The sequence below is a fragment of the Dermacentor albipictus genome, chromosome 6, assembly GCF_038994185.2.
Source record: "Dermacentor albipictus isolate Rhodes 1998 colony chromosome 6, USDA_Dalb.pri_finalv2, whole genome shotgun sequence".
In the NCBI taxonomy this organism is placed as follows: domain Eukaryota; kingdom Metazoa; phylum Arthropoda; class Arachnida; order Ixodida; family Ixodidae; genus Dermacentor; species Dermacentor albipictus.
The window spans coordinates 77,624,984-77,745,698 of NC_091826.1; the positions used below are offsets into that span (position 1 = coordinate 77,624,984).

The 120,715-nt window shown below is 47.7% G+C and overlaps 1 protein-coding gene across 2 annotated transcripts; it reads left to right on the forward strand.

Annotated features, from left to right (window-relative positions):
* Positions 1-13,661: 13,661 nt before the first annotated feature.
* LOC139061218 (solute carrier family 2, facilitated glucose transporter member 10-like) lies at positions 13,662-107,921 on the forward strand. Of its 2 annotated transcripts, none has more exons than XM_070540884.1 (13): positions 13,662-14,085; positions 77,946-78,149; positions 85,337-85,453; positions 87,408-87,598; positions 90,361-90,464; positions 91,677-91,785; positions 97,256-97,342; positions 98,975-99,055; positions 99,736-99,846; positions 100,911-101,925; positions 102,556-102,678; positions 103,624-103,756; positions 106,066-107,921. In XM_070540884.1, exons 1-13 carry the CDS (start codon positions 14,031-14,033, stop codon positions 106,139-106,141), a joined length of 2,406 nt encoding a protein of 801 aa, XP_070396985.1. In that variant the 5' UTR covers positions 13,662-14,030; the 3' UTR covers positions 106,142-107,921. The 2 variants fall into 2 exon arrangements, with proteins under 2 accessions (XP_070396985.1, XP_070396984.1); XM_070540883.1 differs by lacking the exon at positions 13,662-14,085 and adding an exon at positions 68,240-70,303.
* The last annotated feature ends 12,794 nt before the right edge of the window (positions 107,922-120,715 follow it).

Here is a 120,715-nt window from a genome sequence, read left to right on the forward strand (position 1 = left end):
TATAAGTGTAAGTGGAAAAGCGTTTTTGCATTTCTTCCCCATCGAAATGAGGCCGCCTGGGCCAGGATTTAACTAGCGTCATCGAACTCCGCAGCGGAGCGCCATAGCCGCTGGACTATGGCGTATCCATATACCTCACCAGCAACGCGCCATATATAGACAGCGAACTCCGCGTAAAAGGAATTCCAGTGAAACCATACACAGGCGTGCGTCAGAATGAGCCAGACGTATAGCAGAAACTGTTGCCGAACCAGGACGGACACTACACCGACAGCGAAGCTTTATTTATGGACGCGAATAAACCGAGATTGTTACATCGCAGTTTCTTCGGAGCCACGGGGAAAGTCAGACACCTGCTCTCGTATTATGTTGCGCAAGTCAGACAGATTGAGCGTGCGTAAAACTTAAGCGTTCACGGCTCGGAAGTGGATTGGCTGACAATGGTACTTGCTCAGGTCAACATCTCCAGCGGTCAAAGTGCGCACGCGCGCGACGCAATTCCGTGCGCTGAAACTGTAAATACAGTAATCACTTATATTTAAGCAATCATCCTCCGATTAATCCCTGCTAAATTTCATTGGTCATCGAGTCGTTTCGGGATTCGTCGCTGAATACGCTTCAACCACCGTAAAGGTCGCAACCTAATAACCGAGGAACGCTTCCGCTTGACGTTATGATAACCAAGTAATCGTGATCGTTACACATCACGCTGGCTTAGTAGCGGTGGCACTCTGCTGCTCCGCAAGATGTGGCCGGTTAGATCACCCGTCATTGCGGCCGCATTCTGGTGGAGGCGGAATGAAGAACAATACGCTCGTCTACCGAGTTTTCGGTGCACGTTAAGAAAACACCTTGATTAGGCCCAGATTTATCCGAATCCCTGCACTACGAATCTCTCGTCGCCTATATTGTTTCTATTGTTTGGGCAATAATTGAATAATCCTTCCCCCCCCCCCCCCCCCCGGTTGCAGTTTCACATCTGTATCTAGTTCTTTCAGAATTGTTATGTCCTATAGTCCTTGCCCTTTGTGACCAGATCCTCTTCGTCACTTCAGACTGACAGTCAGGTCTGGTACTAGGCATTTGAAAGAACCTTATTGACTGTCATGCACGAGAGTTCTATGTCAGTATCCGATTCTTCTAAATCTTACTATACGCGCTACAATGCTGGCCTTTTTTGGTCAGATCTCTGTCTGTAGGCAGCTGTCTGAGCCGCATCGATGTTTATGAGAAGGTCCACCATCGCACCGCGTCGTTTTGCGTTGTGTACAGCAACCAAACCTCGATAGTTCGTGGTTGATTTGTTTTTGTGTGTTCGCACGAGTGAGTGCTTTGGCAAGCTAAACTCGATTGATGAATCAATTGTAATCATTAAGGAGCGGGGCTGCTGTAGCCCCTGTACCATACGGCGGCCTCTTATTAAGCGACGCAGGGACTCAGGAACCACATACACGATTAAAACAAGAGCGCGCGAATCCAGTGCAACATCGCTTACATCGCTATGCGTCGCAACGAGCACGATTGTGCAAAACCGGACCTTCTTGCAACCACAGCTTACGACACGCTGTGCTCGTCGCGACCGTGTGCAGTGTTAACCCCAAAGGTCAGGGTCGCGCATCAAAGGAATGAGAAGACCTGCACCGTACATGCATTGTAGGATCTGATTTCAAACGGAAGTTGGAGCAAACGCTTTGGTATTTCGCTGCAGCCAAGTCACGTACGCGGCGTATCAAGAAAACTATAAAGATAGGGAGACACAGCGAACTAGCATTAAAAAAGAAGTTAAATATAAGTCGAACGACGGGGACTAGGGAAGGACTCGCTCCCGCTGCTTTTCTTGGTGTGTCGGTTACACCGCTGGTCGATATAGAAATGCATATATGGCGGCAAATTTTCAAACCATTTTCTAAAATTTAATATGGACAACGCTCTGCATGTCGGCGTTATATCAGCAGGTCCATTTGATCATTCAACTCTGAACTTCGAGAACTATTCAAGCCAGTTCAATGCCGGTTCTCGTTCGTGGACAGCTGGTCGCGGACGCCTCCTGCACGCGCCCTTCGCGCTATCTTTCCCACGAGTGCAGAATATGCTCGTGCTCGTGCTCAATATGCTCATATTTATAATATGCTAGCAATCAGCCCAAGGAAAACATAACTGAGTTGTTTTTTAGTCATCCTGATCCTAACTTCAGCCTTGATCATGTCCACGATAAAAGAAAATAGGAGAGCCAAAGCAAAGATAGGCAGCCCTGCAGGTCATAGGTAGGCAAAATAACTGGAACTCACTCATCCTCACTCACGAAATATATCTTTTGCTTGGAACCTCGCTCAGGCTCAGGCTCACCAGAATACTCATCAGCCTGGCTCATTCGGATTGTGACTCGCCAAAATTGTAGTCGGCGAGGCTCGTTCAGAGTCTGACTTGCCAGAATTCCACGCACCCGAGTTCCCTCAGACTCGCGGGTCGGTCTGTATTGACTCACAAAAGAGTTCACTGACCTGTGCCACAGACTGAAGCCACAACCACTGCGTTATGCGTTACGCTGTACCAATTAAAATTAAGTGCCTGTACCTCCGTTCTGTAGTTATTTAAGATTCTGCTTGTTGAACCTAAACATGACAGTGTGACCTAGAACCACTCATTGAGAGCTTGTCGTTGTCTTTCTTTCCTGTGTGCTTGTCTTTTTTCGTGTGCGACATTTTCTCATCACTCGCTGAGCATCTGAAAAAAATTATTCAAATTTCACTAATTGTGCAATGACTAGTTCTTGATAAAACAGACAAATTTTCTTGAATGTCTATTTGCCTTCGTATAGGTACTGATTGATTGATTAACAGGTTTTAACGGCGCAAGAGCCAATTCTGCCCAAAGAGCGCCAAATGCCTGATGTAAGGAGGTATTAATGATAACAAAGAATGTCGCAAGAAGACCGCAAGGAGGCCTAAAATAAGTATCTGTAAATTGCTTTAAGTATAAATATACTAAAATGAGGTCAATGATTAGTGGTGTGTGCTATGATCATAAAATCTTTGCAACGAAGGATAATTAACCGATGCATACAGGAGGCAGTAGCACTATAGTACCTCAAGAAAGCGCTTGGACGAAAGTGTCTAGACGAAAGAGCCTGTAGGCAGGTACGAGCTCTACAAATATGATTGCATAGCAGCTACGACCTACAAGGGGCAGGTAGTGCTACAAATAACCCGGCCAAACGATTTTTAAGGTACCGGTTTATGTAAAAAATTGAAGACCGTGTTAAAATTTACAAGCGGGTAATTGCCCAGAAAAAAAGCTGGGGGTGGAGAGTTACGTGCCCACGATAGAGGGAGGGGAAATACTTTTTCCTGTCTGCTTGTATTTCCCAGCACCGCAGAAAAACGCGAATAACTGTAAAGCTGTCACCACATCTGCTAGCATCTTGGAGGATCACTTCCAGTCACTGGGTGAGAGTGAGTGCCATAGGTATGGCCTATCCTTAATCTGTAAAGAAGCACTTCTTTGTGTCTTTCTGTCCTCTCGGATATACAGTTCCACAATTTTGGCTTCGTGATGCACAGCTTATTTGATGCTTCAGTAACCCACTGGCTTTTTCAATACTTCCTCAACTGATGCCGTATGAAGGGTTTGAGGCCTGAGGCTGCTATGGGTATATTTATATCTGTATCACTGAAGGCTACTGAGGTAGCGTTTTCGTCAGCAGGTACATTGCATTTATGCCTCTGTGGCCTGGCACCTAGCAAAAAGCAATGACTTGGTTGGACACGTACGCTGTGCATAGCAATGAGTACAGTTCATTAAAAACAGGGTCCTTCTGTTTTGATAAGCTGACTAGGGCTTTAACGACCATCAACGAGTCTGTGAACACAACAGCCTTAGTGATATTTGTCTGCTGTATATGTTTGACGGTCTTGAGTATCGCGTATGCTTCCGCAGTGAATATACTGGTGCGCGGATTTAATGTACCTGACGTTTAAAAGGATGCTTCCAGAGCTGCTTAAGACACATCAAAGGGAGACTGAGAAGCATCTGCTTAAAATTCTTCGCAGCAGTACTTCGCTTGAAGTTAAAGGAAATGAGAAGGTGTACGTGTTTCTGGTGCATGTTTTGATACTTGTACAAAAGAAAATATACTCGATGGTCTGCCATTTTCAGTGTGGGAGAATTCGAGTAGGAGCCATGATTACGTTTTTTTTTTCTAAGTGGGACAGCCGCTTCCTCTGTCATCGCTTCCAAACGCAGGGACAAATGAGTCCTCAAAGCTAAGCGATTATGATAAAGCCTGACAGTGGATACGTCGTAAATAATTGAGTCACATGGATGTTCCACATGTGATTCTGCCTTCAGAAAGTACGAGAAACCTAAATATCTCATTTGGAGATGTAGGGACCATTCATTGCATTCAACATACAGGCTTTCCACATGACTAGTCTTGAAGGCACCTGTAGTCAGTCTGATACCCAGATGGTGAGCAGGATCCAGAATCTTGAAACCACTAGGCACAGCAGAGGGATACAGTATTACGTCATATATTCAAGGCGTTATACTAGGAGAATGCCAGCCAACTTGATAGTAGAAAAAAATCAAGAGGTAGACATAGACAAAAAGACAGAAAGGTGGCCGGAAGCCACCTTTCAGTTTCTTTGTGCCAGCCACCTTTCTGTCTCTTTGTCTATATCTGCCTCTTGATTTTTTTGCTACTCTCAAGTTTGCTGGTATTCTCCTAGTATAACCATGTACCAACTAGCCCAACAAGCCACTCTCATGAAGTCAAGGCGTGATCGTATCAGACTCTTATACAAGCTCAGGAGGCATCGTCTGTCACTTCCCCAGGATTGGCCTCCCAGAAGCTTCAGTAGATTCACCATTTTGGGACATTTCTTAAGATGTTTCAGTTGAGGAATGAAAGTTAGTTTGGAATGTAGGATTACACTTATAGATTTATGCTGACAGCTTATAGAAAGGCTTCCTCCATTCAGAGAAATATCGGGATCCGGTAATATTCCTCTCTTGTTTGAGAAGAGCATGCAGGTATTTTCTGTATGTTTAGACTGAATCTATCCTCATCCGCCAACTTACATGGCATGGAAAGTGACAGGAGTGTTTTTTGAGTTTCAGCGTTTAAGTGCCTTTCATATACCATTCTGTCGGTTTCTGGAGAAGATTTGTTGCAACAGTTCAGTGAAGCCTGAAATTCAACCATGGTAAATGGGCGCTTGTATGGTTAGTTTAGCGTGCCTTTCGAGTCTAAGGAAAGTCGCTCTGCTTGTCGTTGATATTTTAAGAACGTATTGGAATAGTGGGATTAACTGGAAATATGTTCGAGGTCTGCAACTAGAAAATCAGGTTGATTTGTGAGGGTATCTCCCTGGATATTTACTAGCGGTACAGGATGAAATTGTCTGTCTTTTAATTTGTTTACTCTGTTTGATGCTTTTCTTTCGTCTGTATAAGACTTGATGCTACTCATGTATTTTCGCCATTTTTGCCGTTTTGCACAACAGGCGTGTTTTTTATTATTAAATGTATTTAAGCGCGTTGATCTTGTGTCCTAATCGCCTTGAAGTTAATCAGGTTCTCTGTGGTTGGGGAGTTACGTAAGAGATTGCATGCTCTGTTTGGCCCCTCCCCGCTTCCTTACACGTGCTCCTCATTCCACTATGGACTACGTCGTTTCGAAGTCGACCCTTTTGTTTGGAGAATACATACTCACGCAGTGTGAATTACAAATGCTATAAATTATGCTACTGCATCGTCAATACCAAGTGCACGGACATCGTCCCAGGGCAAATGTATTACTTCACGAAACCGCGTACAGTCAGCTGAGTCGACTTTCCATCTAGGAACGTGTGTAAAGCATTCAGCCTGTTTTGCAAGGTTTAAAACGACAGGGAAATGGTCACTTTTACATGGATTATTAGTCACGCCCCGCTCCAAATAAGGCATAAGTGCACCAGACGCAGTGCTTAGATCTGCGGATGACTTTTTTTCGTAGAGCTGTAGTGTGTCGGTTCCTTCTTGTAAAGCAAGCAATTACTTGAGGAGAAGAGGAAGTTTTGTATGAACCGTCATCTCGCATCACAACGAGAGCCGCCCCACAGCGTACTATGCGCGTTTACATGTCCGATGACTACGTAAGGGCGCGGAATCTCATCAATAAAGCTTTGAAATGTTGCCCTAGCTCATTACTCGGGGGCGGAGGGGGGGGGGGGGAGGAGGGTATGTAGACGTAATGTTCACCAGTTTACAGAACAGCACTGGTTGGACGGCAACTGCCTCAAGCGGGGTTCGGAGTTGTAGTAGGCGATAGGCAACCCCTCTGTCGACTATTATAGCTACACCACCGGACGATGCGGCCGTGTCTTCTGTGTCTCTCCGGATAATGGCGTCTTGTCGGAGAAAGTTTGCGCGTGCAGATTTAAGGTGTCTCTTGTACATAGTGCCTTTGAATTAAACCTATGTAAGAGATCATTAACGTCGTCAAGGTTTCGGACAATACCTCTTACGTTCCATTGTATAATTGCAGTATCCATGTTAAAAAGAATTGTGCGCTTTGTGCCTAAGACAAGGAGGTTAATGTCGCTTATTAGCTTATACAGGGCCCTTTCTGGACCGCGTAATGCGGGGTTCTTCTTTCTTGCCGCGGTCCTCAGACTCGTGGCGGTGTTTCGGCGCTGGCCGCGCCGGTTGCATAGGGCTAGTGTCCACTGCCTCTTGCAAGGCGCTGGACGTTCGCTCTTGTGAGCCGTGTGTTCGTAATGAAGGACTCGCCTGATGAGATGGAGCCGTGGAGCCTACCAACCCGGAGATCGATGAGCCCTGCTTCAGGGAAGGCAGAGCAGTGCTGGCTGATGTCACCAAGGGGGCTGGTGGCACGGCCACGGCCACACTCTTTGTGGGCCGGGCAGACGCCGGAGTCTGCTGCGTCTTGCCGGAGTCTGCTGCGTTATTGTTGCCCCATTACGTGCCGCATCAGCATACCTTGAGGTATGAAGGAATGAAACACGCTTCAGTGCTTCCTGGCAAGAAACGTTCTCTTTATTTTATTAGTCATTATTTCCTTTTCTTTTTTTCAACGTGTTACATGAACGCGAGTGTGCTCCGTGTTCACCGTCACAGTTAGAACAGTGGAGTGTACCACTAAAGCTGTCAGAGTTGTGTTCATTTTCTTCACATTTTACACAGGTCAGTCGGCAGTTTGCCAATGCCGGCTGTACACCGCTGCTATAACCGAATACGACATAACCAAGACAGGTTAGCCGTACAGGGTTAACCCTTACCACCAAGAAAAATAGGAAGTAAAGAGAGGATAACAGAAGACAGGACAGTAATGAATTAGAAGTGCAAATAAAACGAGCAAGGAGATAAGGACAGCAAAAGGCGACTGCCAATTTCCCCCGGGTGGTTCTGTCGGGGGCTGTCGTCTACATGAAGCGGAGGCCAAAGAGGTAGGTGTGTTGCCTCCACCGAGGGATCATAAAGGTCCAAACACCCGTCTTCGGCTCAAACCACTGGATCATATTTTTCCATGGCACTGCTAATTCGCGCACGATTACATGCTGGAGGGTCCAACCCTCATGTGCTCGGGTACGTGTTGTCGCAACACACTAAACACCTGCTGATGCAGGCGCCCCTGCAGGGTCTTCGTACGGGTACTGCCTTGGAACCAGAGGCTTGGAGGAATTTCGAGATGAAAGTTGGCACCACAGTGACACAGGTTTGCTGCAAAATCTATTCGGGCAGCTATTGATAGGAAGTTTTAGAAATAATGTCCACAAGTGGCTTTGCGTACCTAAAGGCCTAAATTTATTTATATGCGTTCTGCGTTGTACTCTCTTTGCATTCTTTTGTTTTCGCAGACGATAGCGTACCCTACATTTCGGTCAAGAACATTTAAAACGCCTTAATGTCAGGCAACACGAATAACTCTGGAGGTTGCTGCATCAAATCGCGGCCGGTGTGGCCGCATTTCTATGGGGGCAAAAATGTTGAAACAGCCCCAAGACGTACATTGGTTGCATTTGGATTCCCTGGTAGTCAAAATAATCCGGAGTGCCCCGCTATAAGGCATGCCTAATAATCAGCTTGTGGTTTCGGCATGTGAAACGCCACAATTCTTTTCAAGCAACACATCCCATCATCTAGCATGTGTAGTGTTGTTCAGTAGCAGTTAAAATGAAGCTGTAGGCTTTTTAGTGCCCACCTGCGATAGAGTGTTGTGGATGTACTTGGTAATTGATGTTCATTTGCAGTTTAAATGGCGCTGTGGCATGCATAGTGCCAACATATGATAGTTTTTGTTGAACTGACTTCAGCAAGTATGACATGTCCTTCACAGAAGACGATATTCGTACGCACCATGAACGCTATCACTAACTGAAAGTAAACACTAATGTCTTATTTTATTCACTTCCTCTCATGTCTTGCACTGTCTTTTCTGTGTGCATAATTAGTAGCCAGTTCAATTTTTGGCTTTATCCAGCCACTTTCTTACCACCATGGAGTGGGACCCTTGCAAGGAAAACGAACTGTAGAATGATGCATTCTTAACTCTTATTAAACAAGAATAAACCATACTGTGTTATTGTTGTACAGGTGTGTTATTGTTGTGCAACTTCGGAAGGCATCTCCGTCCGTATTTCCGTACAATGAATGACAAGAGTGAATTTTGGGTAGTTTACCCTAAAGCATTCTGACATTCTGTCTCCTGTTACATGCAACGGTGGCCTAATATCCAGCGCCTTGTTACACATACCAAGGTGCCCAAAACTACGAAAAAGATTCTGGATGCAGTTGTCTCGCGGACACTAAATAATACTGCAATAGCACTGAATGGTAGACCGTGCTTAAGCTTTAAAAGAAAAATTGTCAGTGTGTTCGGGAGACTCCCGACATTTGCTTTGTCTCTCATGCGAGTAAGAAGACTTAGAAGCAGAGGAACAAATACACGCAGAATCTTCTGTGGGAGTTATCTAAATTGTGCGTAAGCGTTTGCTCCTAATCACCTGCTGGTTTGTCGTCGTATGCTGCTGTGTTTGGTATAATTTCGAGAAACACCACGAAATAATAGTGAAACGGAGAAGCGCGGTTAAAACACTGAAACGTTAGGTGAGACCACCATGAGACGACAAAGAAGAGGCGAGCAGTAGCCATGTTCACTCATGTTGTATGATAATGCGTTTGGATGATTCCGCTGCTTCGTTAAAGATAAGCAATAGCAGATGGGTGCTTTAGGTAGTACGTGACGTAATTGAACAGTGTCGCGTTTGGTTAACTTCGTAGGTAGACGTGGTCCCATTGTCAACCGTGATCAACTGTACTCCGGTGTGGCTGCCTCTGGCGCCGCTGCGCGCGCCCTATCTGGAAAGCGATCTGCAACCGGGACTGAGTGCACCGAGTGCTGATAGCTTCGTGAGCTCTGTGTTCTCGCCACTTAGTTCGGGTTGAAGCGAGAGGCAATACGAAGGTAAATTCAGTCGTTGCTGCGGGCCCTATCTTGAATGTGATCGTCTTACGTGACGGACGGACGGACGGATCTTCTCATTGGGTAGGCACAGAAATGCCTGCGCATTTAAGACAGTGTCATCAACTCCATAGAGGTTCCTTATTGTCCCAGCTGTCAACGAGATGGTGTCGTAGCCACCGAAGTAACAAGCCCTTGCGTCCACAGTCCGATGGGGCAGCGTTGAGCCAGCCGATGCTGCTGGCGCTAGATCAGCTGTCGCTGACTCTTCACACCCCACGTCCTGATACGAAGCTGAAACGTGCGGCTCTGGTGTTCATCACTGGGTTAATCCAGGCGGTTCATAAAACGACGGCTTGGTAGGCTTCCGAATCCTCGGTACGCAGTTGCTGCTTGCGCTCGGCAGCACGAGCCTGTGGTTGTGCCCGAGCTGAAGCATCGGCACGACGTAGACGAGCTCGTTCCCGCTTCTGTTCGCGGCGTTGCTGATCGAAAGCTGCCTGCTCCTCAGGAGTATGTATGATGCGTGGCCTACCCATTTCGGAGCCGGAGAGAAACTGCTGCGTTCGCGCTCTCTACTGGCACCGCGTCACTACTGGCACAGCCAATCGTGCACCTCCTTTCTCTTCATTTTTGCGCATGCGCATATTGGAGTTGCGATGGAGTTGTTTTCGGCGACAGGCGACAGACGGACGGACCGATCGGGTAGCCATATAAGAATTCGCTGTAAAAGTTGCAGTTTCGCCCGAAAGGCGAAGCATCGATTGCAGTAGCAAATTTGTCGTCAGGTATACGAAGTATAAGGATATTAGTTTTATCGGCCGGATGAACATGTAAACATAAGCATACTAAATAAATTAACAAGCACACTGTCACGCGCACAAGTAAACGTGACCACATCTCACTCGACGACCGCGGAAACCCTCAAAACGCTGCAGTGAAGAAACGCGGTGGCAGTAGCGAGTGAGCTGACCTTCGTGCTGCCGCTCGCATCTACGTGAACTAAGCCGCGGAAACAGCGCAGCGCGGACTCTGTACTCGTCGCAGATGCGTTCAAGATACAGCAGCCCGGCCGGGGGCACGCGGCCGCCCAGGCCGCCCGGAGTACAACGCGACCCCTTCCCTCCCTACCCTCCCCCCGACGGCGGAAGGCGGCGCGCTTCCTCTCCGGTTTCGGCCGTTACGTGCGCTAGATTGAGCCGCAATCGCCGCCTCATCCTCGCACGCTTTCACTCGCACATATAGCGCGCAGTGACAATTTTGTCGCCCTTGGACTTTATAGAGAACCTTATGACAAAGGCATAATCTACATCAATTGGAGTGACTGACAGTGCAGCATGCGAGGTCTGTGGCACCGAAGAAGACATCGACCACCTGCTGTGTCACTGTCCAAGATATGCTAGAGAGACAAGAACTTGCCAAAGCTTTCCAAAAACTGGACAATCGGCCGCTTTCTGTGCAGGTGCTGCTGGAACGCCGCCCCCACCGCCCGTAGGCCCATAAAGCGGTGAAGGCGCTTTTGTGTTTCTTAAGGACGACGGGTTTGTGCGACCATCTGTGACTATTAAAGCAATTTCTGTAAAACCACACGCGTCAGCGAACTTGCCGCAATTTCCTTCTTTCCCTCCCTCCTCTCACCCCTTTGATCTTTGTTTTACCCTTTCCCATTCCCCCGGTGTAGGGTAGCCAACCGGACGTTATTCTGGTTAACCTCCCTGCCTTCTACTTTTCTCTTTCCTCCTCCTCATGGTGACGCAGACGCCGATGGCAAAAATGTGCTTGAGTGTTCATACAATTGCTACTTCAATAAAGAAAAAGTAGTAGCACAAATGCGCCCTTGGAATTTGTAACAATATCATGTTAAGATTGACCGCACGGCGTGTCAGTGGTCTTGTAATGGAGAGGAGTGGCGGGATCGGCGACAGTATGTGCTGGCGCGAAAGATGATTTCGAGTTGGAATGTTTTCCGCTGCGTTCACTTCACCGCTATGCAAGTCCGCTGACACACCGGGCAATCGACGCTTGCGCAATATTGTTAAAAAATAGCAAGGGTGTCCGTCTTCTTTAAGCACTAGCAACAAGTAGCTCGAAACTAAAAAAAAAAGGGTGGGAAATTTTAGGAATGTAAGTGAAGAAAAATTGCTACGTTGCAGCAAGTGCGAAGCAACAAGCGTGCAGCCGACGCGACGATACATCAATAAATTCCCGCCACTGCACAGAGCGTGCTGCTCGTACTTAATGGATCTGCATATGGAAAACTTCCCTGATTTTATCTACAGCCACTGCTCTCGTGGAGTCACAGGCAGCACCGCGGTGGCACTCGCATGGAAGGATCGACGTATGTCGGGTGGTGCATGGTGTCGCTCTTCTTATTTCCTACGAAATCCCGGCTACGTATTCTGGCATTCGGTGTTGGCTGCCGCGGTTGGCCGTGTGGCCTGCACACAACAGTGAACCGTGCGTTAGGTTACGTACTACTAACAACATGAGCCGGAAGCCACGGCGGAATAAGTTATTCCGCGCACGGAGAAGCACGGGCACGGTTCGACTTACCGCGTTCGTCCGAGCGCCGAGATCCAGGGCTGCCGCCGCTCTTTCTCGTGCGGCCTCGATGGGAATGAGTAAAAGAAGTTTTTATGGTCGTATCACTGTTCGTTGTGGCACTTGCAAACGCAGCAGTACTAGCGCTCCCTGCGTTCTCGTTCTTCTTTTTTTTTTTTTGCGCCCTTGCCCGCAGTCAACCGCGGTAGTCACGTGAACCGACATTGCAACATGGCCGCCAGGGCCGCGCAACATGTCAACACAAACCCCCTTGCGCAAGCCTCCTTGTTTACTTTGGCTTCCGCAGTACATGCTCGTTTTCCCTCTGCTTCACCACAAGGCCTGCCTCGAACAGTTCCTGCCAAGGGGAGCGAAACGGCCGAGCACGTAGCTAGGTAAGGAGGGGGGCGGCTGGTTATTTGCCGCTTTAGCGGTCGCTATAACCAACGAATAATTACAGGCAACTGCCATATTTTCTTTATATATGTATTATTGTGACAAATCCATTGCCGTCAAGTAGCCTGTGTGGACTTATTAACCAGTTGCCTTCACCCATAAAGATCCCGTACACGTGACGACTCCGACAAAAATGGATGTTCCGCATCCGCCTTCTAGGCCGTGAGGGGTGGCACTGGCTAACACTCACAGGTTTACTTCTAGTAGATAAACATAAATGCCCCAGGAAGTGGATGGGAAAACGGCTCCGCGGTAGCTCGGTTGGTAAGGCCATCGCACGCGTAATGCGAAGACGTGGCTTCGTGCCCGATTTGAGGCCAGTTGTTTTTTCATCCACTTTCATTTCCATTAAATTATAGTTTATTTAATTCAGTGAATAAGTACGTGTAATTTCCCCTACGCTGTCCTTGGTGTCTTTGCTTGTTTGCTTCTTATGATATGACTAATAAAAATCGGGCGCTCGGTTTCCTTTCTTCTCGTTCATATCCATTAGAACGTCATGCGGAAGTTCATGTTTATAGCTGGGCGGAGCATACGCATAGCGGGTCTTTCTGCACTGCCAAGAACAACCCCCACCTTAAATGAGCAGCGTAGTGCAGCAACTACAGCGCGAGCTCACGAAGTGCTGGAGAATCGAACGGACCTTGAGACTGTGCTGTTCGAGCGTTGCTCGCGGCAACAGCGGGCACGGCTGTGTACCACATGTGGCGCGTAGTATAGTACCTTCTCGTTCATATTCTGCGACTCAATGAGCTCCCGGGTCGCCTCCCTGCAGCACGAGGAGGCCTCAGCGGGGGGGCGCGCCGGGCGTTACCTATACTTAGCAGGAAGAATGAGAAGAGAGAAAAAGGACGGAGTACGACGTTCACAATGCGGGCCGCGTGCACCGCGCCAAGAGAAATGAAGCGAGAGAGAGACTGAGCCAGGAGGAAGCACAAGGGGGAGGCGCACAGAGCGGTCCGCAATATGAAGCAATCGGATTGGAAACTTGGAAGAGTGGTATTATGGCGGAGAGGTCGGGCGCAGGTTCGGGAAGGCGAGCATGGCCAAGAAGCGTAGTGGCAGGTTGGCGCTAATACGGCGAGGCACTCTACGTTCCGGGCCGGTATAAAGTCGTCGGGAAGAGGCTTTCTTTCTTTCTTCTTGGGGGTCGGGGTGATGGGGGAGAGTGAACGGGGGAGCGTTTAGGAATCGCTCGAATGACCGGCGCGTGCTGCCGAGCGAAAGAGAAAACGCGGTTTTACAGTCTCGCGTCGGCGGTTCGCCTGATGGATGTTGCCGACTACCCTTTGTCGCCGGAGCTGCGTAGCTTCGTTCGCTGCTGCGCTGCTGTTGTGACGCGCGGAGTGCGAGCGGGACTTTAAAGGGTCCCAAACACAGCGACGCCGGCTTCAGTTCGTCGAGAGTTTTTGTCCGAGACGGTTTGGCGCTCGCACTCACTGGCCAGTGTCTCTCATCTTGTGGTTCTCGGCATTTCCATTTCGTTTTTCGGACTCTGTTATTCGATCTCGGAGACAAGAAGGCTCTTGGACGACGGTGAAAAGTGACACAGTCTGCGCCTCCCACGCGTATGATGCCGACGAGCTTCGTGATTCCTATTGCAATGACTTCCTGCAGGAATTCAAGTAAGATCTTTTGTACTCTGCTTGCAACGGGAGACAGTTTTTACGGGATTATCTTGCCGGTAGCGAGCTAAATTAAATTGAATTGACATGTAGATTCTTACGAACTCTACGCATATTAGCTGCGTGATGTCAAGACCGTTCAAATAATGGCATTCATGTGTTACGGCGTACAGTGGACATTTTAGCGCGCAATGGACATTACATTCTCTTAACACGGCGGGATATGAGTGGCTTCACCTGGCTCGGTTGCCTGTTTCTCTTTTTATTTACAATTATTTTCTTGTAGACAGTATGTTTGTGCATTTGTGGCATGTGCGCGCGTATCTATGGGAGAACTTGTAGTTTCACTTCCTTAACTGTGTGTTGGAACGACGACAAAAAAAGTCCTGATGTGCTGCCAGTCTTTTTCGACAGGTTAATTATTTGCTTCGTTTCCGCGTTGGGCACGCGCTTCACTTTCGTTGGTCGTTTCACGCTGAACCAATGAGTGATAGCGGTTTCTGCAACAGTTTCATACGCGGTAAAGGGTTGGTGGCAAAACTTGTGGTCCTCGACAGGCGATGAAGTTAAAGCGCTGGCACGAAGTTCTGGCGCTTGAGTGCAGCAAACGTTATGTATAAACTAAAGTTGGCGTGTCCCTGATCATGGAATGCAACAGTGGCACATTACCTCAGTTTTTCTGGTGTCGTTCTTTCCTTTTTTTTTTCCTTTTTTTTTTCACCTGGCATTCACTTACGGCGCCGTAGGGTGAACTCTAAGGAGGGAGTTGTCGGTTTGAACGTGATAACACTGCTCACAAAGAAGAATGTTGAGCACAAAAAAAAAAGTGACCATGGCTTTACGTGGGTGTTTAGCTCTCCTCCCAATTGGGATATCGCTTTCTTAGCATTACGTGTTAGCATATTTTATGAATAGCAATCGCGCATCTGGTATTGCTACGAGCACCACTGACGTGACTCCGCGCTGTCTGGAAACTTCGCAGCTCTCGCTGCGTAGAGGCACTTGAGAGCTTGGGCCATTCTTAAGATATTCAGTTATATCTCATCGGGCAGTCAGAATGCATCATTTTAACAAAGGCGGCTGCTCTACCAGATCACTAATTGATCAACGCGGTGTTCCGTACGTTGGGCTGTCGTCAAAAAAAAAAAAACCGTTGCAGCAAAAAAAAAAAAATCTTGTTGGCATTTCATTTCGAACTCACACCGGTTGCGTGTCAGGTGATCTAACCACCCTGACGCACCATTTCCTTTTCTTTTTTTTTTATATTGCTAGAAGACACCCGATGACATAAAGGAAAGAAACTGAAGTAAAAATGGGGTTGCACCAATTTAACGGTTTGGATAGGGCTTGAGCGAGGAGTACTTCTTGTTGGGCTCGTTGTAATACTAATTAGAGAAGACAGTTCGGCTAGTCGGTGTTTAAGTACAGACTCGAGACATCATTAACCAGCGTGAGAAGGACATCGGACGACAGTGAGAAGCACACAGGACAACTAGCGTTCTGTCCCGTGTGCTTCTCGCTGTCGTCAGATGTCTTTCTCGCGCAAGTTAATGATGTCTCAAGTCTAGTAATAGTAATAGCTTGAGCCGTATTCTGCCTGTTAGGCATTAACTACAACCATGCACGGTACAATACAGTATCATTTCATTTTGACGAGTTCGTACATAACACCTTTAGCGCGGCAACTGCACTTAGTTACGTTGAAACAGCGTAACAGTAAAAGCGGGCTATGCAGCTCGAGGCGCGTACCGCTACGTCAATGAGAAGCATCATTCTACGCGTGCTTCGCGAAGGACTATAGTCCGCCGTTGCACGCGGTGAAATTCTATGCAGATTTGTGTGAGTGCGCAGTCAGATCACTCGTGAACGATAACGCTCGCTAGAGGAAAAAGTCAATCAACGAGCAGCGTCTAGAAGTCGTACTATGACGTCATCTCAACGCACACGACATCAACCATTCGTGAAGTGTCTGCGCAACGACATTTGTAAGCAAGAGAAATGGGTTCCCTTTGGCTATCACCGCTAAATCTCGTTCGCTTTCAAAAGTTGTCTCCCGTAGTCATCTCTTTCTTTATTTACCCTTTCTTTTTCAATTTCCGTTAAGGGTTTTATGTCCTCGTTAAAACCGGATGGGCTCGAACAATTGGGATTTAGAAGGCGTTGTCCCTTTCATATTCTTAAAAATAAATTTCCGCGCAGTATGCACCATGCGTCGGCGCTTCTGAGTAGTAACTGTCGCGACTTGAGCCTGTAGCTGTCACATCACGTAGCGGGTGGGTGCTCGGGGCACTATGGACGTGCGTATCGCAGAAGGCAGCGCGGTTGCAGTGTTCAGTTGCGAATGACCTTGATATTCATGCTGTAGTATTGACTTCTCTGTGTTTTTTTTCTTTCTTCTGTCTGAACTGCGACAAAGTTTGCGTCGCCAGTCTCTAGTTTTGCACCGCAGTCCTGCCTGTCACTACACGTATTCATGCGCGCTTGGTAAATATTTCGCGCCGTCATTGTGACATCTTGGGTTGAGTAGACTGGGTTATTAAAATATATGGCTGATAGTAACTTCTGTTCGCTCTGATGTCTTTTCCTTTGATGTATCGTGAAAATCGGGAGGAGTCTACAAAGATATCGGAACTGTAAGATTTTAAGTTAATATTAGGAAACATATAAATAAATAAGTAAATAAATAAATGAACAACGAAATACAGAGAGTACGCACATTGGTCTGAGCACATGATTTAAAAAAATAAGAAAATCAGTGAAAATGTGAAATCGAAGTAACAAAGACATGCACACACAGAAAAAAAACCGAGATTAGGTTGACGGGCGCCCTCTACACATGATGGCCTCAAAACATGACAAACGCCCACGAGACTGGTCGACCACAGAGAATGATGTAATGCCGTCCACAGCAACAGACACACACACAAAAAGAAGGAAAGTACAAGCTCGTGAGAAAGCAAGAAAACAAGCAAGCATGCAAACAAAAATAGCATTACGTCACACAGTGAGGTGGATTGTTTTCATTTCCCCCCGCTCCCTTGTGATTCAACGTCACTTAAGTGAGTAGAGTTTCGGGTGTGTACGAGTGTGTGTGTCATAGGGCATAATATATTTGCATCTTGTTTCTGGTTGTCTGCAAGTCTCTGATTTGTTCTTTATTTTATCCGCGGCAGATGGTGCAGTGTTTTAGGTGCGCGGGGTTCGCGCTTACACGAGTTTATTCTCTGAACTTCTGGGTGGGTTGTGACGAGAGGCTTCTATTTTTGTGGGTGCAGTATTAATAAAAAATATGTGGACGTCAAAGGCAGCTGCTTTTCTATGACGCCGATTATACCATGCAGTTTACATTGCCGAATTTGGATGCTTGCCATAGTACTCATCTCGTCGCTACATGTCCTCCGACATTCTTCGTTCCCTCGTAGTCGGAAACTTAGACCACTCCACCTGGGTTGCTTGGTAATGGGCTGACTTCCCCACCTAGTGCGTCACATAAAGCATTAACATAAAAGAAGAAAAATGGGTGTACCTCGCGCTTACGCGGGAACCGGTGTTACGCGAAGCTTTCTTTGGTGTTTGCTCAAATGTTGAAGCAAATGTTATACAAACGTAATTCTAATGACGGGAGTTTTTGTACAAAATGGCGCAAATTGAATGCGTTTTCAGATATTTTTTCGTAGGCGACTGCTTTCATATTGTGTTGCTGACTTTTTTTCCCGCACTTCTCTGTAGCTCAGCGTTCAGTGCCCGCCCAGGTCCCACTTTGTTCGCCTCATTTGTTTTTTTCACAGTCGGCTGCTTCTTTTGCCGACTTCACCGCTTCTTGCCTCTTGTTCTGCTTGCCTATTCAGGCTTAGTGCCACAAGCTGCCTACTCAGCAAGACAGCACGCGCAATGGGGACGGAACAGGTCGTCAACTGATCATTACAAAATAGTAGACAAATCCATGCACTACACTACCACCAATTGATGATAGCCGTACGACTGGATTATCAAGTCTCCCCCTACTTATGTTAGTATGAATCACCGTGGATAACATTATTCTTTATCCAAAGAATAATTTACTCACGTCTGCGTCATTAAAGCCGCGAGCTGTGCTGGCAAGTGCGCCTTCTCCGCTCATACGTTAACACGGGAGTCACGACTGCGCGTTAACGTATTGCGTCAGTCTATCTAATGCTGGGCTAGCTTCGTCGGTACAGTATAGTTATATACCTCCTCACTATAGGCAAGCACGACTGGGTCGCGCGACTGTTGTAAGCTGGGATTGTCAATTTAGTCCGACATGGCGAACGGACCAGATGACGGGACAAGTGAACGAACAGAAACAGGTCGACAGAATAAGTGCATTCTCACTGAAACTTACTCACCCCTACTCTTGTGCGTACGTATGCGCCCACACACAAGTATCTACTCACATTCAGCATTCACTCCCGTTCGAACTCACTACCCATCTGACATTCGCCGGCCTCCACTCAAGCTCACAGTCGAGTGCACTCGCACTAACCAGCACTTTCATTCATACACACACGTCCCTAATCACATGCGTTCACAGTCGCCCGACAGTCATTGACCTTCAGACTCACGTCCCCAGAAAATCACCGTCACCAACTTCCGTTGATGCTCACGTTATGCGGCACCTCCTTCTCAAAAAGAAAAAAATCCACGTCCACTCAAATTCGCCAGGCCCCATTCCTCTTCGTACTTATACGGTACCTCCAATAACACCCATAGTCACTAACTCACACTCTATCGCGAGCCTGTGACACCAGAGCAGAGCGAGGGTGAGTCGGCGTGCTCACGAGTGAGGACGCCGATCTATGTGAACAGGACAGGACGCCTGCTCTGTTCATTTATTTGTGCCGCCGTCAATGCTGTTCCCCACACTCACTGTCGAGTGATTTTATTGATCAAAGCCGCGTTCGCATTTACACGCGCATGCAGTACAGTACAGCCTGCTTCATTTTTTGTTATCGATGCGTGGTACTCCCATCCAGAGTATTCACGAATACAGGGCGCAAGTCAGCCCGTATATTTAGGCACTGTCCCGAATGTTACGCGAGTCCCACGTCCCGCCTCTAACCTGTCAGGACTTTTTTGGCGTATCGGAAAGCTCATTTTGAACATACGCACAAACACAGCGGTTCAGGCGAAAAGGGGGGTGAAAGCTTCAGACACAGAATATTTTTATCCGTGACCTCCTTTGTAAGCGCATACGCGGAGATCGGGAACGCCAATAGGCTGGGGTTCAACACCTGTTCAGTGTGCGGCTCTAACATCTACAGCGAACGTTCATCACTTGTGGCTGTGTCCAGGAACGAGATATACTCCAGAAAGTATAAGAAGAGCTGCCAACTTACCAGCGCATCAGGCAGGCAATTATTGGCATTCATTCATAGACGATAAGCTCACTAAGCGTGCACTACCACACTCTTTACATGAAGAGGGCCTCCACGCTCTTATCTATAAAACATCTAAGCAGTAGGGGAAACTTCACGAAAAATAATAAATAACACAAAGGCTTGGCGATAGCACGCTTGAACCTAGGAGGGCGCAACTTCGGCGGCCTAATTACATTTTTAGCTTTGTGATTCAAGTCTTTTACTTAACTCCGCAAAATGGGACAGGCTTATAAACAAAGATACAGACTCCTGTTTTTTTTCTTAAGCGAAAGCGATGCTTCGCGACGCTCATATTGAGGGAGCCGAAATAGTGCTACGAGAGGAGGCATGTCGAAAATGCGGGAACTAAAAGGAAGAGCGAGTGGTTATGACACGGCATTGCCCGCAGTAGGTGACGTGAGATTACGTTACCTGACGTGAAGTTAGGTTAATCCAGTACTACTTTTCAGCAAACGTTATCTGCACATTTCTCTAGAGCGCGCACACACATGAAAAACAGAGAGAGGGAGAGAGCGAGAGAGAGAAGTTCCAATGTGAGCAAAGAGGTAACTTCTGCTGTTTCACTGCAGTCTGTCGATTATAACCAACGAGTCATGTAACCTATTCGAGGTATCAAGTGGCTCTACATGAAATCCGACTTCTTGCTTAACGCGTGAAGCCGTGATCGCTACTATCATGTTGACAAACGATTCTTTCATCGCAACCATAGAAAAAGGAAAAAAAGAGGGAACAAGCAAAATCGCGTCCTGTGCGGATAATCATACGATTAGCAGTCAATTGTTCGTGCAAATATAGTTTCGTGATGACAGAAAAAACACAAGAAACGGAGAGTATGTAAGGCCAAGTGTGTACGGAGGTGCAAGGTTCGGTCAGCCTGCCAGAAAAAGCACAACAAACAGAGGGCCCGTTACGCCAAGTGTCTACGGTGGTGGCAAATTCATTCAGCCTGCAAGAAAAATCACAAGGAACGGAGGGCCCGTTTGGCCAAGTGTGTACGGAGGTGGCAAGTTTGATCAGCCGGCCAGAAAAAGCACAAGAAACGGAGAGCCCGTTAGGCCAAATGTGTACGGAGGTGGCAAATTCATTCAGCCTGCAAGAAAAATCACAAGAAACGGAGGGCCCGTTTGGCCAAGTGTGTACGGAGGTGGCAAGTTTGATCAGCCGGCCAGAAAAAGCACAAGAAACGGAGAGCCCGTTAGGCCAAATGTGTACGGAGGTGGCAAATTCATTCAGCCTGCAAGAAAAATCACAAGAAACGGAGGGCCCGTTTGGCCAAGTGTGTACGGAGGTGGCAAGTTTGATCAGCCGGCCAGAAAAAGCACAAGAAACGGAGAGCCCGTTACGCCAAATGTGTACGGAGGTGGCAAATTCATTCAGCCTGCAAGAAAAATCACAAGAAACGGAGGGCCCGTTTGGCCAAGTGTGTACGGAGGTGGCAAGTTTGATCAGCCGGCCAGAAAAAGCACAAGAAACGGAGAGCCCGTTAGGCCAAATGTGTACGGAGGTGGCAAATTCATTCAGCCTGCAAGAAAAATCACAAGAAACGGAGGGCCCGTTTGGCCAAGTGTGTATGGAGGTGGCAAGTTTGATCAGCCGGCCAGAAAAAGCACAAGAAACGGAGAGCCCGTTAGGCCAAATGTGTACGGAGGTGGCAAGTTCGGCCAGCCTGCAAGAAAAATCACAAGAAACGGAGGGCCCGTTTGGCCAAGTGTGTACGGAGGTGGCAAGTTTGATCAGCCGGCCAGAAAAAGCACAAGAAACGGAGAGCCCGTTAGGCCAAATGTGTACGGAGGTGGCAAGTTCGGCCAGCATGCAAGAAAAATCACAAGAAATGGAGGGCCCGTTTGGCCAAGTGTGTACGGAGGTGGCAAGTTTGATCAGCCGGCCAGAAAAAGCACAAGAAACGGAGGGCCCGTTAAGCCAAGTGTGTACGGAGGTGGCAAGTTTGGTCAGAAGCCAGAAAAAAGAACAAAAAACGGAGGGCCCGTTAGGCCAAGTGTGTATGGAGGTGGCAAGTTTGGTCAGCCGGCCAGAAAAAGCACAAGAAACGGAGAGCCCCTTAGGCCAAATGTGTACGGAGGTGGCAAGTTCGGCCAGCCTGCAAGAAAAATCACAAGAAATGGAGGGCCCGTTTGGCCAAGTGTGTACGGAGGTGGCAAGTTTGATCAGCCGGCCAGAAAAAGCACAAGAAACGGAGAGCCCGTTAGGCCAAATGTGTACGGAGGTGGCAAGTTCGGCCAGCCTGCAAGAAAAATCACAAGAAATGGAGGGCCCGTTTGGCCAAATGTGTACAGAGGTGGCAAGTTTGGTCAGCCTGCAAGAAAAATCACAGGAAAGGCAGGGCGCGTTTGGCCAATTGTGTACGGAGGTGGCAAGCTTGGTCAGCCGGCCAGAAAAAGCACAAGAAACGGAGGACCCGTTTGGCCAAGTGTGTACGGATGTGGCAAGTTTGGTTAGCCTGCAAGAAAAATCACAAGAAAGTGAGGGCCTGTTAAGCCAAGTGTGTACGGAGGTGCCAAGTTTGGTCAGTCGGCCAGAAAAAGCACAAGAAACGGAAAGCCCGTTAGGCCAAATGTGTACAGAGGTGGCAAGTTCGGCCAGCCTGCCAGAAAAAGCACAAGAAACGGAGGGCCCGTTAAGCCAAGTGTGTACGGAGGTGGCAAGTTTGGTCAGAAGCCAGAAAAAAGAACAAAAAACGGAGGGCCCGTTAGGCCAAGTGTGTATGGAGGTGGCAAGTTTGGTCAGCCGGCCAGAAAAAGCACAAGAAACGGAGGGCCCGTTAGGCCAAATGTGTACAGACGTGGCAAGTTCGGCCAGCCTGCTAGAAAAAACACAAGAAACGGAGGGCCCGTTTGGCCAAGTGTGTACGGAGGTGGCAAGTTTGATCAGCCGGCCAGAAAAAGCACAAGAAACGGAGAGCCCGTTAGGCCAAATGTGTACGGAGGTGGCAAATTCATTCAGCCTGCAAGAAAAATCACAAGAAACGGAGGGCCCGTTTGGCCAAGTGTGTATGGAGGTGGCAAGTTTGATCAGCCGGCCAGAAAAAGCACAAGAAACGGAGAGCCCGTTAGGCCAAATGTGTACGGAGGTGGCAAGTTCGGCCAGCCTGCAAGAAAAATCACAAGAAACGGAGGGCCCGTTTGGCCAAGTGTGTACGGAGGTGGCAAGTTTGATCAGCCGGCCAGAAAAAGCACAAGAAACGGAGAGCCCGTTAGGCCAAATGTGTACGGAGGTGGCAAGTTCGGCCAGCATGCAAGAAAAATCACAAGAAATGGAGGGCCCGTTTGGCCAAGTGTGTACGGAGGTGGCAAGTTTGATCAGCCGGCCAGAAAAAGCACAAGAAACGGAGGGCCCGTTAAGCCAAGTGTGTACGGAGGTGGCAAGTTTGGTCAGAAGCCAGAAAAAAGAACAAAAAACGGAGGGCCCGTTAGGCCAAGTGTGTATGGAGGTGGCAAGTTTGGTCAGCCGGCCAGAAAAAGCACAAGAAACGGAGAGCCCCTTAGGCCAAATGTGTACGGAGGTGGCAAGTTCGGCCAGCCTGCAAGAAAAATCACAAGAAATGGAGGGCCCGTTTGGCCAAGTGTGTACGGAGGTGGCAAGTTTGATCAGCCGGCCAGAAAAAGCACAAGAAACGGAGAGCCCGTTAGGCCAAATGTGTACGGAGGTGGCAAGTTCGGCCAGCCTGCAAGAAAAATCACAAGAAATGGAGGGCCCGTTTGGCCAAATGTGTACAGAGGTGGCAAGTTTGGTCAGCCTGCAAGAAAAATCACAGGAAAGGCAGGGCGCGTTTGGCCAATTGTGTACGGAGGTGGCAAGCTTGGTCAGCCGGCCAGAAAAAGCACAAGAAACGGAGGACCCGTTTGGCCAAGTGTGTACGGATGTGGCAAGTTTGGTTAGCCTGCAAGAAAAATCACAAGAAAGTGAGGGCCTGTTAAGCCAAGTGTGTACGGAGGTGCCAAGTTTGGTCAGTCGGCCAGAAAAAGCACAAGAAACGGAAAGCCCGTTAGGCCAAATGTGTACAGAGGTGGCAAGTTCGGCCAGCCTGCCAGAAAAAGCACAAGAAACGGAGGGCCCGTTAAGCCAAGTGTGTACGGAGGTGGCAAGTTTGGTCAGAAGCCAGAAAAAAGAACAAAAAACGGAGGGCCCGTTAGGCCAAGTGTGTATGGAGGTGGCAAGTTTGGTCAGCCGGCCAGAAAAAGCACAAGAAACGGAGGGCCCGTTAGGCCAAATGTGTACAGACGTGGCAAGTTCGGCCAGCCTGCTAGAAAAAACACAAGAAACGGAGGGCCCGTTTGGCCAAGTGTGTACGGAGGTGGCAAGTTTTGTCAGCCGGCCAGAAAAAGCACAAGAAACGGAGGGCCCGTTAGGCCAAATGTGTACAGAGGTGGCAAGTTCGGCCAGCCTGCTAGAAAAAGCACAAGAAACGGGGGGCCCGTTTGGCCAAGTGTGTACGGAGGTGGCAAGTTTGGTCAGCCTGGAAGAAAAATCACAAGAAAGGGATGGCCCGTTAAGCCAAGTGTGTACGGAGGTGTCAAGTTTGGTCAGTCGGCCAGAAAAAGCACAAGAAACGGAAAGCCCGTTTGGCCAAGTGTGTACGGAGCTGGCAAGTTTGGTCAGCCTGCAAGAAAAATCACAAGAAACGGAGGACCCGTTAAGCCAAGTGTGTACTGAGGTGGCAAGTTTGGTCAGAAGCCAGAAAAAAGAACAAAAAACGGAGGGCCCGTTAGGCCAAGTGTGTATGGAGGTGGCAAGTTTGGTCAGCCTGCTAGAAAAAGCACAAGAAACGGAAAGCCCGTTTGGCCAAGTGTGTACGGAGCTGGCAAGTTTGGTCAGCCTGCAAGCAAAATCAGAAAAAAAGGAGGGCCCGTTTGGCCAAGTGTGTACGGAGGTGGCAAGTTTGGTCAGCCGGCCAGAAAAAGCACAAGAAACGGAGGGCCCGTTAGGCCAAATGTGTACAGAGGTGGCAAGTTCGGCCAGCCTGCTAGAAAAAGCACAAGAAACGGAGGGCCCGTTTGGTCAAGTGTGTACAGAGGTGGCAAGTTTGGTCAGCCTGGAAGAAAAATCACAAGAAAGGGATGGCCCGTTAAGCCAAGTGTGTACGGAGGTGCCAAGTTTGGTCAGTCGGCCAGAAAAAGCACAAGAAACGGAGGGCCCGTTTGGCCAAGTGTGTACGGAGGTGGCAACTTTGGTCAGCCTGCAAGAAAAATCACAAGAAAGTGAGGGCCTGTTAAGCCAAGTGTGCGGAGGTGCCAAGTTTGGTCAGTCGGCCAGAAAAAGCACAAGAAACGGAAAGCCCGTTTGGCCAAGTGTGTACGGAGCTGGCAAGTTTGGTCAGCCTGCAAGAAAAATCACAAGAAACGGAGGGCATGTTTGGCTAAGTGTGTACGGAAGTGGCAAGTTTGTTCAGCCTGCAAGAAAAATCACAAGAAGCGGAGGGCCCGTTTGGCCACGTGTGTATGGAGGTGGCAAGGTCGGCCAGCCTGCCAGAAAAAGCACAATAAACGGAGGGCCCGTTATGCCAAGTATGTACGGAGGTGGCAAGTTCAGTCAGCCATCCAGAACAAGCACAAGAAACGGAAAGCCCGTTACGCCAAGTGTGTACGGTAGAGGCAGGTTCATTCAGCCTGCCAAAAAAAGCGCAAGGAACGGAAGGTTCGTTAGGCCAATTGTGTACGGAGGTCGCATGTTCGGTGCGCGTATAAGAAAAAACACAAGAAACGGAGGGCCCGTTGGACCAAGTGTGTACGGTAGTGGCAAGTTCATTGAGCCTGCCAGAAAAAGCGCAAGAAACGGAAGGCCCGTTAGGCCAAGTATGTAGGAGGCGGCATGTTCGGTGCGCGTATCAGAAAAAGCGCGAGAAACGGAGGGCCCGTACGGTAGTGGCAAGTTCATTCAGCCTGCCAGAAAAAGCGAGAGAAACGGAAGGCCCGTTAGGCCAAGTATGTACGGAGGGGGCATGTTCGGTGCGCGTATCAGAAAAAAGCACAAAAAACGAAGGGCCCGTTTGGCCAAGTGTGCACGGTAGTGGCAAGTTCATTCAGCCTGCCAGAAAAAAGCGCAAGAAACAGAAGGCCCGTTAGGCCAAGTGTGTATGGAGGTGCCATGTTTGGTACGCGTATTAGAAAAAGCACAAGAAACGGAAGGCCCGTTAGGCCAAGTGTGTACGGAGGCGGCATGTTCGGTGCGCGTATCAGAAAAAGCCCAAAAAACGAAGGGCCCGTTAGGCCAAGTGTGCACGGTAGTGGCAAGTTCATTCAGCCTGCCAGAAAAAGCGCAGGAAACAGAAGGCCCGTTATGCAAAGTGTGTGCGGAGGTGCCATGTTTGGTGCGCATATCAGAAAAAAGCACGAGAAACGGAAGGCCCCTCAGGCCAAGCGTGTATGGAGGTGGCATGTTCGGTTCGCGTATAAGAAAAAGCACAAGAGACGGAAGGCCCGTCAAGCCAAGTGTGTACGGAGGCGACAAGTTCGGCCAGCCTGCCAGGAAAATTCACCTATGGCTGTTCGAATAGGTAACAACAGATGGCAAAGAAAAGGTGCAGGTCCAAGATGAGAGACGCGGACGCGGTCGAGGTGTCTAGAATCAAGCGTGCGAAGCGCCAAGGCGACAGAGGCAAATGCGTGAAGGCCAGGATCCAGCCGCAGACTTAAAAGCGAAAGAGAGTAAATTCCAAGCTTTGGCATTTACGGAGGTCGAGGATCGGCGGGATGCATGTCGCGAAGATTCAGGCGTAGTAACCCCTGGCCTAAGCGCATTGCGTCATGTCATGGTAAGCAGATGGACAAAGGGAAGTAAAGGAAAAAGGGTCCTGCAGCTGCTAGAACAGCCGGTCACTCGCCGGGGAAGACCTAGCACCTAGGGGAAAGGTGCTCGCTTATGTCTGTCAATGTACCCTTCTCTCAGTACTTGGAGGCTGCTGTCCTAAAGTTGCAGCTACGAGCTGCGTCCGGCAAATTAGAAGCTGTTGCCTTCTTCACGACCGCAACTTGCGGGAACCGGGGAATGCGCGACCCTCTCGAGCTCATCTGAAAGGATTCTTTTGAGACCTGCGAATAAAGAAATGAGAAAGACGGGTCGCGAAATGGTTTTGTTCTTTTGTATCCATTTTCTAGAGATTAATTAACCGCTGAACATTTGACAAGCATAAGAAATACCCCAAAATGTTTGTTAGGTAGGCAGCCTTTTCGGCTGAGGTGAGATCCCCAATTTCAAGTGGAAGTTTCATGTGATGAAACGTGTAGAATTGTAAGGCAAACAGGGTGGGTGTTGCGTACAGTTTGGAAGATCACGCGCAAGTTGCGCAAGTTGATAATTTATGCTTCAGCGCACCTTAATAAGTCCTGGGGCGTCTTGCACGAACATTTAATAACAAAAATAATGACGAATTTAAGAACGCGTTTTTGTGCGGACTAGGAACATTTAAGAACGCGTTTCTAAATTCGTTATTATATTTGTTATTCAACGTTCGTGCAAGCCGCCCCTGTTACACTTGGCAGGAGTGCTTTAAAAAAGTTATGGGGTTTTACGTTCCAAGACCACTTTTTTATTATGAGGCACGCCGTAATGAAGGACTCCGGAAATTTCGACCACCTGGTGTTCTTTAGCATGCACCTAAATCTAAGTACACGGGTGTTTTCGCATTTCTCCCCCATCGAAATGCGGCCGCCGTGGCCGGGATTCGATCCCGCGACCTCGTGCTGAGCAGCCCAACACCATAGCCACTAAGCAATCACGGCGGGTAGGAGTGCTTTTGGAGGCACGTTTTGTAGATTGCGTTCATGAGCTCTAATTTTTTCGACGATATTAAATTTTGAACCTTTCAGGAGCTTGGGTCAGACAGAGGACATTGTTGGTCTTTTCTGCTCGTGGTATGGTAGACCTTGTTTCAGTTCGTTTGATTACTTCCATGAAAACGTGACAGCTGAACGCTCGAGAAAGGCAAGCGTGTGTTTTCGTTTTCTTTTCTTACATGGAGATGTAGGCTGAAGATAAAAAGCCGCAGTGTAATCTTGATAGCGACTTGTTTTGAATAGTTTGCACGATTTTCTAAAGTATTTTTTTGTATTATTTGTTAGATTTCGTTACTTATTCTAATCACGCGGCGTCGTATTATGTAAAGGTATGTCGCATAAGTGCGCCCCCTCCCCGTCGTACGGAGCGCAGCATTACATTAGCACAATTTAGAAGTGCGCTAGAAGAAAGGCGAAATAAGGCCTTATGAGCCAGTTTAGGAACGTGAGAAGGTTTGTATATGGCTTTCCCTTTTGTTTATTTTGCAATTTGGCATCTTGTAATGATCATGTAGCTATCTTGTGCTAAGTGTTACGGACATAAATTGTTCAAGGCCAGTTCTGCCTTCGCCTTCCTGATCTGTGGAAGCTCTAATTTACGATTACTTAGCTTCATTACAAAAACCTCGTTTGTGTCTATTTGCGCTGACACAGTTGAATGTCTCTTGGTACTTGTCCGGATTAACGTGCAGCTTTCGTTTCAAGGCTTTCTTTTAGGTAGGGGGTTGTCAGATTACATGAATTTGTACTGTCTGGCGATGACAGTGGCTTGCATAGGGCGCTTGCGGCATTGTGTGGCTGACAAAGGTCGCTCCTTGGAGTTTATCATCTTGCATTTAAGTAGTCCAGTCAGAGCCCACCTATCAAGACGCCTTTGGCCAGAAGATCTTCATTCTCAGAAGCTGCGGCCCCATGGTTTCGAGCAATGCTGGCATCAAGCCGGCCCGCTGCATCTATCAACTCAACCTCCCGATGCGCCATCTGGTGGCGGGGGTGCTGTTGTGCCTGACGATCGCTGACATGCGGCTATCGCGGGCGCTAATCACGCCTCATCGTTCACTCAAGGTAGCTCCGTCAGCGTCACCTGAGTCTTACGGACAGGAAGTCATGTTTCAGATCTTCGGCTTTTCGAGCACCGAGAAATGTCAGCTCGCTTCAAGACAACGCCACCCGCTCCTGACTGTCATAATGAGGTCACTGAATGATGGCATGGTCATTGTCGAGGACTCCCAGAGAAAGGCGCCGACGGCCGGTTCACAGTTCGCCGCGTGGTTGTTTCGTCTTGTGCAACGTCGGAGACAGGAGAGCCACTAAAGGGTGGGACGTTGGGGACAGGAAGTGGTACACGGTTCAGCGTTTGTGATTGGCCAGTGAATTACCTCAACGAGGGAAAGAGGGAAATAAAGGGCTTAAAAAGCGCATTCGGACGACTGTGAGAAGGAGAAGGCTTGGACATGCAAATACTCGATCATATTACGTGCTCCGAGAGTTGTAGCCGATTTTGTAAAACTTTATCATGTACTTTTGTTTATAAACCTTTTTCTGTTCTCTTAAATGTCGCTCGGAATCATGCTTTCCACCGGCACCTGGCGCGACACCATCCGTGGAACCTCCGTGGCTGCATCGACCCCCGATTTCACAACAGCGTAGATTCTGTAAATGCATCACAGCGCCGAGTGTTCAATTCGACTAAAGAATGCGTACATGGACAGTGGCAGGATGTCCGACAAGCTTCAGGGCACAAAGAAATGTTTAATGCGTGGGACGAGAGGTGGGAAGGCTGGCGCTCATCACTCCCTTGCAGGCGTATCGTGCAAGAGTGGGGCAGACAGTCAGCTGTAGGCACACACACGGCAAGAAGTGCAAACCAACGTCGGGGACGCTCTAATGAATTAGTTAACTGCGCGGGAAATGAGAGGGGGTTAGAGGTATCGAGGCCCAACACGTACACTGGCGCCAATTGCCAACTACTTATTCGTCGCATCGACACGGCACATATATACTTTCCCGCCGCTGCAGACGTGCTAAAGGTGGACTTCAGCGGCAGGTAGAAGCGAAGTGTTATTTTAACATTGGTGAGCTTCACGTAGGTATAGATTTGAGCTTTGAGAATTGAGCACTTAACCGGTATTTGCGCTTCTGTGGCATGACCGCGCGCCTTTTGTGGATAAATTTCAGCCGGCACGACCACTCTTCTTCACCGGCAGCCCTAGTTACTGCGATATATTCTAAATAAAAAAATCCTTTCTTCGCCTAACCCTTGCCAAACAAGCTTAATCTGGATTACTGGCCTCTATGCGAAGCTAGGGCACCGTAGATTGCGACACAATGCTTTCTGATACAAAGTGCCTGGATACGTTCATCTAGAAAACTTAGTTTGGAGCGCGCACATTGCGTGAGTTGGTGCAGCGACCCTCGCACGATGACGCTCCGCTATGATACCCTAAATGAAAGAATGAAATTGAATGAAACCTAGAACACCGGTGCGAACCACCACGGCGGCGAACAGGTTTTTTTTTCCCCGTGGACACATGTGCAGTTATTGACAGCACAAAGTGTTGTGACGGTAAAAAGTACGTCACCTAAAGTATCAAGTCCTGTACGTAGTGGGGCCGACCCCTTAAGCTTTTATTAAACTCTATCTCTCGTTCAATAATGTAGAGTGGTAAGCGGAGTATCTTCGTAAGCATGCGCACGTATTGCTCCTTTCCCTTTACCTTCGCGTCATGTGCGTTTTCCGCCACGTTCAAAAATCTTAACTTCGACAAGATACTTTAAGCTAACCTTCTTCAAGCAAAGACATTAGGTACCGTGTACAGTGGGTTGTTCCATTGTGAAAGGAAACAATCGAATGTGCGGCGTTCGCTTTGCTGGCACTCCGCGCTGAAACTGCAAGACGAATCTATACGTTAATGCACTGAAGTAGATATTATATGCTCGTGCAGCTAACACACGCTACACCCCCTGGGTGCACATAGGAAGGAAGATAACACAGCCCTTGTGTTGTCATGTTTCCTCTCTGTCCCACTCGTGATCTCGCAGTTTGGGAGCTGCGCAACGCCAAATAGTCCAACGTATAGCTCACTGCTGCAAAGTATGTAGATACATGGAGACGTATCTACATGTAGATGCAGATGTACATAGATGTAGATGTACATCTGGATGTAGATGATGTAGATACATGTATGTAGATGTATGGAGGTGCCGGGGGTCGCCAACCCCGAGTCCCGTAGCTGCAAAGAGGGCCGATTGCCACCGTCACTAGCGGGAGAAAAAAAAATTAACGCACTCTACACTGATGCGTTCCCTTTAACAGTGGTCCCGCTCCGCACAATCCAAAGTATCGTAATACAACTCCTCGTGTCAGACGTGACATCGCTGCCCGCAAGCAAGACGAGAACGGAAAACAATCCTGCACCGGACGCCCATCGTAACATCACGAGGCAGACAAGTGATACCGGTGACAAGCACAGCGAAGGCTGGAGAAATTCCACGTCGCTTTGTTCTCTTCGCCGATGAATATACTTTCAGAGGGCTTCGAAGCACGCGGCGATGTCGTCAGCCTCAGTCGTGGATGTTTTTGGTCATACCAAGGGCACGGAATGTAGCGCATTGTAATGTTACGCTGATAAGGAAGCAGCAAGCACTGCCAGGTGTGTGTGTCAGGAATATATTTATTGGCCAGACTTGTACCCAGAAAAAATTCAGAGCCATTTCACTGCGTAAGTGGATGACCGGCGGAGCTGTATATATGCTGGTAAACACGTTGATAATAAATATGTTGCTTGAAAATAAGACACATACCACAATGAATTTCGATTTTCGCCATTTTTGTTGTTGTTTTATTGAATTGCATATTCAATGCCTTTCTTTTTGTTTTTAACCTTTTGTTTACTTTTTCAGATTTGTTATTTGGTCATCAAGACGAATATCGCTTTATTATCGCTATAATATACGGACAGTGGTTCTGCGGCGACACTGTAAGGGCTCTTGGGCGATGTGAGGTCAATACACGACCGATCACGCGTCGTGGGCATGCTGATGTTTGTGTAACACTGAATGCCCAACTTTTCCAAGAGAAACGCCACGAATCACTTTCCGTCTGGCCGAGACACGATTATGTTGAAATCAACCACAATTACGGTGGGAGTGGAGTCAGCAGGGGTTATCCAAAAGGTGCATGCGCGTGGCGTTTGCGGCACGATCTTCGTCCGTATGTGCAACCCGCTTTCGCCGAGCACGTTCCCGCTTGTGTTCACGACGTGCTGTTCTTCCGCGGTCCTCTCCGCACGCGGCCTACCCATTGCATGGGTGGAAGGGAACTGAGATAAGATTACGCGGTTTGCCGATAGAGCGCATGACGTCACACCTCAATCCATACTAAACCGTGCATATTCCGGTTTTACTTTTTCGTATTGCAATATTTTTTTATCACAATACGTTTTGACACTTCTCACGGTAAACGCAACTGGGGCACGCCTGGAGATACGTTTTTGCTTTATGCTTTAGCTGCTTTAGCTCTTGTTTACCTACTCACACAAACCGTCAGAAGCTAGCGTACATAACAGCTCCGCTGTAAAACGAGGGACACTCAAACCACTACGATAGCGCCGAGAACGGTCCGCCGTCATTCAATCTCGAATCACGGGTCAGGTACACGTCCACTATTATCTATACATGTTGCACGAGGCCGTATGTATAGGGTATTTGCTTGTGCTCCCTTACATTGCAGAATGTACAGTGCACGCGTCGCGCGCGTCTGTTGATAAAACAAGACTCTTTTGCCATACAATCGGCTACAATATGTAAGAAACTTCGGATACAGTGCAGGGCCACCCGGCCACGGTGGCCGCATTTCGATGGGCGCGACATGCAAAAACGCCCGCGTACCGTGCATTGGGTGCACGTGAAAGATCCCCCCGTGGTCAAAACTAATGCAGAGCCCTCCCCCCCCCCCCTTCTACTGCGTTCTTCATAATGAGATCGTGGTTCTGGCACGTAAAACCCAGAATTTAATTTTCAAATGCAGTGTAGGCGCGTCTTGCGCCGTACGATAACTTGATATCAGTGATTACCACCCAAATGCAAATGTGCGCGTGACAATATGATAATATGATACTGCGCGTGGTTTGCAGACAAACTTTGTCCATTTATAAGAACCGCGATGACGAAGCGTTATAGCGCTGTTTTGTAAAACTTATTCTATTAGAGAACCAGCATTCACTTGACACTGTAAATACCTCTTCCGTGTGTGCAATCACATCCAGAGGCAATACATTTTTATATATAGTTATCTTTCGCTTCTGACAACAAGTTATAGTTGCTGTTTCCAAAATTTCACAAGGAGTTTGTGTGACACCTCATATGTGTCATATGTACAGTACTCGCGGAGTGAAACGCGACAGGCAGCATTTAGTAGAACCGTGCACATGTGCAACCTACTCGAAAGTACCATGTCATGTCGCTAGGAATCCGGTCACCAAAGGGAACGCGCACTCCGATCTAAGTGTACGTGCCAAAATTACGTCGATGTGACACGGCCCTAAATTGACGTGCTTCATTCCGTGAGCACTGTACCTCCGAGATGTATCGTCACACAAAATTGTACCTCTGAAAGCATGTTATACTTGTGTTTCCACTGCCTCGTTTCATCTTGTACGAAGCAACCAATGTGTGCTATGTCTAACTGCACAAAAGTAAATAAATAAAATAAAATAAATAAATAAATAGCGAAAATAATAAGAAAGTTTGCCCCAATATCTTGGTGGCAACGACCGTATAGTGGCATGTGAGAGATATGGTATGAAGAAATCGGCTCGGAGCACACAACTAGCATATGATATACGGTATACCAATACTTCTCACAGCGTCCTATTCAATCTTATCGCCGTGCAATATGCGGAGTAATATCTGCAGGCGTATTTCATATGTCAGCTGCTAGACAAAGCAAAGAGAGATTAACAACCAACGTTAAAAATGTAAAGAGCTGATACTTAATTAAGAAATGATGTAAAAAAAAGGTTCAGCTCATAGCACTCTTATCCCCAAGGCAACCTCAATGTGCTCGTCGACATTTGTGGTTCCTCGCATTTGTATGGCAAACACGCACAATGCGTCTGCGCGCGCGCCTGACTTGTCGATAAGCGACGAGACAGAATGTAAATGGGCGACAAGGAGTCGTTTGTATGCGCGAGCTTGCGCTCATGTTAGCTATATATGGCACTGTTTGCTCGCCGCATTCGTGGGCCGACCGTGGAAATTGTGGAGATTGCGACATGCTGCCGAGCACACCTTCAGTACTCGTGCTCCAGTCTAACACGAGAATTCGTGGATGATACATTACCGCAGTTCGTTAAAATGAAAAACACACGGCAGTGAAAAATGTACACTTCTCGCTTCGTTGCCGACCTAATGAGTTACAAATGGGATTCAAATTTTTGCGGCCGCGGCCGTTACGGTGTTGTCACCGCCGGGAGGTTGCGCAGGTGCCTGGCGGGTGCAACTGAGTGGCGCAACGGATCGCGGAGTCCGTGACAAGCGTCTCAGAGGAACGGGATTTCCGGTGGCACTCCGGGAATCCCGTTCGGCTGTTCTCGGACGGGATTCCCGGAGGCAGGATCGCTTGCGTGTTCCCGTTATTTTCCGATGAGCCGGAAAGAATTACGAGCCGTCAGCTTCGACGTTTATAAGACAGCTGATGCTCCGTGCTTGTATCAAATTCCCGGAGGGAAATTTGATGCTGGTGCCTGTCATAGCCTTGAGCAGACGGCACGTGAGAGAGAATGCATGGAAGCATCGCAAGATAATGAACACCAACCCGCCGGCATCATTGAAGAGAAGCGCGTGTAATAACTACATTCTTGAAGTATTAGTCCACGGGACGGAAACTTGATGATCGACAAATGACTCGGTGGGGAGCTGAGAAACCCGTTATGAGTCGTGGAATTGGAAGTGGCTGGCGCGGCGTAAAGAAGCACAAAACAGTAGCTTGAAATGCGGATAAAACGACAGCGCATGCCATACTAGCCGAGGTCAAGTGGAAGGAGTCGAGTTGCGAATGCCACGCAGTCGCCAGAAAATATAACTGGCGATTTGTTTGCATGACACAGTGAAGGTCGACGGAGAGGAGAAATGTCGATGGCGGCAGATAAGGATTAGGTTTAGAGATGAGGAACGTTTTTGGCCGTATGGTGAGTTCGGCTAGCGTAGGACGGGGGAAGTTTCAGGCTCCTGCGATAAGTCTTTGTACTTTGGTGGCTTGATTGCGCGGGTGGTGACATGGCGATGACGACATATGGTGAGTTACCATAATGGGCGTCTGTGGTATTAACGTTAGTAGCCGCTTTGTTGTCGTCGAAACTCGTGGCAAATGTTTAACTTCACTGGATTACTGCGTGCGTGTCAGTGGACTGCGTTCGGGGCTTCTGAAACATCTTTTCACTACCTGCAAGCTCTTGCAGTGGCAAAAAAAAAAAAATTCGTGGAAAGGAAAGATACATGACTTGGCGTTTTATGTCTCAGTGGGACATTGGCATTATGACTATGTGGCTTCTTCACAAATACAGTTTGCGTGACAGCGACAGTTCTACATTGTTCATTCTTTCCTTCGCTTGCTTTCTTTTCAGTTTTCCTTCTTCCCTTCATTACTCTTTTCTCCTTCACCAGTACAGTCTAACCAACATGACATACCCTCTCGTTAGCCTCGCTGTCTTGTATATGTTTTGCTTTTATCTCTCTTCCTATCCCTTTCTCTATTTGGCGTAGCGGTGTTTACGCATATTTGTTTACATTCTCATCACGTGAGTTTGAATAAAAAGAGAAAGAGCAAAAACAGAAATGAAAATCAAGACAAACTGCAATAAGATACAGATGTGGAAAGCGAAAGGTATGAAAGAGAGTGAAGGAGAAAGAAAGAATGAGAGAGAGAAAGAGAAATGAAACTGCATAGCGAGACGGACAAAGAAATGTAAGAGAGGAAAAGAGAGGGGATTGCTACAACTAACGGACGTGTTTGCCGAACAATGACTCGGCAGCAGTGCCTTCGGTACTGCGGTGCAAGGTTATGCCAAATTTGGCATCCACGCTGTTCGGAGAGCAGACTAAGGTCCTTGCGCGCGACGATCGACTGTCACTGTGCTCACGGTCTGCGCAATCAATGTCGCTCCCGTCCTTCCGGGACCTCCCGACAGGCAGCGTTCTGCTAGTTCTGCCGTCGTTAGGTCAAGTCCTTGGCCCCCAAGCCCGACTTAATGTGACGCGCGTACACGTCGCTTGCGGCGGATTCATCTGGAGCACCGCGCGTGAGCGTTAGCTTATCGATCACGGCCGAGCGTGCAAGAGCTTCCCTGGAAACGCTGTCACGCGGGGTGTCAGAACAAGCTCGTCGCTTTGCCGGCAATGCTGTGCCTCGCTAATGGAATGTGAGCGCGCGGTCCTCGGCCCACATATTATGCGCCGCGCTCTCCTTAGCCCATTAACGCGCGCCACGAACGCGATGTGGTCTCGGTGCCGTGCCTCGCACCGGTGGCACGGTCGAACGGCGGCTACGCGAGAAGTTGCCGTAGCGCACTGCTCGCGCGGGCGTGAAAGGAACCGGACAGGGCTTCCGGAGCGGAACCGCCACGAAGAGCGCGGGTACTTTTCCAGCCGCAGTATTTATCACGCACGGTTGCCGAACGTAAGCGCTGTGGAAGGAGAGGACGGCGGTGTCTGGCGACTGTCTGGTGCGGAGGGTCGTGACAGTTTCGTTGTGATTCCTAGTTCTTTGCAGAGTATAGTAGGACAGCCGACTGACGTCCCTCACCAGTTGTAGGTCACCGAAGGCAGAAATGGGCACGTGAATGGGTTGACAGGCGCAATCACCTGTTGTCGGGCAATCAATCAATCAATCAATCAATCAATCAATCAATCAATTAGGATATCGTCTCAGTAATCAGTTATGATGTCACTGACCGACCAACCATTATCACCACGAGGTGACAGGCCTCATAGCATGGTGAGGCTGTACGCCAAGCTTTACAGAAGCATAATTTAATTACTGGTGCAGCATAACTGAAATGTACTCTTTAGTGGGCCTTTCAGCGTAGGTTTTGTATTCGGTTAGAAGGTGTCTCGCGACGGTAAGAAACTGTGTTATTCCTTAGCCACCCGCTAGGCTTGGTATTTGAAATCTATCAATTAATCAATCAATTGGTCGGTTGCCATGGGGTTTCAGCGGGAAATAAAGAAGGTGAAACACTGGCATTCAATTCTTTCTGCTTATTATTCTATTAGTTCGAAATTAACATAGGAGAAACACTTTAAGAATAACATTTTATGAGTGCAAACTGATTCAGTGTTGGATTCAGTGCGCGTGCTTGCGTGCGTTGGACTTTCTTGTGCGTAATAGATAAATGTTGTGCCCTAATTTCCTAGCGATGTCTCTTGCGTCGCTATTTCTTCTCGCGCTTTGTTGTTAGTCAGAGCGACTCTCCGCCCGCGTTGTCGACAGTATCAGCCGGCCGTGAAAGGTGCGTGATAAGAATAGCAGAGAATCGAGCAGAAGGAATCGCTTCAAAATCGCGACCCTGAACACATAATCTCGGCACATAGTTTATCTCTAAAACACTCCGACCACTTAATAGAATGAGGCATACTATTAACCGAATTATTTGATTTCCTTTTGATTTATCCAAGCGGTATGCGAAACTGCACGTGTGCTTTTCTTGGCCAATCCTCGAGAGCGGGTTATGTGCCACTGTGGCAAAACAGGACATAAAAGCCTTAAATGTGTTTGAACATTTTTGCCACCATCTCTCTACTAACACAGCTCACAAATATTTTCTCGACGAACATCAAACACTGTCAAACACACAAGTGACCATCCGTCGCTTAGTTGTCCCCGCCGTGGGCGTCATTGCCCCTTGTTCCGGAAGTACAGTTTACCTCGCCGTGGGGGTCATTGCCCCCTGCTCGAACCGAATCGGCTACCCGACTGGGGCGACACCACTGCCACTCGGCGAACCTGCTTTTACTTTTGAATAAAGCTAGTCGACTCTTTTTTCTCAAGCTGTCAAAACGCGTGTTCCTTGCCTCCGCTGAACCGAGCTCCCAACACATTCAACAGGTTTGCTGCGCATTTCTACATATCGTGTGAGCGTTCTGGTGCGCAAACATCCAAATTTGCATGAGAATAAACTTGGGACCTTTTCAGTCTATAAACATTGCATGAGATTACATGCTGCATAGCTTAAAAACAATCGCCCCCGTCAGCTGTATACTTCGTCAACCACTTCACATAGATACACAGAATCCAACATGTGCGTTGGATCCACATATTTTTTTCGTTTCTTTTCGAAATCATATAATGATACAACCCTGCTTTGTCTGACAACGGTTGATATGTATAGACGCTGTTGCACGTAATTGTGAGTTCGTCAAAAATTATGTGAGTAGGATTTACATAGACTTAACGTACGTTGGCCGTGCCACGTTTAATCCAATGAGACGAAATTATTTGGTTCGGTCATGTGTAGGTATTGGCTGCATAATTCTAGACGAATAAAAATGAAACGGCTTTTGAAACTTCTCTGGCACAGTCACGCATCCCCCATGCTAGTGCCTCACATTCTTGAGGAAAGCACAGGGAAATAAATTTGAGGAAACGCTCCCCCGCAAGCCGAGGCGAGCCGCAGGCTCAGGGAAGAAAAATTAACAACTTGCGTAGGGGTCGAAATGTCGGAACCGAGATTTGCGCCAAGGAGCATAAGGTTATCACGTCGCTTCCACTTCCGGAGATAGTTCCAGGTCATTGTTTTTTTTTGTTACTTCCTTTTTTTTCAGTTGACAGAAGTTGTCCCCTCGAGATGCAGATGGCGATGGTTGCAACCAAAGAGGTCTTAACAGATATTTGGGGGGGGGGGGGGGGGGCTCCTTTGTTGCAACTCCCGCTCCATTTTCTAGAAATTTGGGCTTTAATGAACGCTGCGCCTGCTTTGCAAAGATATAAGCGATAATGCTGTAACATAGTTTATGTTCGCTGCAAAAACCGTTTATTCTCGCGTGGCCCTAACTTTCGCCCATTTCGCGATTCGAGAGAGAGAGAAAGAGAGAGCAAATAATCAAGGAAAGGTAGGGAGGCTAACCAGGATTGAGCTCGGTTGGCTATCCTACACTGGAGAAAGGAAAAAGGGGACGGAAAGATTAAAAGAAGAAGAGATAGTCTACTGGGGATATCGTTCGGTCACTCAGTCCGGATCATAGACGCTGACCCAATCCAGTAGCTTTCAAATATCGCAGCAGCGCTTTTGTGGCCTTTTGTAGCTGCGATATGCGACGCCATGGTCCCAAGATCTTGTTCAAGGTGAACGGTGTTCTATCTAGCTGACTGAGAGCTGTGCAGAGGTCACGTCTTTCGTTTTCAAAAGATGGGCAGTAGCACTGTAGATTTTCTATGGTTTCCGCGATTCGAGACTTTCCGGGACGAATGAGGGGTGCTGTGCTGAGTATCACTAACTATTTATTTCACCAGCTAGTTCTGCTGGCCTTTAGGCTCCAAAAACTCGGCGCATTCGGCTTACTTGCATGCGCATGCTTGCGCTACGCTGCAGTCCTCTCTCAAATGCAGTGCGGGAATCTTCGGCCTCGCAGAGGTGTAGTCATGTTTGACATCCTTACCCTGCGCCACCTGCAGCATGATATGGCGCCATGCACGAAGTGCTCGTGTGACTGAAGTGCCGCGTAGAAGGAGAAACGGACTGCACTGCTACGAGAAGACAGAAATTGATAAAAATTTGATTAAAGACCGCAGACTTCGGCGCCATTGTGAAATCGCAACTTAATTCTCTGCAGCGAAGCTCTTTCTTTCGAGCTGCAGCGTTCAGAATTTCAGCTGCCTGTAATAAACCATATATATATATATATATATATATATATATATATATATATATATATATATATATATATATATATATATATATATATATATATATATACTTTAAACATTTTCCCGCACATGACTAGCCCGTTTGAAACCTGGCCCGCACATAGCGCTCTCGAGAACTTGGCAACATATATTCTGCTTTTCTTATAACGTAGAGTTCCCTCGGGACAGTGAGAAACGTAGCTGATTAACCACCGTGTGGCGTTTTCGAACACTTAACTGCTTATGGCTTTTTTCTTTTTCTTTTTTTTTTTGCCGAGGTTGTGGTTGATCAACTCACATTCAACTTCGCACACAAATTCGCCCTAGCGTCCCCCCGGGCCATGTTCAATAAATTTTATCGCGGTGGCGTTTTTAGTTCTGCCAGGGCAACGCAGTAAGTTCCGCGACGCCCGTAAAACACACTCACAACACTCCATATTGCTTGTGCGCATAACTTATTGCAAAGACCGCACTGAAGCCACCGACTTCGAAGTGCACCTACACGTCATTGATAAACCTGCTGCCCTTACTTTCCATAAATATAGACAGCGTAGCCAGGTTAGCTCACTGAGGGTGCCGGTAAAACCACCCACACAACCACGTACGTAGCGCGTAAAACTAGGGCGAAAAACGAGGATTCGCAAATTATTTGCAGCGCTTTTAATTAAGCCAGGATGATGAAAGTTTCGGCCCTGCTTTTATTCTAATCCCCCCCCCCCCGCGTCCCCCATTTCTACCTAATGCAAACTTCGGTGTCACGGGTGGTTCTTGTAGGTGATCTGGGAACAATAGCGGATAACGTCAGCGTGACCCGGGAACTCTTCAATAAGTAATTTTCTACGATGGCTGAAATTAACAAACTTCTCGCACAGCTCATGAAAATTGGGAAAGGTAAGTATTCAGTAATCATTTTGAAAGAACACAACTTACCTGCACATTTCGAACATGCGTTACGCGTCACCTACAGAACGGCCTTCCGTTACACTATACATGAAATCACTGATCTTGTGGGCGTTTTTTATAACGCGTCGCAGTTGGCCGAAAACGAGGGTTTAGCTATTTTACGCTCATCGATAATGCAAACGGACAGTTCAACCATTAGCGATATCGAAGAAAGCCGAAGTAATATGCCGTGGAAACGCACAAATCTGAACAAGCTATTTGTTCAAAGTTAAAACCAATTTGTCAATAATATTTGCTTCTTTAGGTAGCTCAAAATAATAGCATACATTCGTATCGCAGAGCACGCGTTTCCTTTATTTGAAGAACTTAAATGTAACGTTTCTGTAAATTAAATGTTTAAGAAAGTACGTTGCTTTTGAGCCTGTCTCGCCACCAACAGGGTGCGTGGTCTCTCGCGCGCTCAACGGAGGCGCAGAGGGCGGTGCTTCGACGACGTCAGTTATAAGCCGACAACCTTTGCCGTCTGCTATGCTTTGGCTAAACTCTATGCGAGATCGCCGCATTTTTTAAAATGTGTTTGCTGCCGCTATTAATGCGTACACGATAGCGTGGTGCTTTCAAAGAATAGTCGAATCGTGCAAGCTCTTATTAACATATGCTTAGCAAGTTCGGCGTATCCATATGTGGGGTTTTGCAACAACTTAGGCGTTGAACAGGGCAGAAATCCGAGATAGTTTGTTGGCCCTGCGTCGTCTTCATTTGCTGGCCGTTGTTATTAGGCATGAACTTGGGCGTTACATTACTATACTGAAACCGTTAAATACTACGCCGTCTTTATTAACGGGTCTGGGTGATTTACGAGGGCGTAAGAGCCCGCCAGACTTATATATACATTGCGAGATTTACTGCTTGATTGCGAAGAACACACATTCGATCACTGACACTGCTTTGTCGGTCAAAATGCCGGGTTATGTAGTAAGCTGGTTTGCTGGAGGGGGCTTCAGCTCTGGCACTGTAGCTCCAGAGATGTTCACGGCACAACAGCCCGATGCAGTCTAAGGCATTGTGCCAGTCTGATGTTTGCGCGAGGCACGGGCTGACTTTACGTGAAGAAACCGGCAAAGTTCTGGGCGCGTGGTCGAACTTCTGCAAAAAAACAAGAACGCGTAGGTGATTTGACATGATAAACTGTCCAATTCTTTTTACTGCCATCCGCCTGCGTCACCGTTTTCTGCTTCAGCTATGCAAAGTTGATCGCGCTTCCCTGGATGCCACGAGCGCGAAGAAAAGGCCTCTCAATTTTGCAGAACGACTGTGGTTACCTCAGAAGGGTCTTTAGAAGGGAAACAATTGCATAGTGCCGCTATTTTATGCGTCACCAACGGTGTTAGTATGCGAACCGCCATACGTTCAGTTTCCGTAAAGCCCTTTATGTTCCCGTAGACACCAGCGCCCCCGGTGATATATAAAGGAAACTCTTTTGCACGTCTGGACTTGCCCCGTGAGGCGCGCAATCTCAAGTGCCGGCGCGCGGCCCGTTCTAGCGTGTTGACGTGTTGACGTCCACACCACAAAGGGACAACACGCTGGAAGTGGAGGCGCGCCGATACACGAAGATGGTGAAGCGATTAGCAGCGCTCAAGTGGCTTTCCCCTGAGTGTGCGGGTGTTCGACTACACATCGCGTGCATAGTAACCTCCGCGCCGGTGTGATCGAGTGGCCGTGTAGGGCACTTATAGCGCGCAACCTCGATCCTGTATAGTAATACGCCGTCGCCGACCGGGGACCGTGACGCACTTAACCGCCTTGTTTATTGCCTCGTCCCTCGGCGCCATCGATCATTCACGCACGACGTGCGACGGAGAAGACCGTCTCTTCCTGTCACAATTTGGAGTTTTAGGCGGAGCCGACGGTAGAAGGAGCCGTCACTCGCTGGCACCGATAGGGGGGAGATGGTCGAGCCTGCTTTGAGCCGGCGAGGCGTGTAATTATCGTCCACTGGAAAGACAGTCGACGTTGTGGCGAGCGCAGAGCTTCCTACAAAATTTACTAGGGGGAACTCTGGCGCTGGCGTCTGTCATGGCAAGGTTGGTTAGTACGATGAGCAGGCCTGAATTTCACACTTCTTGTTTCAAACGCAGTAGTGACTTCGGAAATCGATCGTTTTCACAATAGTATTTGGTAACGAATTCAACGATTCGCAATGATTTTGCACTTACCGATAAACTATTGAACATTGCAAAATTAAACAAAAGAAAAGCTCAGGTATCACGTTTACGACCGTCTGTAATTTGGCAGTAAAAATCTATAGCACAATTTTGTACACTGCCCCTAATGAGCCATTAAAGCGGACAACGTTGATGTATTGTACACAGCCTCGATGCACGCCAATAATATTTGAGTAGTACTTTGTAAAAACACTCGTAAACATTGTAACAACTTCTCGCAAGCTGTATTTGTTCTTTTCAGATGCTTTATCAGATGCAGTTCGGAAAAATTCGCGTTCTGTTCCTAGTGCAGAGTTGATGATTTGCAAACTTGGTTCTTCTATGCTTTTGTAAGCTTTACAATTTTCGGAAATTACTGTAAAACATTCGGGGCTCTAAATCAAGATCCTGCTTTGTACAATCACTATAATTTAGGTTCCCTTTCAAGTGCGATAAACTTTATTCGTATTGGACCAGCGGTTGTCTCATAAAAGCATTTCCGCGTTTTACATGTGCTTGAATAGCGAAATCTGAGTTATGCCCCCGAATTACAGCAAAACGCCATTATCTTTAGCTATTTCCTCCCGGACTTGCCTGACCATGGCTGCTGCCGCTGTCTTACCGAATAGCGTGCGTGCAACGAATCGGCTTATGTGCCCACATCATCAACATACGGATGCACCGGCTCTGTTGGCTAAGGAATTGCAAAACAATATAACAAACGTATTCTAACTGCACGCAGATGTATGCATTCGAGAGCACAATTCCGTTATTAAAACGAAGTTTTCCGCGTCTTCTTCCCCAGAGTTTGGAGTGTCTTCTCGATCGGGTTCTCGCGGGCCGACCTCGAAGACAACGTCCTCGGCAGTCGCGTGTTGGGGGGAAGTCTCCGCCGTGGTCTCAGTGATCGCGTGCGTACCTTTATGCGAGGTCTGTGGCACCGAAGAAAACATCGACCACCTGCTGTGCCACTGTCCATGATACACCCCTGAGAGACAAGAACTTGCCAAAGCTTTTCAAAAACTGGACTATCGGCCGCTTTCTGTGCGGGTGCTGTTGGAACACCGCCCCCATCGCCCGTCGGCCCATAAAGCGGTGAAGGCACTTTTGTGCTACTTAAGGACGACGGGCTTGTGCGACCATCTGTGACTATTAATGCAATTTCTGTAAGGCCACACACGTCAGTGAACTCACCGCAATTTCCTTCTTTCCTTCCCTCCTCTCTTTCCCTGTTATCTTTGTTTTCCCCTTTCCCATTCCCCCGGTGTAGGGTAGCAAACCGGACGTTATTCTGGTTAACCTCCCTGCATTCTCCTCATCTCTTTGCCCCCCTTGTGCACCGTTGCGATGTTGGAGGGTCGCATCTCCGCCATACAGTCTCCTACAAAAAAAAAATACTTGCAGAGGGTGTTTAGGCTTCACTAATGTGAAGAAATGACGCCCCCTCCTGGAGGCACGGTGTCGCCCGAGATTGCCCTGGTCCGCTCGAACCCTCCGCATTTGTAGATGGTTGGGGCTCCTGCGATTGCCTCAATCACCTGCCCTTAGCACTCGCTATGGAAACGAACACGTTCCGTAGTGGCCAAAGGGGTTGGATATCCCGCTTTTTTTTTTCTGACAGAGTACTTTCTGAAACTGCTGAAAGCGCGAAACGGCACTAAGTACGCAAGAAAGATACACGGACATGCGCTGTGTACTTCGAGCCCTTTCGCGCTGTCCTTTTGGAGTACTTTCGTGCCATCTTGGACCGTGCGTGAAGAACGCAAAGGGTAGGAGGGTAGGGGGGAGAGCGACATAGCCGAGCAAGCGTGAAAACTTTTTGCAACGAGTCGTACACTTGTAAGCCTTATAACTTCTGCTGAGCACTAGCTTTAGTTCGATAAATTACACCTACGATGTGGTATAGTGAGCTCTTTCAAACGCTACCACTCCTGCTCTGTTGGACAAACGCACTGCCAAGCTATACCTCTTTGGACGCCGCGCGCCATGCTAAATTTAGACCAGATTGCACTATGCGGGGAGCGAGAGTGGCGCCATGAGCGCATGCCACGCATGTATGGTCGAGTAATGGTTCCTTTCCTCTACACAGCGATATTAAAGTTGAGTGCGCGGGTAGCATGGTTGGCATTGGTTGCAAATATATAAGCGATAATGCTGTAACACGTTTTCGTTGCATCGGTTTCAGCAAAGGATCCTTCTTTTTGCCACTTTAAGGCCATTTCACGTAAAAAATTGCCAGCTTTGCGGCGAGGGCGTTATTAAGTTAAAAGAAGTGTGTGTTCAGCAGAATCCCTTATCGCTAACACTGACACCTACGACTTTTGAGAGTTCCGAAAAAAATACTTGGGTAATTCCCACGCAGATACCCGAAGCAGACTGTGAGTAGTTCAGAGCGCATCGATGGCTCAGAGTCGTACGACGCATGTTTGTAAAGGCTTCGTTAATTGACAGTTTTAGAATAACGTTTGTCACCTTACTTCCGTACGCTAAACGCAAGCATTTTGATGGGACAGTGCGGTGGGCGTCCCTTCAAGACGTTTAGTTTAGCGGACGCAAACGTAAGGAAAACGTTAGAAGACAGGTGACCGTTTGGTGCTTCGTGCCAAACGTGTCCAAGGAAAGACGGTCCATCAGCAACCGGCCCGTCGTTTCTATGCCTACGCGTCTCGTTAGGCTTATAGTCGCCGGAACCACCGAACGATCTCAGAAATTAGACGCGCTATGCGCTAATGACTAACATTTCAGGTGAATTTAGCTGGAGCGAACGCTCATTTCAACTTTTACTGGCAATCAACAACAGTGAGAGCATAGCCGCCGCGATAATTCGCGCCGAAACGGGAGCCATGGGTGCCGCCATGTTCGACAACGCTAGGGAACAGGGTCGTCGAAACGCAGAAGCCCGATAACGTAGGCAGCATGTGCAGTGACGTACGTAATGATCGGTTTCGTTGCAAATACCATTCAGAAACTCTCTGATTTGATGGAAGGTCAACCTTGTTGGTAAACGTGATCCGATGTGTGCAAGAATAAATTGCGCAGATCCAACTGACATGTTGAAATCTGAGAAGCGAAGGTTTAGTGAAGCGCCTAAATAAATGCCATGCAATCGATTATAGTCTACGCAGCGTTTTGCCACATAGCGATTACCAGCCTGCCACTGAAGACGCGGAAACCCCCACCACGTGAACCGCGTGACTGCGTATTATACTGTCTGCGGAATCGGCTCCCTTTGCTATATGACACTGTAACTAGGGTCGGCGTGCATACTGCAGAGCGGGCCCTTTGTAGAGATTGTGATATAATTAGCTGCGCTTTGCTCGGTGAAATATCAACCAAGTAGATGCGCCAAACATAAAACCCTAAGAAAGGAGGCATGGAAATGGTTGCTCTATTAAAGAAATTGTGCTCTTGACGTATGTATGTGCTGCGACGAATATATTTAGGTATTATTTGTTTTAGTACTACGCAACTCTGTAGAAAACAAGGCCATACACCGAGACACCTGTAGGGGCAATTAAGATGGTATAGCGCTGTCCTGCAAATGATCTACTCGGCAAGAGCACCTATCAGCCACGACTAGAAAGGTCCCGGGACGGTTTTGATTTCCGGTGGGTGTTTTGTGGTGCACTTACAAGTACAATTCCTTGTTCTTGATGTTTTACTTTATATGTACTAGGTTGTAACATAAACCTTCCTTCTGACAGCTCTCCTTGACCTACTGTTGCAAAAGCTGGCGTTGCAAATTGTGTTCACCAAACATTTGTGTTACAATAACGATGCCTTACGTTGTTCTTTGTTTGCTGTTGCTCGGAAACAAAGAACAGAGGGGGTTACGGGCTTCCGCAAATTAGGCTCCTTTCTCAGGTGCAGCTTTTATGCACACCGTCCACCATCAGGCTAGCGCGGAAAAATATCAGATCTGCCAGGTATCTAGCAGAAAATTGATCAGACTTTTCTGCGTACAGCAATCAGACTTCAATGCTGTACCTGATCACATTGAATGAAATTATTATCATTATTATTATTATTATTATTATTATTATTATTATTATCATCATCATCATCATTATTATTACACATGCGGAATTACTATTCCCTTTGTTAGCGTAGGCTTTTTCAGCCTGCTACGGCGCAAACCGGAGAAAAAGAAATAGTTTCGCAGACATAAACAAGCCAGCGTGCGATCATGCATCATAGACAGCTATCACACACGTCGGAGGCCTACGGGGTCTCGGTTGCCGCAGTGAAACGACTTCATTGAACTGAAACGCTCCAGTATTTTCTGTATAACTAACTAGCCCTACCCGAGATCATTTGAAACTTCTCCCTGTATTGAGTGCATTCTTGCTTTATTTATTTATTGATAGGGACCCTAAAACGATCCTGACGATATTGTACAAACCGTACCGAGTTGCCGGGGCGAGTCCTTCTGATCATTAGGTGACCACATTTAGGCGGTCCGCGTAAAGCGTGTAATTTACTATGAGGTTTTAAAAAAAGGTTCATCGCTATCGATTGCAGCGGCGTCGCTCTCCCGAGTTTTCAGCCGCGCCGTCCCCTGCAGTGTAGTGGAGGCGCGTGACGTCAATAGGGCGAGCTATCCGATTGGCTACCCATACAACTGGCAACTCGTAGTTGATTTTTTCAAGTTTATGGTGAACAAATGTGTTTCGCAATAGCTGGAATATTGGTTAATATGTTTGTCTAAAAAATGTGACAGAAAGAATATACAAGGCCAATTTATCACCACACTCAAGCGCTTACCACGCATTGCAAGTGTCGTCTGCTTATGTGTTCCAACGTGCTCCGTGTTGGTGCGACCTGCGCAGTCAGTGTTGGCCTCAAGGTTTGTGTTTTCGAGGACCATGAATCGCCCTTACTGCGTTATGGGCTGCAAATCTCGCGACTGCCGACATGTCAACCTGCGACGTCGTGTCCCCCTGCTAGGCAACAGACGAGCGGAGTGGCTGCAGCGGATCGGGCTGTCGGTAATACCCGATCGGTGACAGCATCTACGCGTTTGCAGCCGTATCGAATAGACAAGGTCAGCTTCCGTATTTACGCTTACCGGTAATCGTTGTCGTCGTCAGGGGAATCCGGAGAGTCTGGCGAGGGCGAATCATTACTTCCGTCATCAACGTACAGCTGGGGATTGAGAAACGGCGTATCGCTGTATGGGTCAAAACCCGTCTCTTCGATGAATCGTTACCCAACCGCTCCTCAAGCCCTGGGCCCATTAAGCGAATGACGGTTCGAAACTGGGGTCGAAACAGAACGCCTGCGAACGCATGCTGCTTGGATAGCTTTCGCTCGAGATCGACGGTCAGGCGGCTAACGGAGAATTTGTACAGGCTTCGCGCGTTGGGCTTCAATACAACCGGAAGTACACGATACGACTTCACATCATTACGCAGAGCCAGTGGAGGCGGGGCTTCGCCCCGATTGCTCGGCGAACGAGTTGGGGAGAAAACCCATTACCTATAGGGAGGACGGTAACTTGCAATCGTCCGTAGCTCTCGTAATTTGGGACGCTTCGCTTGAATTGTGGCGCGAATGTTCCACTGCAGCTGTACCCTATGCGTCTACAAAATTTCTCTCTCTCCTCTCAATCTTACATCCCCCCCATTCCGCTCCCATGTGTAGGGTAGCAAACCACTTGAGCTAAGCTGGTTAACCTCCCTGCCTTTTCTTCTCCACTTTTTCCTTCCTTCCTTGTCTAAACCGTTCCAAAGACCACCCCCCCCCCCCCTTTAGGAGACTACCCAAAATCCACTGCTGCCTTTGCAAACGCTTCGCTATATCTGAAGCGAATACTTCGCCATAGCCGAGGTTCAGGGATTCATTGTGATTCACTGTTAATACTCTGAACGAGGATTCCTTCATTTATTCATTCATTCCTCCTTTGGGGGATCCATTGTAGCGCAGCCAGTGATACTTCTGACCCTACTAGGAGAGCTTCTTGTTGGTCGAATGCTATTGATAGGCATTGCAATATTATCAACCAGGTCATTCAGACTTTCGCGGTGTATATCTCAACTATAGGAGTGTGCGAACGGCTATTCTTTCACTTACGGTTCTGTCTCGAATTTGAATCCCGAATCGAATAAAAATCGAATAGTGCCGAAAGAAAATCAAATCCAACGTCGAATACTTGTTGAATAGTTTTCAAATATATTTATAAATTATTATCACCTGTTTCCACCATTAATATAAAACTATATTCACTTCCAAGCACATTCACAACGTTAGCAAGTTTCTCTCATTCATTACGTTGTACTTTATGAATCGTCGTTCACGGAAAGCACAAATGGAGCATTACGACCAAATGCCTCGCATACTCAGGCCTCTTTCGTTAGTGCGCGTGATGGCGGTCGATAAACGTGTGGCTGTCTGAGCGACGTAGTGGGCTACACTTTGTGACGTCTCGTGTTTTTATGTCTATCATGACACATCGGCACTGAACAGATCGCACATTTGCTCGAATTTTGTGTTTTATCGCACGAACAGCAGGCGATTTCAAGGCGTTGAAAAAGATACGTACTTACGAAGAGTGGCTATTCGATTCTAAGACCGAATCAAATGGGGTGATGTTCGATTCGTAATCCGAAAGCTTCAAATATTCACGCGCCTTTAATTGCAGCCCATGTGCACTGGGGACGAAATGATGGTAAGGATGTAGGAAAAAAAGGCATAAACATTGAACGGACAAGGGTCCGGTAAAGCTGTGGGTCAGCGTTCGCACATAAAGACTCGTCTTCGTCCGAGAAAATGGTAACCCTGACGAAGACTCAAAAAGCCGACCGCAACTTGAGAGCTCCGTTGCTCAATTACTGTTCAACACTTCAAGTGTCAGTGTTCGTGGTCACACAGGAGGCCAGACAAATGGACGGAAGGTCAGCCAAAACCTTATCGTAAACTTAGTTCAATAGACCCAATCGTGCTGTGATCTGTCTTCTTTCCCACGCCTAACGATTTCAATAATCCGTGCGTGACCATACCATGCTCACTATTTCCGAATAAGTGACGTTCTGCCAGACCAACATACACTTCCACTCCTACGTGCCAAAGACATCATCCGAATGGAATCACCTCCCCGCCTCCATCGCCAGCGACCGTGAGCATGCATCATTGAAGACTGCCATTTCGAGATTTTAATACCACTCCTCCCTGTAACGCCACAATGGCATTCAGAGTATTTAAATAAATAAATAAATAAATTCAGAGAACTACTTCTAGAAGTGCGGAGGAATGAAAAGCAGACGCATCTTGCTTTTATTTACGAGAAGCCTTTCCTGCCATCTCGACTTGTCACCTGTCGCGGTGTTCTAGGTTCGCGTTTAGCGCCACAAAGCTTAAACATAATTCCATACGAAAGAAGATAAAAGTAATTTGCTGACCGCTATGACTGCACATGGAGAGTATTGTCGTATTAGAACAGTTGCACTTTATTTTAGGCATAAAAATTAGTTACTATGGTAAAGGTACAATAATTTATTTTCTGCATTATTGACGACTGAAACTTCGCTATAACGCGCATATTAAACACTACCATGTTTCCCCGACTTAAGTCAGAACTTCGAATTATCAAACTCGGCGAATAAAGAAATAACAAGAAATAAGAAACGTCGCTAGCCTGCTTCACTCCGCTCAATCAGCCCGTTCGCTTAACCTGTGATTTCACGCATACCGAATCTGCACACGCTTCAGTTTCGTCTGCTCATCCGGGGTTGAAATTATCAAGTGTTTGTGAGGGCTCCCTTTCAAGTGTGTAAAGTTGATATTACCTGATTCTAAATATTGAAAATTATTAGAGCAGTGTGCGCGCACGAATTCTCAACGTTTCATTCCATGGATTAAAAAAAAAATCCACGGAAGCTGCCCATCAGGCGCGTCTGATACGTCCCAAAAAGAACGAGATAAACAGGGAGACGGAGGCTTGAAGTCATCAACTTGGTCAAACGAAGGATGTGCAACCGGAGCCAACGTTTCGCCAAGGGGACTCGTGGGGACGTTAGTAAACGTTAGTCAGTTAACAAGGGAAGAACCGGTGTGGGACTCCCCTTGTTCGACCACTGCCAATCATGTCGATGACTTCACGCTTGATACGCGCCATCCTTGCCGTAAAGCCCGAGTTGTGCGTATGACATCAACGAGCGTTTAGCCTTTTCCTTCTGGGATATCTTTCCACTGCACCGAACTACCGAAACACGAGCGATTTAGTTTTTCCTCTTTCTTCTCGCATTGTGCTCCTGCGCAATGCGGCCACCTTGGCCGGGAAACGAACCGTCGACCATTCAGCAGCGGTAACGTCGCATCCGCCGAGCCATTCGCGGCCGGGGATTTCTTTCGTTTCAGAGAAGGGTCGTCGAAGCTGCGAGTTAACCGGGCAGGGGCGTGTCGCGCGTACCCTGTGTGTGTGCGTGTGTGGGGGGGGGGGGGGGGGTTGTCTTGCTTCGTTTCCTCGTAGAGATCATGCGCGATACTACTACACGCACGACGTGTGTTCTTAGTCGGGACAGCGCAGACAATCCATTGCGCGCACACGCTCTGCCCGTCGTAGAGTGTGTACTAACAACGCCACCACGTCGCGCTCGCTGTGCAATGAGCAGGATGCTATTCGCGTACCGGGAGATCCCGAGTGAATCTCGGGGGGCGGAGGGCGGGGTGGAGAGGAGGAGGGGGGAGGGAGAGACGGCGATCCTAGGCACAGCGTATCATTGCGGAAGCGTTCAGTGAGGGCAATAAAAAGCACAATGGATGGATCGGTGCTGCTCCCGCGTTCTCCCCGTTCAACTGTGCCATCGCGAGTCGCGGCGGATAGCGGTAAAATAAAGCTCCGCGGGGAAAGCTGCTGTTCACTCAAATGACGCTGGAAAGAGGTAAGATGCACGCCCATTCTTTCTTCTGCTTTTTTTGCGGCGAATATGAATGGAGGAGTTCCGCTACGGTTTTGCGCTGCGAAAACATGTGATGGAGCGGCCCGTATCGAGGTATTATCGTATTAAGCGGAGCCGACAAACTATACGGGTCATATGTTGGATATAGCGGAGGGGATAGAGACACTAAGCGCGGATATATGATGAATCGTTTAAACTCAGGTATAACGTAGGAATTGCACCGTATACAGTAAGGAGTTCTTGAAGTAGTGACGGGGTCCTTCAATACTTTGAAGGACCCTGCTAATAGCTGTACATTTCAGGGTGGTTTGCGGAGAATGAAACCCATGGAAGCGACCGTATTCCCACGTATACGAAAAATCAAGGGCCTAGGCAAGTTGCATATCACCTATTCTTCACGCATCGAATGGTCAAAGTACAGGCCACTCACCGAGAAAAGGTGGCATGAAAATAAAAAAGATTCTCTTAAAAAGTTAGAAGGCATAATCAAAGCTCCTACTCAAAATACCGCCTGTAATTTCGCACCTGTATCACAGTTTTGCACATATGAAGCGGAATTGGAGCATATCCGAGCAAACCGTCGTCATGCTGAACGACGGTACAGGCGCACAAAATCCATCTACGAGTTGAGGGAGGCAAGACGTCTGCAGAAGAATATTCAGCGTCGAATCAATGCACTCCAGCCTCTAAAATGGAAATCTTTCAGGGAGTCGCTCGGTACACACAAGCCTCTATCTCAAATGTGGAGAAGTGTACGTGGCCCTACGAACATTGCCACGGCGGCATCGCCCCCTTCAAGTGCTTTGCTCTCCACCAAGGTCGTCGCGAAATTTAACTAGCAGAAGACTTCGAGGGTTGCCTGAGGGTGTCAGCGTTCGCCGCGAGTAATCTAGGGAACATGCTTATGTCAAGAGATTCCCGGACGGTCAATCTGTTCTCTGCAGAGGAGCTTCAAGCAGCTTTGGCAGCATGCAAGCGTTTCTCATCACCTCAATTTGATGGTGTGACTTACGTGGTCCTGTGTCATATCGGCCAACCTGCTCGGCGTGTCTTTCTAACCATATACAACAACTCGTGTTGCAAAGGTTTGGTTCCTCCCTCGTGGAAGTCCGGCCGCCTCGTTCCTCTGCTCAAATAAGGTAAATATTCCCTGGACCTGGCATCCTATCAACCCATCGCACCTGCCAGCGGTTTTGGAAAGGTGATGAAGAGGATTGTACTGACTCGCCTAGAGTGGCACTTGGAACATAAGGAGATATACCTTGATGCTATGACCACCTTTCGGCGTGGACGGTCCTCAATAGATAACGTGATTGACCTTGTCTCGTCGGTACAGCAACAAAAAAGCCTAAATAGATTATCTGCGGTAATGCTCTTAGACGCGAAAGGCGTGTACATTAATGTATCACGTAAAGCTATTCTGGATGCCGTCGCGAACATTGGATTGAGAGCCGTGTCTGCCAATGGATTTACAGTTATTTGAAGGCGGAAGCTTCTTTGCACAAAGAGAAGATGGTACAACAACGCACCCTTGCACTTGTCCCGGTGTGCCTCAAGCTGGTGTCCTGCACCATACTCTTTTTAACGCTGCGCTCATCGACTTTGTTTATGTACTTCTGCGGTCCGCGCATCTGCTGATATACGTATACGATATTTGCATCTGAGCATCAGAGGTTACGCTTCTACGCATACTACATGCCAGACTTCAGAGAGCGGCTACATTGATGTCAAACTACCTTCAAGGGCGGCGACTAGATTTGTCATCTGATAAGTGCTCGATGGTCGCCTTCAAGTGCAAGGCGATGGTCCGATACGTCATTAAAACCAGTGGAGAGGCTACTAGTTATGAGAAGATCCACCGCTTTCTGGGAGTAATAATGCACCGCGACCTGCCCTGGAGCCCTCATATTGCCTACATGAAAAACAAACTCACCATGATCGCTTAAGTGCAAAGGTTTCTTGCGGGAAAATCGTGGGGTTGCATCTGTACGAGCGATGCTTCACCTTTATGCTGTAGTTTTCCTCGTGTTCATGCGCTACAGCTTACCTGTGCTGGGCAGGGCCCGAAGAACAAACGTACACGTCCGCCAGTCCATTCAAGCTCAAGCACTGAAAATATACTTTGGCCTTCCGAGATGTGCATCTTCAGAAGCGACTGTCGTCATCGCGCATGATCACCTAATCCCAACGTATATTTGCGTCGATGGCTTAAGAATGCACATCAGGCCTTTCGCCCGAATTTCATCACACCACCTGGCCTCCCTTCCTGCTTCTAGGGTATACACTCTGCGTTCAGCGATATTGTTGCTTCGCATCCTGCAGTGCTCCCTCGAACTTCACGCCTGCAGCAAGACCACCATTACCGCTGTGGTGCCTACATGCTATCGAAGCGCTCCTAACCATTCCTGGAATCTAAAAGAAAACACAATATTTTTAGCAGTACAACAAGCCACACTGCTGCTCCGGCATGAGAAACACAGCGGACGCCTTCACATTTACATGGATGGTTAAGTTTCTTTTGCAAGCTCAGAAGGAGCAGGGATTATTCACGCGAAATCCGTCACCATAAAATTCAAGACATCGCATTTTACATCATCCATGGCTGCAGAACTCGCAGCTCTAGAATTCGTAATTGAAGAACCGTCACAGACATGGTCAATCTTCTCCGACTCCAAGGCCGCTCTCCAGTGAATCATGTCGCCATTTCGTCATGAACCGTATGAGCAATTAGTCGCTGACATAAGGCTTCTTCATCACCACGCAGTAGGGAAAAAACACAACATAGTTTATCACTGGATACTGGGCCATTGCGGTATTTACGGAAACGACCGTGCAGATGAGCCCTCCCCCTCTGCTCATGATGGCCTCCACTGTGTAGCTATACCGTTATCCAGAGCAGACACAGCCACAGGGCTTCGTTCGCTCGCACGTCAACTTGCAGTCGCACAGTAGAACAAGACAACATTTGCCAACGCTCGTCTCCATAACGTTGATCCGAATCTACGGCTACGTGTTCCGTCAGGGCTATCTAGAGCTGAGGAGACGCTTCTGTGCCACGTGTGGCTTACACAAACGCTTACTTATTTCGGATAGGAATGGCCAACAGCCCCACATGCGATCACAGTAGCTGCGAGGAAACAATCGTTCACCCTCTCTGTGAGTGTCCCCGCTTCAGTGCGCCCAGGAAAGAAATTTCAACAGTGCTAGTCTTGAAAAACACCCTTTGTCGGAGGAAAGGGTCCTGGGACACTGACCGAAACCGTCCTCAGCTCAGAAAGCTTTAAAGGCGTTGTTGCGCTTCTGGCGGGGAACTGGTCATAAAGACAGACTTTAAGCATTGCCGTATTCTCCTTCCCTTCCCCCTCCCCATGTTTTTTGCTCTTCTTTCCTTTTTTTGTAACATATCTCTTTTCTGTTATCTTTAATTCCTGTTAGCCTCTTACCCCAGCGCAGGGTAGCCAGCCGGTCTGAGAACTGGCTAACCTCCCTACCTTTCCGTCTATTTCTGCTTCCTTCCTTTTGGGGGGTGACAAACCAGACACGTACGATATTCGACGGCTGTGAGAGCTCCATCTGGTAGCTTCCTCGTCTCTTATGCATGAGTTTATCGGACTTTCATACATCTGGGAAGTTATTTTTTTAAATTTTATATGAATACAGTACGTGTATGCCTGCAACATAAACACGGTAAAGTTTTAAAAAATAAGCGCACGTTTCAACATTTCTGTAATGTGACGCTTTTTACCATAAATGACGATAAGAGCTCAGCAAGCTTGGGAGTTTCGGTTATTTTTTGTTGAGCCTGAAGACAGCCTCCACGTTACTGAAATTTACAGTGACAATGTACTTCACATCAGCGCTATATGTGATTTTATACATGCTGCAACTTCGCACCATGGCACCACAGTTGCATTTGTTATCTCTCTATAGATTTTACTGCGATTGACCGAAATTTCTAGGCCTCTCATTAGATTTAGCAAAAGGATCAGTCAGTGAGGTGCTTCCTCGTACTCCATTTTACTTATATATGGTCTGTGGCGATATGACTGATGAAATTACTCGGAAAGAAATGCTGATTAACGTGTACGAAATGAAAAAGAACAAAATGGTGGGCGATGAAACGTCGCAATAAAGCGCGAGTTTCAAAAAAAAGAAGGAAAAGTTCAAGCACATTTACACATTGAGTGCATTGAAGCAAGGATGCACGAAACAAAAAAAAAAAGAAGAACGTTCCACACAGCACAGAATACCTTCTTGGCTCCGCCTGGAAAAGTCCCCTGTCCAAGAACAGCCCTCAAAGGAACACCAGAATCCCTATTATTTTAAAGTTGACACACAGTTACGAACATAACTGGGCATAAATCGGAGAAGTTAATAGCACATACAAGAAGCCTTCATCTCGTTCACCGCAAGGCCATGAAGATGACTCAGCGCGCTCTGTTTTATATAGGAAGAGGTGGGCTTTCATCCAAGTCGATGAAACAAACTTTCCGCGTCTCTCAGTAAGTCAATAGAAAGTCCGAACTTTAGTTCAGGGTTCCCTGTATAAAGAATATTTTTCTTTACTTGCATCGTCCGACCACTGTAAAAGTCGAGTCTATGGAAAATTCCTTGGCAACGTGTCTTATATATGCCATGTATGAAGCGAGGAGTAACGCGCATGCCACCATGTTCATAATGATGACCAGTGCTGCCATTTCGTGCGCACCGTCTTGGCTCCATTCCAATGTGACTGGCCACGCACTATTCCACGCATATTCCGCAAATTAAATGATAAGTTACCTCTATGACGACTTGGTGTGAATGCTATAGCATTCATACCAAGTCACATACACCATTCACAGCATTCACACCGATAGAACTTCTGCGTATACGCAGAAGTTCTATCGCCAACTTCGAGTCTGAGCAAAGCAGCGTCACTTCAGGCAATGAACTTCGCTGCTTCTAGAATAGCCCACAACCCTGCTGTAGTGGACGGCGTCAAGCGATCGATCTTAAGTAGACGCTGTTCACCTGGGGCTGTAATGACAACAGTGCCTGATTGATGCCCGAATGCAAGCGGATACCCTTGTTATGTATATTCCGTAGACGCTCATATTGGTTCTCCAACGGACACATCAGCGGCAGTTGGTGCAGGGTCCAGCTGGTCCTCAGAGTGGTGTATAGCGCCAGCATAGACTTTGTGTCTAAGGTTAGCCCAAACCCTGGGTGCGCACGCCAGTAATGCGCCGGAGTGTCGCATTGCTGCTGTTATCTACCAGTGTCTGCCGCTACACGCATACACACATCCTTGGCCCGTCAAGCGCTGTTGACCCAGTTTCACTCGAATGGGCGAGTGCTTCCTCGGCAAGGATCTTCTCGAAAGGCTCGGCGCTATATTCATCGATCCCACTTCTACGCGGCAGCAAATACTCTCGGCGTACTCGGTCTCAACATGCCCGAAACGAAATATGGGTCCGCCCAGGATGCCATTTTATACCTTAATATTCCTGGGTTGCACTACAGGCGTCATCTTCCGACGTCCGCTGTTTGTTGCTCGAGCAACTGTATGCAAATTGCCTCAACTGCAAATCGCCCGTGTTGGGTCTCGTCTTTCGTTACTACACGGTTTGACCGGTTTGACTGCCTGATCTCTTGGACTGCTGCAGAATGTGCCGCTGTTGCTGCTTCTCCTCGCGAACTGGGAGAACAGACTCCCAGAGAACGCCCTCGTGCATGCCGATTCCAAGTTGACAGTTCAGCAACGTATCGTGGCGTGCCTCCAAATAAGTTCTGCCATCAATTTCTGGCTCCATTTTAAAACATTCATAAACCCCTCCAAAAGAGAGCCACTAAAGATTAAAATAATGTTCCAGTGTAAATGTCTTCGCATGTTAGTGGAGCTGCTAAATCGCTCTTGCCCATGAAGCGCTTTCGTGCCGGTGAAGCGCTTTCGTGCCGGTGAATCATTCCAGACGGATGATTCGTGGCCGCTTAGGTGCACTTGGGACACGCCGCACTGGCCCTCTGTTATTATAGACGGCCACTTTTCCTCACAGCAGGATAACGTGATCGGTTTGTATACATTCCATGGTCATGGGCCTTTAAGGTCGACAGGAGGGCCTCTACACGCTGCAGTGAGTGCAAAGTTGAAGTTAATACGGTGCCCTTCATCTGGTAATGCAACCGGTACTGCTCTGAGGGGAAGGATGTGCTTCTGGACCACATGAAAAAAATAGTTTCCTCCCGAGCAGGCAGGCAATTATTTTAACGCGCAAGACCGGACAAAAATACACATTACAGTTTCGTGCATTCTATACTCACATATATCTGCGAGAGAATGGAGTTGCTGTGTCGCCGTGACGCATGTTCATGACGCTGACAGAGACGCTCAGGCAGAGCAATTGCCGGCCAGGTCTGCCAGGCTAACTCAGCCAATAGCAACACCACAACTGTCGCCCTTGAAAGCTTTGATATGTCATGTTGCTGCACCCAAAAAGAAAGTAGTGACAACTAGCGGTATCTAGTGTCCCGAGTTGGCTGTAAACGGCCAGAACCTGACAGACCACCAACTGGGGGTAAGAGCCAAAGAAAGCTAAGCACTCCGTAGAGATGGTTAACCAGCGAAGCTGAAACATGCGACCCCTGTGGTTATCACTGGCTAAATTCTGAAGGTTTATTGAAGTCTTTCCCGATGATTGGTTATGTCTTTGTATTTTTTAATGAGCTTACACACACGTTCGGCTGCGACACAGAGAACTACGTCAGTGGCGGTATTCCCGCAGTCCGCCGTTGTCGCTTGCGTTAGGTGTCTCGAGCTTGCTCGAAAGCGTGGTCAGCAGTCTCCACCTGCCATTACAGCTTGCGAGTCTTCAAAATTAAATTGCTTCGAAATTCAATCAGTTCGACACGTAAGACAATGAATGGCTCATGCCCCCTTAAGCAATGGCTCATACTCTAGTAAACGCGGTCTCCCCATTAGGACGACAAAAGTGAAATTCTACGCTGGAATGACGAGCGGCAACGGGCCAGCTGTGGAAGAAGACGACGACGACGACGCTCGAGCCATTGCTGTTGATGATAGTTTTTTTTTCCTACACACGGACACGATAGTCGGGAAACTAGGCCTTAACAGCTTAGCTGTATAAAAAAATGTTATTAAACGACTGCCCTTGGCCTTAACGCAGGAGAAATGATCTTGCAAATAGAAAAAAAGTGCAACATTTGCGTGCAAGAGTGCTGTATGTGACTAACTCGCTTTAAGGTATGGGAATGGAATGTTGCGCAGTAATGGCTATAATTAAGCAATCGCTGACTTGTACGTGTGCTGTTTATGCGATTCGCCGAATGAAGTGGACAGAAAAATACGCGCAGTGACCTTCGATTATACGAGCAATTTTCTCACTGATACTTAGTCAACCTGCCGTGGTTGCTCAGTGGCTATGGTGTTAGGCTGCTGACCACGAGGTCGCGGGATCGAATCCCGGCCGCGGCGGCCGCATTTCGATGGGGGCGAAATGCGAAAACACACGTGTACTTAGATTTAGGTGCACGTTAAAGAACCCCAGGTGGTCAAAATTTCCGGAGTCCTCCACTACGGCGTCCCTCATAATCAGAAAGTGGTTTTGGCACGTAAAACCCCATAATTTAGTTTTTTTTTCTGATACTTAGTCAAGCTGTACTGCGCCGGAGCGTGAGTATATAGTTCAGCACCGGCTCCCTGCTCTAGTGAGAGAACGATTTGATAAGGCCGGTTTGTACGTACGGAAAACGGTTCGTTATAAACAGCGCCAACCTGTTGTGGTAGTCGGCGAGATTACATACATTCATACATACATATAGATTTAGCATGCTATCAAATGAAGGGCATGGAAACATTTGTACCTGCTACTTCGTTTCACGTCTGTGCGGGCTAAAGCGCTCTGGGCGGTAGAAACTACTTGACACAAAAATCCTGGTGGACATGTAAAACTATCAAAAAGAAACAAATAGTGGAGGACTCAATGTCCCCCTGAGGCGAGAGGCTGTTAAGAACAAAGTTAGCACGCATGTACACTGTGCGTACCATGAGGCAAGGCCTCACGCAAAGCCAGCTTTACGGTCACTCAAAGCTAGCTCTGTAATCAAGAACGGCGTCTGCTGCTGCAGCTAGAGATTAGGACCCCAGGACAGCTGTGGTTGTAAGCATCTAGGCGAACAGACCACCGCTTCACCTCCTCACTTCGAGCCTGCTCGGGCTGCTGCGAGGCAACCAGGGTGGTCTTAACATTCCGGTCGAATATCAGCTGCAGCCCTCACGATTACTCACTCTCATCACGCGACATGCAGCTACCTGGCCGTCGTTTTGTTTTTATTTCTCTCTCCCAACCTGTGATGTCGACATTCTGAGGGGTCTCTGCCGCGTGATTGGCGTGTGAGATCCTCTCATAGTTAGAGGGTTTCCGCTGCACGCCGAAACTCATTTCGTAATGGTGGCCGCGCGTTAAGAACACCGGCATATGATAATCAATCTTGTAACCATTTGCTAACGCGTGCACGCTGCATCCACCACTTATCTGCCGTTAGGTGAAATGTGCCGTTTGTGGCAAATTACACGAAGAAACAAGCCCTAATCGTGATGAGTTTAAACGTTCATCTTTTCGAACAGAGCGAATGAAAGCTATATGATAACGACTACGATAAACGGAGACGCGTGAACCTAACATGAGTAGTATTGAGATAAATGGCGCTGATCCAGACTGTATTAGGGTAATTCGGCTGATAAATGGGCACGCGCTGTTTTAATAGCGGGAACGAAAATTGCTTCTACATTTCTTCAGAACACTCTAAAAGACTGTTCGAAGCCGGCAATGTGTTTCTTTTTGTCACATTGGCTTCAAGTCACGACATTCGGGCCCAATATATAATACGCCCTGCAAATAATTTGTTGCCTCGTTCGCTGCGGTAGTTTGCATAATCAGCCATGGACCTCCGGTGATGCTAGCCAGAACAGTTAACCCTTCCATGCCGTAATGTTTCAGAACATTCGTATGCGTTGAGTTTCGTGCGTTGGATTTTTTTTTATTTCCTTACCGCCACGCAGGTCCTCGACTGAGCGAGAACTCTACCGCAACTCAAAAAAAAGGAACGGAATTGATGACGATGTTTGTTAAACAGAATACCGTGAAGGTTTGAACAAAAAAATGGCTGTGGCTTAGCTAAGGTTAAGCCCAGGATGCGAAGAATACTAGCCTTTATTTTAACGCGACAGCGTTAAGGAGCTCATGTCGCAGAAAAGCCGGTGTCGTCGGCGTCGGCTCAGGCGTGCGGCGCTTGCTCAGGCGCACATTTCGTTGTCGCGCCGAACGCTGCGTTGCTCGACGCGCACCGCGTCCGATGCGGGGCGCGACGCCGCGAGCGACGGCGGGAGTTGGAGCGCCGGTTCTCCTCTGTCGTGACGTCACGGTGTCACGTGATTTCATGGTCACCGCCGCGCCTGAGGAGCTGGGTTGAGCCCTCGTAATATGCTTCGCATAAAACTTTTCTCAGGTAGAGAAGGCATCCCCGAAGGCACCACCTACATCTTACTGCGGGAAGGAAGAAGCGTTGCCGCGTAGAAATAATCCCACCTTCGCTACGCGTGCGGCACCAGCTCTACACAGGCACATGTAAGGACCAATTTATTTCAACCCGCAAACTTATGTGAAACGATTCACTTGAAAAAAATGGCTGTGGCTTAGCTAAGGTTAAGCCCAGGATGCGAAGCATACTAGCCTTTATTTTAACGCGACAGCGTTAAGGAGCTCGTGTCGCAGAAAAGCCGGTGTCGTCGGCGTCGGCTCAGGCGTGCGGCGCTTGCTCAGGCGCACATTTCGTTGTCGCGCCGAACGCTGCGTTGCTCGACGCTCACCGCCTCCGATGCGGGGCGCGTAGTCGCTGCGCCGTAGCAAAACCACCTAGAAACAGTCTCTGTAGCACGCCGCAACCTTCGCTTCTCATTCCAACGAGCAGCTCTGTCTCCAGGAGGCATCTCACCTCGTGAGTGTCTAGCAGAGGCAAGCGCAGCTGCTTATATACCGCCGCGCCTGAGGAGCTGGGTTGAGGTGTAGTAATATGCTTCGCATAAAACAATATCAAAATTCCATGGGGAGGTGATGGTCAAAGCCAAGCGATAGCTTCCCGGTAAGCCAGCTCAGATATGCTGTCCGAACTGCCTTGGTTACCGCTATGAGACGTGTTGGAGCTCTGGCGTTGCACAGTATGTTGTGAAACTGGAGGGTCCGTGCGGTCACGAAGGTTCCATGGATGGTGCGGTGCCACGTGACGGGAGAAAAAAAAAAGGGTTCCGAGTGATCCCCAGGCACAACAACCAGCAATCTTCGACAGTCCCACTTGCGAGAGGGACGAGCGAGGAGAAGAGGAAATGCGCATGTCCTGATTTACATTTGCACAGTGTATGCCTCGCGTTCTCCACGCTTCCCACTTACCACAGGGAACTGTCGTAACCGGGGCTGTTGAAGATTGTTCGATTACCAAATTGGCCTGACTTGCAATCCTGATAAGTTGCGCAGCCTCCAGGATCGGCCCACTCGACAAACTGCATTAAAACACTTGTGAAGACGCACGCCGTGCACTGCTATCAGAGTCGGCCCACCAGGTGACCACCACCATTGGTCACCTGGTGGGCCGACACAGTGCCTCCGAGACCAGCCCAATTTGCTCGGCCAGGTAAATGTCCGCGCAGAAAAGGGTAAAAAAAGTTGAGAAAAAGCAATCAGTGGCCATTTAGCGGTAAATGCAGTAGAGGAGGAGGAAAAACATTTATTTAAAAAAACATGACAAGCAGGTGTCTAAAGCGACAGAAATGCGTTAGCATAACGTCGCGCGTCTTTGAGGTCCCGGATCCGTGATTTAAGTGCGTTCAGCGCATTGCAAAGTGTTGTCCAGGAGCTCACTCTCCACACGTCCTGCCTTTTCGAGGAGCGAAGCGCAACTCACGGTTGTCCGTATCAGACCATCGTCAGTTGCACTGTATATATACATATATCTCTACCACGCGAACGGCTTCCCACACTTTACATACACTTCTTTCAACTTCGACACCCTTAATGCTAACGCTTTTAAAAAGTTGTGCTTTTATAGAGCGTTATAAGTCGCTATATATTCAAAATGATCGCTGTTTAACTGTTTGGTAAGAGTTGTTCCGACCGTTGTCAGCGTGCTACGGTCAGTAGAGCCAGGAGTGCTAAATTACGACGCACAATAAGTGCTTCTGCAAATCCGTTTTGGGCATCTTGTCGTATGTCACTTGTTCATTACGTTTGCATTCCTGTCACAAGTTTTCAGGCAAAACCTTGACGTCTAGGCAAATTTTAATGAAGACCACGTTGTCCTTGTCTCGGCCAAAGTGATTTATTTCGCCACAGGCATTAAGCTTTTATTTTTTTCTTTTGTTTCGGGTATAAAAGAGAATAAATTATTTATTTGGTGCATCGATATGATTGTCAATATAATCGATAGCCGAATGCCTCCAGATAGCTATTCGCTTGTTTAAAGGAATGATGCCATTTACAGTGTATATTTGTAGTGGTGAGAATATGTCGTTTCATAGGGTGATTTCGTAATGAACTGAACCGTTACTGTGGCAGCAAGTGCGTCTTGAAGAGTTATAAAAGTTGGCGTTCGGCGGCAACGCGCTTCGCAGCTCGGTTGTTTGCAAAAACAAACGCCTTTTAACATCGTCGCCTGTCAATCAGCTGTGGTCGAAGTCCACCGCGGTTGTCACACGGCGCACTTTCCATCCCGATCGAGCTTGACCGCGATCGAATTTCTCGGTTTCGATTGGCTCCTGCGCGCCGGCCGCGGGAGGGAATCGATTCCGGTCGAGAATTTCAATCCGGATCTGGCTCGGTCGAAAGTGCGCCGTGTGACACCGCTGTAACCTCCGATCACGAATACGCGCGAAAGAGTCAGAGAAATCTAAACAAGAAACTGCAACAAGACTTCTTTCATAACTGCCTTAACATAAAGGGCGCAGTTTTGCTCCCCCACAATTAACGCACTTATGCTTTTTAAGTCTCGGTCTCCGTGCAATGCACTTACTCGCGTGGATAGATTGTTGTCCATGATTCGACGCCCTTGTAAACGATGTTTTCATCGGAACGACCCTTGTGAGGCTAGCTTCGACTGTGCCGTAAATTTTGCTACACATTGAGGAACTTCAGTTTAGTTGAAGTGTTTATGATGGGTAATTGGCCTTCAGACCAGACCAAGTGCTTGTTGCATGTCGTTGGTCTGCGGTCTAGTTCAAGTGTTCATGGCTTAGCTCAAGCGTTGCGTGTCGCTAGTCATCGATATCGTTTATATGCTCATTGCGTGACCTTGGCCTTCAGTCTGGCTCAAGTGTTAGTTACATGCCGTTCAAATGCTGTCAGGGCAGTTCAAATGCTACGTGTCATTGATCTTCAGTCTTAGTCTAAATCTTTGTTGTTGGAGGACGTTGCCCTTTTGTCATGCTCAAGTTTCAAGTGCCGTTAGTCATCAATCCCGTTCAAGGGCTATATGTCGTTGGTTTGCAGTCGAGTTTTAAACGTTCCGTGGCGTTGCCCCTCAGTCCAGCTGAAGTGTTTTGTGTCGTTGGTCATCAGTCCAGTTCAAGCGTTGTGTGTTGCTAGTCTTCAGTCTAGTTCAGGCGTTTGTTGTGCGACGTTGTCCTCCCTATATATCTCAAATGTTCGTGCCGTTCGTCTTCAGTTCAGCTGAGTTCAATTGTTCGTTGTGTCATTGGAAGTTGCACAGAATCATAACACACACGTTCACTGTCCAGATTTGTACTCCGTCTTTTGAATTTCGTCGTGAATTCAAGAGGAGCAGATAACTACACTGCAAACTGTCAAGTTTATTGCCACGAGAAACGTATCTAGAATGACACCTGTGCTCGTGTATTTGTGAAAACTAGAATCTGTACTTTAGTCACAATTTTTCAGTTCATTCACAGAGTGCCATTGCTTTTATATTTTTTATTGCTTGCGTGCTAAGAGGAAGTTTTAGCCCGGGGACTCTTGTCTAAATACATAGGAACGGCGATATAGTTTTTCGCGGCAAGCACTGCGCCGAATTTGATGAGCTCCGTTTCATTTAAAAGAAAAGCGTAAACTCTAGTGACTGTAAGCGGATTTTTTTTTATTTAGGCGGTCGATTGCTTACAAACGCTATTGAAAATTGAAAATTTGGAGAAACTGCAGCACAATGTTGGGAACCCTGTAACAAAAAATTTATATGGCAATTCTGTAAACTGTACATGTACGTACATCTAAAGCAAATAAAATTCATACCGAGAGATACTGGAAGTGGGACTTTATTGAAACCCTCATAAGCATCCAACATTTTCATCTAAACTGTAAATTCTTATATCAAAGTAGTCCGCTTTTGACGCTTTAATAGATTTAGGTTAGAGAACTGCGATGTCTGCTTTACGTGCAGAATTACGGATTTATAAACTTCCTGCTTCAATTTTCTTTACTTGCCAGTTTTTGAGAAGTCGTGTGAAATGTTCGAGACCTAAATCAAAATTCTGCTTCAGAGTCACTAGAATTTATCCTTTTCTCTAAAATGGAACAGACTACATTCGCAGCTAACCTTTTCTATACTTGGTTCCTACCATGTCTGATGCCGGTTTTTGCGGCTACGAAGCCTTCTTCAGATTTGTTTTCTCCAGAGAACATGGGATGGAAGAAATTGCAATCTTCAAGAATTTCTCCGCGACTTTGCGAGCCACCGCTCGAATGAAGAACGCACATTGTGGGTGTGCCCCTCGAGCTCCACTTCCAAAGATACTATAGTCTCAAACTCACAACCACGCCGTCTCTTTGACAGACCATCTGCTGTGCCCGCTTTCGTAATCTCACTTCGCGTACGATCATGCGAACTTGCACAAATCTTCGACGCCTTCTTTGGTGAAGTGCACTCTGCCCAGGTCTTAAAAACTGTAGTTGTATACTAATATATCCATGCTTACTTCTTTTCTTTTGTTTTACGTGTACTGATTGTACAGATACCGACTATTCTACAGTCAGTCGCGATGTGAATTGATGTTCGGAACTTCACATGCTGCCAATTGGTCGCGCTATAACTACAGTTCAGACGAGCAGTTGGAGTAGGCAGGGGAAATGAATGAATGAATGAATGAATGAATGAATGAATGAATGAATGAATGAATGAATGAATGAACACAAGTTTGCATTATTTTCATTCATTCATTCATTCATTCATTCATTCATTCGTTCATTCATTTCCCGTGCCTACTCCAACTGCTCATCTGAACTTTGGGAGAATGCCCCCTGCATTTATGTACTACGCCAGGCAACCCAGTGGAGAGAAAGCGACACTCGTTCACCGCCTCAATATCCTGGCTGCCTCGAAAGCATCAAGTATTTCGTAATCTTGTACAGTATATGCTTCCGTGATTCGTTCAGTCCGAACCACTGTGGCTCCCTCGAGGAATGTGCTTTTCTTTGTAATTTTATTCTAAATGTAGAAACACGTGGAGGTTTAGGCGCCCTTAACGCCAGCTATCCCTAACATTCCCTATCTATAACTATCCCTATCCCCAGCTATCCCTGCCTACAAAAACCAGCCAAGTAGTGGCACATGACGTTTCAAGATTCGAAAGTTTTTCAAGCAGCCTTGACACAAGCTGCTTCGGAGAGTACCAGGAGTTCGGCTCAGCTTCAGGGGTACCCTTCTCAACAGACGACTGATGAAGTGCGTGCCACCGAGTAGAGGAGCCTGTTATAAAACAAATAAACGCTAATGGTTAAGCTGGCACGAATATCGTGAACGGAACTGGGACTTGAGCATAAATCCAACAGCAAAAGTTTTAAATACTAAAACAGCACGTACGTATGTTTGCCGTCTCTAAAAGGTGACACAAACGCGATAAATTTCGTCACTCGAACAAAAAAAGAAATGGCTTGCACAATTCGCATCGATTCAATGAGGAAAAGTTTCTATACGTGTGCAAACGCATTTCTGAGAACGATGCCGTGTCTTGTCGCCGCTCACCCAGTCACGTTACTGTAGGGGTAGGTTGTTCGGTGGTTTTATCGCACGTTACGGTGTCAAAACCTGGAAAAATGAAGTCGTCGAATGATCGAGATGGCTTTCCATCACCGAATCACATTCACTCTACAAACCTTGAACAGACGCTAAGCGACATTTCCACCTACGTGTCCGCTTTTCGTTATTCCCGTCGTTACAGGATACGCGGACAAGGAATGCCGTCCCTGCTAGTCAAACACTACTAATACAAAACCATGGTTCCTAGGTACGTATTTTACGAACACGTTCAAGGGCTACGCAAGCCCTGGGCAAACCGCAAAGGTATGCGCAAACCAGAGAAGCGGCCGCCGTCAAACAAACCGGACTCAGTTAGGTTAGGCTCGACAGGCTTTGACCGCCTCCTTCCCTATGCACGATTTCTCCCCTCTTTCTGTCTGAGTAAACAATGAACGAGCTACAAAGTTGGGTAACATAAAAATAGCAGAGGGAGATTACAAAACCGCCGCCTGACACGTGACTCGGCGCATCCTGTTCTCGGCCCACAGACCGTCGTAAGAATAACTTCTTTCTTCTGTGCCACCCAGACAAGGGTGGTCGTAAAGCCGTCACCAGTGAAACGCTGCATTGCACGAAACAACCCGAGACGGCGTCACACATCCTGACAACGAAACTTGCTCATGTAGCTAACGCTTGCCCAAGATATCCACTTGTCCACTAGGTGTCAGGCTAACAGCCTGACACCTAGTGGACAAGTGAAAGCGAAGGGAAACGCGCTTCTCGTACGCGTGTTATAATATTTGCGAGTGTGAGTAATGCCTCGATGCGCAGCTGAACCCGCTTATAAGGAAAGGGCTTATGCGCCAAGTATGGCTCGACGTCTGAAGTAACTCGATGCAACCAAACTACCCTATAGCGAACTTAGACGAACTTTTGTCGCGCGTTCGTTATACACGCATTTGTTATGCCCAGTGAAGTATAGACGCGAAGACGGGATTCACTTATTCAAAGCAACGTTACAGCCTATACTGGGCAGCAACTCGTGCCGGTGATTTCAACTGATTTTCAGCACCACTACCAAAACGGCGTGCACGCCGCTCGGGGTGATGTCCAGCCCTTCTCGAAAAAGAAGGGGTAACGTTAGCGTGGGGTATTTAGGGCATCTATGTTACGAGATTAAAACAGGGGTTAGCTAGCGCTCGTTCCGAAAGAAAGAAAGCAAAGCAATCAATGCACCAATTAGACTCTCTCTCTCTTTCTCTCTCTTTCTCCCTCTCTCTGTTTCTCTGTCATATATATATATATATATATATATATATATATATATATATGACACACACAGAGAGAGAGAGAGAAAAGAAAGCATGTCATATGTGCTCTTTACCCTCGCACGTCGTTATATTGCTTCGATGGATGTCCCCAGGTCATATGCAGCAGGACGTACGTTATATTGAGCGCTCAGTTTTTGCCAAAGCATAAGCACCAGCATGTTGTGAGCGTGCGAAGAAGGAAGGGTACGAGGGGAGCGTGGGGCGGCACAATAGAGGAGGGGCTCCCCCTGTCGGATGCCCCCCTCTGGATCCGCCAGTGGTTCAAACTCTGTCGTCAACGAAGTCGAAACGCAGATGATGCCGCAACATTAAACCAACGCGTTCTTTTTTTCTTCTTCTCTTTTGCATATAGAGCGCCACAGTTGCCTCGCTGTATCTCCCGCTTTGCATGCTACGTCTCCAATCCAGCTGCGCCTCTCCAACCTCCTTGAGCGGCGTCCTTTCTCCAGCCGCTTGACCGATGCCCCGCCGTAGTGACTACGTCGCGCCAAGATCGCGTTCTTTGGAGACCCCTCGTCCTCGGCTCCGCCAAGCTGATATGGGCTCTCACTCGGTCGCGTAAGTGCCAAGAGAGAGAAAAAAAAAGGACGAAGGCAGCACAAAGAAGCAAAGAGAGAAAAAATAACAAAGGACAGAAAGAAAGAGACCTTCCCGATATGGCGCAAGGAACGGGGAGCACCGTTACGTCGCCAGAACGTCTCGACTTCCCTTCCATATGCGTCGCCGAAGCGGTCGCGCCGATACAACGCTCGAGCGTGTCTAGCGTGTGGAAGCGGCCCAGCGCCGAGAGCACCCTTTGAGATGCTACAGAATGACCGGGCCAGCTGCTCGGGGGTGCGCCGCTGACTGCGATCCCCACGGAGAACCGTTGTTTGCCGAGCCAGATCATCGGTTACACGCTGCTGGCACCGTATTTTCTTTTTCTCGTGTGGCGTGATGAAAGAAGAAGAATATGGTGAAGAGTTGCCAGTGAGGTGTGCGCGGCGCGCTACGCAACAAGTGTCTGTTTTCAGCACGACGAGCTCGTTCAAGCTCACGTGCCGTGGCAAGGACTGCAGGCGCTTCGAAAGCACTACACGTGGAGCATCGGTGGAGGAGCGCACCCCGCTATTCGAGTGACCGGTGATAGAAGAGCTGGAGTTCACCAAATTTGAAGTAACACTCGGGGAAGCCCCGCGCACAAGGTATAGTGCCTAAGAACAATCTCGGTGCGTGAAGACAGCTACTGGCGCGTGTTTTGAGGAAGTCACTTTAGCCAAGCCAAGGTCACTTCAACGAGTAAGTTCGGTAAGGTGAGCTCCGCTATTAGCCTTGTCGCCTAGCGAAGAACCGGCGGTCACGTCCCCCAAGTGTTCCCATGGTCGCGACGCCTTGCGAAAGGTCGTAAAACGCCGCAGGAATCTCGAGTGCCAGTGGACGGAGTGCACCGAAGAGGTTGTGGTGCAAGAGAGACCGCGAAGTATAAGTGGCTCGGCAAAGCAGCAGCGGGAGCTGTAGAGTTCCAAATTGCCCTTGAGACGCAGTTGAAGAGAGACACAGTTGTCGGGGGCAACCCAATAGAAAAAGAGAAGCCGCCCTTAGAATTGCGCTCGCCGAAGGTGCTCGACCCGAGGAGCGAAGGAAGACACGAGAAGCTGAGAAGCTGGGGCAACGGCTTCGGGTTCCGCGATCCGCACAGCCGAGCGAACGACAGCACTACTGTGGCGGTGGACGGGACGACGTGCGAAGGTTCTAGGAGGAGGGTTGGCCGTCTTCACTGCGAAAAACGGTGACGTGTGCAAGGTCCCCGATGGGCACCGGAAACACAACGTTCGTGGCGCATGTTTTTAGGTCAACGATACAAGAGCAATAAGTGTTTCGGTGTTTTGTCGCTCATTTGGCCCATAACGAAGCATAACCCCGTTGCAGCAGCGTCTTGCGCAACCCAAACACAAGTTCGAGCAACAGATACGCAGCGGAAACCTGATTTGGAAGGTGCGCTTACGTCTTCGGAATACACAAGACCACCCCACCCGCGTCCCGCTCTACAAAGCAAGACAGAAGGATTCGCGAGTGCAGTCAGTCGCGTTTGGTGAAGACGCGAGAGCGTAGGTAACGGAGATACTTCGAGGGCCAAGCGCTTCGCCGCAAGAAAACGTGCTTCCGAGGCTGGCCGAAGACGTCGATTACCCAGCTGGACTGCCCCGCTTTGCGAAAGAGCCTCGCACGACTCGCATCTCGGCTAATGCTATAGGTGACGACATATAACGTCGCATCGTCACAGCCCAGGCTGCGGAGGAAGAAAGGCCGGAGAAACGCGAGTGCCGCGCACTCTTCCATCACGCGCTCGAAGACCTCGACGAAAGGTCAGCCAAGGCACGCGGCAAACCACGAAGTTACTCGCCGCCGCTTAAGGTCGGGAACTCTCCCGTAAACGTTCTGGCGAGCGACCAAGGAAGGAGTCCGGGAGCTTAAAAGAAAATAATAATCACCAACATTGATCGAAGACAAGGGTGCCCATTATTTCGCCCGAAGCCACCTGCACGCGTCGACGTCTTCGGGAGCAAAGCTCGCGGCCAACGCTGTCGACGCTGAAAGGGCCGTGGCTGGCGACAACTGCGTTCGCCTGTCGCCTTTCACTTTGCTGCCACGCGACATAACCACGGCCCCGTCGAACGTCGCGGCCTCGCGCCAGCTGCGAGACATGAACGCCCGCGCGGACGCGGCGGCGGCAGCCGCCGGGACGCCGCCCGTCTTCGACGACTACCGGGCAAGCGAGCCGTTTTTAGGCAGCGGTGAGTGACATGCCCGCGCGGGGCGAGGGGGGTTGCGTGACGCTGACCTCTACGCCCGCTGGTCGCTCGAAAAGCGCGCCACACACGAGCATAGACTGCAAAAGAGTACGCATTTGGGCTGGTTGGTTCATGATTACGAGCAATAAAAACAGAGCTAAACGACGGGACGAGTGAAGGGACACAGACAACAGCGCTGTTGTCTGTTGTCTGTTGTTGTCTGTTGTCTGTTGACACTGTTGTCTGTTGACAACAGACAGACACTGCGCTGTTGTCTGTTGACAACAGCGCTGTTGTCTGTGTCCCTTCACTCGTCCCGTCGTTTAGCGCTGTTTTTATTGCTCGTAACGAGCATAGATTTCAATGCGAGCAGGAAACAACTGATCAGAACGCCTTTTACGCGTAATTACGCGAAAGTGCCACGTGTAATGGCTCCGCCGTCAATCTCTTAAGCGTGGAATGGAGCCGACAGTGCACTCTGGAGTCTGACTTGGGTCACTGTTACAAATGCGGGCGAATCTGGGAACGGAACAACGAAGGGGAACAGTTAAGGAATTGCTTGCTTCTGAATTTGTGTTGACAGTACAACCACGGAGTTTCTTAGAAAAAAATTAGTGAACGGAACTCTGGCACGAGTGCGTACGGAAGTATTCGTCCTTCTGGCTTGGAATGGCTCACGCGCCTCTTAAACTGATCATATTTAAGAAAATATTGCTTCATAAATTCGAGAATTTCGCGACGATTGCGCATGCGTGCAGATACTTACTGCCTTCCCGTGTTTAGAAAACTATTGGATTGGTGGAAAATTCAGATAAGTAAAACGCCACAAACGACGGCACAAGGAACATCTAACCAAAAGAACAGATTAGACTAATGAAAGTATCTGCCAATCTTCCCATCGCATAGCCGAACGTTTGAAGTACCTGCCGTGGTTGCTTATTGGCTATGATGTTGGGCTGGTATACGCGCGAGGTCGCGAGAAGGAATCCTGGCCAGGTTGCCGCGCATTTCGATGGGGGCGAAATGCGAAGACACCCACGTACTTAGATTTAGGTGCACGTTAAAGAGCCCCTGGTGGTGCAAATTTCCGGAGTCCCCCACCGCGGCGGTCTCCATCATCTGCTCGTAGTTCTGGCACGTAATACCCCATAATTTGATTTGAACGATTGACGTGTCAGAGTTACCTATATATTAATTTCTGTGAGAAACCGTACGTACGACGCTCATGCCAATCTCAGTTCACCCTGCGTTACTTAAAAACTCATCGCTTGGTTCTGCGGGAAGCGTGATTGCGGAACATCGTTAGGGGCGCGCTGCATGGAAGAGAATGTTGCCGTGCATTATAATTTCTATGTCGCAGCGCTGACGTTAATGAATTGCACGATTTCAAGTGCACCTCCCGCGAGACTCAAGGTCGTCGTTGGCATATCACCGTGCGCACATTGGGGCCGTTATTTTTCGCTGCAGATTTTATCTCTCAAGTACTGCCTTCGAGTTTCTCGTAAGGTCTTCACAGCATGCGTTAGACATGCGTCGCACCATACGTGATTAGTGCGTTGGTATGTTCTCAGAACCGACGTGGTATGAAGAAAAAGGAGTCCCTTAGAAACCGACGTACAATTGGGACACGCTAACTGAAACATTGAAAAAGAAAGGAACAGAATATAGCGGGGGAAGAGGGGGGGAGGGTCTGATGTCGGCCGACTCTAAGTAAAGAATACCGTACTCATAACAGCTCCAGGCTCTGGCTATTTGTAGGGATACATCGCCTACTAGCAAGAAATGGTTCTCCCGATGGGATTATTTTGGCTGTCGACAGTTTAGTAGTGCAATTTGTACCCGTCTCGCTGGCTTCGCTGTAATGGTTCAAAATCTCATGTGAATTCGTGTTTCCTGGTTTTGCGAGCAACAATGGCGACGGTTCACGGTCACATGAATTTCATGCCGATTTGTGCTTTAATTAGGAGAAAACGGCACATGAAACGGCAAAATGTGTCGAGCGTGCACGTATATTGAGGTTCAATCGTTGTTTCCACTGCGCTGTAGTTCGAGTGCTCGCACGAGTTATAGAAGTTATCGGAATCGAGAGTTAATCGGCCACTATGGAGGTTAAATATCGTTTCTTATCCAATGTTTATTGTAAAAGAAATTGTCGCACACACAATGTGTCGGCTAAATATATAAAAATTTGCACGGCTAATCCGAAGTCGTGCTATTCAATTTCGTCCTATTATACAATCAAATAGTTCTCTTTAGCAATTTCGTATGTTATTTCATCGCTTGCGGATCGTGTTACATCTAAACGGAGAGACTAAAAGCGCGAGTTTGAAGCAGAAATGCGTAAAACAACGCCCGCACGCCATCCCATCTTGGTGGAAACAGTACGTCTACCATCACCGTTAGAATTGAATAATTCGGAGTGTCCTTATTTGTGAGATATTCAGTTAATTGTAGCCCCGTGACACGTTTTGGAGCACAACATAATGGTTTGCCCTTTGATTTTGACGTATCTGGCACTCGCGTTTGCCCTTTGACAGATTTCTGGCTATACGTTTCATTCCAGATCTTTTTGCGTTTTATTGTACTGCTGCTATCCCGTTCTCTATTTTCTTTTCCCGCTTTTATTTTATGCTTTAACTGTTTGTTTATTCACAAGTGCACCATCACGCAAAGAAACCAAAGCAATCATTGCAGCCCAGGGGGTTAGGCGCGTTACCTGCTGACCAGCTAACTTTTAAGGGCCCGCAGGCGAAGGCAACTTTCAGGATCGAAATAACGAAAGTCCTGGCCCATGCGAATGTACGGCCACCAGCCGGGAGTCACGGTCGTTAAAAAAATATACGAAATTGTGCGGTTTTATGCGCCAAAACCACCATCTGATTACGGGGAACGTCGTAGTGGGGGACTCCGGAATAATTTGGACAACCTGGAGCTCTTTAACGTTCACCTAAATCTAAGTACACGCGTGTTTTCGCATTTCGCCCCCATCGATATGCGGCCACCGTGGCCGGGATTCGTTCCCGCGACCTCGTGCTTAGCAGCCCCACACCATAGCCACTAAGCAACCACGGCGGGTAGTCTCGGTCGTGATCGAATAATTGGGACGCTTATTAACAGTGGTTTACTGCGCGAAGCAAAAAAAAAAGTACTGAACACTCGTTTATGAGTTAACTGATCACGTATAAAGAAAAACTGATTGTGGTAAGCTTGTGCATTTATGCTTGCACCAATGGCTTGGCAAGCAGCAAGAAGCGTTTACCACGTGCCGAAGAAGGAAACATTACTTGGCAGGAAGATTTGATCCACCTGGTTAAATATTCTTATCAGATCCATTACTCGTCCTTGAATTTGGTTTGCGTTGCAGAGGTGCTCACCTGTTTCTATGTACGCATCCCCCATTCGTAAAGGTATTAATATGCATATGTGAGACGTGCCTATAGGCACGCCTAAAGATATACGCTTTTTTTCTGTCATTGTTTTTTTTTTCTCAATCGAATGGGTAATTTGATCTGACGTTGTCCCAACATAAATTTTGTTCACAATTCAGTTCCGCATTTGCACAACTTGAGCTAAAATTCTTCCCTCCCTTCAATGTCCGACGTTTATTACTTGTGGGTTCTGGAACGATCTTATAGCGGACAACTACTGTGCGTGTCAGCCTCAAAAGATCCGTCCGTCAGTGCATGGCTCTTGTCTGGTCATTTGATGAAAAAAATTCTTCTTGGATTTTGTATCTCGCGAGAGTAACTTAAAGGCAACCACCAGTGTGGTATTCTAAATGTACTGAGAAAATACCCGATTGGTCTCCTTTATGTATTCGGTACGACAGCTATTCTTTTCATTAGAGTTATATCTGTGTTTCCGTTGAGGCCTTTAACGTTTTCTTTAGTAATCGGCGCAAAGCGATGGCCGAAGGGGAGCCGCACTGGTCACGATCACTCACATGAGTCTGGTCTTAGAATGACCAGCTTGTACAGACGCAGAGCGTGTCACAGTCTTTGAGGCCGCCTCCGGCACCGGCATTGCCATCATCATCATCACCGCCATAATCACCTTCATCACCGCCACGAAGATCATAATCGTCAACCGAAATATCATCAGTTATCCCGTGCGCAATATAAGGTGGAAGCATTGAAGTCTCCATTATAGGTAGTGAGCACTGCGGACTATCAAGCCTCCTGTAACAGCTTAAACGGACAGTAAAGAAAAATATCAAGTCGAGGTATAGGTTGAAAAATTAGGCTTTCGTAATAAGGAATTCGTCATTCGCAACAAAAAAGGGCATTTTGTAACCGCGAGAATGACGTAATTGAAAACTCGGAGTGGCGCCACCTCTTGCGGGGTGTGGAACCTCTCTTATGTGACGTCAGCACTGCTGTTTCGTACCGAGTGGCTGCTATATCCCGCCACTGCGAGCCGCCCGCGTCGCTTTCTCTGTTTCCAACTTCCGAGGCGGCCACCACCCTCGCCCACTCTCGCTGCCATAACTATCGATATATGAATGATACTGAAACTACGAGTGACACCGCATCCGGTATCATTCCTGAGCACTGAGCGACTCACGCAGTCAGAAACCACCTGCAGCCGCAGAACCGTGCGCTTCGGATATGCAGCTAAGTAAAGATATTCTAAAGGACATAAGAACCCGCACAGAGGCGGGTCACGTGGAGATTACGCAACTCCTTCGTTTCTGGCGCGGGCGTTCAAATTAAAGGACCAGGAGACGTGTTCATGGACGGTCACTTTTCGAGCTATCTTTCAATGCACGCTGATTGGCTGGTTGGGCGAAACCGCTCGAATCATCCAACGCACCGTGTACTACGGGACGCGAAAGTAATAGTATATCGACGAAAGTGATCGAAAATACCTGACCCAGCAGCGGGTCCATCGGCAGCTATTTTTTACGCAGCACAGTGGTATATTGGCACACAGAAAACGATGATAAGCTTCTATACGAGTACTTTACCGATCTAACTGGACCTAATATTTTCATTTGGCATCCATGAGTGCCGGAAAACACATTCACATACACACGCACGCACACATTCACACAAACACCGAAAAAGAACCCTGCCCCCCACCTTCCTATGTAAGGATGTGGTCACGGGTATGGTTTATACTGTGCCACCCACTACCTTTAACATAAATTTTATTAAAAGTATCCAATAATACTTTTTTCTAATATCCAAATATTTGTTTGCAATTTTTTCGCGTGTGATTTTGTCATTAATCGTTCATCCCAAAAATATTTGTTATATCTCGTGTCTCTTATGACTGAAGTATTTTGTCCCTGCATGGGGGAAGGAAGGAAGGGAGAGGGGGCTAATACAAATAGTGCATTCATGCCGCCACTTTATAATGTCTGTTTGTGCTTGCTATCTGAACCCAAGATGTCATCAAGCTACTTTCTTTGAGCTTCTTATCTGAGGTCTTTTCCGCAGCTGACTGGGACGAATAAAACCATGCACATTAATTCAAATAGGATACAGCACAAGCTAACTTCGGCCATGTCTGTATCAACTATAAGTTACAGTTATTTCAACGGAAAAAAATAACCCACCACAGTTGCAGTGAAAAGTTTCACTGCTGATAGAACGAAGACCTTTTCAGTCACAGATTTGTTACACAGAGGTACTTCTGTATGAAATCCCAGGACAGGCTTCTGTGTTGGTTGAAATCATGGAGGAAGAATATAACTTAGAATGGGCCATTGCGCCATGCAGCGTGCCTTGGCAAACCAACTTTCCGTGAAATAAGGTGCCACATGGTGCCACATGGTGCCACATGGCATGGTGCCAATAAGGTGCCACATGGCAAACTTCTCTATAAAATGGAATGTATGGGTATACCATTTTTTATTATTCAATGGATTCAAGACTACCTTACAGACAGACGGCAATATGTGGAAATTAATAAGACCGCTTCTAGTGTTGTTAATGTTCATTCAGGAGTTCCTCAGGGAAGTGTGCTGGGACCTTTGTTGTTTTTAATATATGTAAATGATTTAGTTGCGGTTGTTTTTAAAGATGTCTCTGTTAAGTTGTTTGCAGACGACTGTGTTGTGTTTAAACAAATTTCATCCGAACATGACCACATCTCTGTTCAAAAAGCAGTTTTTGCTATTGAAGAATGGTGTCTGAAATGGGCTATGGTACTTAATAGTGAAAAAACTGTTCTTTTGCGTGTAACTAGAAAAAAGTCTCCAATTTTGCTTCCTTACTTTCTTCGCGGCAACATGATTTTGGAAGTTGACAAATATAAATATTTAGGCATAACACTCGACAATAAGTTAAAATGGTCGGCTCACATTACTAATATTTCTACATCTGCATTTCGAAAGCTATGGGTTTTACGAAGAAAGCTAAAAACTGCCCCTGCACACATAAAAAAATTGGCTTACGAAACTTGTGTGCGGTCTTTACTTGAATATGCTTCAGTAGTGTGGGACCCATACACAAAAAAAGATATAATGATCCTTGAAAAAGTCAATAGGAAAGCGGTTAGGTTTATATACGGAAAATACAAAAGGGAAGACTCTCCTTCGCAGTTAATGATCTCAAATAACATTCATACACTAGAAACCCGCAGAAAGATTAATAGATTGATATTCTTGAACAATAGTTTAACAGGAAAAAATAAGCTCCAGCTTCCAGAGTGCATTAAGCGTCCTCTAGTGAGAAGGACTCGGAGCGTTCATGAGCATTCACTTGCTCCCATCTTCGCCAAAACTAACAGCTTTAAGTACAGTTTTTTCCCTAGAACAGTACAAGATTGGAATTCGTTACCGGCATCTGTTTTTTCCTCACAAAATTTTTCTGATGCGTTACATCGTCTACTTACCTGATATGTATGTTTTGTATCCTTGTGCTGCTAATATTGTATAATTTTATTCTTTGGTATCCGTATGCTGCTAATATTATACAATTTTATTCTTTTGGTTTATTCTTTTGATATATGTGTGCTGCTAACATTGTATAAATTTTATTCTCTTGGTTATGTAACAATGTAAATTCATTCCTGCTAGGGCCAAGCAATGGCCTGCAGTATTCTGAAATAAATAAATAAATAAATAAATAATAAATAAATAAATAAACCATTCTCTTCGCTTTTTTTCCCCTTGAAAAATCGGTCAAACACATGACTTCTGCGACTCAGCACATTGACCTACAATTTTTGGTTCCCGGTAGTTTTTAATCGATGCGCACTTGCGTGACTGTTCTGCCTGCAAAGTGGGAGCGCTTGAAACCTACCGTGCACTCTGACGCAGCGATTTCGTGTTGGGCCGGCTCGCATGGCTTCAGTAGTGTTGCATAATGTTCCCTCTCAATTATTTCCTTCCTGCATGGTCAAAATTACACTGGTCTACGCAGGCACCAATAAATTTGTTTATTGATGCACTGACTGCTTATACGCTTTCAGTTTCGCGCCTACCTTTGTAAAACCTCGTTATAACGAAGTTGAAGGGGTGCCAAAATTACTTCGTTACATTCGTTACTTCGTTCTGACCATTAGTGCACGTGCTTCACTTTGAATCTCTACTGGGATTCCAAGGCTACTTTCGCTTACCTAGTTACGTTCATTATTTCTGCACGTCCCGTTTAGTTACAACGAGGGTTGACTGTATTTCTTTTCTCTCTCGCTACAGCGGCAACTCCGAAGGCCCAGTCCGTGTGCTGTGATCTGCCACCGAAGCTGCCCGGCAACAGCGAGAAAGAACAGCATGCCAACCAAGAACAGGCTGCTGCTTCAAACCAGCCGGGTGTCAAAGCCAATGACGTGAGCTTCCTTCCCGTCCTTCTGGCGGCGAGCATCGCCTCCCTGGGAGGCATCCTTTTCGGCTACGATTCCGGTGAGTCCGGCCACCGAAAGTGCAGTCATTAATCGGCCTGATTTGTCTTGCTGTGTTATTAGTTATTGTTTTGGAAATGTCGGAAACGACAGAGAGAGAGAGAGAGCTGTTTGATGAAATGCTGAGAATTCTGCCGTCGTATGAGTATAGCCAGAGTCTTCTGAAGAACTCTGGTATAGCCTGAACGCTACTCTGCATAATGAAGGAGATCGGCTCCAGAAAATCCCTAGGAGGAGGAGAAGGAGGGCAGGAAAAAGGAAAGGTTGGAGAATATGCGATCATGGTTTCCTCAGGTGAGACAGAAGTAATGGTGTTGATTTAAATAAGCTAGGAATTGGCATTTAAACAAACGTTGAAGGAATGAGAAATGAAAATTAAAGCTTGACTGCCACATTGAAGGATAAGGCCTAGAACGTAGTATGCTCGGTAGCTCGAGTTCTTGGGAAGCAGGGGGCCATCCTGCTGAAGTAACAAGTGCTTTCGTCTCTAAGTCGGACATTCCAACGAAAATGTGTTTCCTGGTTTCTAACGCACCACAGCTATCACAGTAAGCGTTCCTGGTCAATCTAAAACGGCACACGTATAGTAATCGGCAAATGCTGCGTTAAGGCGAAACCAACGATACAATGTCCTGAAGTGACGAGAAATCTGATGTTGAAGTGTTGATATTAGGACGGGATCAATTAAAGGGAGAACGTTTTCCTTCCGCATGGGCGTATTGTTAAATTTGATTTTCTCAGCGGTACTGCATGTGATCTTGTGAAGTACGTTTGCTTGAAATTTAGTTGTAGACCTATACGGGGCCTTTTCATTTTCTTTCGCAATTCCTTTTTTTTCCTGTGTGCCGCAGTGTCCGGTAAATCGCAGCAGTATAACAGTGCTGCCAGTCACCATGGTCATACGATGAATGTAACTAATGTTTCGGGTAACTGGATGTTGGCAGTGATAACGTCCCCGGCATGTCTACAGTGTCCAGCTGTTGCATAAGTGAAATAATTATGCCAAACGAAGCGACGCTGACGCCATCGTTTTCAGATCATCGTGAGCAGTCCCGCACCGGTGCATCGACTGGGACGACAGAGGAGGCCGGCGTTTGTCAGTGTGGGCGTAGGCAGAACGTGCGACTTCGTCAATTAGCGCGCTCAGCTACCAGCACAGTAACTCCAAGAAATTATTTCCTTCAGCGCACACGTGGCGGCAAATGCGCAATCGCGATGTGGCCAATTTCTTGTCTCCGCGAATTATGAATAATATAAAAAATTGAACTAGCAGGAGCATTCACTGGCCTTACAATGACACAACCTTACTTAGCGTACAGGTAGTGCTGCTGCGTGCCTATAATTGCATAATGCAAATCTGTCGTACAAGTACTGAGTGCTTCTTCAAGCAAAGTAACTGAAGACACGAAAATGCGCCGTCTGCTGCAGGAGGGCTCTTTTTGTTGTTTTTGCTAAATCTGTTAAGGGATCACTAAATATAAAAAAAGATAATTTTAGTTGTGCTTGTAAATTAACCTTACACATTAGCAATAGAGCCTCTATTACCGCGAGAAGAGCCCTGGTGCGCCAGACACGACGCAAGAAGAAAAGCAGGTGCCAATGCTGGCTTGAAATTCCCATACCAGCAGACGACGTCATGATTTTGACGCCGCCTGCTCGGGCCCATTTAAATTTGTGTCTGTAAAAATGAACTGCGCTGTATTCTAAGACAGCCAAATACTGAACTTGGGAAGCTTCAGGAACCCTTACCGAACAACTGCCGAAATGCAAAAAAAAAAAACGATTTAAAGATGTTGTGCAATCCGTGACGTCACGCTGGCGTACCACGGCCCACAAGTTTAGTCGCAAAAATTCAAGAATTAAGCTTTTACTGCGATTTGGTCTTCTAATAATCAACCTGCCACCACGAAATCAACGAAAGAATAGTCTTTCGAGGATGAGTGATTAATCTGAACCGATTCTGCGTTTTCTTTTAGTGGTGAGTTTGAGCCTAACGAGAAAATGGCATCTGAAATATCGCAGAGGTGAGCCAGGTATCCGGCAGTCCCTTAATAAATGATGGCTCACTCCGCCGTAGAGAAGGCAAGGACTGAGGCACTTAACGCGGTGCAATGAGCATTTTTTTGTGTGTGTGGCCGCAATTAAGCGCAACAACGCGATGGATCTTGCCCTTTGATACGCAAGTAGTTAAACGTCTCGTCTATGAAGCCGACTTCGTTATGTACAAAAGTGGCGGCGATTCCCGCTGATTGCCGTGCGCACAAGAACTTCCTGGTACAATTAGCGCAACTATAGCGCGAGAATAACGTTTAAGGCAAATTACAAAAACAAGAGTAGTTGTGCCACAGATTGAACGAGACGAAGGGCAAGTCGACGGACCGGCTTTTGTTACAAGCATGCGAAGCCAACAAATAATCGAGCCGACGAAAGCATAGGGGAAATTATTAGTTGTTTTGATTGAAGTGTACAAATGAGAAGCTAAGCGGGAAACAAAAGTGGACGAAAAAACAAATTCGACACCCCCCACGGCGGCAGGTTGTTTTCTCGCCCACTTTCGTTGCCTATTCGCGCGTCATTTCTACGCTTGAATCAAAACCGTGAGTAATTTCCCGCGCGCTTTCCTTCGCTTCGTTGTGGGTTGGCTTCATGTGTTTCTGTCTGCCGCAGATTGTGACTCGGATTTTGAATAATCAAGAGATAACGCTCTTTCTTTCTCATTAACGTCGTAAAGGCAGAGCACTCTGGAAAAACCCCATGGCAGGCAAACTCGAGCGCAGAGTGCCGCCTCAGGCTGTGTTCCGTGAGGCTTTGTTCGGCATTAAGAGCTCGTGCTGGTGTGCCTCGGTGTTCGTCCTTGCATACCACAAGTGCGCTGCCTTTACATCAATAAGGGACAAGCAACTAGCCCACTGATATCTCCTCAGCTTCTTTTCTTTTTTTGTCAGCTTCCGAGCACTAATCCCGGGCCGAGAAAAAGAGCAACAAATCTCGAACGCAGTTTCTGCTCGAGCGCCCACATGGGCTTGTACTGCGGAGTCACGGCGGAGTCGTCGAGAACATCGCCAAGCGCCGGTTAGAACTCACCCGGCGCCGCAGTCTGCTCTTCGCCACCATATCAGTGCCGACGCCGCAGGTTAGCGTTGGAGGCAGGAAGGCCCTGTGGAGAGCACAGACCAAGCGGTCTCCGCGACGAAAGCGCGCCGGTGACAGCACGCGTTATCTGGGAAACAGAACCGCGTGCAGAACAGGACCGAACCTGGAGTCGTTTCCATCCTCCCGATTCTCGCGCCCTCGACGTCTGCACATCGGTGCCGATCGTGGCAAACAGCGCGACGTTGTAACACGTGTTGTAGCTGTGCAGTGGGCAATGATTGATGTGCTCTTACAAAGTAAGCTGTTAGGCGAGTTGCTAAACGGTTATGAATAGAAACAAAACTGACAGCACAATGACAGAGAGGAGACAGTGAAGACGACGGGACGAATGCTTATTTACAACTGTATGGTTTGCTTTTCTTTCAATTCCTAAAGGCACGCAAATAAATACAGTCTTCTCATTCAGTCAGCCGCAGGAGCAATGGTTGTCATCGGACGCGTGATTAATAAAAGTGGTCTACCAGCGTCTAATAATCATTGCATAATCATTGCAAAATCATCGCAGTAAATTGCGTGAAATTGTTGACTAATCGTGATTGGTAGATGGCATTAAAAGGTCTACAGTCATGATTAGTAGACACTTGGAATACAACGTGTGACGACGATTAACCATTGCGCTTACCTCAATGGCAAGGTTGCATCTATTTGCGGGCCTTCCGGAATGAACTAGTTGTAAGCCAGCGCTCATCTTGTCGCCTTCCTTGTCCTTATTTTAGTTTGATATGTCATTCTTTTATTTTTTTTGCGCACTTTTACTTATTCACGAACGATGTGATGATTCCTCCTTTGGAGTAGTACCTGTAGAACGAGTGTTATAACTGCAAAAAAAAATTTACCTAAAAACCGCGGGCAGTACTGAATTTGCAGCTGCGTCTACAGTGATTTCGCTCCGACCTCGCGTCAGTTGGACGCGTCGCTTGCAGCACGCCCACAACAGTGGGCCGGAAACCACACAGCATATACTATAGTGCAATGTCAAAAGGTGTCACCCAGGCAGGGGCGGTTATCGGACGTCCCGCGGCGTCCGGTGTTGGTTTTATACATACTTGAACGCTGCGAAGCCTCCGACGACGTTAACGTGACGCAACTGTAGGTTACGTAATTTTTCTTTGAGAAACGCACCCGGGAACTCGCACGTATGCAGAGTCGGCGATAAAACCCACACTGATGGCTCTAGTGACAGTGACCCTGGCTGTAGTATAATGACAGAACATTGGCCGTCCTTGTAACTGCAACTCCAGCGGCTCCGAACGAAGACCCTGATGAATTTCACCGTGCTTAGCAGACTTCTGCAGACTCTTCCGCACTGCTGCCGGACTACGAAATCCAATTGCTAAACACAAGGCATATATCCTCGGCCGGTGCGTGATATATCGGTGATGTCCGACCGCTTCTCGGCCAGCGGAGTTGGGCTCTTGCGTTTCACGAGGTAGCGTTAACAACGCCTAGAAAGAGCACCCTTGACCACTGGTTAGCAGCTTAATAAAGGGAAAATGAATGGTTAAGGGAAATGGTCAGCAGCTCACGCTGCCTCAAGGTAAGAAAGGCAAAACAAAAACAACAGCGTTGTCACCTATCTACGGCGACTCATTGCGGTTCTTAGAAAATGTCGGGACGTCCTGATTAGGACCTTCGGTTGGAAAATACATCCCTCGCCCACGTGCCGAATATTCTTGCGCAAACGGTCCATTGTTTGCATCCCGGTAAATTGACTCGTAATCTCGTAGTGGAAAGTTAGCTAGTTCGACTTATGCACCTCTCTCCCGGGTAAATGATTCCACGATACGCCGACCTTGGCAGTAACACAGAAACGCGCGCAAAAGAAAAAAAAAGAAAGAAAGAAGAAGAGAGGGGGGGGGGGAAGCACTTAGGTCTCAGATATACGGAAGCAGCGATGCACGAGACCGCTTCAAATCGTATAGTGGCGCCGAGGTCAGCGCAAGCACGATAATCGTAGGGATTTGCCCGCGCAACGACAAACAGGGCCGTCCGCGTGACGCCCGGCCTTACGTGCACCCGTTCACGGCCTCGGTCAAGTTCGGGCTTGTTAGAGAGCGTCCGAGCTCGTCGCCGGGACGTGATAATAGCACACGGGCACACACCTACCTACCTGCCCAGGAGATAACCGCGCGCGTTTCGAAACGATGCCAGGCTCATACGGCCCTTGAAGTAGTGTAAGGGGAACATCCTCCCCCTCCTCTGCCTCCCCTCCCTCCCAAGTATTCCACTCGCGGCTTTTAGCTTTCGCTCGGACGGACAGATTGCTGTCGAAGATGTTTGCATAGCTGCCTCCGTACACAGCCACTTAAGTTTGCGGGGCTGCGTGCTTCCGGAAGCGTTAACTTTCCTCGTGGTATTTTTGTTTTTTTGCTTGCCGGCGGCAAGAAACAATAACAAGTTGCGCGAGCGTATGCAGCTCATACGCGCCGCGATTCGCATAGAGACGGGCACGATTATGAAGTCGTGCGCCCTGACAACCGCTGTTATCGAACATGTTTGTTCGGAGCATAGGCGCGCGCCCTCTCTCCCTCAGGAGGGGAAGGGGGGGCGGGGCACGTTATGACAAGCATCGGCGCTCGGCGGGCACCGATATTAATCCACGTGCAGTGCGCAATCACTCGACTCACGCGACCTCGAAATCGCTTCGTCTGCGCTCTTCCGGCATGACCTGCGCCCCCCGAAGGTTGTCGCCTGTACGTATATATTACTGCGTACGACGAACGTCCGCATTGCTCGACGGCGCGTGGCAGGAACCGCGGGGACGACACTTACGCACGTTCCGGGCAGGCAAAGGACATCCGTAAGATGCTGTTCGGACCTGCTGGGGAATCTGCGCGACGATTGAACTGAATTGTCAGCGGTTTATAACCTTCCCAAATGGCTGAATGGGCGTTGAGAGACGCTGTATGAAAATGCCGGGTTAAATATGTCGTACCTACGTTTTCTTTTTCTTTTTTTTTTAGCGTCCACCCAATGCAAGGCACGCGAGCGTATTTACATTCCGCACCCGTCGGTATGCGGCCGCCTTGTTTCTTTATTTCATTTATTAGGCACAAGTAATTTCCCCTATGTTGTCCTTGGTGTCAGTGTTTGTTGGCTTCTTATGATATGACTAATAAAATTATATGAATAATAAAAATAAATTATTGCGTATTTGCCTACATCTTGGTTGGTGCAGTGAGTGTTGTATGTTGGGTGAATTTCATGCCCTTATGCGGAAACACGGGAAACCCAATTTACAGTTCTCTGTTGCTCACCGGTACACATGTAGGTGCGCATGCATATGGGTACCGGGCAGCGAGACGGTGGCGCGGCCCTGGCGGCATGCTGAGGAGGTGCTTCACGTACCAGTTGTAGCTGACGATGGCGAGCAAAAGCATCGCACGCGCTGCTAACAAAGCTTTTTTGCGAAATTTCGCGAGACATGCGCTGATAATTAGCGCAGTTTCGTTTTAATAAGTCAGATACGTTGATACTTATTAATGTGGTGACCCATCGATCGTAAACGCAATAGTCGCGAGTGCGAACGGGAGAAAGCGCGATAGAAAACTTGCCGTGTGGCGGCGCCACCAGAGGGCGTGCCGCGGCGCCCCCTGTTGAGGCGATTGGAAGATTGGTGGGAGAAAAGTAGGGAAACGACAAAAAACGGACACGTACAAAAGCAAAGTTCGCAATATAGGGGATCAGAAAATTTGGTCGTGGGAGTTCATAGGACATTAGGCAGTATAATAGCAAGAGCTTGGTGGCGCAACCCAACGCCCCGTTCCAAAAAGGACGCTCATAACATCCATCCATCCATCCATCCATCCATCCATCCATCCATCCATCCATCCATCCATCCATCCATCCATCCATCCATCCATCCATCTAGGTGCTGCACGGTCTCTATATTTATATACAGTCACTACTGTTTCGCTCAAAACCTACCTTGTACCCCGTGGCACATACTTTGTCAAGCTTGTTGTGGCTTTTGGGCTGCATCTCCGATATATTTTGGTCTCATTTGACAGTGATTTGGTCTCCTCTCTTTCGCAGGGATAATAGCCGGCGCTCTGCTGCAAGTTAGGGAGGTCTTCGACCTTTCCTGCGACGTCCAGCAGCTGGTGGTCGGAAGCGTGTTCTTCAGCGCGTTCGTGACGTCATTTTTCGGAGGTGAGTGTGCAGCTAAACGATTACATATGCCTCGCGGAAGTAAGAAAAAGTCTGCCTGGGTGGGACTGACCGCACGGGCTGCTCCAATCTGGGCTTGACCGGTGTGGCAAGTGCTTCGATCAACGGCCTTGTAAAAATGGTGCTGCCAAGACTTCAGCTTCTGTCGCATTCTTAGAGCGGATGCGAAATGTAAAAAAATTTAAGAACAAGTAACGAAAAAAGGTTCGCTTGGTTAGGCTCATGGGCTGCCCGTTAAAGAAGCCGACGCACGGCTCGAACTAATGCAGGGTCCTCCACTATACCACTTCCCCCGTGGCCCAGGCGTCGCTTCAAGACGTCAGAACCCAGAATAATGGATCAGCGAATCGGTCAATAAACCCACATGTGCAATCCACAAATATAGATTCACTCAATGTGACACATTATCGTCGTAACTCGTATGATGCTCGTATGATAAGACTGATTAGAGAAGGTCCGACTCCAGCGAGCATTAACGATTTCTTGAACGAGTCAATGGGGAACGTGAGCGTAGGCTCAGAATTTACCGCCAGAGTATAATGTCACCAGTGACTTGTATGTCGCCGTATGTAAAAATGCAAGCTCATTCGTTTAATAACGGTGCAGAAGAAGCGACGCCTCTGACTTTGTTGCCGGAAAGCGGAGTTCTAGACCTCGCGGGGCACTTCGAGAATTCTTTTTGATATTCCGGCAAAGAATTCTGGCATTACGACGACGCCCACAGGTGGGTGTCACGACGACCACACAAGTTAACGCATAATAGGTTTCGCTGTAGCAAAAGGTGATGTCGCCAAAATCGGTGGCGTGACCTCCAATGCCACCACTGGCGCTGTTGCGATGCCCATCCCGGCGTCGCAAGTTCACGTATAACTTCTTATCACGGAGGTGAAGTGTGGTACCTTATTAGCCAAACGAGTTAAGAAAGAAAACATACCACGTCGAACTATGACCACGTTCTGAAAATTACCTGAACCATTACTACGTCTGGCTCTGTTTTGTAATCACTGGCATCCTTAGTAAATTAGCAGCCCTCTAAAGGACTACAGCGATTGTAAGGGACGGCGACCGGATATGGAAATCCCTGACACGACAGTGCTCCCGAAGCACGCACTAAGATCAGAGAAAATTACACATACGTTTCGATTCATCTCTAAGTTGCTTCACAGAAGACTAAGCATGAGTGAATAAATAAATAAAATACCCTTTGCAAGACCCCTTCCGTTGCTCCTACTGCCCTGGATTACACTGATGGGGGACTAGCGACCCAAAGGAACACAGAGGCTACGAAATACGCCGCACTGAAAAGCTCCTACACAATTTTGGCGATCTCGGGTTCTTTAGCGCGCACCAAAGGCACGGTACACGAACGTTCTCGCATTACGACCCTCGTGAAATTGTTGCCACTGCTGCCAGCAATCGAACCTGCGATCTTGTCCTCAGCAGCAGAACGTAATTTCCACTGAGCCACCACGGCAGCTTCCATTACATCTCTGAGAGCCCGGTCGCACCGCCGGCATCTCGGAGGCCATACTGATTTCCCAATACCATTCTCCTGCTTCAAATGGAGCCATGTAATAGGTGGCGTCCAAATCCATGTCTCAACGACGATTATCTCTCGGGAAATCAGAAACAGATGGAAATGGCCACTCCTTTGCTGACTGCATGCACCGGAAAAGTGATTCGGAAGCCAGAAACAAGTCAGAGACGCCATGTTTTAGACACCGCCTATTCTTGCAAGTTGCATGATCTCACCTAATTATATCTCGTATCGGAACAAGACTCGGGAGTGGGAAATTAGGTAAGTTAGTTATTACTAATTCCACTTTAGTTGGTTGTCACTAGGCCTCCCATTTCCTGTAGCTTTCGACTACGTCTTCGTTCGACGTGAACGCCAATGCGGGTGGGTGCCTAATCGCGCGACCCCATTCAATTCAAGGTGTGCTGGTCGACAAGCTGGGGCGCAAGAGGGCGCTCCTGCTGGCCACCGCCCTCTTCTTGGGCGGGTCGGCGCTGCAGAGCCTGAGCACGAGTCTGGCCATGTTCGTGACGGCCCGGTTCATCACCGGCTTCGCCTACTCGCTGTCCACCACGGCACAGTGCACGTACATCGCCGAGATATCGCCAGCCGTAAGTATACCGCTTATACTGGCAGCAATCTTGTCTTGTCTTGTCTTGTCTTGTCTTGTCTTGTGTCCCAGACAGTGGCGCGTACCCACTATGGGGGATTGGCCGAGAAGCAGGCGCTTTTCCGTAAGGTTAGAAGTATAGAGAAACTAGATTTGAATAGTGGAGCGTGGGGCCATAGAACTGTAATTTAGACTCGCAATGAAAATATTGTCAAGAATTTTGATAAAATAATTTAACGTAAGGAAATGAAATAATATAAGCTACGGATAATTGTAGAAAATCAGCAAGGTACTCTTTTTGTCTCTCTAAAAAAATTGTAAACTGCAAGAAAAGCTTCCCTGTGGCTGGATCCCAGTGAAGTCGCCCCAAAAGAAAGAATGCTTGGCGAGGTTAGCGATAGGCCAAGTTTGGTAAATGAGTATTCTAATGCTTTTCTTTGTCTTAGAAAGCGGCGGCATGAGAGAAAATAATGTTCGATAGTTTCAAGTGCACTGCAAAAAGAACATAGAGGGGACATAGCGAGACCAGACCTGTGTACATAAAAATTTAGAGGAGGTATACGCAAGTAAAACTTCTTTCTCGTCATCATCGCGTCGTCGCATTCTGTTCATCGCATTCTTTTTTTCTATTAATTTATTTATCGGGAGTGCTTCAACAGCGAAATTTCCGGATCGAATACGAATATTCGAGAAAAAAGAAAGACCTTCGAACGTCGAATATCTCCCCATTACCAAACAAAGCGAAATATAAAGTGTCTGCAGTTCACTTGGGGAAAAGAAAAAGAGGCATATATACTAATGAGGCTTATGCACATCATTTTATGCGGGCGTGAAGTGCCGTTCAAAATCCGATGTCCGGGTCAATTGACAAGCTTGTAAATAAGAAACGAGCGCTTTCAAAAACAAGGTCTTCTTTGGAAACTTCACACGGGCTTCGCGTGCGAATTCTGAACATCTATCTGCCTCTTGGCCAAAAGAAAAAAAAAAGAGCCTTTAGCGTTCCGACAGCATCGTAGCCACTCACAAAAGATGTTAAAATGTAGGTCCCGACAAGGCGAGAAGCGATAATCAGTCGTGGAGTAGGTAAAAATAACGGTGCGGTCGCACTTAACGTGAATATTCTCGAACACTGACAACATTGCACCATAGACTACACTATGCCCGGGACGAGCCCACGTGGTCTCTCAGTAAAACAAAAAACAAAAAACAAAAAAAGGAAAGGAAAGGAAAGAAGGGCGTGTCAACTAAAGCCGACACGAAAGAAGTCAACGTCGACGAGCATGCGCGAAAAAAAGTGAAAAAAAAAGACGAATAAAAAAGCTCCACACAAATAAATAAATCGAGGGTCCGAAAATAAATACGAGGTCTGACAATGGAACTAAGAAAGTAATGCAACTGCAAAAATATCATGAAATTATGTGACATTGCATCACCTTTAATGATCCCCCCCCCCTCCTCCCCTCCAACTTCAGTACATATGTATACACATACCATGTTCGTCGACCTTGTCTTCTTTCACGTCGACTTTATTTGACAAGCCTTTTTGTTACCTGATGGCTGTTATCGGCTCTCCTGCAGCAGAATCGCGCACAACAGCAGTCCTCATCTGCATCGATCTTTTGATTCGAGACGCCATTTCTATATTTTAAGGAAAGCTAATACTTGACGATTTCGAATAGCGAATTGTCGGATTGAATTCTGTCGTGTTCCAAATTTTGAACATTCTTGCACCTCTACTTATTCAATGCGAAATAGTTGCTTGTGCATCTGGATACCTATCCATTCGCTAATGGGGTCCAGCAGATAAATATCAGTCTATTACGACTTGGTAACATACACGCGAAGACAGACATGGGCGACGAATACTAACTATTTTACGCGTGTAGACCAGTCTGCGCGCACTGCATTTGTCATGCACGGCTGATTAGGAAAGCTTGTCATAAATAAAGCGAGAAAGAAAAGAGCAGCTTCCTATTGCAGTATAGCATTTACATTACACATTACCCATTACACTCCACATTATACGGCAAAATTGCCTATGCATCTAACGACCCCAGCTCCATGTCCTTGCAACTTGTTTTTTTTTTCGATACCGTAAACGTCTCTCGCTTAATCTCGACCGCTGACCATTTAACGCTTCCCACAAACTTCGACCCTGTAAGCTCCTGGAACGTGGACGTTCCCCGCGGTTCTGGCTGGGTGGGTACCTTGGCAATTCATTACAACGTACTGAGTCGTCACCGGGTGATTTTCTCCAGCAGTCACAATGCTTATCCCGTTGCAGATATTGTTGCTGTAGGTTTTTGTCGTCAGACAATTATGTTATTGCCTCAAAAAAAAAAAACATCGAGACAAACTTTTGTGTTGAATAATGTGTCTTATTGGCGCAAGGGCAGTTCTGGCCAACGGGCACCTAGTTTTAACACCGTCTATGTTATCGTACAAATGTTCTTTCTTGAGGTTCTTGCTTGCCAATTTTCTTTTTCCTATCCTTTGCATTCAATTTACCACGTACTAGAGTTTCTGCATAAGCTCCCTTTGGGGACAGTATATAGGAACTATATATGGGTCCCCAAAGCTGCAGCACCCGAATTGCCCCTAGTGATCGAGTTATGGAACCCAGTGGCAAGAACGTCTTTTTCTCCCTCAACTGTGACACGCTTAAGCATCGCTTATTGGTACTTCGGACTATTTGAATGTTATTAGTGACCCAATCTTTCTACGTGCGGTGAATAAAGGTGCCGATGTTTCCAATGACCGCAGGTTCATCGCGGCCTGCTCATGTCCCTGAGCGAGGTGGGCATCACCGCCGGCTTCTTGTTCGCTTACATGATCAACTACGCCTTCATCTCCTACGTGAATGGCTGGTTCGTACACTATCTATCCTCGCAGTGAACGGTGTTACGTTGCGGCGCGGACTGTACGCGGCACTGTACGGTATTGACCGAAATACGGAACGGCGGAAGCAATATCAGCAGCGTTGCCAGCGACAACTCGTGACCACATTTTCGACAGCGACGTCTTGGAAACGTTGGTGCTGTACGACTTCTGACAACAGAAGGAAAGAGAGAGGGAGAGAGAGAAAAGAAAAACTTTCGTGGTCATTATATCGCCAGGGACACGTTTTTACGCAAGCACGTGAACTAAGATGTTCACCTCGTCGCAGTTACAGCTGTACCCGAAACAATACCAAGAACAGTAATGTTTCAATACACGTCCTCCGAAATTCCGAACCGCCTATTGCATCTGTCTCTCTCGTAAGCATTAGCGCTTCTGTATGTGTGCTGTACAGTAATTGTAGTAAGCGCTGATGTGACGGGTTTGGTGGCACCAACCACCTGGGCGCTCATCTATCCATCGGAGCAAAGCTACTATATATATACTTAACGAAAATCTGGTTGGTGCAGTCGTACAGCCAGTCGTACAGCCAGTGTCAAGCAATATATGGGTTTGTTGGGAAAGTGCATGGCATATTATTTTTATGTTATTAGTGGTTCAGTTGTGCTTTGTTCCAGCTACAACACATTTCTTGTCTGGCGCACGCTTGAGGTTTAACAGAATTGTCCTACGCATAATTAATTTTCAGAGCACAAATGAATCTGTGCACTCTCCAGTATTCGTACGGTTCAATCAGACGTTGCGTAAACATTTTTTTTTTCTTTGCTCTAAAGGTTATTTTCGTTCGCGTTGTTCAGAAACCACAGTAAAGTAAAAATGACTGAGAGTCAAAACGAGGCCAACTTGCCGCACGAACAGAATTTCAGTGATAAACGAGCTTCGAGGGAGTTATTATCAAGATTGACAGGCTCGCTCGAAGCCATATATAGGCAGGAGAGACAGCGAAGAGGCAGTTTAGTCGAATAAATTAATCACCCGTGGTTCCTATTGTGGCTAAACAGCTGTAAACTGGCCCACACACACACAACCGGCCACGTGGAAGCAGAAAGAACGAACGTCTTTTTGATTCGAGCACGTGACCATTTGCGCCTGTGGTACGCTACACAACAGCGCACCCCCGTTACGTGCGAGAAAACCCGGTAGCCATGTGCTGTAGCGACGTGCCCGGTATTTTCTCTCAGGCAGCTGATGTTCGCGGTCGCCGCGTTGCCGGCCCTGCTGGAACTGCTGGGGACGCTGTTCCTGCCGCAGAGCCCGCACTTCTTGGTGCTCAAGGGACGCCACGATGAGGTACGTTGTTACGTTTGAAGAAGAAAAGAAAAAATAATGTGACTACTGACAGCGTGCTAGTTTGGGCTGGTGCACTTTTGTTGTTGTCGGGTCTTTCTTGCAGCGCGGCACAAAACGCTGAACGAACAATTCTTGTGTAATGGCACCACAGAAAAGAAAAAGAAAACAAAGCACGAGATGGAAAGGGGGAAATTGTACTCGTTTTGCCTGTCTACCGTGTATATTTTTTTCGTAACTTGCCTTTTCTGCGGTGTCATTACGCCAGAAACAAGCCCATAGCAACTAGTCCAACATTTCGGACTTCAGAACAGAAGGAACCAAAAAAAAGAACAACACAAAACAAACAGAGTGGCCAAATAGACACGTAGGAAACTTAATGTGTCAGAAGTCAAAATTTAGCGCCAGCAACTACGAGAAACTAAAGTTAGCCTGCTCAGTGGTTGCTGCAGATCTTGGTAAAGGAATAAATTAAGACAAATCGTTCTTTCTTGGTTGTTCCTTCCGCACATCTCGTCTCGCGCTGGAGAAATATGCTCTTTACCAAGACAACTGCGTCTTCATTTTTGTGCTCGTGTGTTAGTCTCAACTCGTGCTGCGCCATATAGCCTCCCGTATCTATTGGGATACCTGCCCAATGACGCCACAAAAAGGAATCACTTAGAGGGCGCCACTTTCCAGTATGCGGCGAGGGTAGGGCCAACTTTCTCTGTGCGCATGTCACGTGGAAGCGGAAATGTGGCAGCACGTGGCGTAACTTGCCCATGGTTAAAACACCTGGGCAGGTGGAGCTGCCATAGTGCACTTCTCGCTGCCATGCATTTAGGAGCGACTGTTGCAGGCCTTGCGAAAAATTCAAGAGGCTTTCGTCGTGGATGCGAAGCGCGTCTCATCCAACTCCATGAACGCATTTCTTCGCACATTCATTCATAATACCTCAAAGGTCCCAGAAATGGGACATCGCATGAGAGCCTGTTGGCATTACATGAAGACCTGATGACATCACCTCCTGCCTCCCTCCTCCAGCTTTCTCTCGCACACGCAGAAATATTTTCGCTCTTACTTTCCCAGGTGCCCAGTAAACTTGCCGTTAGCATATGCTAGCATTTCAGCACATAAACTACGCGGCGTGCCAAGAAGCCTAAATCCTGGGGTTTTAGGTGCCAAAAACCACGATCTGATCGTAAAGTGCCGGGATTTTCACGTGCCAGACCCGCGACCTGATTACGAGCCCCGCCGTAATGGGAGTCTCCACGTCAATATTGAGCACTTGGGGTGCCTTAACGAGCGTCGAATGCACGGTACACAAACGGTCCGGCATTTCGTCCCCCGCCGAAATGCTGCCACCGCGGCCGCGGGATTCCAATCCGCGACCTCGTGCTCGACAGCTGAGCGCCATAGTCACTGCAGGGCAACCGCGGCGAGCGTGGTGCACCGCTAGATGAACAAGGGGCACCGTGCTTGCGTTTAACGCCGGTAACTTTTCGTGTTCCTGCGCGAAAATTTCACGAGCAGAACTCTCGGCACGAGATGTATACAGCAAACAGCTGTGACCGCGGTTCTGACTTCACTGGCCTGATTGAAGTTCTTGCATCGTAACAATTCGTAAGAACATATGCTGGCCGACCGTGATGCCGGACTTTTCATTGGCGCAGGCGGCCACCCAATGACCAAACAGCTCCCGTGAGCGGAAACGTATGTGCATTCGGCCCCAGAAGCGAAGATAGAAGCACACATGAAGGACAAGCCCACAGCTGTCCCCTGTGCTACGGATTAGATGTCACCTTTCGTATAGTGGCCCATATAGCACATTTGTTTTCACAAGCGTCATGGACGTATAGCCAAATTTTTTTTGACAGAAGCGCTGTTTGATGCATGAATCGAAAGGGTTTGCGTCAAGTAAGACACCTACTGCCTGCAGACGTGAGAAAAAAAGCGAAAGAAAAGTTTATCGAAAGGCCTAAGGATTAACGGTGTCACAAGTATAAGGCGGCGTTTATTCCCTTCCATGAACTTGGGTTTTGTATATCACTGGACGTTTTGATGGCTCGGTGGTCTCATCTTGTCAGCGCTTCTTGAGGAGATTTGTCCTGTAAATGGTGGGCTGGAAGCACACAACAGGAACGAGGAAGGAGGCAGGACATGTGGCCCACTTTTGAGTAATCATTTCCTCTAAGAAAACAGTGTAATAAGTGAACAGCTGTCCCGTGTCCTTCTTAGTACCGATTAATCTCGCGTTCGCTCATATATATCGAATGTCTACTAACTTACTCAACAACACACGTTGCTAAGACGGCTGCCATACATAGGTGGTGTCCATACCCACGTCCTATTGATGGCTTTCTCTGGGCAACAGAAGCACATCACGAAGGCCATGCTTTTGCTCAATGCATTCACCAGAAGCCATTGCAGAGCCGAATACGCGCCATACGCGCCATGTTTTAGAAATTGCCTATCGCTGCTCAATCGTACACAGGGTGCTGGAAACTGAACCATGTGCCCCCACTGCCGCACTCGGTGCCACGCTGTGACAGGAGCCAGATCAAATGTATTCCGCTGAGCGCATTGTATTTTACTGCATTCTATTGCAATGTAACTTTTCCTACATGCGTACAGTCAAGCGATCACTTATATGAAGAGATTACTTTTGCTGCCTTATGTGCTTTCTCTTTTTTTACAGTTCAAGTACATAGCTTTACGCGAGGCAGCTTGCAAGTTGCGGCAGCTTGCAAGTAACTGCTCCTCTAACATTAAATTCTGGTGTTCTAACGTTCAAAGATCGCGATCTCATTATGACGCACGCCGTAAGGGGGACTCCGGAATAATTTTGACCACCTTGGGTTCTTTCGCCCAGTGCACATTATACACAAGCGCCGTTCGCACTTCGCCCTCATCAGAATGCGGTCGCCGTGGCCGGAGTCGAACCAGCGACCTCGCGCTCAGCAGTGCGAGGCCGCAGCCACACAGCTACCGTGGCGGGTAGCCATACTACTCCACACAATTCGCGTAGCTATATCATGCCTTCCGAAATCGACGCTTCGATGCCAAGCCAAAAGCATAAAACGAGAAAGCGTTCCGAGTCGTAGTTTCCTGCTGAAATTACTGCGGTCGTTCAGCCACCATGCATGGGGAATAGTACGTGGATTTCTCTCATCTTCGCGCTTGTGACGTCAGACGTTTCACGTGGCTTTGTTTCAGTTTCAGTTTATTATTGTTTAAATACAATAAATTGGTAATATTCAATATACAGGCGAGGGTCCCAAAGTCAAAGACTGCGACGGGACCCTCGGTTAATAATGTTTACTTCGCTTTATCTGCCCCTTGTTAGCCCTAATTTCGGCGTCGAATTTTTTTTTTAAAGTTTCATTATGGGGTTTTACGTGCCAAAACCACTTTCTGATTATGAGGCACGCCGTAGAGGAGGACTCCGGAAATTTCGACCACCTGGGGTTCTTTAACGTCCACCTAAATCTAAGTACAAGGGTGTTTTCGCATTTCGCCCCCATCGAAATGCGGCCGCCGTGGCCGGGATTCGATCCCGCGACCTCGTGCTCAGCAGCCCAACACCTTAGCCACTGAGCAACCACGGAAGGTAATTTTTTTAACGCAGAATACAATGACTCGGTGGACATGCATAATCGCTGCGACTAATGGCACTTGCAACGCAATATTCCGTTGGAAACGATCAACGTAGGAGTCAGAAGGACGAAGCAGCTCCATGCATTAACCGTCATTCCCATGGTAGCCAAACCGGTTTGCTTGCAGCTCCCGCAGACACCAGCGCCAGAGTTCCCCCTGGCGATTCTAGTAGGGAACTCTATGTTCCGAGCGACTTGAGGAAGCAGAGCGCGCTGCTTCGAATTTATAAGCGTGGTCAAGAAAGCTGCGAAACGACGCCATGTTTCGTCACAACCTAGAATAGCGTCGCGAGCGCATGCAGTCGACCAAGAGCAGGTTTAGGCGACAAGTGACGGTTTTTCAGCTTAGCAAGCGCGGGCGAAGGTCCGGCATGGGGACAGGTTCCGGCTTATCGTTACCGGCGATGACACGCTATATATGGGAAGCTCAAGCGCTCGTCCGGGAAACGTGCGTGGTTACGACCGCGAAGTGACGAAAGACATAGAGGACGCGGGGAAATGAGGGACGATGGCGCAGTCGCAACTGTAAACGTTATCATCGAGGCACACAATATAACCGGCGTGTGGCGTAACACATATTTACGAGAACAGAAGAAAACAAGCGCGTGGTAGATAAATAGCAGCAGAAGGAAACGTATACATGCGTCCTCTGAGGCCCATCTCCTGCGGAGACGCACGTCGCATATTTACGACCAGGACCTTCGCGACCTTTCTTCATGATATGGCGTGCCTCTGTTATCCGTCATGTCCCTTTGCCCTTGTGACTGAGCAGTACCGCCGTGTGCTCACACGATTGTCTGTAGCATATACGTTAATCAGCGAGGGCAAGAGCATTCGCGTTGCTCATTTCCAAAGAGATTAGCACACCTAAATGGCTACATCTGCTATATGGTTATTTTACATGTGCTGCCACAGCTAAGTATGCAGCACTTGTAGACCACTCAAATCAAGCAAGCAGTCGATCAATATACAATCGCAGCCACCGCGATGCCGGGACAGCTGTGCATTCTGATGCGTGCGCGCGCGCGCGTGCGTATCTGCGCTGTATATTCCAACAACACTGCCGATACACAGTGCGACAACTTGCGTATTAGGGCAGCACTACAGCCCTTTTCCGTTCCTGCGCATCACTTGTTTTATTCACGTAACCCCTGAGACCTTGTTGCCAGCAGCTAGAAAGTACATTGCGAACGGAGTTTCAGAATCTGTGACGCATCGGTCAGTTTATGACGTACAGTTGCGCGCAAAAATTTGGGGACCCAAGGCCCCGCGATCTTATTTTATCGCTCTTTTTTTTCGCAGACTGGGCATTTCGCCTGAAATAAAGACCGCATGCCTACGTGCGTGTGTTTGACCAGTACAATGCAGTAAACAAATTCCAGGCCGCGGAGCTGCGCTTTAGTATATTTCAATTGTTTTTTTTTTTTTGCTGATGCTATGGTCTCGAAACTTTTGCTCGCGACTGTACACATAGTGCTGGATAACGCATTGTCGAAAAATTAACTTCTTTTTCCCTGCTCTACTCTTTTCACGAAGTTTATTTCTTTGAGTCTTGGCGGAATGTCGGGCAAGTGCCCTAAATCAACAGAGGTAGAAGGAAAGAAAACAAAAACAACTTGACGCGAGTTGTTCTGCAGTATCTAATTTTTTAAAGGAGTCAAAACTAACTGACTGACATGTTCACCGGCTTGGAGACTCCTGACAGAAAGAGTTGATTTCTTCCCCCGCAATACGTTGCGCAGCTGGCGATACTCCCAAGTGTTCATATGCAAATTTGCGTCTAGTCGCTGGGTTAAATTTTTTTTTCTCGCTTCGACATTGACTCTTTGATACAGGCCCGAAAGGCGCTCGCCATTATACACGGACAAAACGCGGCTCCACAGGAGTTGGGCCGCATGCAGAAGGCGCTGCTGGAAGAACAGGTTGGTGCTTGCGTCGTTCTCTTACACATGTTCGCACGGTTATCACCGAAGTGCGCAGATTTGTTTCGGTGAAAGAAACCGAGCGTTTGTTTGCGGAAGCCTCTTTTTTTTTTTTTGCAATGACGTAAGCTTGCGAAGTCACCCACAGTGAAAAGAGAAATTGAGAAAAGCGCGACTTTGCTCCATAGATGGAATGAAAAAGTAAGTGGACTTCGGCAGGAACGTTGTGCATAAACTAGATAACTGAAGGTGCCAAGGAGTAATTCTGACGCCGCACAGGCAATAAAAAAAATGGCACTTGATTTCTGATATCTTGGTTAGCTTTCTTTCACTTCTATTGCCAGAGGTGGCACCAGACGCCAGGGTTTGGCTTAGTGTAATCGAATTCCCGGATGATAATTGACATCAGTAGAGCCGGAACTCCTTATTTGCTTTTATCATTCGAAGACGCTATGATTGTTATTCGCATGTAGCTTGCAAAAAACGTTCCCGCAGAACATGGTGTTAGTGCTTCGTTATCAGTCGAGGAAACAGTCACAAAACGAGCCAACCAGCAATGATGCCGAATAACCGATAAAAGAAACCTTAGTGCACGCGAGACTTGCATTGGAACTGAACGAAGTTCCCTGTACGAAATGATGCCCGGAATGAAAATCACGAATATGTCGTTTGTTGGCTGATGTAACGTCGTTCCTAGCGAATACGATACGAGCACGCGACGCGAGTCTGCAAATTCCGAGGGCCAATGAGTTGTGGCAGATTAATGAGCTCGGGAATAACGTTACGGTCAGTGTGATTAAGTTTAGTGAGTATGACACGATTGTGAGGATATAACGTAGGATACATGAGGCGCGCGTATCCAACAGTCACTTAGCCTTTTGCTTTATTTATTACAGCTTTATGCAGCTCCAGTGTGACGTGCGAGGTATAATACGCGTATAAGGCAGGTGACAGCCGAATGAGTTGAACCTGGACAGAATAGGGACGATAGTATAAAAGATTATTGAGCGCTGTGGCAGATGATATGCCGGGGGATATGATTTCCGTGAGCTCGGCCCATAACTGCGACTTATACTAGTTCGCCAGTCGGTCGCACAGAGAGAAATCAGAATATTCAAAAAAAAAAATCTTGACAGATTTATCAAATCTTAGTAAGTAATACTTGTGCTTGCGACAATGCACTTGTACAAGCTAGTTCTCACGCTACTAGGAAGTACTATAACAGGAGTACGCTTCCTGTCTGTTCGTGATTATTCATCAATCATCACCGTCAAGCGGCCGCTTCGGGCACGTTGGCTGCATGGCGGGACTACGATAAGTACGCCGTCATGTTTTACTGCGCCATGCAGCGGTACAAACTCCTAACTGTCCTCCAACATGGATCCAACGAAATGTGACATGAGAAACAGAGGTCACGCATTACTGACCACCAAAAAACGCCATTAAACTGTTGTTTGTTTGAGTGAGGTATGTGCGACGTAAACATTTATGGTTTGTTTGTTTGTTTGTTTGTTTGTTTGTTTGTTTGTTTGTTTGTTTGTTTGTTTGTTTGTTTGTTTGTTTGTTTGTTTGTTTGTTCTCCTACGCTCTGAAGTTCTGACTCACGGTGAAGGGTTATATTCCTCTGTTCAGAATTACAGTTACGGCGACCTCTTCGCACCTGAACTGAGAGGAAGGATGTTGGTCGGTGTTGGCCTGGTCGTCCTGCAGCAGGTGCGTATCATTTCTCCTGGTTCACCTCGCGAACGCTCATTTCCGAAGCGTCAGTTAACTTTTGACAGGTTGTATTACATGAAGTCTTCGCGCTTTCCTTTTTTTTCTTCTTTTTTTTCTAATCTGCTACCTGTGCAGTCGAGTTTTCGTCCAACTCCAATCTTCTATCAACTCCCGTCTCCTATATATCTCCTTCCGTGTCACAGTCGTCCCTCATAACGTCTCCCGTTCACATCCCCCTGCCAGTTCCGAAGACAGAGCAGCCGCCATATGGCCTCCTCTCTCACACCGACTCCACCCGCACGCCCCAAACACGTCCATTCTTAGCGCTCGTATCACTCTAAACCCCGCAGCGCTCTCCCCCTCCCCTCTCCCTTGCCTTCTTTTGGATGGACTAACTCGCCAATGCGATGTTCCGTGTTAATAGCCATTGATCGCGTAAGCAAACCACCGAAACGAAGACATCTGCTGTACTAGCCATTGGTCAGTCGTAGAGTCAGCGGTTCTTCGCGTATACGTTATCACCAGAAATGGCCGGTCGTGAGAAACGATACAGTTTATCCAGAGGGAGAGAAATTCTTACGTTAAGACGGCTCAGAATGCACTCATTTTGTGATGTGTGCACTTGTTATGGGGCTTATAACTTTTCTTTAAAGCTCGTTGATGTACGTTTCTCGCAGTGCTCTGGCCAAACAAACGTCACCTACTACGCCCCAACTCTACTCCAGCACCTGGGATTCTGCTCCAACGTCGCTTCCACCCTGGCTTCCGTGGGACTAGGAGTGGTCAAGGTGGGTGGAATGAAAACTCCACTCGCGATGGTGAACCGCGTCCTCACTGACTGTACCGAACAAAAGTCGAGCCAGTCTCTCATTTAATGTCGGCGCATGCGCAAAACTCGACTGACGACAAGGTGACAAAACTATCAAGACGTTTCAACCTATTAGCCAATTACCGCGCACACAAGATACTTGAGAATGCAAAGAAGAAATCGACTCGAGGACTGCCGTATCAAACGAAGGCTCGCTTCGCGGTGGCTCGAACGCGCAAGATGATGTAATTTAACAATTGCATGCAGTATGACGAACGACGCCAACACAACCCTGGCAGTTCCACACGAGCCCTGGCCTCGCGAAGCGCATCTTTTTCTTCGTTGCTGAAGTAATGTACGTTGCATACTCGACGAAGCCCTAGATAAAGATAGAGAACGAAACAAAAGCAACGAACATAGAGAAAAGAGAAATAAGCGAAAATGGCCGCCAAGGATTCGCCGCACAAGGTGACGCAACCCGAAACGCCAGAAATGCATTTGTAAGAAAAAACGGATAAGAAACCGAAAGCATGCAGTCGCCATAAGTTGACTATTATTAAAATCTTGCACTATATATACACCGTTTAACCTCGATTTAACGAATCGGTGAGACACGTTAAATTTTGAACAGCGTTATATCGAAAATACTTGAAACACTTATATGAATAAAGTATTTATTCAAGAGCGATAAAGAGATGCATTTGTTGCGAACGTATGCGGCAGCTATCACACACTGCGAATACATTATTTACACCTCCAAGCTCAAAGGACTGAAATTAAAATTAGCATACCCATACCTTCTTCATGTAACCACAACCCCCCTTTCCCCATAAAAGAAGTTGCTTAAATTGAGCGAGACATGGAGTTCATTTCGTTGCTCCCAAGTTTTCAGCGTCCTAGGCACTGTGTATATGTGTCGGGGAATCGAGAGGACTTTGTTAAACGAAAAGTTTCATTAATCGTATTTTGTAAATTTAGGTCTAACCGCACAAGGCGAGCTGTCGCAGCGCAATCACACTGCCCCGGTTTCCGTCCACCACGCAGGTCGCCTCAGCCATCTTCGCTCTGCTGGTCCTGGACCGCCTGGGCCGTCGGGTCTGCCTCTTCTCCGGCACTCTTCTCATGGCGATCAGCATCTTCGCTCTGGGGATTCTCTCCAAGTACTCCTTCGAGGGCGTGGGCCACCCCATCCCGCTGCGCTGCCGCGACGGACCTAGCCTCCTCATCAACGCTTCCGTGACTCAGTACCCCCCCGTGACTCCGGCTGAGTACGACTCCGCGGCCACGACTCAGGCCCCGCCGATGGCGTTCCGGAATTCCGACATGCCCTCTCTGAACCGGCGGTACAGAAGGGAGAGGGGTGCACAACGTGGTGGTTTTCCCTCGATACCGGCCGACCTAGGATCCTCGTCAAGCACGCAAGTGGCAGTGTCAGGACCTTCGAGTCTTCCGATGCCTGACCAGTCCTCCAGCGGCGATGGACTCATGGACGTCAGTTACAGTCCGGAGCGTGTGCCAGGCAGTGCTCGTGGAGTAGCAGAACCGTCGCCGTCGTGGAGTTCCGATCGCGCCGGGGGCACCGCGAGGGCGAGTTCCGGCGGTTCGGAACCGCCGCGAAGAGGCGAAGGAATTCAGCGCCAAGCCGTCGGTGACGACAGCGCCAACGAAGCGTTGTCCATTGAATTGCTCGCGAATTCGACGGCGTCGAAGACGGCACCGACGATCGCTTCGTACTCGCTGGGAAACTCCTACCCGTCGGACGACGGTCGAGGAGGAAAGCTTTCCTACATGCGAGAAGGACCCCCACCTTCGGCGGCGGCGGTGCAGCTGCAAGACGTCATGGAAACGGAAGTGTCTACGGCGTCGCACGGAGCCCCTAGCGTCGAGGAACCTCGCCCCGATGCGGAAGAGAAGCGTGGCGACAGCCGCTCCGCTGTCGCCGCGGCGGCGGAAGAGTACCAGTGTGAGGGCGTACCTCAGGGCTCGGCTATCGAGAGGGCGCTCACGCTGGTGGCCCTCATGACCTACGTGTTTGCCTACGGAGTCGGCTTCGGGACAAGTGAGTCTTTCTTGTCAGAGCAACTTCTCGCCTGTAGAAAGGTCTTCTCGATGCGTTTGTTTGGGTAACGAGTGAAACGCCCTCATGAACGCAAGCGTCCATTTTTATCCCTATCTGCACGCGCGCGCGCGCGCACGCACGCACGCACGCACGCACGCACGCACGCACGCACGCACGCACGCACGCAAACACACACACACACACACACACACAAACTGTAAGGGACCGTAACAGCTGTCTTCGGGCACTGGGAGGTCACTGGAATCGATGAGGTGTCGCCTGCTGCTGTGAACCTCTACATTGCTTCCTGCCACGACAAGCAATCGAGAAAGGCAATCTGGATAAAGTACCACACACCACAAAGTGCCGCAGAGCTGTGACACTGTCAGTGTTGTTGTTGTTGTTGTTGTTGTTGTTTTTTTGACACGTTGAACCAGCTGACAGAAGTCCATGTTGACAGAAAAGCCTTGTTGAAAAAAAAAAAAGACAGCAGGAGCGAACACACCACAAACCACTGTGGAGTCTACGTTTTTCCGCGCGTTTTTTTTTTTTATGCCTGCACAAGCCTCGCTGAATTAACCATAGCCCAGCGTCGAAAACTTCTCCAATCCTGCGTCTCGCTCCGCGCAGCGACCTGGCTGATCCTCAGCGAGATCTTCCCAGCGGCTGTGAGAGGCCGAGCCATAGCAGTGGCCACCTCTGCAAACTGGGCGGCCAACGTGTGTGTGTCGGCCTCCTTCCTCTCCGTGCTGGGTAAGAGGAGTTAACGCACGCGTGCACACATTGTCGGGCATTTGTTTATGTGTACAAAATCTATGTAAATCGACTGTGCTAGTCAGCGCCCAGCTCACAAATGCGAGAATCAGAGCGTACGACTTTCTTTCTTTCTTTCTTCATTCATTTATTCGAGGGAGGTTCACTAGAGAGACAGAAAAAAATAAGGAAAGGGCAAGGAGGTTATAACCACGCTGCACGTGGTTTGCTGCCCTGCCGTGGGTAAGGGGAAGTGGACAGAGCAAGAAAAAATAGGAAAGAAAGAAAGAAGGAAGAACAAGCGATGACCGCGCGCGCACATAATAGCGTTCACCGCGCAATCAGAGGCGGTCGCAGAGTTCAGTCGACTTTAAAGAAGTGTGGCAGCGCTCTTGTGGCCTGAAGCGCAGTTAGCGGTCGAAGCTATATATGCACTGTAAAAATAATTTAAACCCGAGTGTGAGTGATGGACGACTTTACATCCTTATTCACTTTTAATGTATTGAATTATTTCCCAGCGTGGTCCCATCGAACTTCTTTCTTTTTTTTTTCGGGAGCGCTCTGTCGTCCAGTCGGCTTGCAAGGGCACACAATGTCTGCCTTTCATTGTCAAAAGAGGCACAGTATAATAGTAATTACAGTAAATATGCCTTCGGGTACTCGGATAAAGGCTACAGTTGCTTGACTACGCCTCGCCACCCTTACATCTGCATGCAGCAACGAGAGTGTACTGGCGTCCCAAAGCTACGAAGTGGGTTATAGCTTATAGGGGACACCGTAACAGAGGGCGCCGAATGGAAGTTCACCCCCTTAGGTTCTTTAACGTGCACCTTATGCATGGTACACGAGCCTTCTTGTTTTCTTGCATCCCATTGGCAAGAGCTGAGCCACCGGCCAGCTACGAAACGAGAACGTCAAACCGCTCTCTCTTTCGTTTTGTCACAGGCTCCCTGGGCATCGGCGACACGCTGCTAATGTACGGCGGCGTGTGCGTGCTGTCGCTGTTGTTCATATACCTGTGCGTTCCGGAGACCAAGCACAAGACGCTCGAGGAGATCACCTCCGAACTTGATAAAGGGTACGTATAGCATACGTCACGTGGCGGTCAGCCGCACGAGTACAGAGGCATCGCACGCTCGAGCTTTCCGTAGTGACAGCAGCGCCAGACTACACATAGCCTAGCGAGCTCAGGAAGCATATGCTAAGCAAGAGTTCCAACGCTCTGCAAAATTACTACGACTGGGCATTCCCGTGTACGGTGGTGAACGCCCACGAAATATGCATTCCAACGCTGCTGCGGTTCGAGCAAGAAGACATCGAGCTCAAGCACGCCATGAAACGGGTGCGCATCCGGCTGTCTGTGGTTGTTCAGAGCGTCATCGCATTTTCGTCATAGACCGAGCGACTGGCGTCGAAGACAGTTGCAGGAAGCTGAAAAGGCTGCAGCGCGGTGGGCTGGCCCGTCCTCTGTGTCTATGTGACCATCTGGGCGTTTACACAAAATCGACAGAACCGGGTCGAGTCGGCCTGTCGAGTTGGGCTGGGTCAGTCCTTCTGCATGGGGTAGGTTGACCTAGTCCAACCCGTATGCAGCGTGCATGTAAACGCGGACGGGTCGGGGCCATGCCGAGACTTGCGCGGAACGACTGAGAGGTCGCGATTTATGACAAGGCAAAGACAAGGGCTATGCAGCGCCACGTGATCGCAACAGTAAGACTCATGAAGTTTAGCTGTCGCAGACGATGGGGCGGGAACCAGAGACCAAGTTCTAACGCGCCGCTGTCTCGGTTAGACGCTGCGTGCCACAGTTGTCTATAGACTCATCAAAGACGAGTTCACGCAAACACGGTCCCGTTAAGCTCACGTCAGCCCGATTTCCGACTCGACCCGCTCACGTCGCGGCCATGTAAACGTGGCCCATAGCGTGTCGATTTTCTCGGCCAGTCTCGGCTTAGCCTCGGCCACACGCGATTTTCGCTATGCTGCACCTGCCTTGTTGGTTTGTTTGTCGCCAATGGGCTTGCACAGCATAAGTTATGGCACAAAGCTTTATGCCCGAGAGAGACTTGGCAGTGTCGGCATCGAATGCCAGTACATTCATGAAGACTACAGCGCACAAGTGGAATGAGGCTTGTAACGGACACGTGGCACAGACACGTGTCCGTTACATCTTTCTCACTCGTCCGCTTGCGCGCTAGAGTCTGTGTCGTGGATGACACGGTAGTCCAATTCGTTACGTCGCCAGTGGAGTGGTTCATTCAGCACTGAAATGTTAAGTAGGCTTGGTTTGGTGTTGCCGTCCTTGCTCGAAACAAGGTTTCGGTTTATTGTGTTAACATTATCTGCCGTCAGACGCTCACTGTATGGCAATGATTAGCCTTATGTATCCCCTAATATATACCTGCGTGCTGCTTTCAGAACACTAAGTCTAGAAAGAATGACTTACTTTAGCAAAATTATCCCCCATGTTGACTGTCCCCCAAGCCCGAATACCATCTACATCTAGTGATGCGCATGCTCAATAGTGTCGGCATTTGGACCATGGTCTTCTCCAGACATTGCAAGGAGGGCCGCTGTGTGATTTGCGGAATTCGTTGTTGTCTTCGTTCCGCGCAACCGAGCCTCGAGGTAGTGACAGTGCCCCGTGTGTATAAATTTTGCTTTCTTTTTATATCTAGTGCTCGTGTGCGACATTAGGCCATCCAGCATGTTTTTTGTCATTCTCGTTTCACGTTAATTCGCATTTCTTTAGAGCAGTTCTTCATAGCTTTACGCTCATCGAGTGGTGAAACGGGGTAGCTGAAAGCGCATGCTTTCAACCTTGCCACTAGATCATCTCCTAGTCAAATCTATCAAAATGTATTTTTTTAATGTTCTCCAAATTACGCGATAGCATGAATTAGTCACGGATGTGAAATACTCAATTATTCCGAAACATATTGCGGCTGGCATGCAACGCAGATGGTTCACAGGAAACAATGAAAGAAGCGGTTGCATATTTTACCAACGAAACCGTGCGAAATCGCGACCTTCAGATGGGACTCGAAGTGACGTCTCGAACGCCGCATTTTTGGCCTCATTCAGAGCGACCATAGTCGCTGCCGGAAATAATTTGGCAGAGATAACAGGCAGCCTCTTACAATGTCCCACCTGTAGAACATTGCGGCGGTCGCGGTGATCTCTGTACGTATTCGCCTTGTTCTCTACTCAAAATTGGCCGTGCAAGCCCCGTAATCCCGCGTTTTCACTCTCAACTATAGAGTCCTTGGACAAAGCTCTCATTCAGACAATACAGGGGGAGTGATCGCTGTGCATCTCAGATGGCGCCGTTATACAACAGCATTGCATGCACTCATCGTTACGTTTCCTTTCTCGCACTCGACGCAGGTTGATCCAGTGGCGGACGATGCTCCCGAGACGGTGGGGAAGTTCCTCGGACTACACGTTGCGTGGGCCGGCCTGAAGCGAGCCAAAAGAAAGAATGCCGTTACAGGAACTTACTTCTACAACGAAGGAACCATCCCGGTTACTTGGCATCGACGGGTAGCGAGTGTGTGTCGGGCGAATGCCGCCGTGCACCTGAACAAAGACTTGTGCGCAGTCCAGCGAGTACGGCTCCGTAGTATGTCTGGGCTTCGCAAGACGTCGCGGTGCAAAGTGTGGAAACGCCCGATAAAGGACAGTGCGCTCGTTCGTGCCGAGTGACGATCACGTGACCACGGAGCTACGCTGGAGTGCTGTGTGCGATCAGCGTTCTGGAGATCTTGACATCCGGTTCAGGGCGTCGAGAAGGTTGTCGTTATACAGGACTCTCGCCTAGACCGTCGATTGTTGCTCTTTCAGTGACCGCTAGTCGGCGAATACGGACCGCAGCGTGGCACACTGACAGCCTAACGTGTAGCCCTCGAAGGGCGTTGGAGTTGCCCGTACTGACGTCACACATGCCTATTTTCAAACTGTTGAAACTGACTCTTAGAATGTTGTGCTTGAATCAAGTGGCAGTTTATGCAAATGATCGTGGAGTGCGAACTTTATGTGAGAACGATGCGCGCCAAAATATGTCAACTGTTGTAGTCGACTTTAAGCGGGATCGCCAAGATCGGCCAAGTGATCCAGCCGTGTTGTGTGATGTTTTTCTTTTTTCGCTGGACTATTCGGTCACCCAAGGTTAACAGAAGCACGCTTTCTTCAAGCACAACGCAAGCACTCACCTGGTCGGGTGCCTGTCCCCGTGATTTTCATCTGGTGTCCAGTCTTCTGTTTCACTTTAGCAGAAACCGTGTGCTAGCAGACGGCAAGGAAAAAGACAGCGAACAAAGCAACACTCTTGCCAGTCGAGGCAGGACGCGCAGTTGCGAAATACGAGCAGAAAACGCTGCTCTTGTCACGTGGTACCCAGAAGGAGTAAAACCGCCGAATGCACGGTCCCTTTGAACTCTTTTGTTCGTTACTAGAATTCGCCTTAGCGCCAGGTGAGGGCTCGGAGCGCCACGAAAAACGTCGGCTCGATAGTGCACTGATAGCGCCGTACCGCTGAGTTGTATCAACTTCCGGAAGCTAGTGCGTGTTCATAAGACAAACTTGTTCTCGCTGAGCTGATAAACGTTTCCTGATCTATCGATAAAGAAACAACTAAAAAGAAAGGGCTTGCCTAACTGAAAAGCTAATCAGAAGGCTCGAAAGCAGAAGAATTCGAAAGTATGGCCTGCGGCATAAAACATTTCATGTATGCAAGTTAGATATAGATGTGTGGTTGGTTATGTTCGATGAAATCTAGCAAGAATCGCTCATTCAGGGCTAGTAACTACATACAACGCCTGTACATGAAGTGCAATCAAGTGTACCTGTGAATAGTCTATGACACTCCTATGTATGTATTATATGCACCTCTATGTACGCTGGCAGCCTTAGGATTTTTTTTTCGCAGACTTAAACACTGGATACAGTACTGTAATTGGCGAATGCATTTAAAGACACTGGCGAATGTATATGGTATGTGGTTTATGCCGCTGGTGAGCATGCATCCATTTGTACAATGGGGTTAGTTTATTTGTGAGCGTAATAAACACCTATCATCAAGCATCTGCCTCCGGTATGCAGAGCTGTACAGCGCTGTTTTTATGCGAGGTGTCATGTAGAATGTTACATTTGTCGATCGACGTAGAATTCTGCATCGCCATATTGTAAGGGGCGATTTGGAAAAAATGGAGCGAGAACTCCCGAATAAAAACTTCTGAAAAGTGGTCAATATCTCTTGTGGTCAATGCGAAGCTACACGAGGAAGGGCCGAAAGACACCCCGAAGCTTTTGGTAAAGTCATTACAAATAGGTGGCAGCATATTAAATAGACAAGGCATCTACATCCATTTGTCCAAAATATTTCTTTTTTTTGTTCCACCGCGAGTAGCTTGGACGTCAGGCCCCGTATTCGCAAAGAAAGTTCGTACACTAGAACTGTTCATAGGAGCAGATGCTAGTTGACTGTGACGTTTGACATATTATTTATGAAGGACATCGGCCAATGGCTAAAGAGCACTTACAAAAGAAAAGCTTCGTGAATTGCGTCCCAGAGTATCCTCCAGAAACTAAAGTCCAGTACTCAAATAAGTCTATGCAATCTTCCGATCATGGAATCAACGTGTACCCTATTTCAATATACTGTCTGGTCGCCTGGCACCATTCCCTCCATTCTAAACATGATGGCTACAGTGAAGGCGCAAATATTCTTAGTTTTACAGATTTAGTGGCGCCCTTAACCATACCTAATAGTAGTATAGACCCTAAGTAACTGTAATTCCTCTTAACTACTGCTAGCGTGAAACTCCAAAGCTTGTGTCAGTTGGAGTAAAATTTACAGGTGTCAACATCATGTAACTGTGGCATCATGGGTATCAGGAGAAGCAGAGGCACCAGGAAAAGTAGCGGTGACTAGTGTACTCATACCCTGCTTGTTACCCTACACTGGATCAAGGAATAAAGGAATGGAAATAGGGAAGTAACAAATAATAATGCTAGCTGCCCACGCACTATGGTACACTCCATCTTTTTTTATTATCATCACCATGGTCATCATCGTCACCAGCCTATTTTATGTCCACTGCAGGACGAAGAGCTCTTCCTGCGATCTCAGGTAACCTCTGTCCTGCGCCAAGCGATTCCAACTTGCGCCAGCGAATTTCTTAATTTTATGACACCACCTAGTTTTCTGCCGTCCTCGACTGCACCTCCCTTCTCTTGGCACCCATTCTGTAACTCTAATGGTCCATTGGTTATCTTACGCATCACACGACCTGCCAAGCTCCACTTTTTTCTTTTAATATCAATTAGAATATCGGCTATTCCCGTTTGCTCTCTGATCCACACCACTCTCTCCCTGACTCTTAACGTCACGCCAAGCATTCTTCGTTCCATCACTCTTTGCGCGATCCTCAACTTGTTCTAGAGCTTCTTTGTCAACCTCCAAGTTTCTGCCCCATGTATTAGCACTATTAGAATGCATTGATAGTACACCTTTTTTTTTTTCAGTGACAGTGGTAAGCTCCCAGTCAGGATCTGGCAATGTCTGCCGTGTGCACTTCAACCCATTTTTATATTTCTGTAAATATTCTTCTCATTACCAGGGATCCCTGTGGGTAATTGACCTAGGTAAACGTACGCCTTCACAGACTCTAAAAGCTGACTGGAGATCCTGAATTCTTGCTCCCTTGCCCGGCTATTCATCATTATGTTTGTCTTCTGCATAATAATCTTCAACCCCACTTTTACGCTCTCTCTGTAAATGTCCTCAATCATTTCTTGTAACTCGTCCCCGGTGTTGCTGAACAGGAGGATGATATCTACAAACCGAAGGTTGCTGAGATATCTGTCGTTGATTCCCACTCCTAAATCTTCCCAGTTTAATAGCTTGAATACTTCTTCCAAGCACGCAGTCAATAGCTTTGTCGAGATTGTGTCTCCTTGCCTGACCCCTTTCTTGATAGGTATATTTCTACTTTTCTTGTGGTAAATCAAGGTAGCTGTCGAATCTGTAGATATTTTCCAAGCTCTTCATGTACGCATACTGTACCCCTTTATTACGTAATGCCTCTGTGACTGCTGGTATTTCTATTGAATCAAATGACTTTTCATAATCTATGAAAGCTATATAGAGAGGTTAATTGTACTCTACAGATTTCTCGATTGCCTGATTGATGACATGCATGTGATCCATTGTAGAGTATCCCTAAGCTTCACGAAACCAGCCTGTTCTATCGGTTGACTGAAGTGTTGCCCTTATTCTATTAGAAGTTAACTTGGTGAATATTTTTTACAGTACGGGAAGTAAGCTAACGGGCCTATAAATTTTCAATTCTTTAACGTCTCCCTTTTTGTGACTTAGTATAATGTTGGCATTGTTCCAGTCTGGAATCCTTGAAGTCGTGAGACATTTTGTATAAAGGGCCGCAAGCTCTTCAAGCCTGATATCTCCTCCATCTTTGATTAAATCGACTGTTATTCCAATTTCTCCTGCCGCTTTTCCTCGGTTCATGTCTTGCAAGGCCCTTCTAACTTCATCACTAGCAGTGGCGTAGCCAGAAATATTGTTCGGGGGGGGCTACGCCACTGGCCCAATATATATATCTGTACGTTGCAGCTCAGCCTCCTCCTTAAGAGGGAGCTTTAGCTCGGGTGCTCCTATTCAGGTACATGTAGAAGGGGAATTCGTTTTTCCCTCCAACCACTACACCAAATTTGAGGAGGTTTGTTGCATATAAAAGAAAAAGTTTAATTCTAGTGACTACTGGCTTCGAATTTTTCATTTAGGTGGTCAATTATTTATTAAAAATTGGCCAAAATTGAAAATTTTCAGAAAACGAGCCTATCAAGTTTAAAACTCCGTGACTCAACGATGAAAAATGATATCACAATTCTGTGAATTGCATCTAATAGTACATCTACAGCGGACAAAATAGATATCTTACACATGAATCTCAAAAAAAATTAGTATTGTGGAAATACGGCTTTTGCAGAACCCTTGTACACACGTAACCAATTCACGTGCGATACAAATTGACACAGCAAACTTGTCCGCTTTGACTGTTATAATAAATGCCGTTTACAGAACCACAATATCTGTTCTTCATGCATAGCTATTAGTTTGTAAACGTCGTGCTTCTATTTTTTCAAACTTTCGAATGTTCCAAAATATTTTAAACAAAATTCAGGCCCTAAATCGAAGTTCTGTTTCCAACAGACACTAGGATTTAACTTTCTCTCTCAAATGCAACCAATTTCAACAAAAGCGATTTGCAGGATTATCTTAGAAAAGCGTTTCTGCGTTTTAGAAGTATTTGAATAGGCAGCGTCGGATTGGGCCCGCGCTAAAGCTTCCTTTTAAACAATTTATCGAGGGATCAAATACATGAATAATAACTGCATTGTCATTGCCAAAGATGCTGCAAACGAATTCTTGAAAGCTACGCACTGTAAATATAAGTAAAATATGTATTTTTTCATAAAATATTATACTCGTATGTGCCAAAAATTGTGCCCAACATAACTGACGTCAATGCTTCCATGTTTTTTGTCTATTTATTAAGTAAAGAAAATATCACACGAACTTTAGAACTATATCAGTTCGAAACCATGAAAGCAGTGCATGCCGCTGATATGAAAAATTAAAAGGCAATGAACTGAACAAGTTGAGGACAAATATGTTAATGAAACTTTGTCATTCAAGAACCATGCTTACATTCTTGTATATATGCAATGGCCAGTGAAAAATCTCAATGACGCGGTCGTTTGTTCCAATGCATTACGCAGGTGTAGCTGTCCCTTGTCGTGTATCGTGAGTAATTGCACCGAAGTGATAGTGGCGACAGAGAGTACGTATAGAAAGCAGGAGTTCTGCAAGATATATAGATATATGAGGACAATTCAAATGAATGAGCTAACAGTGGGGTGCTTTACTTAAAAGTAGTCTTCATGAGAATTTAGACATTTGTCCTATCGACTAACGAGTTGCGTGATTCCCGTCTTATAAAACTCCTTGGGTTGCTGCTTCAAAAAGTCTGTATCAGGTTCCCTTGAGCCGTTTTTTCGGTTGCGCCAAAATGTAGAAGTCGCAAGGTGAGAGGTCTAAGCTGTATGGCGGATGTTGCAGCGTTTCCCACTTGAACTTTGCCAGTTTTGTATAAACCACATAAGCGACCTGGGGACACGCATTGTCGTGGAACAAGATGACCCCATTCGTCAATTTTCCACGTTGTTCGTTCTTGATTGCGACACGCTACCATTCTTGTGTTTCACAATATCGGAAACACTTGATAGCCTCTCAAGATTTAGCCAATTCTATCAGTAATGGACCCTGTCGATCGAAAAAAAAAAAGTCAACAACACCTTTCCAGCGGAAATGATGGCCTTTACGTTCTTTGGGCGTGGTAAATTCGAATGTTTCCACTGTAAGCTTTGCCGCCATGTTTCAGGCTCGTAGTAGTGGCACCAAGGTTCGTCCCCGATCACAGTTGCAAACAAGAAGTCGTCATGCTCATTGTGATACCCGATCAGATGAGCCAAGGCAGCGCGAAACTTCTCCGTCTTCTCGCGATGGATAACAATGTTGGGGATCCATTTCGCACCAAAGAGCCGATAACCGAGAAGCTCATGAATTATGGCATGAACCGAACCGTGACTGATGTTCAGACGGTCTGCCAGTTCATCGATGCTTATCCTCCGTTCTTGTTTCAGCAGCTCATGAACCTTTGAAATTGTGTGGGGGGGTGATTGCACGATGGTTTTGGCCCGGTCTTGCAATGTATTTGCAACGTCCTTTGAACCGTTTGCTCCAACGCTTCACAGTGGTCAATGAAATGCAGTGTTCAACGTACACGGCAGTCATATGGTGATTAATTTCTGTTTTGGAAACACCTTCAGCTGTCAAAAACTTCGCGACAACGAGCTGTTCAACTTTTGAAGTGTCCATTATGTGACGCAACCATATTCAACCCAGTGTATGAGAGCATTAAAGAACATTTATCTTCACACCTGCGTGTCCCTTTTGTAAATGAGACATGGCGTTCTCCTGCGCGCATGCCTCGCAGATAATGAACCGAACCATTATTGCGCGGTTAGGGTAGGCTCACTTTCATTTGACTCGCCCTCGTACATTAGAAATGCAAAGATACAATGGGATATGCAAATGCGAAAATACGGCTTGATAAAGGACAAAAAAGTGTCACTGGAAACAAAGTTCACTGCATGTATACAGAAAACCTCGCCACAAGATATTTAAGAATACGTATAAGTCTCCAATGAGTCTATGTATGTAAGAAGAAGTACCTGTATATAATGCGTCAAACAAGGCAAATAAACATGTTGCACAATTATAGATTCACAGAATCCTAGATTCCGCCCCCATTCCATCCACTCCCCCCGATGTATTGCGCGCGACGGAAGGCGACGCGCTTGCTCCCCGCTTTTCTCCTTTGCGCACACAAGGCTGAGCCACCATCGGCGGCTCACCCATTCCACCTCCCCTCCTACGCTTTCACTCGCACATACAGCATGCAGCGCGTGGTCACGATGTTATCACCCTTGGACTTTATACTAAACATGAGGGCGATAGCAGGAATGCGCCTGGAGTGTCCATATAATTGTTTTCGCAATAATATAATAAACGTATCCGGCAACTGAAGCGTCCCGTCACCCATTACTTTCCGCAAAAGAAGCATCAAAATCGAACTTTCACCATGCGACAATTCGCTGCGCCGCAACAATGTATTTTTTTTTCTGTGAGGCGGAGGCACCGAAATGAAAAAAAAAAACGCATAGGAAAGTATGTTGGCCAGAATCTAATGCCTACTTCGGGCACCTAATGGGGCTACGGAAGGAATATCGAAGAAAACATGAAACGCTTGGTCCACTGAGAACCATACGCATACTGCTCAGTCTCCTACAGCGGCGAAACAAGACTTTCCGGAAAGGTTCCGCTCAAGGAATGCGGTGCAATCCTTCGTGTCCCCACAGTGATGGCGGCGAGCGACCATAGTTTTTTTTTTCTCGTCTGCTAGCCAGAAAGCGTCCAAAACCCTGTCCGGTGAAAATCCACTCGGCCAGAGCAAACCGAACGCGCACCGAAGTGCACCGCACGGTGGTCGGGGCCATACGAGAAAAACGTATGCGCTCTGGCTGGCTCTGGCAGCCCGCGGGTAGGGTAGCGAGAACAAAAAAAAAAAAAAAATGAAGAGGCTCAATGTGTCCTCGCGAAGAAAAGTCAAAGTAGAAAAAATAAATAAGGACGTAGTTACTTTGGCTGGCTTTAGTGCCTTGACATGGATGTTCTGGCGTAGGTTAAAAAAAATGTTGATATTTTTTTATGTGACATGACGGCACAAATGAACCACCCCAACGCTTCGTCTCATTGGACATCGCTGCCTGCTTTGTCAACTCGTCTGCTAGTGTGTTGATTTGGCTTGTCTCGTTGTATGTTCCGATGTAAGACTTTAGAAAAGTCAATAGACCTTTGGCGTCAAATGTTTATAACAACATTATACCCACAAAGTTCCGCTATTGAAAATCTAAACACAACTTTGGAAATGTCAATGCACCTTTCACATCAAGAGCTTATGAGATTTATACCCATAAAGTTTCGCAATTGATATCCATGCGCTCCATAGATTCCGTGGCCTCAGTGAGATGCCGTGGCGAGCCCGCTCACCATCAAAGCGCCCTTGAAACTTTGTGCTCGGATGGGACTGCTTGGCGTTATGCGACTCCCGGTGTATGGGCGTTGCCACGAAATCCAGCCCGAGTTTGCAATCTTCGCCGTTAAATGTCTTTTCGAGCGTCAAAAAGACATTCTAGACAAAATCCAGAGTGATTTCCGGCGCCGGGGGTCGCTTTGGTCGGCGGTGCATGAACAGCACGAAAAAATTTCGGGGGGGGCTGAAGCCCCATAAGCCCCCCCCCTGGCTACGCCCCTGATCACTAGTTATCTTTTTTATATAGTTTACTGAAGCACACACAAACACACACACACACGTATATATGTTGTTTCAGCGCACACTTTCAAAAATTTTGAAAATTGCCTGTGGCTGACAGCACTTTCCTAGTCCGCTAGCTGGTCTGCTCGACTAGGTGGACATAACTTGGAAAAAATCGATATGCATATTCGACTACTTAACAATAATTCACTAATTGATTTCTTCACTATTTACCTTATGGCAAATATTGTAATTTAGAAATTCTAGCGGATGAGACTGCACCCGGTATATATAGACAACTTCGGCCACGGTGTATGTACCCAGCCTTGGCCAATCGATCTGAATGTAAGTGCTATCGATGACAACACTCCATCCACACTTACACCGGGCGAAGCGCTTCATCAGCATTCCTCGCTCAGTCGAGCGGAGAGAACGGAGCCGAGCGGAGTAAAACCCCTTAAACTACGTAAAGTAGCGACACTCTCCTCCGCCGCCTTCACTCCTCCTTGTTTCTCCTCTCTTTCACGTTCCCTCCTCGACCATGGCGCCACCTACACTGCTCGAGCGTAGCAACGGCGCCAACATGCGCTCCTCGCTACTCCGTAGACGCTTCTAGAGCAAAAATGGCGCTGAAGCAAGGCGCGAGGGCCCACTTGATGATATTAGGCCAATAGCTACGCGGCGTGGGCCTTGGCCAGAGCGCGCGAGGAGGAAACGGTATTCTTCAGAGCGTGGCGCTACTTTACGGAGTTTCAGGGGTTTTAGAGCGGAGCACTTTGCTGCGCCAAGGTTGGAGTTACTGCGAAAAGACCAGTACGCTCGCTGCAGGTTTTCGACAGTGGTCATTCACTTAAAATCGTCGCCAAAAGGTCTCGTTGCTGAAACCTCTCGAAGGATGCAGAGGTTATCTGCAGTGGTGAAACAGCTCCGACGTGTTTTCGCCTGCAGGCGAGCCAGCACGCAGTCAGTAGGATAGCCGCGTCTGAAGACGACGCCGACGACATGCCGCTGTTCGTATGGGTGGTCGCCATGTTGGCTTCGCAAGAACGCTGGTCCTCCAATTTAAATATACGTGGCAGCGAAGCTTCCATAGAAACCCATACGTTCAAAACATGGCGGTTCATCAGCGGTCCATGGGACTTAGCGCCATCTGTGTGAGCAGGGCACACTTACGGAGGAAGAAAAAACAATGTGACGCCATATCTGTTAAAAACCGAAGTGACGTCATTTCGTTCCTAAAGGCGCGAAATTTGTTTCGGTGGTCTGTCATTACAGCTGTATATTTAAATGCCCCGCCATTCGACTTGATGGGCTTTTCGAGCTTTCAGCGCGGAAAGCGATGCACGAAAAGGTCAGCCGTACGGGTGTCGAAATCGCACCCCTGAACAGAACATACTTTCTTTGGGAGCAGACGAAAGCTTTAGGTGCAGAGTGCTGGTTCTATCGTCGGACGCCAAGCCCGTTGGCCTGCGGAGTCGCACGAAAACAACTAAAGGAAGCAATTATCTGGCCGTCGTAACTCACCGCTTTTGACTGAAGAAGTTGAGAAAGGATGAAGCTACCTGCGTCACCAAATTCAGGCAAGCGTCGACAAGCAAAAGAGCACAACTTGTTAGGGGGGCGTATTGTAACACGTGAACTTTGCGAGAGCGCCTTTCTCAACACTTCAAGAGCTACATTGCTTTGCAAGTGATAGCGGCCCCCTCTAACGATGAGCGACGAAAAAGGGTATTTCTTGATAATGATCAAGCAAAATATATTTGTCTTTTCTTTACTCGTCACGCATATATAAAATTGACGAGGTATTTCATTTTCGTCGAATGAATCTGTGTCTCGCTTTTAATTAAAGAATGCTTTCTTCTTTCCCAATGTTTGTTCCCTCCAAATATACTCGCGTTTCTATCGCTGCTCCCATAAGCCCCCTTGCTGATGTCGGTGACAATTTGTTCTGAACCGCTTTTCGGCCGAAGCGTCGCGGCCTATCTGGCTCGACCTCGGGTCCGCTGCGCACGCTACGCTGGGGAGAGGGTTCCTGCGAGCGAGCGGCACGCTTCGTAAACACGCTGGCCGTACCGCACATGCGCAGTCGCGTCTCCGCTCGCCCGCTGGGCCTGCTGGCTCGCAAACCCGCCGAGCTAATACTCTCTAATAAGTTCAACGCACCGAGTTGGGTAACGCCGGCAGCGGCTCGGGGCCTTCAAAACAAGCGAGAAACGCTACGACCACGGTAGATGCGCAGACTCGGAGCAACTCCAATCACGTGTTACTTCCACACGTCTTGGTACCATACCAGTTCCCTTCTTCCTGCACCGCTCAGCGGCCTCATCTTGTGCGGTCACTTGGACGGGTTCAGAAATCAGCTACCTCCACCCCCACCCCCCCTTTCTTTTTCTAATTCCGAAACAAGTGATTATTGCTCCGCTTGTTCAGCTGGGCAGTAACCGTTAGCGGACTGAATATTTTGAAAATGATTGATTAGCATAGAAAACATGCTACGTAAAATACGAAGATGTGATAAACGCTTGGCGATACTTAAATCACGATTAAGCTTTAGCCACGTATAGAAAAGTTTGAAATAAAGTTTGTTGCTTCTTGCGATAGGTAGTCTCGTTGCTTCTTGTCACGAAAAAAAATTTAGCTGTTTGGGCTAGCGTCACAGAAAAGTTTAAGAAGAACCGTGCGCAACTGGCGTGTCTTACACGGAAGAACGCCACTATAGGACTACTCTTTCAGTCGGCTCCATCAGCTGACGCATTGTAATCATCGACGAACCTGTTGCATCGTCTTTAAGACACTGACTCTTTACGACATTGGCGACGCAGCACGAGCGCTCGTCCTGTGTCCTTCTAACCCTGCGCCTTCTATTGTTTTCAGGTTGATTAGTAAGTATGTTGTTCAACGAAGTCATCAAACGCACGGGTGAATAAAAGTGCGAGTCAGCGCTCTAGCGCCCATGGAATTTCGTTGCGTGCGTCGACGAACTGTTTTCGCAACGACGGTGAAAAGTTTTCGCAATTTGAAATTCCCTTAGTTACCTACTTTTGAATATACTAACCTAAAGTCTTACCAGCCTTTGCGTTTCATTGTTTTCGAATGCAATGGCAGAGAGATGCCACACGATATATTTAAAGGCGCGCGGCAAAAGATTATAAGCAATACCTTAATTGAGTACAAACTCTGTACTACGCTGTGAGACAAACAAAGCACTCTCCGTGGTTAGTCCGCTCAGACAGCATCAAGGCTTTAAGACTTCCCAAACGCGACGCGAACTTTTTAGCAAAAATTGGACAGCAGTACCATTTGCAGCAGCTAACAACAATACTCGCCCTGAACTACCTCATTTCTCAACACATTCCCAAGAAACCAAAATATTTAAGATGTCGTCATGCGAAAAGAATAAAGCTGCTAAAGATGCGTTTGTTTGAGGACATACCGATAAAATAATGCGTAATTTTAGCCCTTTACAGACGAGGCGAGGTCGAAACCTCGAACTTAAGAAAATGTCATCATCTCTGCATGAAGCATCTAGTAACCGTTGAACTTGTGCGAAGTCGGGCATAAAACAGATCCTGAAACAAGAACTGCATGACACAGGTGGTGCGACGATTAAACGGGCCGCATAAAACCAAACAAAATAAGTCCTTGCAAGCCTCAAGTAGCTTTAACATACGACACGATGCAGTCGTGCGCCCTGTCAGGATTGGGGGCTCAATGCCACCGCTCGAGATCCGTTGCCAAGATTGGAGTCCGGCATGAATTCGAAGGTAGCTGGCCCATGCCGTCGTCCAACTTATCCACGCTGAGGACTTTGATGAAGGGAAGAACTGCTCCTCATCGAGAACGAGGAATATGGGTGTATTTACAGGGATTAAATCAGTCTAACATGACTGCTTGAGAAAGAGTGTAAGTCTAACATGACTGCATGAGAGAAGTGTATCAGTCTAACATGACTGCTCAAGAGAAGTGTGTCCAGCATTCGCACCACAGCAGTTTTTATACACTCGGTCCTCCCGCGATACAAGGTGACGCGAACGTTCGTTTACTCATCGTCAACTTGCCGCCGCCCCGCAGAACAGTTTACGCACACAAAGCACGCACTTTCCGATGTCCGGCGCCGACGTCCGAGGGGCGCCGTTCCGGGAAACTCGGGGCCAATGGTGGGTAGCTCGTTGTCTTGCGTCCCGGAAGGCGTGTGAGAAGCAACAAAAAACGGCTTTCCCGCGGCAGCTTGCTCACGCGTAGCAGATCAGGTCCGCGCTGGAGAGCTCCGGCACAATAGTTCGCCCGTCGAACTCGTTTCGTCACAACGGCGATGGGGCTGGTGCATGGAGGCGGTTTTCAGAACAAAGCCCGCTTCTTCGAACGCATCCTAGGTGCAGCGACGGAGAGCGGGGGATGCGTGTCTTGTTCCCCAGTCGTAACTGGGTGGCAATCTGGCAGTGCAGCTCGCCATTCTTAACAGCCCCGGCAAAGAAGCGGCATTCGGAACCTAAGCGAAATGCGTGTAACCCGTATGCTGCGCTGCGGACAAATTGAACAAGACGTGGGTAGGCTGTGATCAACTTCGTCACTCACCCGCGGAAACATTATCGACTGCAAAAAAACACCGAGATGACAAAAATAAAGCGTGAAAACAAGAAATTTCCCTTCGCTGCTAACGTTGCTCCCGCTCATGAGGCCTCGTGGTCAGAACCGTATCGCCAGCACGCTTTTTTGCATGTATTTGAGAACCTTCAGTCTTCTTCAACGTCTGTCTTCTTCGTTGAAGTTGAAGTCTTCTTCAACGTGACTTGAAGCTTTGGCCACCACACGCAGGCACAGGGTGTTGCTTATTCTGCCCAGAAAACGTGAATACAACAGAGAAGTACCAGCAAAGATGCTGAAAAAACTACGGCGGACCGCTGCCTACTTTCCCGAGCGTACTTCTCAAGGCGCCCACCAGTGGCGCGTCCGTATGCGCGCACTGTGCGTATAGACTGCTGGTTTGTAGAGATATGTGATACTCTGATAGAAAGTTGAAAAAGATTTTCGCGCGTTAGTAATGCAAATTTGGAGGAAAGGAAGCCAGCTGGCGAAGGATAAGGAATTTCCGAAAGCCGCAACTTGCAGAGCGCTATACAGCGGATTTATAGTAAGTAATCAGCTAATTGTAATTATTGTATCGAACTATATTTAGAAAAAAGTGGTAGGCATTGTCTCGGATACATATGCTATCCACTTGTATATTGTACGCGTACCTTAATCACTTATCGCATCAATATTTTATATATCTGCATCACGATATATATTGGCGAAGTGTCCATGTATCTTGGCTTGGCCCCGCTAGTGTGACACGAGGAGCGCGGAGCCTAAATGACAACTTCAGCACTGGGTATACGTGTTCGTCACCTGGCCAATCGCTATGAGTGGATGTGCCACTGTGACGCGAGGTGTACGAAGACTTCAGTCTGTTAAACCGAAGCTTTCTTTCCCTCTCATCGCGTATACATATGGAGACTGCGATCTTCACACGGAACACGCATCTCGCCATCAGCGAGATCCAAACACAGCACGGACATCTTGCCGCTTCCTGACGGTTATAGCGTGTCAGGCAATGAACGAAGTTAGTTCCGGCACGCGAAGTCACGGCATGCGAGCGCGTAGTCACGTGACAAGTTTTTTCTGTTTCGCGCACTATGGGAGTAAAGCATGAAAAAAAAAATAATTACGCAGAACATAGCGCGCTCAATACTACTGACTGGGACGCTTTAGGGCGTAGTAACAGCTTTTCCATTGAAAAGCCATGCCCTAATATCGAAAGTTTAAAAGTTGAATAGTAATGTTTCTCTAATTAGGCAGGTAATTAGTACAGAAGTAATATCCAGCTTGGCTAACGCGAGCTGGGACACCCTGCATAAAGATATCAGCATGATATACAACACTAGATGTAAAAACATATCACCGTTTCTTTCTTTTTTTTTTCTAGTCCGAACAAAGTTTTTGAAACGTCTATCACCTCAGAGAGAAAGCGCCGTCTTTCTCATCAAATGTACTTATGGAAGATTCGGAAATTACCTGAATGAGAAATCAAAATGCCC

Bases quoted from the DNA above. Each gene is read 5' to 3' on its own strand.
- LOC139061218 (XM_070540883.1), top strand. From the start codon at position 70,213: ATGAACGCCCGCGCGGACGCGGCGGCGGCAGCCGCCGGGACGCCGCCC. The intron at 101,926-102,555 runs GTGAGTCTTTCT...CGCTCCGCGCAG, and splicing joins CGGAGTCGGCTTCGGGACAA to CGACCTGGCTGATCCTCAGC. The intron at 103,757-106,065 runs GTACGTATAGCA...CACTCGACGCAG, and splicing joins ACCTCCGAACTTGATAAAGG to GTTGATCCAGTGGCGGACGA.